The sequence below is a fragment of the Alligator mississippiensis genome, chromosome 2 (assembly GCF_030867095.1).
Source record: "Alligator mississippiensis isolate rAllMis1 chromosome 2, rAllMis1, whole genome shotgun sequence".
NCBI classification, from domain to species: Eukaryota; Metazoa; Chordata; order Crocodylia; family Alligatoridae; genus Alligator; species Alligator mississippiensis.
This window is the reverse complement of record NC_081825.1, coordinates 1,868,036-2,008,837: the sequence shown is the minus strand read 5'-3', so window position 1 is coordinate 2,008,837 and position 140,802 is coordinate 1,868,036. Positions and strand designations below refer to the sequence as shown.

Here is a 140,802-nt window from a genome sequence, read left to right as displayed (position 1 = left end):
AGGCTGGCCCCTGAAAGAGTGAGAGAATCAGTGATTGAATGTGAAACACTGTAGCAGCAGACAGCTATTAACACCTAGGGAAACCACAGATCAACCAACGGAAGAAATCAATAGGAGACAATGTAGCAACCGGGACATCTCTAAACGTCACTGATCAAGGGCTAGAATCTAGCCCTGGTCTGAGTTAATCAATGCCGGGGACCAACTTTTGGACTGAATATCTCCAGATCGACCCCTCCCAGAGCCCTATTCAAAATTCATCAACGGACTCCCAAACCTGCATGTACATGCGGACGACCGCTGGGGCTGACAGACGCCATCCAGTAGCCACCGAGGGGGAAGTCCCATGAGGGTCAACAACCCTGGACTGGGCAAACCTGAAAACTGGAGAGTCACCAAAGTCTGCTAAGGACAGATAAAATACAATGAAAAGTGACCCTCAGTGGCACCCTCTTGATCTCCAACTGGACCAGCACCCGACCTGTCCAGCCAGAAGGAGCACTCGGTGACCCCCTTCTGGAAGATAACACCACACTGGAAGAAGTCTTGACTTGCCATTGGTGGCAGACTCCAGCCTGTGTGGTATAGGTATACCTGACTCTTGTAGCTTGCTACTGTGCGTGGAAGTCAAAAGAATGGCTAAGGTCTCAGGGGAGAGAGAGAAATTCCTTGGATAAGAGGAAGATGACCATTAAAGCTGTCTTAAAGGACACAAGACAGATAGACCCAAGGTGGGCAAAACTAGTTTAGGCAACCCTTTGTCTTGAATCTATAAAAAGGTTAAATGCCCTGGCCGTAAGTAGAGAGGCCACAGGAAAATCTTTCTGTGACGGTCTCTCTCCGATAGCTTTCAGAATAAAGTTTCTTTTTATACAGGGTGCTGCACCTAGGGAGAAGGAACCAGCAACACACCTACAGGCTGGGGAACTCCCCTCCCATCAGCACAGAGGCAGAAAAGGATCTTGGAGTTATTACTGATTCCAAGATGAACATGGGCCGAAAGTGTGGAGACGCAGTCAGGAAGGCCAACCGCACCTTGTCATGCATCTACACCTGCATCAAGACCAGATCCAACGCCTCCCCTTCTATATGACACTGGTCAGGCTGCAGTTGGAGTACTGCATCCAGTTCTGGGCGCTGCACTTCAGGAGGGATGTGGACAACATGGAGAGGGTCCAGAGGAAGACCACTCGCATGATCCAGGGGTGGCAAGGCAAGTCCTACAAGTGAAAGCTATGGGACCTGAACCTGTTCAGCCTCCACAAGAGAAGGCTGAGAGGGGACCTAGTGGCCATCTATAAACTGGCCAAGGGAGACCAGCAGCCAATGGGAGAGTCTCTGTTCCCCAAAGCGCTACTGGGAGTAACAAGGAATAACAACCATAAGTTGATGGAGAGTAGATTCAGACTAGACATCAGGAGGCACTACTTCACTGTCAGGGCGGCTAGGATCTGGAACCAACTTCTGAGAGAAGTGGTGCTGGATTCTACCCTGGGGGTCTTCAAAAAGAGGCTAGATAGACACCTTGCCGGGGTTGTTTGAACCCAGTATCCTTTCCTACCCATGGCAGGGGGCGGACTTCATGATCTGCTCAGGTCCCTCCTGACCTGACCAACTATGAAACTATATGACAAATCAAGGCTGAAAAGGAGCAAATTATTTGAAGCAAAATGCAACAAAATGGGGCCAGTGCCCTCCAGCCCCCTTCCCCAAACAGCACGAAGCCTGAGGGCTCAGGGGACACCTAGTAAACCCGAGTCCTTATGGGCACCAAAAAATGTTGAAGAGGTGGTCCCACCAAAATGACTCACAAACCTCCATGTAGCCTCATTCAGCTAGCAGGTTTAAGAATGAAATGCAGGTGAGAGCTCAATGATCAGAAAGTATAGTACAGCCTATCCAACAAGTGATGACGATGTATGCAACACAGACAAGGTTCTTTGGGTAAACTTGAGATCTTTTATTAGATCAACTAAATCATTGGAATAATAGTTCTGTACGAGCTTTTGGGCACAAACACCCTTCTTCAGTCAGGATGATTATGCTGGTGTTTGTGGGCTCTCCTGAGTGGAATAGAAACTTAAGACAATATGGAAAATGCAGGTCTGTGAAAACACAAAAATATGCCAGAGAAGTCCAACAGGGCTATAACCAATACTCCCAAATGTATAGAACAGGCATTCCTCTAAAGAGCCATAGAAAATGAGAGTTGGAAGGTACCTCAGGAGGTCATCTAGTCCAACCCCCTGCTCAAAGCAGGGCCATCTCCAACTAGATCATCCCAGATAAACCTTTGTCTAGACAGGTTTTGAAAACTTCCAAAGATAAAGCTTCCACCACATACCTCTCTGGGTAACCTATTCCAGTGTTTTACTACCCTTCTAGTAAGAAAATACTTCAAATATCCAACAAATTCAAGGAGCTTAGCAGACTAGTGGGGGAGGCACTAAAGGCCCAGAAGGTAGAAGAGATGGGAGCCCATGAGGGATGGGCATACCTTAAGGGGGCGATCCTCCAGGCCCAAAGGATAACAGTCCCTGAGAGAAGCAAGTAGGGTAAGAGCACTCAGAAACCCCCTTGGGCTCAGCAAGGGCATTCAGCAATGCCTGAGGACTAAAAGGGAGGTGTACAACCACTGGAAGGGAGGAACTATCACCAAGGAGGAGTACTCCTCCTCAGCCCGGGAGTGTAGGAGGGCTATTAGGAAGGCCAAGGCAGAGATGGAGCTCAGGCTAGCATCCAGGATTAAGGACAACCAAAAGTCTTTTTTCAAGTACATTGGGAGCAAGAAGAGGGCACCAGGCAATGTAGGGCCCCAGCAAGACACAAATGGTAATCTGGTGGCCACGCCAGACAAGAAAGCTGATATTTTTAACAGTTTCTTTGCCTCTGTTTTCCTGAACAGGGACCGGGATATCCCACCTACCAGAGGTAGGGACAACCTTGGGGATAGCTCTATCAAGCCTTCAGTCAGTGCAGATGTAGTTAGGGATCTTCTGGAAGGGCCAGACATTTTTAAATCTGCAGGTCCACATTCCCTCCAGCCAAGGGTGTTGAGGGAGCTGGCAGGGGTCATCGCAGAGCCTTTGGCCCCACTAGATGAGCATCTGAGGTCATCTGGCCAGGTGCCAGGGGATTGGAAACTGGCTAATGTGGTCCCAATTTTCTAGAAGGGGAGGAACTAGTACCTGAGTAACTATAGGCCTTTAAGCCTCACCTCGGTGCTCGGGAAGCTCTTGGAGGGGATCATCAAGGAGCACACCTGTGGGGGGCTTGCAGGGGGAGATCATGCTTGGGGCCAATCAGCATGAGTTCACCAAAGGCAGGTCCTGCGAGACCAGCCTGATTGTCTTTTACGACCAATTAACTAAATCCTTGGATGATGGTGTCACTGTGGACATAGTCTTTCTAGACTGTAAGAAGGCCTGTGACACTGTCTCTCACCCCATCCTCATCAATGAATTAAGTGACTGCGGCAATGATGCCTGCACAGTTGGATGGGTAAAAAACTGGCTAATGGGGCGCACCCAGAGAGTAGTGGTGGATGGGTTGTACTCAACCTGGCGAGATGTGAGCAGTGGGGTCCCCCAGGGCTTGGTCCTCGGGCCCGCACTGTTTAACATCTTCATCAGCAACTTGGACGAGGGGGTGGAACACACGTGTCGCAGAGCACTGAGGTGCCCTGCTCCTAGAGAGGGGAAACTGCCGGGGAAAAAGCCCTAGCAGGGAATAAGGAGCACAGCTGTGGGTTGCCAGGGCAACCAGGAGGTCAGCTGACTGCAAGGGGCAGGGCCTGGCTCCTATATAAAGCCCAGGAACCGAGGCCAGGTCAGTTCTCTGCTAGCAGCCAGAGAGGCAGGCACTCACTAAGCCAGGATGTGGCAAGAAGCCTGACTGCAGGTATAGCTTAAGTGGAGAAAGGACGGCAGCTCTAAGATGCTTGAGCAATGTTGTTATAGCCAGGCGGCTTATGTTTAGGTTACGGCCAAGAGGCTTGAGTTTGTGTTTTGCTTTGTTGTTACACCGGTGGTTTGGGTGAGGCTATTAGGGGTTGGAGGAGGCTTCATATGGCACCCACAGTACCGTGGGAATCCCAGCGCCAGTAAGGGCGAAGCGTGCGGGATGCATAGACCCCAGCCCCAGAGAGGGGCAGTTGAGAAGCCCAAGTGCGGGTGTGGTGAGCCCCTGAGGAAGGGCGTGGCACTGCGGTGAGCCCCGGAGAAGGGCGTGGCACTGCGGTGAGCCCGAGAGACAGGGCGGCTTGACTGAGGAAGCCCAGAGTGGGCACAGAGAGCCCCAGGAGTGGGGCGGCTTTGCCGAGGAGGCCCAGAGTGGGTACAGCGAGCCCAGAGAGAGGGGCAGCACTGCAGAGATGAGCCCAGAGAGAGGGGTGGCACTGCAGATGAGGCCCCAGAGAGAGGGTGGCATGATAGTGAAGGCCCCAGAGGAGGGCAGCAAAACTGAAGAGGGGAAACATTGTAGAAAAGGCCCCAGAGAGAGGGCGCGGAGAGACAGGGCCACCAAGGGCCCGAGCGCCAGAGAGATTGTAGACTGAGACCGAACAACGTCTATCCCAACTGTGAGGCTTGGGGCATGGTATAAGGGGTGGTTGGAGCCACGCATAGCCCATAAAACTAGGGTACCCCTGACGCACCCATCATAGAGTGAGAACCCATAAAGAAGTGGGGGAAACCACAGGGTCTGAACCAACACCAAGAAGTGACCAAGAGGGCGTAAAGCAGCCTCGCAAACTTATCTTAACATCAAAGACGTGGCGGGCGAGAATCAGAGGGTGCCCTTGGGCCAACTTGGCACGGAGGAAGGGGCCTTAAGGAGATCATGGCCCTCCTGCAGGACCCCGCCGTGACAGCACACTGTCCAAGTTTGCTGATGACACTAAGGTGTGGGTCGAGGTGGACACACTTGAAGGGAGAGAGAGGCTGCAACTAGATTTAGACAGACTACAAAAATGGGCAGATGAGAATAGGATGGGGTTCAACGCAGACAAATGCAGGGTGCTGCACCTGGGGAGAAGGAATCCACAGCACACATACAGGCTGGGGAGTTCCCCTCTTGAAAGCACAGAGGCGGAAAGGGATCTTGGAGTCATTATTCACTTCAAGATGAACACGAGCCGCCAATGCCAGACCGCAGCCAGCAAGACCAGCCAGACCTTGTCATGCATCCAAAGGTGCATCTCAAGCAGGTCCAGAGAGCTGATGCTCCCTCTCCAGAGAGGAGATTACAACAAGCTGCATTTCACACAGAGGATGTCTTCATTCTTTCCCCACCCTTCCACACAAGAGGCAGGACATGTCACAGCCTGCACCTCCTTTACCTCTATTATCGCATTTCATAGGTCTTGAGAGGATGTAGAGATCCACCAAAGGGGGATCACATTAAATTGTTGGGCTTGATTACCAAGGAAGCTGCTCTAGAGAATGGCATGGAGGGAAGGAGAGCAGAAGGGGCAGCTGGCACCTTGTGGTACTCAGTTCTGATGAGGTTGGCTTCACCCTTCTGTGGAAACACTGGTGCCTAGCCCGGATAGAGGAGTAAGTGAAGCTCTTCCCACACTGTGAGCACTGATGTGGCTTCTCCCCTGTGTGGATACGCTGGTGCTGAGCCAGGTGGGAGGAGAGAGAGAAGTTCTTCAGACACTACCAGCACTGATGTAGCTTCTCCCCTGTGTGGATATGCTGGTGCTGAGCCAGGGTGGAGGACTGAGTGAAGCTCTTCCCACACTCTGAGCACTGATGTGGCTTCTCCCCTCTGTGGATACGACAGTGCTGAGCCAGCTTGGAGGACTGAGTGAAACTCTTCCCACACACTGAGCACCGGTGGGGTTTCTCCCCTGTGTGGATACGGTGGTGCTGAGCCAGGCTGGAGGGCTGAGTGAAGCTCTTCCCACACTCCGAGCACTGATATAGCTTCTGCCCTGTGTGGATACACTGGTGTTGAGCAAGGGAGGAGGACCGAGTGAATCTCTTCCCACACTCTGAGCATTGATGTGGCTTCTCCCCCGTGTGGATACTCTGGTGCTGAGCCAGGTGGAAGGAGAAAGTGAAGCTCTTCCCACACTCTGAGCACTGATGGGGCTTCTCCCCTGTGTGGATACACTGGTGCCGAACCAGGCTGGAGGACCGAGTGAATCTCTTCCCACACTCTGAGCACTGATGTGGCTTCACCCATCTGTGGATACGCTGGTGCCGAGCCAGGTGGAAGGAGAAAGTGAATCTCTTCCCACACTCTGAGCACTGATGGGGCTTCTCCCCTGTGTGGATACGCTGGTGAAGAGCCAGGTGGAAGGAGAAAGTGAATCTCTTCCCACACTCTGAGCACTGATGTGGCTTCTCCCCTGTGTGGATACGCTGGTGCAGAGCCAGGTGGGAGGAGCGAGAGAAACTCTTCCGACATTCTGAGCACTGATGTGTCTTCTCCCCTGTGTGGATACGCTGGTGCACAGCCAGGTGGGAGAAGCGACTGAAGCTCTTCCCACACTCTGAGCACTGATGGGGCTTCTCTCCTGTGTGGATACGCTGGTGCCGAGCCAGGGTGGAGGACTGAGTGAAACTCTTCCCACACTCTGAGCACTGATGAGGCTTCTCCCCTGTGTGGATACGCTGGTGTTGAGCCAGGCTGAAGGACTGAGTGAAGCTCTTCCCACACTCTGAGCACTGATGGGGCTTAATCCCTGTGTGGATACGCTGGTGTTGAGCCAGGCGGAAGGAGAAAGTGAAGCTCTTCCCACACTCTGAGCACTGATATGTCTTCTCCCCTGTGTGGATACGCTGGTGTTGAGCCAGGTAGGAGGACTGAGTGAATCTCTTCCCACACTGCGAGCACTGATATGTCTTCTCCCCTGTGTGGATACGCTGGTGCCGAGCCAGGTGGGAGGAGCGATTGAAGCTCTTCCCACACTCTGAGCACTGATGGGGCTTCTCTCCTGTGTGGATACGCTGGTGCTGAGCCAGGGTAGAGGACTGAGTGAAACTCTTCCCACACTCTGAGCACTGATGGGGCTTCTCCCCCCTATGCATACGCTGGTGCTGAGCCAGCCTCCAGGAGAAAGTGAAGTTCTTTCCACATTCTGAGCACTTATGTGGCTTCTGCTCCATGTGGATATGCTTGTGCTGAGCCAGGGTGGAGGAGTGAGTGAAGCTCTTCCCACACTCTGAGCACTGATGGGGCTTCTCCCCTGTGTGGATACGCTGGTGCTGAGCCAGGCTGTAGGAGCGAGGGAAACTCTTCCCACACTCTGAGCACTGATGGGGCTTCTCCCCCCTGTGCATACGCTGGTGCTGAGCCAGCCTCCAGGAGAAAGTGAAGTTCTTCCCACATTCTGAGCACTTATGTGGCTTCTGCTCCATGTGGATATGCTTGTGCTGAGCCAGGGTGGAGGAGTGAGTGAAGCTCTTCCCACACTCTGAGCACTGATGGGGCTTCTCCCCTGTGTGGATACGCTGGTGCTGGGCCAGGTTGTAGGAGCGAGGGAAACTCTTCCCACACTCTGAGCACTGATAGGGCTTCTCCCCTGTGTGGATACGCTGGTGTTCAGCCAAGTAGGAGGAGTAACTGAAACTCTTCCCACACTCTGAACACTTATGTGGCTTCTCCCCTGTGTGGATACGCTGGTGCCTAGCCAGGGTGAAGAAGTGATTGAAGCTCTTCCCAGAGTCCGAGCACTGATCTGGCTTGTCCCCTGTGTGGATAAGCTGGTGCTGAGCCAGTCTGGAGGAGTGAGCGAAGGTCTTACAGCACTCTGAACACTGATGTGGCTTCTCTCTTGTGTGCATGCACCAGTGCCTCGCCAAGATGGACAGCTGCCTGAATCTCTTCCCACACTTGGTGCAGTGCTTTCGCACACACTCATGCTGGGACAGGTCTTGCAAGCAGATGAAATTTTTCCGGCACTCAGTGCACTGGTGAGTGATCTTCCCTCGGGGGATGCACCGGTCCTGGGACAAGAAGAAAAAAGCAGTGAGGTTCTTGCCACTCGTGCCACAGCTATGTCTGACACTTCCCCCTCTGCACTTCTAGGTGCTTGACCAGGTCTGTGGAGCAAACAAAGCTCTTCTCCCCAATTTGGTGAAGCAGTGGGGTCTCTCGCCAGAATGGGTCTAGTGGTGAGCAACCAGGGCAGAGGCAGGTGAAGCTCTTCCCACACTTAGTGCGTACATGGGACTTCTCCCCAGTCTACCTTATCTTGTAAAGAGCCAGGATTGATGAGCACTTAAAGGTTTTCCTGACCTTCAGCTAGGGCTGAGCTCTGCCCCTGTGCTGGGCACTGAGCTCCTGCTTCCCTCCGAGGTCCTCTCCACTGCCTTCGCTTGCATGAAGTGCATCTTTCCAGTGGCTCTTTAGGTCTCTCAACTGCACAACTTCTTGCCTGCACCCGGGCTCTTTCTAGGTTCTGGCCTTCTCCACCCTCATGCCCAACTAGAGATGGTACCTGGCTCATGGCCACCTTCTCCTTCTGCTTCTGCTTTGGGGGCCTCCCCTGACTCTCGTAGCATCGCTCCTTCTCAGGTCTCAGGGAGTCCATCTCACCCAAACTCCCTGGGGAAGTCTGCGCTGGCTCCATGTCTGCAGACTCTTCCACAGGAGGCTGCTCCTCAGCTCTGCTCAGCAGCCAGGCACCTCCTGCATGGGGAAGAGACACTCCACATTTGTCCCTATGCTGCTGGCAGAGAGCAAACACCGCTATTCCTTCTCCTTGGATAAGCCTCAGAGCAGGCCTGGACCTTGGCACTTGTGTTCCCTCAAGAAAATGAGGTCTTCCTGCCAAAACCTGAAGTGCTGGGGTGAGGAAGGGCCAGGTCCTTGTGCAAGGCAAAATTTGCCTGCTCAGTGCGGTTCAGAGCCCGACTCTCAAGAGTTTCTGGCCCTGCTGTCCATACCATCACTTCAGGCCCTGCTGGGACAAGCACATGTGGGATGTACATTCGGGCAGTTCCTGAATAGCTTCATGCTCTAATGGGCTGAGGTTGAGGGGAGGATGTAGAGCTGTGGCGCCCTGTTCTGGGGAGAGGAGCAGGGCTGTGCTTTCTGCCTGCTTCCAGGGAAAGCTCTTGTGCAGGGAATGCACCCATGGAGCTTTCCTCTGCTGACCGGTCCCAGATGACCTCCGTATCACAGGCATCTTCAAAGGGCCTAAGGCCTCGGCATGACCCTGAACCAGGACTCTGCACTGAGTCTCAGGCTTCTTGACACTCAAGGCCCCAAAGAGGAAACAGGGAGGGGACAATTCTTATGCAAACCATGGGTAATTCACTTCCCCACACAACCTGAAATCTTAGGAATCCTACCCGTGCCACGGAGCCATTAATTGCAGCCTGAGACCAGGATGAAACGTTTCCTGGGCTCCAGGTCAACTTGACCAGAAGAAGCCAGGGACAGCCGCAGCTTCTTTCTTGACCAACAGGAATGGCTACACAAACCCTCTGTATACCATGCTCATTTCAATGGGGGACTACAAATCCCATCATACCCTGGCAGAGGGTGTTACACAGATATGGCTATCTTGGCCTGGGGAATGAACGCTTACTTTGCTGAGTGAAGATGGCAACTTGAGATCGTGGCAGCCCACGGAAATTAGATCTGGGACGACAATCAAGACAGCAAACCTGCCTGTGCCCTAACGTGTCATTAAAAGAAGAAGAAGGGAAGAGTTGCTTGGTTCCACCTTCTTCAGTTTCCCAGAGTGGGAACATTACAGTCGGGTGGGAAAAATACAGCCGGCAGCCCACATCCAACCCATGGAGGGGCTTTGGCAGCACGCAGAGTTCCTTGGTCCCGCCTGGCTGAGGCATTCCCCAGCTGTGCTGCATCCTGCTGCCTGCCGGGCATGCAGTGGGGCTGCATGGCTCCGCAGCTGGGTTGGCTTACTAAGCTGTCCAGGCAGCGGCAGCTCCTTCTAGCTGCAAGCTGGGGTGCAGTGGCAGGTACCAGTGCATGCAGCTCTGATCTCGTGTGCTTCACAGCAGCTTCAGGTTCGCTTGTCTGGCTAAACAGTGACAGTGTGGGAGAGAAACTGCTGCTCAGGATGGAGCAAAAACATCCCGTGCCGAGCTGCCCTGAGTTTCTACCACATCACCCTCACCTCCAAGCTGCCTGGCAGGGCAGCAGTGGCAGCACAGAGCAGCTGCAGGACACACCCCAGAGTTGGTGGTGACCGAGTCACAGGGAAACCCAGAATGGCGCGGGGAGCTGCACCAAACACTGCCTGGCAGCAGCAAGGGGAAGGGACTGTTTTTCCCCCCGCAATGAACAAGTTTCTGCCCAGCTGCTGCTGCTCAGCCTGGAGGGATGAGCCCGGAGCTGGCACAGGGCGCACGGGGTTGGGGCTGCAAACAGTGTCCCCCGCAGTTACTGTGGAGCTGGGGGCAGCGGCGGTGGCAGCGAGAAGGAGCTGTCTTAGCCATGCTGCATGCCCATGTCGGTTGAAAATCCCATGTCAGGGAGGAGCAGGCGTGGGCCATGCTGGGGTTGTGCGCTGTTGGCTGTGGCGGGGAATGAGCCACAGGTATACAAGCTCTGGGGGGCTGTTGAGGGGCAGGGGTGGGGACAGGGGCTCCCATGCACACCCCACATACCTTCAAGCCCTTCAACATAAACCCCACAACCACACTATCCCCTACACAATCAGAAACCCCACAAACCCCACACCCTTCCCTATACTCACACCCGCAAGCCTCTGGGGGAAGCCCCGTTCACCGCTACATGCACACACCACACCCTCCCCCACTTCCCCTCCCCCTCCACGCACCCCACAGCCCCACACTAATCCAGTACACACAGGCATTGATCCACCAAATTATTGGCCACATCAGGCTGATTTCCAATACCCTCAATTTTCTTTATACCAATGCTGATCCGATATCAGACTGACATATGGGTGCATCTTTAATAGTCCTCCACGCACACACCCCCCCCACAATATACAAGAGTAAGACTTCTTTTTGAGTTATTATGCATTCATTCCTACAGATACACAGCACAGACACTCACAAATCAGGGGAAAAACATATATTTTTTACATAAAATTAAAAGGTATTATTATGGATATTTGATTTTTAGTATACAATTGGCTTTTGGTTTTTACCCGTTCCAAGATGTCTAATCCCCTTCCCAAAAGGAGTACATATGGGGACAAGGGAAGGGACTTCTGGTGGCAAAGGTCAGAGGTTAGGACAGGACGTCTGGTTCCAAGATGGCAATGAAGGGATGGGGCCACCCTTGCAGCCCTGGACAACTCAACAAAACTACTTACCCAGCCCTCCAGCCTAAATAATTGCCTGTCCCTGTGTTACAGCATAATATACTGTGTCTGAGGCCAGCACCCTGCAATGGCAACACAGGGCAGGCCTGCACTTCCCAGGTCCCGCTGGCACTCAGGCCATGGAGCTTTACTGACAGCAGTCTGGGGGGGAGAGCCACAACTCACCTGGCACTAGGTCCTCCCCTCTTGACATTTCCCCACAGTCCTCATCAGCACAGGTCCAAAGATCCACCCGTCCTTGCTGGATGCTGCAGATTAAGTCAGGTGTGGGACCTCGATAGCCTGTTTGGGCAGTGGTTAAAGAGCATTTGTGACCGGGTACGGGATGCATAATCCAACCGGCATTCGGGAATGCATCCAGTGAACCCAAGATGTCTGCTAGGGGCTTCATGGACAAGGAAGGATGGGCATTTAAACTGACAGCGTCACCAGGGACAGGTGTAGAGATGCATTGACCCATGATGGACCAGGGAGCAAAAACAAAGCTTTCACTGTTTTCAAGGTGCCAAGAGGAAGAGATATTGGACACACTTATGGATGCATAATATTTATCTAATCAGTGTAATTCCAGGAAAAGAAGTGAAAATGAGCTTAGTGAGGGGACTCAGGGCAGGGCATACATGACACAGAGGCGAAAATGACAATTTTTTCTAGGAGAGAGAATAATTAATTCATTATCACCAGGGACAGGAAATAATAACTGTAGCTGCAAAATAGCTGTCATCCTGTCCATTGGGAGGATCATCCCAGGAGGGGCGATGAGTGCACAGATTGGTAAGTACTGCGGGATTGAACACCAAGTTCCTGGGAGCTGCGGATATGGACAAAAGAAGGCAGAAAGAGACGCATTTAACAGCACATGAAAGGCCATAATATAGAAATGGTCTAAATGATCTTTGTTAAGCTAGACCAAACACAGAAGCACTTCCTTAAGGAAATCCTCTGGGGGAAAGGGAGGGGAAAGAAAGCATCAGAAAACCAAACTGACCTTGTAAAAAAAGCTCAGTACCGCAACCCTGCGCACAAGCCAGTACAAGCCCCTGTATTAGAGATCCTCTGGAAATGAAAACTGGTTCTCACTAGGTCCTGCAGCTAGCCCACTTCTTGTCATCACAATGATGGGCATCCGATCAGCAGAGGGATTTTAGGAAGAGCACAAGAAAACTTCTGAGAGGGGCAGAGGGAGCTTGAGAATCTCTGACCTACGGAGATGAAGATGTTAGGAAGGGATGTGCACGAGAGCTTCCAGCGACCCCTTGGCAGACAAACCTGGCTTACATCTCGTGTACACATGTTGCTAGAGGAGCAGTTGAGGAAATGCCTTTTCCCGTTGTAGCAGAAGAGGCTGATAAGACTTTCTATTAACTTCTGCCAGGTCATAACGACAGGAGAAAGGGGACCTAGATAGCACAGAATGGAGCATGCAAGGATCGTCTGGAGAGGACTCGCTAGGTCAGATGGAGGAAATCAGAATCCTCCCCCAAGGAACAGCTCTTAATGCATTCATGCACAATGACCTGGAGATGATGTGAACGTGCTGAGAAGGCAAAGGGAGATCATGTTGCCAAGAAACTGTTGCATATGGAAGAACCAGGAGTCACAAGAACAGGGAAGGCGCAAGTGAGGGCGACAAGAGCCAATGAAGGAGGAGATCTCTGTCGGAAATGTGAGAGAGGCCTGATCACTGACAGGGCAGTGGGGAGGAAGGGGATTTAAACCTCCAGCCAAAAGTCCATGAGGATGAGACTCTTGGAACAGGGAGGTGACTACAAAACTGCAGAGCTCACATATCTCCGGGGGGAAGCAAGACCCAGAGCTTTACCCAGGGAAACGAGGGCTTGGTAATTCTTCAGCATCTGCTCCTGGTAAAGCACCCTGTCGTCATCGTCCAGCAGCTCCCACTCCTTCCGTGTGAAATACACAGCCACGTCCTCAAACACCTCCCGGAGCTGCAGGCACAAGCGTTGCACCATCAGTGTCTCCTGCGCCAGCTGCCCCCGGCCCCCACAGCCCTGTCTGCAATCACTGGGTACTACCACGAATTGCAATCTTAGCCATAGATTCATCGATTGTCGAGTCGGAAGGGACCGCAATGGATCATCGTGTCCAACCCCCTGACCCTGGCAGGAAAGAGGACCGAGGTCAGATGACCCCAGCCAGGTGACTATCTAGCCTCCTCTTGAAGACCTCCAAGCTAGGCGATAGCACCATCTCTCTTAGAAGCCCACTCCAGATCCTGGCCACCCTTACTATGACAAATTTCTTCCTAATATCTAACCTAAATCCACCCACAACTAGTTTACACCTGTTGTTCCTAGTCACTCCCTGGAGCGCCTTAGTAAACAGCATTTCCCCTATTCCCCATTGACCTCCTCTAATAAATTTATAGGCAGCCACAAGATCTCCCATCAGCCGTCTCTTGTGAAGGCTGAAGAGATTCAGCTCTCTCAACCACCCCACGTAGGGCCTTTCACAAAAGCCACCGAACATGCTAATGGCCTCCTCTGTTCCCTCTCCAGATTCCCCGCGTCCCTCTTAAAGTGCAGCACCCAAAAGTGGACACACTACTCCAACTGCAGCCTGACCAGTGCCGCATAGAGTGGGAGTGTCACCTCCCTTGATCTATTACTAGTGCACCTGCTAATGCACGACAAGGTGCAATTGGCCTTGTTGATGGCCTCGTTACACTGCCGGCTCATGTTCCTCTTGGAGTTGGTTATGACTTTAAGATCCCTCTCTGCCTCCGAGCTGCTGAGAAGGACACTGCCCAATCTGTAGGTGAACCCTGTGGGACCCCACTGCCCACCTCCCGCCAGGCCGAGAAGGAACCATCCATCACCACTCTCTGGGTGCGGTCCCTAAGCCAGTTGGCCACCCACCTGGCCGTGTAGTCGTGCACTCTGCAGTATGCTAGCTTCCCATGCTAGCCATGACAGGTAAGGGGACACAACTCCCCAGTCGTTAGCAGACATGTGATGTGGATGCAGCTGTGGACACAGGAGCTCATGTGCTGACCTCAGCCCAGCTCATCACGATCTATTTACTCGATCCTTTGGGGCAGTCTGGCCAGCATGTTTAGAGGCAGGGAGCCCTGGCTCCACGCACTGTAACCTGGCCTGCCTGCGCCAGCACCCCTGGCATCTGCACTCGGGAGGGAGCTCCTGCTAATGCAGCTTGTGGTTTTTGCGGCCTCCATCAATGCAGCCTTCATGCTCTTCAGGTCTCTCTGCTCCCCAAATTCTTTACAGCACGCCCAGCTCCTCTTGCGCTCTGCCCCACCTGTACTCCCCACCACAAGTTAACTGGGTGCCCTGCTCACCTCCGAGCTCTCCTCCTGCTTTGGAGGCCTGGCCTGCCCCTTCTGCACTTGGCCTGGCTCAGGGGTCAGGGAGGTCCTCTCCTCCAGGCTCCCTGCGCACATCCTCTGCAGCTCCAGGATCACCGGCCCCTCCTCAGCAGGCTGCTGCTCAGCTCTCGGCAGGGTCCCAGCACCTGTGGGTGGGAAGGGAGTGCACATGTGAGCCCTGGTGCTGCTGGCATGGGGAAAGCCCTGCGAGTCTCCTGCACTGTCCTGGGACTGAGGAGACGGGGGCTTCAGTGTGTGGAAAAGGGGGGAGAAGGAAGACTCAGAATCCCGCAACTCTTGCTAACACACCTCCACAAGCATGAGGCTGGAGATGAGCCCCGGTAACTCTGTCCCAGCGTGGGGAGGTGATCACAGCACCACAACAGAGCCTGCAGGGACATGGCTCCCCAGGAAAGCAGCTCGAGCAATGCTGGGGCCATATCAGATCCACATGCTAAGGGCAGGGGAGGGGAAACGCAGCGTCGGTCTGCTCCTGGGCCTTGAAATGATTGCAGGGGCACCAGGAGAACAACAACCGCTGATCTGTGGAGCACTGACCTGGGTCTCCTCCGTTTCAGGGGAGTCTGCAGCAGCAGCACACAGGCCTGGGTTAGCTGTACCTTCATCAGTCGGGGCTGCTGGGGAATCTAATTTCCCCGTCACCTGCACCAGCCCCTTCTCGGGCACAGAGGGCTCACAGGGACATGAAGAAAGGGCAGTGAACACTGACTGCTGGGATGTGAAGTTATTGTGGCAGCACGACAAGCCCCAAGCAAGGTAAACCCTCTCTGTGCAGGGGCTGCACCTGTGCATGAAGGAACATCAAGGTCTCGGCCTGGAAGCTGCCCACCCTGTTACCTGTCAGCTCTGTGTTCCTGAGAGAGCCCTGGCACCCAGCTTGATGGACTTACACAGGAATTTTTCTCCCTTCTCCCCTCCCACCTCATCTAACCAAAACTATGCAGAAGGAAAGTTTAATAGGCATCTCGGGCCGTACATTCCCCGGTCCCACTATGGGAGGCCTATTTAAACTTGATTCAGTAAAACTCGGTTGCTGGTTGGGGAATGCGGAGGAAAGAGACTCAGTCAGAGCGGGTACGGGTGACACTTGAACGATGGTTCAGGGTTCATCACAGTGTCCAGCCCAGTGGAGCCCTGACCACAAATGCTGTCATACTTTTCCTGGCATGACTGGTGGAAGTCCTCCCCACAATGTTTATGAACACTTCAAGTAATCAATCCCTTTAAGTCTGTTCAAAGATGACAGTAAGATCTAAAAGTCATGCTGAGCTGAGGCATGTTCACAAGAGGTAAAATACACAACACCGATGCTGACTTCACAGTGCAAGCATAGCTAGGCCATCTGAGAAGCCCTTCCAGTATATCTTCTATATTCATAATAATTTCAAGCTGGCTCCTAGGTGTCCGGTTACTCCTTAAAACTTGATGATATTCCTGGTTGTGAATCAGTTTCTTGAGATGTTCCAAACCAGATAACCCCCTGTCACTGAAAAAGTAATTCATTTAAATGGAAACTGTTTCTATAACAGATAGACTGTTAAAGTCTATAGTTATAGTTATAAAACAGCCTGATTTTCCCTATCAATTATGGCTTGGGACCTCTTGATTTACACGATTAAAAGAATGCTTTGAAGAGGCTGGACTAAAGGTATAAGAAAGCATCCGGATCTGAAGCCAAATCGGATTGGTGCCGACTTGCACAGGCCTGTTGTTTTCTCTTGCATGCCTATTATTACTAGCACCATTATAAATGTCATATCCTTAGCAATAAATAACTTTTAGAGTCAAACTGGTGATAACCAGGTGATTTTTTCCATCTCTACTTCCCCTTCCCCACTTGCTCTGCAGCAACACTTCTGTTACGTGAGCCAAAGATCCCAGCAAAGCCCAAAAATACCGTGGGGTCCCCTCATCAAGAGACTATCACTACTACGACTATTAGGGGAAAAGATTGGGAAGTGCTGAGTTTCAGACACATAATGAATTAGCATGTACAGGCTGATTGACTCTGTTTGGCTCAGACGTGCCCTGATGAACTGGATGCTGGCCCACGAGGGTGTCAGGTGCACAACCAGCCGGATTCAGAGGTCTTCTGCTCACCTTTGTGCTTGCGTCTGACTGCAGTTCATTGTAACCTTAATGAACTGATTCCTGGTATATGAGGGTGTCATCCTGTCCATGCTGATCAACCCAGCTGGGTCAGGTGTGTCACGTTAATATGTGTATGTGTGTGTACGCGCACGCATGTGAGTGTGCATGCACATTTGACTGATTTGGTGGCTGGAGGAGCCCAGCCCCATTGAAACTCAGTCCTGCAAGACTGCTCCAGTGGGGGTGAGGACTTGCAGAAGGGAGAGATACCGCTCCGTATGGGAACACCAGTAACACAAGCAGCACAGTGACAGAGTTGCAGAGACCCCAGAAACGTGCCCCTAATCCAGGAGAACTCCCCAAAGTGGCGGGCAAGTCTGGTGACAACCCAGCCAGGTAGTGTCTCCTTCGGGGGCAAGGCAGACATGCAAGCCTCACAGCACAGAGACTCGGGCCCCCGCACCCACGCGGAGGGCACCATCCTCCGTCTCACCTGGTTGCTGGGGGGGCAGGGGCTCGTCTCTGGGGCCGGGAGGTGGCTGGTCCAGAGGCCTGTCCGCACCACGGGTGCTGGGCTGCTCCCGCCGGGGATCACCAGGGTCCTGCAGGGCCCCCGGGGGCTGCATCTCGTCGGAGGGCCCCTCCTCGCCCTTCACCCTCACCGCGACCTGGGGACGAGATCCGTGCGTCACCGTGGAGCCGGGAGGTGGGTGAGATGAGATGGGGACGGGGACAGCAGCATCCACGATCAGAGCAAAACCATTTCTCCCGGAGCGTCTCGTGGTGCCCCAGCCCCATAAACCCCTCCGCCAGGGCGGTGCTGCCCCCGCATCTCATCCCCGGGGCAGGATGGCAGGCACTGCTCCAGCACCACCAGCTCCAGCACCTGCTCCTTGCTGCGGCGCTGGGGCTCCAGCCAGAGCACACGCAGCTCCCGCAGGCAGGCAGGCAGGCGGCTGCAAACCTCCCGCGGCCCCGCGGCTTCCCCGTAGCCCAGGCCCCGCAAACGGGGCCCCAGGTCTCTGGGCCGGGCAGGTCGTGCCCCGCTGCGAGCTGGGGGGGCTCCGCGGGGAGCTGGGCCGAGCAGGGGGCTGCACGCCCGCCACGCCCTCCTGCCCCCCCCGCCTGCTTTGCTGCCCTGCGCCCGCGCCCACCCTTACGTACTCTCCCGCAGACCCCGCGCCCGACACCCCCCCCCGCCCGGCTGCCAGCGACACCTGCGGCTGCGGCACGGCTGCCCCGGGAAGGCCGCGGGGGCTGCTCCCGGGCTGCAGCGCAGCACACGCGGCTCCCGCCCAGCGCTGCCCCGCCCTACGCGTCACACGGGACGTCACCACACGTCCGCGGCGCGTCACGCCTGGCGCTTACCCCCATGTCCTAGCGCGTTAACCCTTTGCTGCCGGGCGGGACTGGAGAGCCCCCAACCCGTGCCCCGGCCGCAGTGTCCCCCGAGCGCCCCCCGGGCCCTGCCTCAGTTTCCCAAAGAGCCGGTCGGCCCAGACTGCTTCATCGGGGGGGCGGGGGGCGGGGTCTCCCTCCTACACGGACCACCCACACCCCCCCCACGCCCCCCAACCGCCCTACAGCGCGGGTCCCCCTACGTCCTCCCGCCCCGCCCCGGCCCCGGGGCAGGACGACGCGGCCCCCCGGGTGCCCCGGCCGCGTGCCGACCTGTGTGCACGGCGCTGCTCGGGGCACGCACGGAGCCGAGGTGCCTGCGCGGGGCGGCGCGTGGAGTGAGCCCGGGCGGCGGGAGAGGAAGGGGCGGGCGGCGCTTCTCCTCGGCCCAGGAGTCACGGCACGTGTGTGTGAAAGGCGTGTGCGGGGGTTGGTGCCGGGCTCCGGGGAAAGAGCCGTCCCAGGGCTGTGCCGGACACGGACACGGACCAGCCCCGGGGGGGGGGGGGGCAGGCGAGGTGTGACGGGGGCGGCGCAAGGGAAAGGGGCAGTGACGGGGAGCGCGGCAAAGCAGAGGGCCTTCGGGATGGAAAGCCGTGATCTGTGGCTCCACTCAATTTTGAAGTGAAATTTCGGAGTTAATGTCCAGCGTGCTGACCGTCCTGGCAGCTTTGAACTTCCCTCTCAGGCTCTCCTCCTCTTCTCCTCCTGCTGAATGCGTTTCACACCTTCCTTGCACAGACGGAAATAGTCACAGTATTAAAGATAAGGGGTTTCTTTTCGTGCAAGCTGGGGTACACGAAGGTAGGCAAAGCAACCACTTGAAGCGCCTGCATCGGCTGGGAATTGCACCCAGATGCCCTGCTTGGCAAGCAGGAAGTCTGCCATTGAGCCACCAGTGCCTGATGGGGGACTCCCCTGTTCAGTCCCTGCCAAAGAAAAGGTAAAGCTGATCCTTCCCTCCATCTCGCTTCACTCCACGGAGAAACAAGCCACAGGTCTTGGCTGCTCTTCAATCTCATGGTAACACCCAGGGGCAACCAGCACGGGTTCATTGCAGGCAGATCATAGATTCATAGATTCATAGATGTTAGGGTCGGAAGGGACCTCAATAGATCATCGAGTCCGACCCCCTGCATAAGCAAGAAAGAGTGCTGGGTCTAGATGACCCCAGCTAGATGCTCATCTAACCTCCTCTTGAAGACCCCCAGGGTAGGGGAGAGCACCACCTCCCTTGGGAGCCCGTTCCAGACCTTGGCCACTCGAACTGTGAAGAAGTGCTTCCTAATGTCCAGTCTAAATCTGCTCTCTGCTAGCTTGTGGCCATTATTTCTTGTAACCCCCGGGGGCACCTTGGTGAACAAAACCTCACCAATTCCCTTCTGTGCCCCCGTGATGAACTTATAGGCAGCCACAAGGTCGCCTCTCAACCTTCTCTTGCGGAGGCTGAAAAGGTCCAGTTTCTCTAGTCTCTCCTCATAGGGCTTGGTCTGCAAGCCCTTAACCATACAAGTTGCCCTTCTCTGGACCCTCTCCAGGTTATCCGCATCCCTCTTGAAGTGCGGTGCCCAGAGTTGCATGCAGTACTCCAACTGCGGTCTGACCAGCGCCCGATAGAGGGGAAGTATCACCTCCTTGGACCTATTCGTCATGCATCTGCTGATGCACGATAAAGTGCCATTGGCTTTTCTGATGGCTTCGTCACACTGCCGGCTCATGTTCATCTTGGAGTCCACTAGGACTCTGAGATCCCTTTCCACTTCCGTGCCACCCAGCAGGTCATTCCCTAGGCTGTAGGTGTGCTGGACATTTTTCCTCCCTAACTGCAGCGCTTTGCATTTCTCCTTGTTGAACTGCATCCTGTTGTTTTCTGCCCACTTGTCCAACCTGTCCAGGTCTGCCTGCAGCTGTTCCCTGCCCTTTGGCATGTCCACTTCTCCCCACAGTTATGTGTCATCCTCAAACTTGGACAGAGTACACTTCACTCCCTCGTCCAAGTCACTGATGAAGACATTGAAGAATATCGGTCCAAGCACCGAGCCCTGCGGGACCCCACTGCCCACACCCTTCCGGGTCGAAACCGACCCATCCACAACGACTCTCTGGGTGCGACCTTCTAGCCAATTCACCACCCACCGGACTGTGCAGTCATCCAAGTCACAGCCTCTTAACTTGTTCACCAGTATGGGGTTGGATACCGTATTGAAGGCCTTCCTGAAGTCTAAGTATATGACATCAACCCCTACTCCTGTGTCCAGGTGTTTTGTAACCTGGTCATAAAAAGAGACTAGATTAGTCAGGAACGATCTGCCTGCTACGAACCTGTGCTGGTTTCCCCTCAGCATAATTTTTCCTGTCGGGCTCTGACAAACGTGAGCCTTGATACTTTGCCGAGGATGGAGGTGAAACTGACTGGCCTACAGGTGCCTGGGTCCTCCTTCCTCCCCTTCTTGAAAATGGGGACAACATTGGCTCTTTTCCAGTCCTCCAGGACCTGGCCCGTGCGCCACAAGTGTTCAAATATTCCCTCCAGTGTCTCTGCAATGATGTCGGCCAGTGCCTTCAGCACCCTCGGATGGAGCTCATCCGGGCCTGCAGACTTAAAGGGATCCAGTTCTTCCAAGTGACTCTGCACCATCTCAGGGTCTACGCATGGAAGTCTGGCGCCTTGCTGCTGCCTCTCTACAACCCCAGTGAGAGACTTGTCGTGCCCCTCGCTTAGGAACACTCGGCCCTTTTCCAGTCCTCCAGGACTTGGCTCGTGCGCCACGAGCATTTAAATATTCCCGCCAGTGGCTGCACAATTTCCTCCCTCCATACCCACTTATCTTCTTGGCCTCCTGATCCAACCTTAGGGGTTTTTTTTCCTAAACAAAGACATTTTCCTCAACACACCTCAAGCCTGTCAGTTTCCTTGAGCCCTCGTGCTCCCAGCCGACTCTGCCCCTGCCCCTGCAGTTCTACTACCAAATCCCTTTCTTGGGATATGCCCCCTGCCCCCCTTAGGTGACAAGTAAATCCAGACCCTCCTTGAGTATGGTCACCTCCTTGGGTGACTATTGCCCACCCACCTCCATGGACATGGGTTCTAGCTGGAGACCCGGTCTCCCCAATTACCAATCCACTAATATTTCTAGAATAATGCCAGCATTTTCCACCAAATAATGTTGGCTACAAATGTCCAACTCAGAATCCTTAAAATTCTGGTTTATTAGGCAAATTGAAACACTAATGAAGTTAAATCATAAACCTTGGGGCTGGTCCCCACACACACACATACATGCACACACACAGTAGCAAGCTACGAGAGTCGGGTATACCTATTCTACAAGTGCTGGAGTCTGCCGTCGATGGCCAGTTGAGGCTTCTTCCAGCATGGTGTTATCCTCCAGAAGGGGGTTTCCGGCTGGTCCTTCTGGCTGGATAGGTTGGGTACTGGTCAAGTTGGAGATGAAGAGGGCGCCGCTGAGGGTCACTTTTCACTGCTTTTTATCTGTCCTTGGCAGACTTTGGTGACTCCCCAGTTTTCAGGTTTGCCCAATCCAGGGGTCATTGACCCTCGTGGGACTTCCCCCCTCAGTGGCTACTGGATAGCATCTGTCAGCCCCAGGGGTTGTCCGCATGTATGTGCAGGTGTGGGAGTCCATGATGAATTTTGAATTGGGCTCTGGGAGCAGTCGATCTGGAAATATTCAGCCCAAAAGTTGGTCCCCAGTGTTGATTAATTCAGGCCAGGGCTTCTAGCCCTTGATCAGTGACGTTTAGAGATGTCCTGGTTGCTACATTGTCTCCTATTGATTTCTTCCGTTGGTTGATCTGTGGTTTCCCAGGTGTTGATGGCTGCCTGCTACTGTGTTAGGAGGGGTTTAGGTTGTAGCCATGTTGGTCTAAGGACACAGGCAGACAAGGTTCCTTGGGTGAATTTGATATCTTTTATTAGACCAACCCAAATGGTTGGAGAATAGTTACTGAGCAAGCTTTCGGGTTCAAAAACCCTTCGTCAGGCTAAGGAAGCTGCAGCACTTGGTGTGTGCTCTTCCTGGATGGGATGAAAAGTGAAGAAGGCAGGGGCTGGGCTGGGCGGGGGAGTGAGTTGCCAGGCATATTGTAATGTATCAAAAATCCAATGTCTGTGTTTAGTCCCTGATCTCTAGTATCCAGCAGGTTGATGAAATGGAGCTCATAGGCTTGTCTCTGGGATGTGTTGTGTAAGTTTCCCTTGAGGATCAGGACTGAGAGCTTGGAGAGAGAGTGGCCCTCCTGTGAGAAATGTGCCCCCACCGGTAATTGAGTGTTTCTGTCTTTGATGGATTTCCGGTGTGCATTGATTCCGGTGCGCAGTTGTTGTTTGGTCTCTCCTACATATCTTCCATCAGGGCATTTGGTGCATTGGATGAGATATATTACATTTCTGGAGGTGCAGCTGTAAGATCTGGGGATGCTGATGGCTCTGTTGTGGGGTGTAGTCATAGTGGGGGTGATGGAGATGTGTTGGCAGGTTTTGCATTTCTTGTCCTGACACGGTCTGTATCCTTTTGGTGTGTTCTGGGCTTGAGGAAGTTTGCTTCTGGTGATGAGGTTGGCGAGGTTCGGTGCTTGTCTGAAGGCTTGGATGGGTGGCACTGGGAAGATCTTTTTAAGTACAGGGTCTCTCTCTAATATAGGTTGCAGTTTTTTGCTACTGTGTTATGCATTTAATCACTGATTCACTTCCTCTTTCAGGGCCCCCCCCCCCCCCCCCGATACAGTGAATTGGCAGTTTGATTCCTGCTCTTGTTAACATTGTTACAATGTATAACTTACTTCTGAAATGAAACACGTTTAGTTGAACGTTGAAAGGTGAGGAGTATAAAATATAAGCTACAAGAGTAATGCCATGACACAGAAATAGATAAAATTACCAAAATACAAGGGGAGATACAAAATACACACATCCAGTTATAAAACACAATTCCTTATCTTAAAGTGAATGAAAGAGGAAGGAAGAAAAGGTAGAAGAGGAAAAACGTATCCAAGGAGTGGAGAGCAACTGCAGGCAAGAGGAAAAGAGGGCTTTTTTGCTACAAGGGATCACTCTATGCTATTTTCAGGACACTGATGAAGATATGAAACAAAACTGATCCCTGAGGCACTCCACTTGATGCTGGCTGCTTACTAGACATCAATCCATTGATTACTATCCTCTGAGCCTGGTGCTGCATCCAGTTTCCTATCCACCTTACAGTCCATTCATCCAGCCCAGACTTCCTTAGTTTGCCTGCAAGGATGTTGTGGGAGACCATAGCAAAACCCTTGCTAAAATCAAGGTACCCCACATCCACTGGCCTCCCCACATCTACAGAGACAGTCATTTCAGCATACAAGGCAATCAGGTTGGTCAGGCATGGCTGGCACTTGGTGAATCCACGCTGACTCTTCCTGATCACCTTCTCCTCCTCCGAGTGCTTAGAAATGGATTCCTGGAGGATCTGCTCCATGATTTTTTCCGGGGACTTAGGTGAGAAGGACCCATCTTTAATTCCCTGGATCCTGCTTTTTCCCTTTCTTAAATATGGGCACTATGTTTGCCCTTTTCCAATCATCCAGGACCTCTCCTGACCCCCTTGTGTTTTCATAGATGATGGTCAGTGGCACTAGCATCTCATCATCAAACTCCCTCAGCACCCTCGGGTGCATCCTGTCAGCCCCACAGAATTGTATATATCCAGCTGTTCTAAATAGTCCCTAAGGGTACCCAGAGACAGAGATGGAGGGGAACAAAGTGGGAGCAGGAAATGTCCTTTTCTGTTGTCTTTTGTGAATGGAGGATCAGAGCATAGGGAAGAGGGCACCTGGCCCAGTGCTGCCCTGGCACCGAACCAGCTCATTCTGGTCAAGGCCAACCTGCAAGTGCTGCAGCCATGGGACATTCCCTGCCCTCAGGGAGCTTGCAGCATCCACCCCTGCATGTTGCCCCTGTGCCATTGTTGCATAAACGGCTAGTTTCATGCCCCTGGAGGCTTGTCCAATCCACCCCAGGAGAGAGTCACACTCAGGCTAGGTCCAATTTCAGATTTATTTGTTTGCAAACAGACCGACCCAGGAGTTGTGCCACTCAGATCAAGGGTCGACAACAAACTGGGTCTGAAACGTCTTTTTATAGCCAAGGTAAACAATAGATTTCAACGTATCGTGCAATTATTGGCAGACTTAGCATTACGTCTTGCATCGTATGTCTAGCAGTTACATGTTCTATGATGGTTTACATACATGTCTCATTTACATCTTAAATCCCCTCCCAGGGGCAGTTCTTAAGCCCCTCGCGGTCATCCTTCGGTCAGGGTCTGGTCTCTCCACCTCAGCATCTTCCCTGCCCCTCTTCTCTTATCTCTCATAAGGAGTTATTTATTGCATCTGTTCCTGGCTCTGTCTGTAGAAGTCTTTGTGCATACTCGTAAATCTATCATTAGCATATATGCCTTAGCAAAAGCAATTATGAAAATATGCAGAAGCAATTATAAAAGTAGGAAAATATAGATTATGCTGTATTTTTACCACACCATCCAGACCACTGCAACCAGCACCGCTCACTAGTGCCCATGTCTTCCCCTGACTTTTTCACATTTGGGCTGACTCCAGACAGCCAACTGTACACCCAACACAAAGGCAGATCAGCCCTGGCTGGCCTGCACCATTCACTCCTAACAGCCAGTGTGAATGGATCTGGGAGAGATTCTGGAAATCTTCATGTTCCTGTGACAGTCATTCCCAGACAGCAAAACGTGCAAGCAAGGGTTTGAAGTGCAGCAAAACAGATGGCGAGGAAATCACAGGGGAAAAATCTTTCTTAATGTCAGAGCAGCAGGGCAACAGGACCAGCTGCCCCAGGGAGCTGCAGACCCTGCTTCCCTGGAGGTTTCCAAGCAGAGGTTGGATGGGGCTGTGTGTAGTGGCTTAGGAAGAGTGTCCTGCTGCCTCCATGCAGAGGCCTGGATTAGATGCTTGAGGTCTCTTCCAATCCTGTAACATCACAGTATGGTGAATAACAGTGCTACCAGCTGAGTCCTGCCACAATATGCAGGAGAATCCAGGACTTTTTTATGATCCCTTTTCTTGAGCCAGCTGGTTGTTGGCTGGGGCAGGAAGCAAGCTTTTGGGCACAAAGACCTGTGCTTTTAGCCTGAGAACCCAGGTAAACCAGTGCATTTGTTGCAGACAAAGCCTCCAGCCTCTAGGGTTGTCTGGACAGGAAAGTCCCTGCCAAGGGCAGGGCGGTGGTTCTCCTGCTCCATCCTGCACTGGAAACTGCCCAGGTCTGGGCCCCACACTGCCAGGAGGACAAGGACAGATTGGGAAGAGCCCAGTGCAGAGCAACCAAAATGATCAGGGCCTGGGAGGCAAGACAGCTGAACACAGGCTGGAAGAGCTGGGGGGATTGAGTCTGGAGAGGAGAAAATTGAGTGGGGATTTGACCAGTCTGCAAAGTCCTGCAGGGCAATGGCAGAGAGGCGGGAGATGGGCTTTTCTTGTGGCAGCAGAGGACAGGACGAGGAGCAATGGTCCCGAGCTGCAGCAGGGGAATTGGAGGCTGGAGAGGAGGAACTTTCTGACTCCAGGCAGGGCTGAGTGCCGGAACAGGCCCTAGAGACGTGGGGGAGTCTCCATCCCTGGCAGGTCCCAGGAGCAGGCTGCACAGAAGTGTCTGGGATGCTGTAGTGAGGGCTGGTCCCGCCTTAAGCAGGGGGCTTGACTAGATGACCGTGTGAGGACCCTTCCGGCCTGACTTTCCAATAGTCCATTGATTCTAAGCACCTGGATAGATTCTCGCACAGTTCCTGATATGACCCAGGAGAAGTTAATGGAAGTCTTGTCAGCCTCTGCTGCTACAACACATGGACGATGCATTTCCTTAACTCTGCCTCTAGTGACATATGCACACGTGATGTAACCCAGATACCTCTACCAGGGTAAGTGGAAGCTTCTGTCCACATTCCTTCCCAACATCTTCATCTCCAAAGATCAGATACTTTGGCTGCTTTGCTCTATTAACATTAAGACCTGGGCAATTTGGCTCACTCTGCTATTCTCACAAGTTTTCTTGTCCTCCTCAAATCCCTCTGGAGATCAGACACCCATCACTGTGATAAGAAGTAGGTTAGGAATGGGGCCTAGTGAAAACCAATTTTCATTTCCAGAGGATTTCTAGTACAGGGGCTTGTTCTGGCTTGTGCGCAGGGTTGAGGTACTTACGTTTCAAAAGGTCAGTTTGCTTTTCTCTTGTTTTCTTTTTCCTCTATTTCCCCCAGAGAATTTCGTTAGGGAAGTGCTCAAATGCTTTCTCGAGCTAAAGGAAGACCATACAGACCATTCCTTCACTTGGGTATTTCACATGCTCTGAAATGTGTCTTTCTGCCTACTTTTAGAGTCACAGAAATAAAAGGCTGGAAGGAACCTCAAAAGATGCTCGGGTGCAACCACCCTGCTCTGGGCAGGTATACTACTGAGATAAAATAACCCCTGCAAGGTGTGCATCCACTCTCCTTCTGAAGACCCCCAGGGTAGGTGCCTGCACCACACCCACTGGGAGTTTATTCCAGAGTCCGGGCACACGAACCATAAAGAAGTATTTCCTTATATCCAGTCAGAAACCTTCTTCTAGGAGTTAGTGACCATTGCTCCTGGTTTTCTCCTGGGACACTTACGTGAATAGTTGTTCGCCTAGCCCCTGATATATTTGTAAGCTGCCACAAATCTCCCCAAATCGTCTCTTTTCTAGGCTGAACAATCCCATATCTGTCAGCCTTTCCTTGTATGGCTTGCTCTTCAGGTCTCTAATAATGTAAGTGGCTCTTTTCTGGACTCTCTCAAGCTTCTCCACATCCAACCCAGAACTATAGCCAGCAGAGCAAATAATACTCTGACATGAATCAACCGATGCATCTCCAGCAAAACCAAGGATGTGATTCTTCCGCTCTGCTCAGCCTTGGTGAGACCGCAGATTTCATAGATTTCATAGACATTAGGGCTGGAAGGGACCTCGGAAGATCATCGAGTCCAGCCCCCCGCCCACAGGGCAGGAAGTCAGCTGGGGTCACAGGATCCCAGCAAGATAAGCATCCAGTTTCATCTTGAAGGTGTTCAATGAAGGCGCTTGAACCACCTCCGGCTGCAGGCTGTTCCAGACCTTGGGGGCTCGGACAGTAAAGAAATTCTTCCTTATGTCCAGCCTGAAATGGTCTTGTAGTAGTTTCTGACCATTCGACCTTGTCATCCCTTGGGGCGCTCTGGTGAACAAACGTTCCCCCACATACTGGTGGTCACCCCTGATAAACTTGTAGGTGCTCATCAGATCACCCCTGAGCCTGCGCTTTTCCAGGCTAAAGAGCCCCAGGGCTCTCAGCCTGTCATCGTAGGGTCTGCTTCCCTGACCTCTGATCATGCGTGTGGCTCTTCTCTGGACTCTCTCAAGCTTCTCCACATCCTTTTTGAATTGTGGAGCCCAAAACTGGACGCAGTACTCCAGCTGCGGCCTCACTGAGGCCGAGTACAGGGGGAGAATGACGTCCCAGGATTTGTTTGAGAAGCATCTATGGATGCAAGCCAGCGTTTTGGTCACTTTACTAGCCGCAGCATCGCATTGCAGGCTCATGTTCATTTTGTGGTCAATGATGACCCCCAAGTCTCTTTCTTCCATAGTGCTAGCCAACATAGCACTGCCGAGCCTATAAGGATGCTGCGGGTTTTTCATAGGTTTCATAGGTTTCATAGGCATTAGGGCTGGAAGGGACCTCGGAAGATCATCGAGTCCAGCCCCCCGCCCAAAGGGCAGGACGTCAGCTGGGGTCATAGGATCCCAGCAAGATAAGCATCCAGTTTCATCTTGGAGGTGTTCAATGAAGGTGCTTGTACCACCTCCGGTGGCAGGCTGTTCCAGACCTTGGGGGCTCGGACAGTAAAGAAATTCTTCCTTATGTCCAGCCTGAAACGATCTTGTAGTAGTTTGTGACCGTTCGTCCTCGTCATCCCTTGGGGCGCTCTGGGGAACAAACGTTCCCCTAGATACTGGTGGTCACCCCTGATAAACTTGTAGGTGGCCATCAGATCACCCCTGAGCCTGCGCTTTTCCAGGCTAAAGATCCCCAGGGCTCTCAGCCTGTCATCGTAGGGTCTGCTTCCCTGACCTCTGATCATACGCGTGGCTCTTCTCTGGACTCTCTCAAGCTTCTCCACATCCTTTTTGAATTGTGGAGCCCAAAACTGGACGCAGTACTCCAGCTGCGGCCTCACTGAGGCCGAGTACAGGGGGAGAATGACGTCCCAGGATTTGTTTGAGAAGCATCTATGGATGCAAGCCAACGTTTTGGTCGCTTTACTAGCCGCAGCATCGCATTGCAGGCTCATGTTCATTTTGTGGTCAATGATGACCCCCAAGTCTCTTTCTTCCATAGTGCTAACCAACATAGCACTGCCGAGCCTATAAGGATGCTGCGGGTTTTTTTTTCCCAAGGTGGAGAACCTTGTATTTATCGGTGTTGAACACCATCAGATTCTCATCCACCCACTTGCTGAGCGTGTCCAGGTCAGCCTGGATCATCCGCCTGTCTTCTGGTGTGGATGCTTTGCCCCAAAGTTTGGTGTCATCGGCGAACTTGGCCAGTCCACTTCTGACTCCAGTGTCCACATCATTAATGAAGATGTTGAACAGTATGGGTCCAAGGACAGAGCCCTGGGGGACCCCACTGGTCACAGGACACCATGATGAGTGACTTCCATCAATTACTACCCTCTGGGTCCGACCCCGGAGCCAATTTTCCAGCCAGTGGATCGTGGGGGACCCAAGGCAACAATTGGCCAGTTTCTCCAAGAGACGATCATGGGACACCAGATCGAAGGCTTTTTTGAAGTCAAGATATATGACATCAATCTCATCTCCCTTGTCCAGGTGATAGGTCACCTGGTCGTAGAAGGAAATGAGATTGGTCAAGCAAGACCTACCCGCAACAAACCCGTGCTGGCTATCCCTTAAGATGTTGGCGTCGGTCAGTCCATTAAGGATGGCCTCCTTAATAAACTTTTCTAAGATCTTCCCCGGGATAGAAGTCAGGCTCATGGGCCTATAGTTAGCCGGATCCACTTTCCTCCCTTTCTTGAAGATAGGCACCACGTTGGCCTTCTTCCAGTCTTCGGGCACTACACCAGAGCGCCAAGAGTTTTCAAAGATCCGCGCTAGAGGCTGGGCTATGATGCTCGCCAGCTCCTTGAGTACCCTGGGGTGAAGATTGTCAGGGCCGGCTGACTTGAAGGTATTCAGCTTCTCAAGATGTTCCTTCACGAAGTCAGCATTAGTGGAGGGCAGGGGATCACCCTCACCCAGACTTTCCTGTCCCATAGTGGGCATGGGTGTCCCATGGGACTGATGAAAGACCGACGCAAAGTACCTATTTAATAGGTTGGCTTTTTCCTGGGCGTCAGTTGTCAGTTGCCCCATCTGTTTCAGCAGGGGCCCAACGTTGCCCCTGCTTTTCCTCCGGCTCCCCAAGTATCTGAAAAAGGACTTTTTATTGTCCTTGATGCTCAAAGCTAGCTGGAGTTCCGTTGCAGCCTTGGCTTTCCTGGTCAGCTCCCTACAGGACCGGACCAGTGCAGAATAATCCTCCTTGGAGGTGACTCCCATCCTCCATCCTTTGTAGGCCTTTCTTTTTAGCCTCAGGAGGTCTGCTAGGTCCCTGGAGAGCCAGGGGGGCTGCTGTGCCCTCTTGCTGCCTTTCCTCTGAGATGGAATAGACTTAGTTTGTGCATTGAGGATCGCTCCCTTGAGGAGCAACCACTCTTCTTGAACTCCCCTCTCCCTGTGGTCACAGTCCCTTAGGGCCTCACTGTCAAGCCTCCTGAGCTTGTCAAAGTCAGCTTTCCTGAAGTCAAGGACTTGCGTGTTGCTGACTGACTTGCCAGCTTTTTGGCGGATGGTGAAGGTGATCAGCTTGTGGTCGCTGTCACCCAGCTTCCCATCGATCACTAGGTCGCCGACTAGGTCATCCCCAGTAGCCAGTACCAGGTCGAGCAGCGCTTTGCCTCTCGTTGGCCCATAGACTTCTTGAGTCAGGTAGAGGTCATCCACGCACGAGAGGAAGCTCTGCGACTGCTCAGATTTTGCTGAGCGATCCTCCCACGAGATGTCTGGGTAATTGAAGTCACCCATGACAACCATGGTCCTGGAGCAAGCTGCCTCAGCCAGTTCCCGGGCAAACTCCTGGTCAAGCTCAGGACTTTGGGTGGGAGGTCTGTAATAGACTCCCACCATTGTGTTCCCTGTGCCGTGTTCCCCACGGATTTTAACCCAGAGGGTCTCCAGCTGTACACCCTGGTCGCCAATATCGGCTTGCAGGGACGCATAGCTTTCCTTAACATAGAGAGCTACAACCCCGCCCCTTTTCTCTACACGATCCCTCCTGTACAGGGTATAGCCATCTATCCCCGTGGTCCAGTCATGGGTGGAGTCCCACCAGGTCTCCGTGATCCCTATGACATCGTAATTGTTTGCACTGAGCAGGAGGATGAGCTCCTCCTGCTTATTCCCCAAGCTCCTGGCATTAGTGTACAGGCAGGCAAGTGCCCCCTGGGGGGCTCCTTCCTTGCCCACAGGTTTTACCAGGGCTGGGGCAGGGGTGGGCTCCCTTAAGTGCCGTGACCTGCTGGCTTTGCAAGGTTGCTCAGCGGGCCAGCAGTGGCGGTAGTCCCCCCGTCCCCCAGCGGGCTTAGTTTAAAGCCCGGTGGAGCAGGTCAGCCAGTCTGGCTGAGAAGAGCCTCCTCCCTAGGGGAGAGAGGTGGAGACCATCTCTTCCCAGCAGCTCGCTGCCTCTCTCACCAAAGAGCGGGCTATGGTCATGAAAGCCAAAGCCTTCCTGACGACACCAGCGCTGCACTCTTTGGTTGACCACATAGATCCTCCTGTCCCTCCTCGGCCCATAGCCTGAGACTGGGAGGATCGATGAGAACACCACCTGTGCCCCCAGACCCTTAAGCCCCGCTCCCAAATCCCTGTAGTACCTCATGACCTGGCTGGGAGTGCTCCGAGCCGTGTCATTGGTGCCCACATGAATAAGGAGCATGGGATAGTGGTCTGTGTGTTTGAGGAGCTTTGGGATCCTCTCTGCAATGTCTCAGATGCGGGCCCCTGGGAAGCAGCAGACTTGCCGGGCTAAGGGGTCGGGGTGGCAGATTGGCCCCTCCGTCCCCCTCAGGAGGGAGTCTCCCACAACAAACACCTTACGTTTTGTCTTGGAGAGAACAGGGGCGGGAGCTGCAGTTAGGCCCATGTTGCCTGTGGGAGCCGGCAACTCAGCAGACTCTGCTGGGGCTGCAAGAGGTGTGTCCCTGTTGCTCAGCTCTGGCGGGGCAGGGGCCTTGATGCGGCGGGCCTTAGGGCCCTTGACCACCTTGGTCCATGCCCCTGGCTGGACACAGCAGGAGGTCCCAGAGTCCTCCTTTGGTGTGGAGGGAGACTGCGATCTACCCTCTGCCTCCCGGGGGAGAAGGGCCTGGCAGTAGGAGTCTATCTCCTGCTCGCAGTCCCTGATGGCCTGCAATCTCTGGACTGTGGCCTGGAGCTCCTCCAGCTGGCACGCCAGAGAACCCAAAAGGGAGCAGACCCTGCAAGGGGAGGTCGCCATGCTCCCAGGCCCCAGAGCCTGAAAAGGGACAGACAGCCCCCGCAGCCGAGAGCCAGGGGCTCCGTCCGCGTGGAGCCCGGAACCAGGGGCTCCGTCTGGGTGGCCGTCTCTGAGGTGCCAGAGGGGGGGGCCGCAGAGCCTGAGGGGACCCTCGGGGTGCGGAGCGTGCCCATCCGTGTCATGCCTCTGGGAGGCTGGCTACAGCTGGGGCTGTCTACCCTGGGGGGTGCGCAGGCAGGGTCTTGGGCCCACCCGCACGAACTCCGCACTAACTCACGCGTCGGCAGAGAAGCACGCCTGTTTGCACCGCTCCGGTCACGCGGCTCCCTGGGGGGCTGGGCAAAGTAGGGGCCTGGGCAGGGCTTGACCCGGCCCGGCTCCACTCAGCCGCCACCTCCCACACACACACTAAGGGGTTAGCCCCCTCTCTCCACGGGCCCCACTTACCCTGGCTGTGCTGGGGGTCAGCAGGGGGCTCTGTGGCTGCTGGAGGGTTTCTGGGGGGCTTCGGGGGAGCAGGGGCGCAGCAAGATTTCACCCGCGTGTCTCTCACCGCTCCCGCGTCTAACTGGGCTTTTTCCCGGTCAAAGTACTGCATCCAGTTCTGGGCACTGTGCTTCAACAGGGACATGGTAAAGCTTGAGAGAGTCCAGAGAAGAGACACCCATATGATCAGAGACTTGAAAAGCAAGCCATATGAGGAAAGGCTGAGGGACCTGGGACTCTTCAGTGTGAAAAAGAGAAGGCTGAAAGGGGACCTGGTAGCAGCTTACCACTACATCAAGAGAGTACAGCAAGAGAGCGGTGAACAACTGTTCATCACAGCACCCTCGGGGGAGCACCAGGAGTAATGGTCACAAGCTCCTGGAAGACCGTTTTGGGCTCAATATTAGGAAAAACTTCTTTACATTCAGAGTGTCCAGACTGTGGAAGAAGCTCCCTCCAGAGCTGGTGCAATAGCCGACCTTGGAAATCTTCAACAGGAAAACGGATGATCACCTAGCTGGAGACACCTGACCCCAGTTATCTTTCCTGCTTGGGATCATCCGAGGTCCCTTCCAGGCTTACAGTCTATGAATCTTTGGGCCCACTCTGCAGGTAACTAAAGGCTACTATCAAATCCACGCCCCCGTCTTCATTTCTCCAGGATATATAAGTCCAGGTCCCTGAGTCTCTTCTCCCAATCATGTCCCTCAGGCCCCTCTGCACTTTCACTGCCCTCTGTTGGCTATCTCCAACTTGCCCACATCCTTTCTGAAGTTGGGGTCACAGAACTGGACCCAGTACTCCAGATGAGTACTCACCAATGGAGAAGAGGACAATAATGCCTTCCGTCTATTTGCTGGCAAGGCTCCTCCCAATGCAGTCCAGGATGGCATTAGCCTTCTTGGGAGCAAGGGCACACTGCTGACTCCTATCCAGCTTCTTGTCCACTCTAACCCCACGTCCTTTCCTGCAGAGCTGCTTTTTAACCGGTTGGTTTCAAGCCTGTAGCGGTGCATGGGATTGCTCCATCCTAAGTACAGGACTTTGCACGTGTCCTTGTTGGACCTCATATGACTTCTTTTGGCCCAATCCTCCCATTTGTCTAGTTCACTCTGAATCCTAACTTCACCCCATAGTGTAGCTGTTACTTCCCCCAGCTTGGTGTCATCTGTGAACTTGCTTAGGGTGCACTCCATCTCTTCTTTCAGATTGTTAATGAAGATACTGAACAAAACCTGTCCCAGAACCAACCCCTAGGGCACTCCACTTAATACTGGCTGCCAACTAGACCTTGAGCTATTGCTCACTACCTGTTGAGTCTGATGATCCAGCCAGCTTTCTGTCCACCTTACAGTTCGTTCATCCAAGCCAGACTTCCTTAGCTTACTTGCAAGAATGCTGTGGGAGACTGTATCAAAAGCCTTGCTAAAATCAATATTCAAAAAACTAGAACTCTTGGTTCCAAAATGATACCTTTTATTAGATCAACTGGAAAATGGCAAGAAAAATGTCCTTTTCTGCAAGCTTTCAGGATCAAAGTCCCTTTGTCAGGGTCTGGAAAAAGTGTAGATGTTACAAGATGTTGTAACAAGTGCCATCAGAAAAGCTAATGGCACTTTATCGTGCATCAGCAGATGCATGACAAATAGGTTCAAGGAGGTGATACTTCCCCTCTATCGGCCGCTGGTCAGACCGCAGTTGGAGTACTGCGTGCAATTCTGGGCGCCGCACTTCAAGAGGGATGTGGATAACCTGGAGAGGGTCCAGAGAAGGGCCTCTCGTATGGTAAAGGGCTTGCAGGCCAAGCCCTACGAGGAGAGACTAAAGAGCCTGGACCTTTTCAGCCTCCGCAAGAGAAGGTTGAGAGGGGACCTTGTGGCTGCCTATAAGTTTAATCATGGGGGCACAGAAGGGAATTGGTGAGGTTTTATTCACCAAGGCTCCCCCGGGGGTTACAAGAATTAATGGCCACAAGCTAGCAGAGAGCAGATTTAGACTAGACATTAGGAAGAACTTCTTCACAGTTCGAGTCGCCAAGGTCTGGAACGGGCTCCCAAGGGAGGTGGTGCTCTCCCCTACCCTGGGGGTCTTCAAGAGGAGGTTGGATATGCGTCTAGCTGGGGTCATCTAGACCCAGCACTCAGTCCTGCCTATGCAGGGGGTTAGACTCAAAGATCTATTGAGGTCCCTTCCGACCCTAACATCTATGAATCTATAAATAAGATGGTAAAAAGTCCCCAAAGGTAGGAAATAAACTTCATTTTTGCACAGAGGTAGCTGAAGCTTGAAGGCTGTCTCTCTGGGTCCATGAGAGTGTCTTTGTGCTCTGTGTTGAGTAGCTCTTTGATGCATTGATCAGGTCAAATTCCTTCCCTGGAGGTGTCAGATGGCAGGTAGGGAGATAAAAAATCTCTAAAATCAAAGGATATGCCGTCCACTGCTTCCCCTGCTTCCAGAGAGCCAGCCGTCTTATCATAGAAGGCAGCCAGGTTGGTTAGGCATGACTTGCCCTTGATGAATCCACGCTGACTGCTCCTAATCATCCCCTTATCCTCCAAGTTCTTCACAGTGGATTCCTTGAAGACCTGCTCCACAGTTTTTCCAGGGACTGAGGTGAGGCTGACTGGTCTGTAGTTCCCTGGATCATCCTTCTTTTCTTAAGAATGGGTGCTAGGTTTGCCCTTGTCCAATCATCCAGGACTGCCTCCAATTGCAGAGTAGATAAAAAACAAATTTTTAATCAGATTTTTCTTTATTTAAATAGGATTCTTTTTTTAAATCATCAATAAAATCAATTTCTCTCTCGTTTAAAAAAATAACAGTTACAATTAAATCTCATCACAAACATGCTAAACTTACACGTACCGTCTCATAAAAATGAATGAATGGCTCTGTCACACTCACACATGTTGAGTTACCTACCAATCAATCATGGGCATTCATTTCAGTTTTTCATCTCATGAAAATGGCTCTAGTCTGTCTGTCCAGCCTAACGACCAGCTCTTGCTTCTTGAAAGTTGTGGGCTTTCAGTTTCTGTTTCTCAGCGGACTGAAGTCACACGTGCAAAGAACCAGGCTGGATAGGATAGTTGTTCTGTGCTTATGTGGCGGTGGAGCTGGGCCAAGCAAGGCAGAGGAGTTAGTTAAGACACTGTCTTAAAGACAGAGAGACAGTATAGGAAAGGACGGAGGCAGAGTAGAAAGGAAGAGTGGAGTGGACTGCAGAGGAAAAGGGAAGACATTATTCATAGTTTCTAGGGTCAGAAGGGACCTGAACAGATCATCAAGTCCGACCTCCTGCCCCGGGCAGGAACGAGTGCTGACATCAGAGAATCATAGAAGTCAGGTCGGAAGGGACCTTGCTGATCTTCAAGTCTGACCTCCTGCCTGGCCAGGAGAGAAACTGGGCTCAAGTGACCCCAGCCATGTAGGCATCGAGCCACTTCTTAAAGACCCCCAGGGAGGAGCCAGCACCACTTCCTTTGGAAGTTGGTTCTAGATCCTAAACGCCCTGACAGTGAAGTAGTTCCTACGGATGTCTATTCTAAACCTACTCTCCAACAACTTGTGGCCGTTATTCCTTGTTATCCTGGGGGGTGCTGGGGGAAACAAGGATGAACAGGTTCAGGTCCTGTAGCCTCTCATTGTAGGGCCTGCCCTGCTGCCCCCAGATCGTGTGGGTGGCCCTCCTCTGGACCCTCTCTATGTTGTCCATATCCCTCTTGAAGTGGAGTGCCCAGAACTGGACACAGTACTCCAGCTGTGGCCTGACTAGTGTCGCGTAGAGAGGGAGGATCACCTCCTTGGCCCTACTTGAGATGCACATGTGGATGCAAGATAGGGTCCAGTTAGCCCTGCCCACCGTGACCTCGCGTTGTCGGCCCATGTTCATCTTGGAGCCAGTGATGACTCCAAGATCCCTTTCTGCCTCTGTGCTCTCAAGAAGGGAGTTTCCCATCTTATAAGTGTGCTGCTGGTTACTACTGCCCAAGTGCAGCACCCTGCACTTGTTCGTATTGAAACGCATCCTGTTTTTGTTAGCCCACCCCTGCAACCTATCCAGATCTTTCTGCAGTGTGTCCCTCCCTGCTAGTGTGCCCACCTCACCCTAGATTTTGCTATCATCAGCTAATTTGAACAGGTTGCTTTTCACCCTGTTGTCCAAATCACTGATAAAGAAATTGAACAGCGCGGGCCCAATGACCGAGCCATGGGGGCTCCGCTGCCCTCTTCCCCCAGGTCGAATATGACCCATCCAACACCACCCTCTGAGTACAACCCGTCAGCCAATTAGCAATCCATCCGACCATGTAGGCATTGATGCCACAGTCGCTTAGTTTTTTAATGAGCATGGTGTGGGAGACAGTGTCAAAGGCCTTGCTGAAGTCCAGAAAGACTACATCCACGGCGACACCTGCATCCAGTGCTTTTGTGACCTTATTGTAAAAGGCAATCAGGTTGGTCTGACATGACCTGTCACTAATGAAACCGTGCTGGTTGACCCTAAGCATCATCCCCAATGCTGGCCCGTCACAGATGTGCTCCTTAATGATCGTCTCAAAGAGTTTCCCCAGGATTTAGGTAAGACTGATGGGCCTATATTTACCTGGGTCCTCCCTCCTCCCTTTCTGAAAGATGGTGATCACATTGGCTATCTTTCAATCATGTGGCACCTGGCCCGAGCACCACGAGCACTCATAAAGCCATGCCAAGCACCCTGCAATAAACCCTGCTAGCTCCCTTAACACCCTGGGGTGGAGAGCATCTGGATCTGCTGACTTGAACACGCCCAGCCCCTCCAGAAGCTCTCTAACCTGGTCCTCCTCAACCTTAGGTCTTGGGGCATTCCCCTCGAGTCTGTCCAGAAACATGGTGGGGGAGTCCCGGTCCCTGCCCAAGAAAACGGAGGTGAAGAATTTGTTAAAGATGTCTGCCTTTTCTTCTGACGCAACCACCAGATTGCCCAGCATATCTTGCAGGGGCCCCACATTTCCCAACGCCTTTTTCATCCTCCCTATATATTTGAAAAAGGATTTTTTATTATCCTTGATCTTGGACACTAGTCCTAGCTCTATGTCTGCCTTAGCTTTCCTAACAGCCCCCGTACAGGCCCAAGCAGTGGAGGTATACTCTTCTTTGGAGATAGTCCTAACCTTCCACCGGGTGTACGCCACCTTTTTGGCAACCAGGCATTCCTGGATGTCCTTGGTGAGCCAGGAAAGCTTTTGGGCACTCTTGCCCCCTTTGCTTCTTGTTGGGATCATCATGCCTTAGGCCCCGAGTATCGTCTCCTTAAGGATTGACCGCTCATCTTGGGCACTGAGTTTCCCTGCCCTTTAGAACCCCGGCGCCTCTCCCACCAATCTCAACTCATTGAAGTCGGCCCTTTTGAAGTGTAGGGCTACCACCTTGCTGCAGGCCCTTGACACCCTGCACTGGATGAATTCCAGCAAGCGATGATCGCTATCACCCAGGTGGTCCAGGACCTGGAGCCCCCTTACCAGATCATCGCCTGTGGCCTGGACCAGGTCCAACAGGGCATTTCCTCTGGTGGGACTGTGCACCTCCTGGGTTAAGTGGAGGTCCTGTATCGCGGCCAGGAACCTCCTAGAACAGTCCCACTGGGCTGACTGCTCCTCCCAGCAGATGTCCGGGTAATTTAGATCACCCATGACAACTACATCCCTTGTCTTAAGTGCCTCTGCAAGCTGGCCTGAAAATTCCCGGTCCAGCTCCTCTCCTTGGTTGGTTGGTCTGTAGTAGACCCCCACCGTTCAATCCCTCTCCCCATGACCCCCTTGTATCTTGACCCAGAGCACATCAGCTTGCCCCTCCTCTGACCCCATTTTGCTGGCAGAAGATGTGTATTGCTCTTTGACATAGAGCACCACACCGCTCCCGTCCTTCCTTCTCTATCCCGCCTATACAGCCTATAGCCCCTAATGCTAACTGCCCAGTCATGGGATGAATCCCACCACGTTTCCGTGATCCCTACTATGTCTGGGTTTGAACTGGCTATTCTGAGGGCTCCTGTTTGTTCCCCATACTATGAGCATTGGTATACAGGCATTGGTATACAGATCATAACACGCCAGCCAGATATCTATCCAACCTCCTCTTGAAGACCCCCAAGGTAGGAGAGAGCACCACCCGCCCTGGAAGCCCATTCCAGAGGCTGGCAGCCCTAACTATAAAGCAATGCCTCTTGATATCAAGCCTGAGCCTGCTCTCAATCAACTTGTGGCTGTTATTCCTTGTTATCCCAGGTGGTGCCCGGGGGAACAGAGCCTCACCTATACACCGCTGGTCACCCCTGGTGAGTTTATAGACGACCACCAGATCCCCTCTCAGTCTTCTCCTGTGGAGACTGAATACATTCAGGCCCTTCAGCTTCTCTTTGTGGGGCCTGGCCTGATGCCCCCTGACCATGCGGGTGGCCCTCCTCTGGACCCCCTCAATGCTAGCCATATCCCTCCTGAAATGCGGCGCCCAGAACTGGACGCAGTACTCCAACTGTGGCCTGAACAGTGTCGCATAGAGGGGGAGGATCACCTCCTTGGACCTGCTTGTTATGCATCTGTAGATGCATGACAAGGTGCAGTTAGCCATATTGACTGCTTCCTCGTATTGGCGGCTCATGTCCATCCTAGAGTCCACAGTGACTCCAAGATCCCTTTCAGCCACCGTGTTATTGAAAACAGTGTTCCCAGCCTATAGGGCTGTTGCTGGTTCCTACTCCCTAGATGTACCACCCTGCCCTTGTCTGCATTGAACTCCATCCTATTCTCCTCTGCCCACCACTGTAACCTGTCTAGATCTAGCTGGATCCTGTCCCTCCCCTCCAGCGTGCCCACCTCGCCCCACAACATGGTGTCATCAGCAAATTTGGACAACGTGCTGTCCATGCCCACTCCAAGTCACTGATGAAGAGGTTGAATAGCACAGGCCCGAGGACCAAGTCCTAGGGGACCCCACTGCTCACATCCCTCCAGGTCAAAAATGACCCGTCCACCACCACTCTCTGGGTGAGACCATCTAGCCAGTTTTCCACCCATCTGACTGTGTAGGCATCAATGCTGCAGTCTCCTAGTTTTTTTATTAGCATGGGGTGAGAAACAGTGTCAAAGGCCTTCTTGAAGTCCAGGCAGACAACATCCACTTCAATGCCAGCATCCAAGGACTTTGTGAACCGGTCGAAAAGGGAAATAAGGTTCAGTAATACACACACGATTTCCTATATTCCCCCACACTTTTGCCACAGATAAACTGTCATTGCTTCTGGGAATAAGAGAGATCCCATCTGGGAATATTTTAAAGAAATTCCTAACTTGGATAAAAAAGCAAAACATGTCATGTGTGAGCAGAGCAAGAAGGAGATGCAGGGCCTAGTTGCAAGAAGGAAACATCATAATGAAAACTGCTTGTTGGGAGAAAATGATGTGGATGAAGATGTGGATATGTCAGAGGAATAATGTGGATCCACTGGTTAGTCAATTAAATAATTCACTTTGCAGTGCATCATTCTTCAAGACTCTCTCGATGCCTTTTAGTAGAAGTGTGCTTTAACAAGTAAATTCCCAAGAACAGTCCAGACCCTGGGTGGTGGCAGCAGCAGTCCCAGGCTCACAGGTATGCTCTGGGAAGCAGGGCAGGCGGACAAGAGGTGCCGCAGGGAGGCACTTGGAGCCTGCAAGGCAGTCGGGCACAGTGAGGTGGGTGGCTTGTGCCAGGGAGCATCTCCTACTGACCCAACACAGCTTCCACTTCTGGTAAGCTTCCTATTTGTGTTTAATCTCTCTGAAGAGTCCTCTGCTAATCCAAGCTGGTCACCTGCCATACTTGCTAGTCTTCCTACCTGTTTACATAGTTTGTTTCTGAACAAACTGGGCTTCTGAGGTCTGTCCCCGGAAGACAATTTCTGCAGTCCATGAATCATCCAGTGACCCTTCTCTGCCCTGTCCCATGTTTTTCCTCCTTTAACACTGCTAGCAGTTTTTCCATGTTCCACTCTCGGTCTTGGTGCCACTGCACTCACCAGCTCGGCTCAGAGACACGTCCACTGCTCGTCTCCTCGCAGGACGCTCCCAGTACAAAAGCTTCTAACAGTAGCTTCAGGCAGATGCAGAAACCTGAGTTGTGTGTGAGAAACTTACTGCTCCACAGAGGAAATGGCTGCATCCCTGTAGCTTGAAATTCACCTTTTGGTCCCACTTGTATGGAGGCGCTCTCCTCACTCACTGCAGGGTGTCATCCACTGAACCAGTATCCCCCAAGCACAGCTCTGCTGCAGCAAGAACCGTTTCTGCCTGCCTGCCCTCCCACTCCACCCCCACAAATGCAAAGCTCCTCCATATGGCAAAAGCCCCTTTTGTAGAGGTTGCCCCCTTTTGGGGATAATTCCTCTCTTTTTTTGTTTTATTATATTATTATTATTTTTTTTTATAAGGTGTATTTGTAGTGAAAATAGAGCTTGTGGATGGTTTTACAAATGTATTTATTTTAATTTTAAAAGTAAGTTGTACCATGTAACAACGTTATCAAGAGCAGAAATCTCTGTATGGGGCGGGTCCCTGAAGGAATCAGGGTTGAATGTGTAACACAGTAGCTAGTCTGGATAAGCAAGTTAATGAGTGGCAATTAACACCTACAAAACTACAAACTAAGAAAAGGAAAGAATCAAAACAGAGTCAGGAACTCCCTGAAACTTCACTGTTAAAGGTAGGGAAGCCCCGGGCAGAACTAATCAACACTGGAAACAGACCCTTGGGGGTGAAATACCCCCTGATCAACCATTTCCAGAGCTCTATTCATTATGGCAGTAAATCAATTAAAATTCATCAGCAGATTCCTGAGACTGCACATACTCAAGAGACGTGACCTCTGGGGCTGACAGCTGCCATCCAGCAGCTACCAAGAGGGACATCCCTCGAGGTCAATGACCCCTGGATTGGGCAAGCTCAAGAATTGGGGAGTCACCAAAGTCTGCCAGAGAGGGATAAAAGGCAGTGAAGAATGACCCCCAAGGGAGCCCTCTTTGACCTGATCAGCACCCTGCCTGTCCAGCCAGAAGGACCAGCCAGCAACCCCCTTCTGATGCAACATCTGAAAGAAGCCTTGACTAGCCATTGAAGGCAGACTCCAGTGCTTGGGGATCGCTATATCTTGACACCGGTGCTTAGTGTTTATAGCTAGCTACTCTCTCTCTCTCTCTCTCTCTCTCTCTCTCTCTCTGTGTGCGTGTGTGTGTGTGTGTGTGTGTGTGTGTGTGTGTGTGTGTGTGAGCATGAGGGGATCAGCACCAAGGGTTATGGTCTGACTTTTACATCCGTCCAATGAACTAAAATTTTATGATGATCCTGTAAGTTGGTCCTTTGTAGCCAACACTGCCACATATCTACACTCAGCACAGGCTGGCCTGTGCACCTTGTTAGCTTGGGAAAAGACATGTTGGCACCAGCTCCAGCCCTACAAGCAGCCCCAAGGCAGTGCAGGATCCCCTGGGAGTTTGTCCACCCACAATGAAGTCAGTGCAGTCCTGGCGGCTCATGCTGGTGGCTTTAGGTGTAATTGCGTGATCAAAGAACACAGGAAATGCGTGGAAAATGCTGTGAAAAATGCCGGAATGGCTGACCCTATAATGGAAGCAAGCATTATTCATGACGCGAGAGGGGAAGAACTAGAGATGTGTAGGAGCCCCGTGTGGCACAAAGCTTCCAGATAGGGCCACTCACATGATCCAGGGGTGGCAAGGCAAGCCCTACGAGTAAAGGATATGGGACCTGAACCTGTTCAGCCTCCACAAGAGAAGGCTGAGAGGGGATCTGGTGGCCATCTATAAACTGGCCAAGGGAGACCAGAAGCCAGTGGGAGAGTATCTGGTCCCCAAAGCACTACTGGGAGTAACAAGGAATAAAGTCCATATTGATGGAGAGTACATTCACACGAGACATCAGGAGGTGCTACTTCACTGTCAGGGCAGCTAGGATCTGGAACCAACTTCCGAGAGAAGTGGTGCTGGCTTCTACGCTGGGGGGTCTTCAAAAGGAGGATGGATGAACACCTTGCTGGGGTTGTTTGACCCCAGCATCTTTTCCTGCCCATGGCAGGGGGCGGACTTCATGATCTGCTCAGGTCCCTCTTGACCCTACCAACTATGAAACTATATGACAAACCATGGCTGAAAAGGAGCAAATTATTTGAAGGAAAATGCAACAAAATGAGGCCAGTGCTCTCCAGGCACCTTCCCCAAACAGCACGAAGCCTGAGGGCCCAGGGGACACCTAGTAACCCCCAGAGTACTTCTGGGCACCAAGAAAATGTTGAAGAGGTGGTCCCACCAAAATGACTCACAAACCTCCATGTACCCTCATTCACCTAGCAGGTTTAAGAATGAAATGCAGGTGAGAGCTCAATGATCAGAAAGTATAGTACAGCGTATTCAACAAGTGATGACGATGTATGCAACATAGACAAGGTTCTTTGGATAAATTTGAGATCTTTTATTAGATCAATTAAATCATTGGAATAATAGTTCTGTACAAGCTTTTGGGCACAAACACCCTTCTTCAGTCAGGATGATTATGCTGGTGTTTGTGGGCTCTCCTGAGTGGAATAGAAACTTTAGGCAATATGCAAAATGCAGGTCTGTGAAAAAACAAATATATGTCAGGGAAGACCAACAGGGCTATAACCAATACACCCAAATGTATAGGACAGGCATGTCTCTAAAAAGCCATAGAAAATGAGGGTTGGAAGGTACCTCAGGAGGTCATCTAGTCCAACCCCCTGCTCAAAGCAGGGCCATCTCCAACTAGATCATCCCAGACAAACCTTTCTCTAGACAGGTTTTGAAAACTTCCAAGGATAGAGCTTCCACCACCTCTCTGGGTAACCTATTCCAGTGTTTTAACTACCCTTCTAGTAAGAAAATACTTCAAATATCGAACCTAAACTTCCCTTGCTGCCACTTGAGACTGTTGCTCCTTGTTCTGGCATCTGCCACCACTGAGAACAGCCCAGCTCCATCCTCTTTTGAACCCTCCTGCAGGTAGTTGAAGGCTGCCCTTCAAGCCTTCCTCAGTATTCTTTTCTCCAGACTAAATTTGAAAACAACTTCAATGAGCTTAGGAGACTAGTGGGGCACGCACTAAAGGCCCAGAAGGGAGACTTGATGGGAGCCCACGAGGGATGGCCGTACCTTAAGGGGGTGATCCTCCAGGCCCAAAGGATAACAGTCCCTGAGAGAAGCAAGCAGGGTAAGAGCGCTCAGAAACCCCCTTGGCTCAGCAAGGGAATTCAGCAATGCCTGAGGACTAAAAGGGAGGCGTACAACCAGTGGAAGGGGGGAACTACCACCAAGGAGGAGTACTCCTCCTCAGCCCGGGACTGCAGGAGGGCTATTAGGAAGGCCAAGGCAGAGATGGAGCTCAGGCCAGTGTCCAGGATTAAGAACAACAAAAAGTCCTTTTTCAAGTACATTGGGAGCAAGAAGAGGGCACCAGGCAATGTAGGGCCCCAGCAAGACACAAATGGTAATCTGGTGGCCACGCCAGACAAGAAAGCTGATATTTTTAACAGTTTCTTTGCCTCTGTTTTCCTGAACAGGGACCGGGATATCCCACCTACCAGAGGTAGGGACAACCTTGGGGATAGCTCTATCAAGCCTTCAGTCAGTGCAGATGTAGTTAGGGATCTTCTGGAAGGGCTAGACATTTTTAAATCTGCAGGTCCACATGCCCTCCACCCAAAGGGTGTTGAGGGAGCAGGCAGGGGTCATCGCGGAGCCTTTGGCCCGGCTGAATAAGCATTCGTGGTCATCCGGACAGGTGCCGGGGGATTGAAAACTGGCTAATGTGGTCCCAATTTTCAGGAAGGGGAGGAAGGAGGACCTGAGTAACCATAGGCCTGTAAGCCTCTCCTCGGTGCTCGGGAAGCTCTTGGAGGGGATCATCAAGGAGCACACCTGTGGGGGGCCTGCAGGGGAGATCATACTTGGGGGCGATCAGCATGAGTTCACCAAAGGCAGGTCCTGCCAGACCAACCTGATTGCCTTTTACAACCAAGCAACTAAATCCTTGGATGATGGTGTCGCTGTGGACATAGTCTTTCTAGACTTTAAGAAGGCCTTTGACACTGTCTCTCACCCCATCCTCATCAATAAATTAAGTGACTGCAGCATTGATGCCTCCACAGTTGGATGGGTAAAAAAATTGGCTGATGGGGCACACCCAGAGAGTAGTGGTGGACGGGTTGTACTCAACCTGGTGAGATGTGAGCAGTGGGGTCCCCCAGGGCTTGGTCCTCAGGCCCGCACTGTTTAACATCTTCATCAGCAACTTGAACGACGGGGTGGAAACCACGCTGTTCAAGTTTGCTGATGACACTACGAAGTGGGGTGAGGTGGACACACTTGAAGGGAGAGAGAGGCTGCAACTAGGTTTAGAAAGACTACAAAAAAGTGGGCAGACGAGAATAGGATGGGGTTCAACGCAGACAAATGCAGGGTGCTGCACCTGGGCAGAAGGAATCCACAGCACACATACAGGCTGGGGAGTTCCCCCCTTGAGAGCACAGAGGCGGAAAGGGATCTTGGAGTCATTATTGACTCCAAGATGAACATGAGCCAGGTGCATCTCAAGCGGGTCCAGAGAGGTGATGCTCCCTCTCCAGAGAGGAGATTACAACAAGCTCCATTTCACACAAAGGATGTCTTCATTCTTTCCCCACCCTTCAACACAAGAGGCAGGACATGTCACAGCCTGCACCTCCTTTACCTCTATTATCGCATTTCATAGGTCTTGAGAGGATGTAGAGATCCACCACAGGGGGATTGCATTAAAATGTTGGGCTTGATTACCAAGGAAGCTGCTCTAGAGAATGGCATGGAGGGAAGGAGGGCAGAAGGGGCAGTTGGCACCTGGTGGTACTCAGTTCTGATGAAGTTGGCTTCACCCTTCTGTGGATAAACTGGTGCCTAGCCAGGATGGAGGAGAGAGTGAAGCTCTTCCCACACTCCAAACACTGATGGGGTTTCTCCCTTGTGTGGATACGCCGATGCAGAGCCAGGTCGGAGGAGTAAGTGAAGCTCTTCCCACACTGTGAGCACTGGTGTGGCTTCTCCCCTGTGTGGACACGCTGATGCTGAGCCAGGTGGGAGGAGAAAGAGAAGTTCTTCAGACACTACAAGCACTGATGTAGCTTCTCCCCTGTGTGGATACGCTGGTGCTGAGCCAGGTGGGAGACCAGATTGAAGATCTTCCCACACTCTGAGCACTGATATGTCTTCTCCCCTGTGTGGATATGCTGGTGTTGAGCCAGGTAGGAGGACCGAGTGAATCTCTTCCCACACTCTGAGCACTGATGTGGCTTCTCCCCTGTGTGGATACGCTGGTGCCGAGCCAGGGTGGAGGACTGAGTGAAGCTCTTCCCACACTCTGAGCACTGATATAGCTTCTCCCCTGTGTGGATACGACAGTGCTGAGCCAGCTTTGAGGACTGAGTGAAGCTCTTCCCACACTCTGAGCACCGGTGGGGTTTCTCCCCTGTGTGGATACGGTGGTGCTGAGCCAGGCTGGAGGCCTGAGTGAAGCTCTTCCCACACTCAGAGCACTGATATAGCTTCTCCTCTGTGTGGATACGCTGATGTTGAAACAGGTAGCAGGACCGAGTGAAACTCTTCCCACACTCTGAGCACTGATGTGGCTTCTCCCCTGTGTGGATACGCTGGTGGCGAGCCAGGTGGAAGGAGAAAGTGAAGCTCTTCCCACACTCTGAGCACTGATGGGGCTTCTCCCCTGTGTGGATACGGTGGTGCAGAGCCAGGCTGGAGGACTGAGTGAAGCTCTTCCCACACTCTGAGCACTGATATAGCTTCTCCCCTGTGTGGATACGGTGGTGCTGACCCAGGCTGTAGGAGCGAGTGAAACTCTTCCCACACTCTGTGCACTGATGTGGTTTCTCCCCTCTGTGGACACGCTGGTGCTGAGTCAGTGTGGAGGCCTGAGCGAAACTCTTCCCACACTCTGAGCACTGATGTGGCTTCTCCCCTGTGTGGATACGGTGGTGCTGAGCCAGCCTGGAGGAGTGAGCGAAGGTCTTACCGCACTCTGAACACTGATGTGGCTTCTCTCTTGTGTGCATGCACCAGTGCCTCGCCAAGTTGGACAGCTGCCTGAATCTCTTCCCACACTTGGTGCAGTGCTTCCGCACACACTCATGCTGGGACAGGTCTTGCAAGCAGGTGAAATTCTTCCGGCACTCAGTGCAGTGGTGAGTGATCCTCCCTCGGGGGATGCACCGGTCCTGGGACAAGGAGAAAAAGCAGTTAAGGTCTTGCCACTCATGCCACAGCTGTGTCTGACACTTCCCCCTCTGCACATGTAGCTGCTTGACCAGGTCTGTGGGGAGCACAAAGCTCTTCCCCAATTTGGTGAAGCAGTGGGGGTCTCTCTCCAGAATGGGTCTGGCACTGAGCAACCAGGGCAGAGGCAGGTGAAGCTCTTCCCACACTTAGTGCGTACATGGGACTTCTCCCCAGTCTACCTTATTTTGTGAAAAGCCAGGTGTGATGAGCACTTAAAGGTTTTCCTGACCTTCAGCTAGGGCTGAGCTCTGCCCCTGTGCTGGGCACTGAGCTCCTGCTTCCCTCCAAAGTCATCTCCACTGCCTTTGCTTGCATGCAGTGCATCTTTCCAGTGGCTCTTTAGGTCTCTCAACTACACAACTTCTTGCCTGCACCCAGGCTCTTTCTAGGTTCTGGCCTTCTCCACCCTCATGCCCAACTAGAGATGGTACCTGGCTCATGGCTACCTTCTCCTTCTGCTTCTGCTTTTGGGGCCTCCCCTGACTCTCGTAGCATCGCTCCTTCTCAGGTCTCAGGGAGTCCATCTCAGCCATACTCCCTGGGGAAGTCTGCGCTGGCTCCATGTCTGCAGACTCTTCCACAGGAGGCTGCTCCTCAGCTCTGCTCAGCAGCCAGGCACCTCCTGCATGGGGAAGAGACACTCCACATTTGTCCCTATGCTGCTGGCAGAGAGCAAACACCGCTATTCCTTTTGCTTGGATAAGCCTCAGAGCAGGCCTGGACCTTGGCACTTGTGTTACCTCAAGAAAACAAGGTCTTCCTGCCAAAACCTGAAGTGCTGGGGTGAGGAAGGGCCAGGTCCCTGTGCTGGGCTAATGTTCCCTACTCAGTGCAGTTCAGAGCCTGACTCTCAAGAGTTTCTGGCCCTGCTGTCCATACCATCGCTTCAGGCCCTGCTGGGACAAGCACATGTGGGACGTACATTTGGGCAGTTCATGAATAGCTTCATGCTCTAATGGGCTGAGGTTGACGGGAGGATGTAGAGCTGTGGCGCCCTGTTCTGGGGAGAGGAGCAGGGCTGTGCTTCCTGCCTGCTTCCAGGGAAAGCTCTTGTGCAAAAGCGTCCCGTGCCAAGCTGCCCTGAGTCTCTACCACATCACCGTCACCTCCAAGCTGCCTGGCAGGGCAGCAGTGGCAGCACAGAGCAACTGCAGGACACACCCCAGAGTTGGTGGTGACCGAGTCGCAGGGAAAACCAACATGGCGCGGGGAGCTGCACCAAACACTGCGTGGCAGAAGAAAAGGGGAGGGACTTTTTTTCCCCCCGCAATGAACAAGTTTCTGCCCAAAAGCTGTTGCTCAGCCTGGAGGGGCGAGAGCTGGCACAGGGCACACGGGATTGGGGCTGCAAGCAGTGTCCCCTGCTGTTACCATGGAGCTGGGGGCAGTGGCGTGGCAGTGAGAAGGAGCTGTCCTAGCCATGCTGCATGCCCATGTCGGTTGAAAATCCCATGTCAGGGAGGAGCAGGCGTGGGCCATGCTGGGGTTGTGCGCTGTTGGCTGTGGCGGGGAATGAGCCACAGGTATACAAGCTCTGGGGGGCTGTTGCGGGGCAGGGGTGGGGACAGGGGCTCCCATGCACACCCCACATACCTTCAAGCCCTTCAACATAAACCCCACAACCACACTATCCCCCACACAATCAGAAACCCCACAAACCCCACACCCTTCCCTATACTCACACCCGCAAGCCTCTGGGGGAAGCCCCGTTCACCGCTACATGCACACACCACACCCTCCCCCACTTCCCCTCCCCCTCCACGCACCCCACAGCCCCACACAAATCCCATACACATGGACATTGATCCGCCAAATTGTTGGCCACATCAGGCCGATTTCCAATACCCTCAATTTTCTTTATATCAGTGTTGATTCGACATCAAACCAATATATGGGTGCATCTCTAATAGTCCTCCACCCCCCCCCCCCCGCAAGATATACAGGGTAAGACTTCTTTCTGAGCTATTATGCACTCATTCCTATACATACACAGCACAGACACTCACAAATCAGGGCAAAAATATATTTTTTAAATAAAATTAAAAAATATAATTATGATGTTAGAAAAAAACAATTGGCTTTTGGTTTTTTCCCATTCCAAGATGTCTAATCCCCTTTCCAAAAGGAGTACATTTGGGGACAAGGGAAGGGACTTCTGGTGGAAAAGGTCAGAGGTTAGGTCAGGACGTCTGGTTCCAAGAAGGCAATGAAGGGATGGGGCCACCCTTGCTGCCCTTGACAAGTCAACAAAACTGCTTACCCAGCCCTCCAGCCTAAATAATTGCCTGTCCCTGTGTTACAGCATAATATACTGTGTCTGAGGCCAGCACACAGCAATGGCAGCACAGGGCAGGCCTGTACTTCCCCGGTCCCGCTGGCACTCAGGCCATGGAGCTTTACTAACAGCAGTCGGGGGCGAGGGACAGCCACAACTCACCTGGCACCAGGTCCTCCCATCTTGACATTTCCCCACAGTCCTCATCAGCACAGGTCCAAAGATCCACCCGTCCTTGCTGGATGCTGCAGATTAAGTCAGGTGTGGGACCTCGATAGCCTGTTTGGGCAGTGGTTAAAGAGCATTTGTGACTGGGTACGGGATGCAGAATCCAACCGGCATTCGGGAATGCATCCAGGGAACCCAAGATGTCTGCTAGGGGCTTCATGGACAAGGAAGGATGGGCATTTAAACTGACAGAGTCACCAGGGACAGGTGTAGAGATGCATTGACCCATGATGTACCAGGGAGCAAAAATAAAGCTTTCACTGTTTTCAAGGTACCAAGAGGAAGAGATATTGGACACACTTATGGATGCATAATATTTATCTTACAAGTGTAATTCCAGGAAAAGAAGTGAAAATGAGCTTAGTGAGGGGATTTAGGGCAGTGAAAAGCACACATGACACGTAGGTGAAAATGACAATTTTTTCTGGGAGAGAGAATAATTAATTCATCACCACCAGGGACAGGAAATAATAACTATAGCTGCAGAATAGCAATCATGCTGTCCATTGGGAGGATCACCCCAGGAGGGGTGATGAGTGCACAGATTGGTAAGTACTGGGGGGTTGACCACCAAGTTCATGGGAGCTGTGGATATAGACAAAAGAAGGCAGAAAGAGACACATTTAACAGCACATCAAAGGCCATAATATAGAAATGGTCTAAATGATCTTTGCTAAGCTAGACAAAACATAGAAACACTTCCCAAAGGAAATCCCCTGGGGGAAAGGCAGGGGAAAGAAAGCATCAGAAAAGCAAACTGACCTAGTAAAAGAAAGCTCAGTACCGCAACCCTGCACACAAGCCAGTACAAGCCCCTGTATTAGAGATCCCCTGGAAATGAAAACTGGTTCTCACTATGTCCTGCAGCTAGCCCACTTCTTGTTCTCACAATGATGGGCATCCGATCAGCAGAGGGATTTTAGGAAGAGCACAAGAAAACTTCTGAGAGGGGCAGAGGGAGCTTGAGAATCTGTGACCTAGGGAGATGAAGATGTTAGGAAGGGATGTGCACGAGAGCTTCCAGCGACCCCTTGGCAGACAAACCTGGCTTACATCTCGTGTACGCATGTCGCTAGAGCAACAGTTGAGGAAATGCCTTTTCCCGTTGTAGCAGCAGAGGCTGATAGGACTTTCTATTAACTTCTGCCAGGTCATAATGACAGGAGAAAGGGGACCTAGATAGCACAGCATGGAGCATGCAAGGATCGTTAAATGTGTCTGGAGAGGACACGCTAGGCCAGACAGGGAGGAAATCAGAATCCTCCCTCAAGGAACAGCTCTTAGTGCATTCGTGTACAATGACCTGGAGATGGTATGAACATGCTGAGAAGGCAAAGGGAGATCATGTTGCCAAGAAACTGCTGCATATGAAGAACGAGGAGTCAAAAGAACGGGGAAGGCACAGGTGAAGGCGGCTAGAGCAAATGAAGGAGGAGATCTCAGTCTGAAATGTGAGGGAGGCCTGATCACTGACAGAGCAGTGGGGAGGAAGGGGATTTAAACCTCCAGCCAAAAGTTCATGAGGATGAGACTGTTGGAACAGGGAGATGACTACAAAACTGCAGAGTTCACATATCTTGGGGGGAAGCAAGACCCAGAGCTTTACCCAGGGAAACGAGGGCTTGGTAATTCTTCACCATCTGGTCCTGGTAAAGCACCTTGTCGTCATCGTCCAGCAGCTCCCACTCCTTCCGCGTGAAATACACAGCCACGTCCTCAAACACCTCCCGAAGCTGCAGGCACAAGCGTTGCACCATCAGTGTCTCCTGCGCCAGCTGCTCCCGGCCCCCACAGCCCTGTCTGCAATCACTGGGTACTACCATGAATTGCAGTCTTAGCCATGACAGGTAAGGGGACACAACTCCCCAGTCTTCAGCTGACATATGATGTGGATAAATCCACGGATACAGGAGCGCATGTGCTGACCTTAGCCCAGCTCATCACAATCTATTTGCTCGGTCCTTTGAGGCAGCCTGGCCAGCACTTGTAGAGGCAGGGAGCCCTGGCTCCACGTACTGTAACCCAGCCTGCCCGTGCCAACACCCCTGGTATCTGCACTCGGGAGCGAGCTCCTGCTCATGTAGCTAGGGCTGCAGCCTTCATGCTCTTCAGGTCTCTGCTCCACAAATTCCTTACAGCACCCCGGGCTCCTCCTACGCTCTGCCCCACCTGTACTCCCCACCACAAGTGAACCGGGTGCCCTGCTCACCTCCGAGCTCTCCTCCTGCTTTGGAGGCCTGCCCTGCCCCTTCTGCACTTGTCCTGGCTCAGGAGTCAGGGAGCTCCTCTCCTCCAGGCTCCCTGCGCACGTCCTCTGCAGCTCCAGGATCACCGGCCCCTCCTCAGCAGACTGCTGCTCAGCTCTCTGCAGGGTCCCAGCACCTGCGCGTGGGAAGGGAGGGCACACGTGAGCCCTGGTGCTGCTGACAAGGGGAAAGCCCTGCAAGTCTCCTTCGCTGGCATGGGACTGAGGAGACGGAGGCCTCAGTGTGTAGAAGAGGGGGGAGAAGGAAGACTCAGAATCCCGCAGCTCTTGCTAAGACACCTCCACAGGCATGAGGCTGGAGATGAGCCCCTGTAACTCTATCCCATCTTGGGGAGGTGATCGCAGCACCACGACAGAGCCTGCAGGGACATCGTTCCCTGGGAAAGAAGCTTGAGCGATGCTGGGGCCGTATCAGATCCACATGCTAAGGGCAGGGGAGGGGAAACGCAAGGTCGGTCTGCTCTTGGGCATGTGAAATGATTGCAGGGGCACCAGGACAACAAGAACCGCTGATCTGTGGAGCACTGACCCCACCACCATGTTGTGGAAGGGAAATTTCTGCAGCGAGGGACTGTGCTCACGCTGCTGGAGAGTGGAGACCCACCGCCCCTGCCCTGCCCCTGGGATCGAGCCTCATCTGGGCCACCAGCCTGAGCAGCTTTCATCTGCGGACAGCTGCCAGGTCTGCTCCGGGTCAGGGGAGTCTGCAGCAGCACACAGGCCTGGGTTAGCTGTACCTTCATTGGTCAGAGGCTGCTGGAGAATCTATTTTTCCCGTCACCTGCACCAGCCCCTTCTCGGGCACAGAGGGCTCACAGGGACATGAAGAAAGGGCAGTGAACACTGACTACTGGGATGTGAAGTTATTGTGGCAGCACGACAAGCCCCAAGCAAGGTAAAGCCTCTCTGTGCAGGGCCTGCACCCGTGCAGGGAGGAAGATCAGGGTCTCGGCCCGGAAGCTGCCCACCCTGTTACCTGTCAGCTCTGTGTTCCTGAGGGAGCCCTGGCACCCAGCTTGATGGACTTACACAGGAATTTTTCTCCCCTCTCCCCTCCCACCTCATCTAACCAAAACTAAGCAGAAGGAAAGTTTAATAGGCAACTTGGGCCGTACATTCTCCAGTCCTGCTATGGGAGGCCTATTTAAACTTGATTGACTAAAACTCGGTTGCTGGGTTTGAGAATGCGGAGGCAAGAGACTGAGCCACAGGGGGTACGGGCGACACTTGAACAATGGTTCAGGGTTCATCACAGCGTCCAGCCCAGTGGAGCCCTGACCACAAATGCTGTCACAGTGCAAGCATAGCTAGGTCATCTGACAAGCCCTCCCAGTACATCTTCTATATTCATAATAATTTCAAGCTGGCTCCTAGGTGTCCGGTTACTCCTTAAAACTTGATGGTTTTCCTGGTTGTGAATCAGTTTCGTGAGATGTTCCAAACCAGATAACCCCCTGTCACTGAAAAAGTAATTCATTTAAATGGAAACTGTTTCTATTGCAGGATTTTCCCTGTCAATTATGGCTTGGCACCCTCTTGATCTACACTATTAAAAGAATGCTTTGAAGAGGCTGGACTAAGGGTATAAGAAAGCTGTAATGCAGAAAACAGTGTGCTTCAAGAGACAGAAAACTCTCTGACACCATCTTTCTGTTGCCTGGTTAACCTTCAACGATTGTGCTGGCAACTTTGCCTGTCAACAAAACACCCGAGTGCCTTAGAACAGGGAGATCCCAGCTCTCGCTCTCTCTTTTGTTTTCTAGGGCTGTGTGAGGCTTTGGACAGACCTTCAGATCTGGAGAAGCTTCAGAAGCTTTGGGGTCCAAAGCAGCACATCCTTGTCAAAGCGCCAGCCTCATTAGGCTTCCCAGTGCTGCAGGGATGGTGGCCCCTGCTGCGGCCACGAAGCCTGCCGGCTGTCAAGGAGATCGGTGCAGGGGGGTCTGAGGCCCTGCACCCCTAGCTGCTGACGGACAAAACTTGTGCCAGGGGTGCTTGTGGGAATGACTGTGTGTGTCTTGGGGTGTGGGAGGCACTACTGCAGGCCTGGCTGCTAAGCTCCTGTGTTACCAGTTACCAATCAATCATGATTCACACAGGGACCAGCACAATACACAGGACCTAGCTAACGTAGCCACTTATTTGCCATCAGTTCCCACCTACAAACCCAGACTAAGAAGAAAGAATCAACACAGACAATCAGCTGCCCCAAAACAGACACAGGCAGTCCCACAAGCACCCCTGGCACGAGCTTTGCCTGTCAGCACCTAGGGGTGCAGGACCCCAGGACCCCCTGCACCGATCTCCTCCACAGCTGGCAGGCGTCGTGGGTGCAGCAGGGGCCACCATCCCTGCAGCTGTCACCCCGCTGCGCCCCAACACGCACAGGGTCACCCATGGCACGAGTTTTGCTTGTCCGCAGCTTGGGGTACAGTTCCCCCCAAACCCTTGCACCGACCTTCCTGAAACTTGGCAGGCTTCATGACCCTACCAGAGACTACCATCTCTGAAAGTTTCATCCAAATCAGACAAAAACAACAAAGTTATAGATATTTGATTGACTCTCCATTATACCCTATGGCCGGATCTGCAGCTGGAGCGAGGCAGAAACCCAGTCCGGAGCGGATCCCTGGCATCTGAAGCGGCAGGATCTGAAGCCGGATCGGATCGCTGCCGACTCGCACAGGCCTGTTGTTTTCCCTTGCATGCCGATTACTACTAGCACCATTATAAATTTTATATGCTTAGCAATAAATAACTTTTATAGTCAAACTGGTGATAACCGGGTGATTTTTTCCTTCTCTACTTCCCCTTCCCCACATGCTCTGCAGCAATGCTTCTGTTACCTGAGCCAAAGATCCCTGTAAAGCCCAAGAATAGTGTGGGGTCCCCTCATCAAGAGACTATCACTACTAGGACAATTAGGGCAAAAGATTGGGAAGTGCTGAGCTTCAGACACGTAATGGGTTCAGTGTGTACAGGCTGATTGACCCCGTTTGGCTCAGACGTGCCCTGATGAACTGGATGCTGGCCCACGAGGGTGTCAGGTGCACACCCAGCCGGATTCAGAGGTCTTCTGTTCACCTGTGTGCTTGTGTCTGACTGCAGTTCATTGTTACCTTAATGAACTGAATCCTGGTATATGAGGGTGTCAGCGTGTCCATGCTGATCAACCCGGCTGGGTCAGGTGTGTCACGTTAATATGTGTGTGTGTGTGTGTGTACGCACACGTGTGTGAGTGTGCATGCGCATTTGACTGATTTGGTGGCTGGAGGAGCCCAGCCCCATTGAAACTCAGTCCTGCAAGACCGCTCCACTGCGGGTGAGGACTTGCAGAAGGGAGAGATACCGCTCCGTATGGGAACACCAGTAACACAAGCAGCGCAGTGACAGAGTTGCAGAGACCCCAGAAACGTGCCCCTAATCCAGGAGAACTCCCCAAAGTGGCGGGCAAGTCTGGTGACAACCCAGCCAGGTAGCGACTCCCTGGCGGGCAGGGCAGACACGCAAGCCTCGCAGCACAGAGACTCGGGCCCCCGCACCCACGCGGAGGGCACCATCCTCCGTCTCACCTGGTTGCTGGGGGGGCAGGGGCTCGTCTCTGGGGCCGGGAGGTGGCTGGTCCAGAGGCCTGTCCGCACCACGGGTGCTGGGCTGCTCCCGCCGGGGATCACCAGGGTCCTGCAGGGCCCCCGGGGGCTGCATCTCGTCGGAGGGCCCCTCCTCACCGTGGAGCCGGATGTGGGCGAGATGGGGTGGGGACACGTTCCCGAGCGCACGGGGACGGGGATGGGGACAGCAACATCCACGAGCAGAGGGAAACCATTTCGCCCGGAGCGTCTATTCGTCCCCCATAAACCCCTCCGCCAGGGCAGGGCTGCTCCGGGAAGGCCGCGGGGGCTGCTCCGGGCTGCAGCGCAGCACGCGCGGCTCCCGCCCTCTTCGTCACACGGGACGTCGCTGCAAGTCAGAGGTGCGTCACGCCTGGGGCTCCCCCCCCCCATCACGTCCTCGCGCGTTAACCCTTTGCTGCCGGGCGGGACTGGAGAGCCCCCAAGCCGCGCCCCGGCCGCAGTGTCCCCCGAGCGCCCCCCGGGCCCTGCCTCAGTTTCCCAAAGAGCCGGTCGGCCCAGACTGCTTCATCGGGGGAGCGGGGGGCGGGCGCCACGGCGCTGTCGTGCCCGGCTCCCTCCGACACTGACCCCCGCACGCGCCGGCTCTCCCCCCCGCCCGTCCGACAGCGCAGGTCCCCCGACGTCCCCCCGCCCCGCCCCGGCCCGAGGGCAGGACCACGCGGCCCCCCGGGCGTCCCGGCCGCGTGCCGACCTGAAAGGCATGTGCGGGGGTTGGTGCCAGGCTCCGGGGAAAGAGCCGTCCCTGGGGAGGGCACAGCCCCCCCCCCCCGTGCTATGGCAGCCCCAGCGCTGTGCCGGACACGGACACGGACCAGCCCCGGGGGGGGGGCAGGCGAGGTGTGACGGGGGCGGCGCAAGGGAAAGGGGCAGTGACGGGGAGCCCGACAAAGCAGAGGGCCTTCGGGATGGAAAGCCGTGATCTGTGGCTCCACTCAATTTTGAAGTGAAATTTCGGAGTTAATGTCCAGCGTGCTGACCGTCCTGGCAGCTTTGAAGTTCCGGCTTTGAACTTCCCTCTCAGGCTCTCCTCCTCTTCTCCTCCTGCTGAATGCATTTCCCACCTTCCTCGCACAGATGGAAATAAAAGAAGAAGTTCTTCCTAATGTCCAATCTAAATCTGCTCTCTGCTAGCTTGTGGCCATTGTTTCTTGTAACCCCCGGGGGCGCCTTGCTGAATAAATCCTCACCAATTCCCTTCTGTGCCCCCGTGATGAACTTATAGGCAGCCACAAGGTCGCCTCTCAACCTTCTCTTGCGGAGGCTGAAAAGGTCCAGGTTCTCTAGTCTCTCCTCGTAGGGCTTGGCCTGCAAGCCCTTAACCATACGAGTGGCCCTTCTCTGGACCCTCTCCAGGTTATCCACATCTCTCTTGAAGTGTGGCACCCAAAATTGCACGCAGTACTCCAACTTCAGTCTGACCAGTGCCCGATAGAGGGGAAGTATCACCTCCTTGGTTCTATTCATCATGCATCTGCTGATGCACGATAAAGTGCCATTGGCTTTTCTGATGGCTTCATCACACTGCCGGCTCATGTTCATCTTGGAGTCCACTAGGACTCCAAAATCCCTTTCCGCTTCCGTGCCACCCAGCAGGTCATTCCCTAGGCTGTAGGTGTGCTGGACATTTTTCCTCCCTAGGTGCAGCACTTTGCATTTCTCCTTGTTGAACTGCATCCTGTTGTTTTCTGCCAATTTGTCCAACCTGTCCAGGTCTGCTTGCAGCTGTTCCCTGCCCTCTGCCATGTCCACTTCTCCCCACAGTTTTGTGTCATCCGCAAACTTGGACAGAGTACACTACACTCCCTCGTCCAAGTCGCTGATGAAGACATTGAAGAGTATCGGTCCAAGGACCGAGCCCTGCGGGACCCCACTGCCCACACCCTTCCAGGTCGATACTGACCCATCCACTATGACACTCTGGGTGCGACCCTCTAGCCAATTCGCCACCCACCGGACTGTGTAGTCATCCAAGTCACAGCCTCTTAACTTGTTCACCAGTATGGGGTGGGATACCGTATCGAAGGCCTTCCTGAAATCTAAGTATATAACAACCCCTACTCCTGCGTCCAGGTGTTTTGTAACCTGGTCATAAAAAGAGACTAGATTAGTCAGGCATGATCTAGCTGCTATGAACCCATGCTGGTTTCCCCTCAGCATAATTTTTCCTGTCGGGCTCTTGCAAATGTGAGCCTTGGTAATTTTTTCAAAGACTTTGCCAAGGATGGAGGTGAGACTGACTGGCCTATAATTACCTGGGTCCTCCTTCCTCCCCTTCTTGAAAATGTGGACCACATTGGCCCTTTTCCAGTCCTCCGGGACTTGGCCCATGTGCCACAAGCGTTTAAATATTCCCGCCAGTGGCTGCACAATTTCCTCCCTCCATACCCACTTATCTTCTTGGCCTCCTGATCCAACCTTAGGGTTTTTTTTCCTAAACAAAGACATTTTCCTCAACACACCTCAAGCCTGTCAGTTTCCTTGAGCCCTCGTGCTCCCAGCCGACTCTGCCCCTGCCCCTGCAGTTCTACTACCAAATCCCTTCCTTGGTATATGCCCCCTGCCCCCCTTAGGTGACAAGTAAATCCAGACCCTCCTTGAGTATGCCCACCTCCTTGGGTGACTATTGCCCACCCACCTCCATGCACGTGGGTTCTAGCTGGAGACCCGGTCTCCCCAATTACCAATCCACTAATATTTCTAGAATAATGCCAGCATTTTCCACCAAATAATGTTGGCTACAAATGTCCGACTCGGAATCCTTAAAATTCTGGTTTATTAGGTGAATTGAAACACTAATGATGTTAAATCATAAACCTTGGGGCTGGTCCCCACACACACACATACATGCACACACACAGTAGCAAGCTACAAGAGTCGGGTATACCTATCCTACAAGCGCTGGAGTCTGCCATTGATGGCCAGTCGAGGCTTCTTCCAGCGTGGTGTTATCCTCCAGAAGGGGGTTTCCGGCTGGTCCTTCTGGCTGGACAGGATGGGTGCTGGTCAAGTTGGAGATGAAGAGGGCGCCATTGAGGGTCACTTTTCACTGCTTTTTATCTGTCCCTGGCAGACTTTGGTGACTCCCCAGTTTTCAGGTTTGCCCAATCCAGGGGTCATTGACCCTCGTGGGACTTCCCCCCTCAGTGGCTACTGGATGGCATCTGTCAGCCCCAGGGGTCGTCTGCATGTATGTACAGGTGTGGGAGTCCGTGATGAATTTTGAATTGGGCTCTGGGAGCAGTCGATCTGGAAATATTCAGCCCAAAAGTTGGTCCCCGTCGTTGATTAATTCAGTTCAGGGCTTCTAGCCCTTGATCAGTGACGTTTAGAGATGTCCCGGTTGTTACATTGTCTCCTATTGATTTCTTCCATTGGTTGATCTGTGGTTTCCCAGGTGTTAATGGCTGCCTGCTACTGTGTTAGGAGGGGTATAGGTTGTAGCCATGTTGGTCTAAGGACACAGGCAGACAAGGTTCCTTGGGTGAATTTGATATCTTTTATTAGACCAACCCAAATGGTTGGAGAATAGTTATTGAGCAAGCTTTCGGGTTCAAAAACCCTTCGTCAGGCTAAGGAAGCTGCAGCACTTGGTGTGTGCTCTTCCTGGATGGGATGAAAAGTGAAGAAGCCAGGGGCTGGGCTGGGTGGGGGAGTCAGTTGCCAGGCAGATTGTAATGTATCAAAAATCCAATGTCTGTGTTTAGTCCCTGATCTCTAGTATCCAGCAGGTTGATGAAATGGAGCTCATAGGCTCGTCTCTGGAAAGTGTTGTGTAAGTTTCCCTTCAGGATCAGGACTGAGAGCTTGGAGAGAGAGTGGCCCTCCTGTGAGAAATGTGCCCCCACCGGTAATTGGGTGTTTCTGTCTTTGATGGATTTCCGGTGTGCATTGATTCCGGTGCGCAGTTGTTGTTTGGTCTCTCCTACATATCTTCCATCAGGGCATTTGGTGCATTGGATGAGATATATTACATTTCTGGAGGTGCAGCTGTAAGATCCGGGGATGCTGATGGCTCTGTTGTGGGGTGTAGTCATAGTGTGGGTGGTGGAGATGTGTTGGCAGGTTTTGCATTTCTTGTCCTGGCACGGTCTGGATCCTTTTGGTGTGTTCTGGGCTTGAGGAAGTTTGCTTCTGGTGACGAGGTTGGCGAGGCTCGGTGCTTGTCTGAAGGCTTGGATGGGTGGCTCTGGGGAGATCTTTTTAAGAATAGGGTCTTTTTCTAATATGGGTTGCAATTTTTTGAGGATTTTCCGTACAGGTTCAAGGGATGGGTGATAGGTCATAACCAGTGGTGTGCGATTTGTGGGTGTTTTTCTTCTGTACTGCAGTAGTTCTTCACGTGGTAGCGAGGTGGCTCTTAAAAACGTGCGATCTACCTCTCTGGAGGAGTGTCCTTGCTGGGTGAAAGCCTGTTTAAGATTGGTGAGGTGGCAATCCCGGGTGTGCTCTTCAGTACAGATGCGGTGGTGTCTGAGGGCTTGGCTGTATATCACAGCTTTTGTGGTGTGTTTCGGGTGATTGCTGGTTCTGTGCAGATATGTATGTTGGTCTGTGGGTTTCTTGTATACTGTGGTCTGCATTTTACCCTTCTGGATACTGATCATTGTGTCTAAAAAGGGGATGTTGGTGCTGGAGTATTCTAGAGAAAGTCTGATGGAGGGATGGTGACTGTTGAATTTCTGGTGGAACTCAATCAGAGTTTGCAGGTTCTCACTCCAAATGATGAAGATGTCATCGATGTATCTTAGGTATAGTAAGGGTTTGATGGTGCAGTTGTTGAGGAAGTCTTCTTCCAGGTGGCTCATGAAAAGGTTGGCATCCTATGGGGCCATTTTAGTGCCCATAGCTGTTCCCATCATCTGGAGGAAGTGTTGATTATTAAAAGTGAAATTGTTGTGTGTGAGGATGAAGTGTATAAGCTCAGTAATATCTTTGGGTCTGTATTCTGGGTTGTAATCTTGTTCCTGTAGATATGTAAGGCAGGCATGGATGCCATCCTGATGTGGGATGTTGGTATATAGGCTGGTAACGTCCATGGTGGCTAGGAGTGTGTTGCTGGGAAGGTGGTTCATGTTTTTAAGTTTCCGTAGCAAGTCTGTAGTGTCTTGTACAAAACTTGCTCTGTGGGTGACAAGTGGTTTTAGGATGGATTCAACAAAACCTGATATTTCCTCAGTTAGGGTCCCATGGTTGGATATGATAGGTCTGCCAGGGTTCCCTTGTTTGTGGATTTTAGGGAGCATGTAAAAAGTCCCCGGGTTAGGCAGCGGGGGGATCAAGGTCTGTAGTTTTTCTTGTAATCTGGATGGAAATGATTTGATGGTATTGTTGAGTTTTTTGGTGAAAAGGGGAGTAGGATCTTCTTGTAGTTCTTTGTAGTAGGTGGTGTCAGACAGCTGTCTGTTGGCTTCCTTTATGTAATCCTCATGGTTTAGGATGACTATGGCTCCTCCTTTATCTGCTGGTTTTATTACTATTTGGTGGTTAGATCTTAGAGATTCTATGGCCTTTTTCTCTGGTAGAGAGAGGTTGTTGTGGTGGCGTGTGTTGCTGATTAGTTTATTGTTCATTCTTTCCCTGAAGCAGTTAATGCAGCGGTCAAGGTTAGGGTTTCGTCCACTGTGAGGTGTCCGATCTGATGTTTTTTGGGGCTTTTTGGCATTGATCCTTTCCTGAATGTTGTCAGAGGATGAGTTGTTGTTGGGAGTGGGTTCAGTTTGGTCGTGGAAATATTCTTTGAGGCGCAGGCATCGGAAGAATTATTATAGTTCTCCACATTGAAGTATTTTATTAGGGTATTTTTCTGGGCAGAAATTTAGGCCTTTAGAAAGGACAGATTTTTCAGTTTTGGTAAGCGTGTGTGTGGAGAGATTGATAACATTTGTGGGTTGGTTGCTGTTTGCAGTTTTATCAAGTCTGAGGTTGGAAGGTCATAAGGTGTTGGTGCTGTTCCTCTGATGGTTGTTTTGTGGCTGGGGAGCTTGTTCTTGGAGTAATTTGTTCCATTTCTTCTTTTTACGTAGGATGAATGCTGTAGAAAGTTTTTCGTAGTCTCTTTGTATCCACTGTATATTGTCAGGGAACATGTATGGATTTCTGTCTTTTAAGTTGTTGTAGTGTATGACGATTTCCTTCCTGAGTTGGTCTCTTTTGGAGTAGAGTAGGTGAAGTAGATGATTTCTACTTTTCTCTGAAGTTCTTCTGCATAGCTGTGCAGCATATTTGGAGTTGTCTGTAGTAGTCAGGGGATTGTAGATGTTTAGTCCTTGGGGAATGAAGTTGTGTTTCTTGCAAAGGCTTAGAAAATATATGTCACTGTTGAGTCTGGCTTCTTTCTTTTTCATGTTGTACAGTTTCCATTTCAGATGACTGAATTCGATATCTTCCATGTTGCAGGGGTTTAGGTTGTAGCCGTGTTGGTCTAACGACATAGGCAGACAAGGTTCCTTGGGTGAATTTGATATCTTTTATTAGACCAACCCAAATGGTTGGAGAATAGTTATTGAGCAAGCTTTCGGGTTCAAAAACCCTTCATCAGGCTAAGGAAGCTGCAGCACTTGGTGTGTGCTCTTCCTGGATGCGATGAAAAGTGAAGAAGGCAGGGGCTGGGCTGGGCGGGGGAGTGAGTTGCCAGGCAGATTATAATGTATCAAAAATCCAATGTCTGTGTTTAGTCCCTGATCTCTAGTATCCAGCAGGTTGATGAAATGGAGCTCATAGGCTTGTCTCTGGGATGTGTTGTGTAAGTTTCCCTTGAGGATCAGGACTGAGAGCTTGGAGAGAGAGTGGCCCTCCTGTGAGAAATGTGCCCCCACCAGTAATTGGGTGTTTCTGTCTTAGATGGATTTCCGGTGCGCGTTCATGCTGGTGCGCAGTTGTTGTCTGGTCTCTCCTACATATCTTCCATCAGGGCATTTGGTGCATTGGATGAGATATATCACATTTCTGGAGGTGCAGCTGTAAGATCTGGGGATGCTGATGGCTCTGTTGTGGGGTGTAGTCATAGTGGGGTGTGGAGATGTGTTGGCAGGTTTTGCATTTCTTGTCCTGACACGGTCTGGATCCTTTTGGTGTGTTCTGGGCTTGAGGAAGTTTGCTTCTGGTGATGAGGTTGGCGAGGTTCGATGCTTGTCTGAAGGCTTGGATGGGTGGCTCTGGGAAGATCTTTTTAAGAACAGGGTCTCTCTCTAATATAGGTTGCAATTTTTTGCTACTGTGTTACGCATTCAATCACTGATTCACTCCCTCTTTCAAGGCCACGCCTGATACAGGGAAGGGCAGTTTGATTCCTGCTCTTGTTAACATTGTTACAATGTATAACTTACTTCTGAAACGAAACACGTTTAGTTGAACGTTGAAAGGTGAGGAGTATAAAATAGAAACTACAAAAGTAATGCCATGACACAGAAATAGATAAAATTACCAAAATACAAGGGGAGATACAAAATGCACACATCCAGTTTTAAAACACAATTCCTTATCTTAAAGTGATAGGTAGAAGAGGAAAAACGTATCCAAGGAGTGGGGAGCAACTGCAGGCAAGAGGAAAAGAGGGCTTTTTTGATACAAGGGATCACTGTGTGCTATTTTCAGGACACTGATGAAGATATGAAACAAAACTGATCCCTGAGGCACTCCACTTGATGTCAGCTGCTTTCTACACATCAATCCATTGATTACTATCCTCTGAGCCCGGTGCTGCATCCAGTTTCCTATCCACCTTACAGTCCATTCATCCAGCCCAGACTTCCTTAGTTTGCCTGCAAGATTGCTGTGGGAGACCATAGCAAAACCCTTGCTAAAATCAAGCTACCACACATCCACTGGCCTCCCCACATCCACAGAGACAGTCATCTCAGCATACAAGGCAATCAGGTTGGTAAGGCATGGCTGGCACTTGGTGAATCCATGCTGACTCTTCCTGAACACTTTCTCCTCCTCCGAGTGCTTAGAAATGGATTCCTGAAGGATCTGCTCTGTAATTTTTTTCGGGGACCGAGGTGAGAAGGACCCATCTTTAATTCCCTGGATCCTGCTTTTTCCCTTTCTTAAATATGGGCACTATGTTTGCCCTTTTCCAATCATCCGGGACCTCTCCTGATCCCCATGTGTTTTCATAGATGATGGTCAGTGGCACTACCATCTCATCAGCAAACTCCCTCAGCACCCTCGGGTGCATCCTGTCCAGCCCCACAGACTTGTATATATCCAGCTTTTCTAAATAGTCCCTAAGGGTACCCAGAGACAGAGATGGAGGGGAACAAAGTGGGAGCAGGAAATGTCCTTTTCTGTTGTCTTTTGTGAATGGAGGCTCAGAGCACAGGGAAGAGGGCACCTGGCCCAGTGCTGCCCTGGCACTGGACCAGCTCATACTGGTCAAGGCCAACTTGCAAGTGCTGCAGCCATGGGACATTCCCTGCCCTCAGGGAACTTGCAGCATCCACCCCTGCATGTTGCCCTTGCACCATCCAGACCACTACAGCCAGCACCGCTCGCTAGCGCCCACGTCTTCACCTTTTTCACATTTGGGCTGACTCCAGACACCCGTCTGTACACCCGACACAAAGGCAGATCAGCTTTGACTGGCCTGCACCATTCACTCCTGACAGCCAGTGTGAATGGATCTGGGAGAGATTCTGGAAATCTTCATGTTCCTGTGACAGTCATTCCCAGACAGCAGAACATGCAACCAGGGGTTTGAAGTGCAGCAAAACAGATGGCGAGGAAATCGCAGGGGAAAAATCTTTCTTAATGTCAGAGCAGCAGGGCAACAGGACCAGCTGCCCCAGGGAGCTGCAGACCCTGCTTCCCTGGAGGTTTCCAAGCAGAGGTTGGATGGGGCTGTGTGTAGTGGCTTAGGAAGAGTGTCCTGCTGCCTCCATGCAGAGGCCTGGATTAGATGCTTGAGGTCTCTTCCAATCCTGTAACATCACAGTATGGTGAATAACAGTGCTACCAGCTGAGTCCTGCCACAATATGCAGGAGAATCCAGGACTTTTTTATGATCCCTTTTCTTGAGCCAGCTGGTAGTTGGCTGGGGCAGGAAGCAAGCTTTTGGGCACAAAGACCTGCACTCTTAGCCTGAGAACCCAGGTAAACCAGTGCATTTGTTGCAGACAAAGCCTCCAGCCTCTAGGGTTGTCTGGACAGGAAAGTCCCTGCCAAGGGCAGGGCGGTGGTTCTCCTGCTCCATCCTGCACTGGAAACTGCCCAGGTCTGGGCCCCACACTGCCAGGAGGATGTGGACAGATTGGGAAGAGCCCAGTGCAGAGCAACCAAAATGATCAGGGCCTGGGAGGCAAGACAGCTGAACACAGGCTGGAAGAGCTGAGAGGATTGAGTCTGGAGAAGAGAAAACTGACTGGGGATTTGACCAGTCTGCAAAGTCCTGCAGGGCAATGGCAGAGAGGCGGGAGATGGGCTTTTCTCTGTGGCTGCAGAGGACAGGACGAGGAACAATGGTCCCGAGATTCAGCAGAGGAATCGAAGGCTGGAGAGGAGGAACTTTCTGACTCCAAGCAGGGCTGAGTGCCGGAACAGGCCCTAGAGACGTGGGGGAGTCTCCATCCCTGGCAGGTCCCAGGAGCAGGCTGCACAGAAGTGTCTGGGACGCTGTAGTGAGGGCTGGTCCCACCTTAAGCAGGGGGCTGAACTAGATGACCATGTGAGGACCCTTCTGGCCTGACTTTCCAATAGTCTGTTGATCCTAAGCACCTGGGTAGATTCTCGCACAGTTCCTGATATGACCCAGCAGAAGTTAACAGAAGTCTTGTCAGCCTTTGCTGCTACAACACATGGACGATGCATTTCCTTAACTCTGCCTCTAGTGACATATGCACACGTGATGTAACCCAGATACCTCTACCAGGGTAGGTGGAAGCTGCTGTCCACATTCCTTCCCAACATCTTCATCTCCAAAGACCAGATACTTTGGTTGCTTTGCTCTATTAACATTAAGACCTGGGCAGTTCGGCTCACTCTGCCATTCTCAGAATTTTTCTTGTCCTCCTCAAATCCTTTGCAGATCAGATGCCCATCACTGTGATAAGAAGTAGGTTAGGAATGGGGCCTAGGGAATCCTGTTTTCATTTGCAGAGGTTCTCTAGTACAGGGGCTTGTTCTGGCTTGTGCGCGGGGTTGAGGTACTTATGTTTCAAAAGGTCAATTTGCTTTTCTCTTGCTTATCTTTTTCCTCTATTTCCCCCAGAGAATTTCCTTAGGGAAGTGCTCAAATGCTTTCTCGAGCTAAAGAAAGACGATACAGACCATTTCTACACTCGGGAATTTCACATGCTCTGAAATGTGTCTTTCTGCCTACTTTTAGAGTCACAGAAATGAAAGGCTGGAAGGAACCTCAAAAGATGCTCGGGTGCAACCACCCTGCTCTGGGCAGGTATAGTGCTGAGATAAAATAACCCCTGCAAGGTGTGCATCCACTCTCCTTCTGAAGACCCCCAGGGTAGGTGCCTGCACCACACCCACTGGCAGTTTATTCCAGAGTCCGGGCACATGAACCATAAAGAAGTATTTCCTTATATCCAGTCAGAAACCTTCTTCTAGGAGTTAGTGACCATTGCTCCTGGTTTTCCCCTGGGACACTTCCGTGAATAGGTGTTCGCCTAGCCCCTGATATATTTGTGAGCTGCCACCTAATTCCCCCCAAATCGTCTCTTTTCTAGGCTGAACAATCCCATGTCTGTCGGCCTTTCCTTGTATGGCTTGCTCTTCAGGTCTCTAATAATGTAAGTGACTCTTTTCTGGACACACTCAAGTTTCTCTACATCCTACCCAGAACTATAGCCAGCAGAGCAAATAATACTCTGACATGCATCAACCGATGCATCTCCAGCAAAACCAAGGAGGTGATTCTTCTGCTCTGCTCAGCCTTGGTGAGACCGCAGATGAAGTACTGCATCCAGTTCTGGGCATCGCGCTTCAACAGGGACATGGTAAATCTTGAGAGAGTCCAGAGAAGAGCCATCCACATGATCAGAGACTTGCACAGCAAGCCATACGAGGAAAGGCTGAGGGACCTGGGACTCTTCAGCGTGAAAAAGAGAAGTCTGAGTGGGACCTTGTAGCAGCTTACTACTACATCAGGGGAGTACAGCAAGAGCTTGGCGGACAACTGTTCATCACAGCACCCTCGGGGGAGCACCGGGAGTTATGGTCACAAGCTCTGGGAAAACTGTTTTGGGCTCAACATTAGGAAAAACTTCTTTACAGTTAGAGTGCCCAGACTGTGGAATAAGCTCCCTCCAGAGGTGGTGCAATCGCCAACCCTGCAATCGTAAAGCTGTGCCAAGGGCCCTGCAATAACCCCTGCTAGCTCCCTCAACACCCTGGGGTGGAGAGCATCTGGACCTGCTGACTTGAACATGTCCAGCCCCTCCAGAAGCGCTCTAACCCGGTCCTCATCAACCTTAGGTTTTGAGTTCCCTGAGCCTTTCCTCCTAATCATGTCCCTCAGCCCCTCTGCACTTTCATTGCCCTCTGCTGGCTATCTCCAACTTGCCCACATCCTTTCTGCAGTTGGGGCCCCAAAACTGGACCCAGTACTCCAGATGGGTACTTACCAATGGAGAAGAGGGCAATAATGACTTCCATATATTTGCTGGCAATGCTCTTCCCAATGCAGTCCAGGATGCCATTAGCCTTTTTGGGAACAAGGGCACACTGCTGACTCGTATCCAGCTTCTTGTCCACTGTAACCCCAGGTCCTTTCCTGCAGAGCTGCTCTTTAGCCAGTTGGTTTCAAGCCTGTAGCGGTGCATGGGATTGTTCCATTCTAATTACGGGACCTTGCACGTGTCCTTGTTGGACCACATTTGATTTTTTTTGGCCCAATCCTCCCATTTGTCTTGTTCACTCTGAATCCTAGCCTCACCCCGTAGTGTAGCTCTTACTTCCCCCAGTGTGGTGTCATCTGTGAACTTGCTTAGGGTGCACTCCATCTCTTCTTACATATTGTTAATGAAGATACTGAACAAGCCCTGTCCCAGAACCAACCCCTAGGGCACTCCACTTAATACTGGCTGCCAACTAGACCTTGAGCTATTGATCACTACCTGTTGAGTCTGATGATCAAGCCAGCTTTCTGTCCACCTTACAGTCGTTCATCCAACCCAGACTTCCTTATCTTACTTGCAAGAATGCTGTGCGAGACTATATCAAAAGCCTTGCTAAAATCAATATACAAAAAACTAGAACTCTTGGTTCCAAAATGATACCTTATATTAGACCAACTGGAAAATGGCAAGAAAAATGTCCTTTTCTGCAAGCTTTCAGGATCAAGGTCCCTTTGTCAGGGTCTGGGAAAATTGTAGATGGTACAAGATGGTAAAAAGTCCCCATAGGTAGGAAATAAACTTCATTATTGCAGAGAGAGAGCTGAAGCAGGAAGGCTGTCCCTCTGGGTCCATGAGAATGTCTTTGTGAGCTGTGTTGAGTAGCTCTTTGATGTGTTGATCAGGTCGAATTCCTTCTCTGGAGGTGTCAGATGGCAGGCAGGGAGATAAAAAATCTCTAAAATCAAGGCTATTGCCATTCACTGCTTCCCCTGCATCCACACAGCCAGCCGTCTTATCATAGAAGGCAGCCAGGTTGGTTAGGCATGACTTGCACTTGATGAATCCATGCTAACTGCTCCTAATCATCCCCTTATGCTCCAAGTTCTTCACAGTGGATTCCTTGAAGACCTGCTCCATGGTTCTTCCAGGGACTGAGGTGAGGCTGACTGGTCTGTAGTTCCCTGGACCGTCCTTCTCCTTTTCTTAAGGATTGGTGCTAGATTAGCCCTTGTCCAACCATACAGGACCACCCGCAATTGCAGGGTAGATAAAAACCAATTTTTTTAATCATATTTTTTTTAATTGGATTCTTTTTTTTTTAATAATCAATAAAATCAATTCCTCTGTCATTTAAAAAAATAAGTTACAATTAAATCTCATCACAAACATGCTAAACTTACACGTACCGTCTCATAAAAATGAATGAATGGCTCTGTCACACTCACACATGTTGAGTTACCTACCAATCAAACATGGGCATTCATTTCAGTTTTTCATCTCATGAAAATGGCTCAATCTGTCTGTCCAGCCTAACGACCAGCTTTTGCTTCTTCAAAGTTGTGGGCTTTCAGTCTCTAGGGTCAGAAGGGACCTGAACAGATCATCAAGTCTGACGTCCTGCCCTGGGAAGGAACGAGTGCTGAGATCATACCATGCCAGTCAGATATCTATCCAACCTCCTCTTGAAGACCCCCATGGTAGGGGAGAGCACCACCTCCCTTGGGAGCCCGTTGCAGAGCCTGACAGCCCTAACTATAAAGCAATGCCTCTTGATATGAAGCCTGAGTCTGCTCTCAATCAATTTGTGGCTGTTATTTCTTGTTATCCCAGGTGTTGTCCGTGGGAACAGAGCCTCACCTATATGTCGCTGGTCACCCCTGGTGAGTACAGAAAGCCACCATATCCCCTCTCAGTCTTCTCCTGTGGAGGCAGAATAGATTCAGGTCCTTCAGCTTCTCTTCGTGGGGCCTGCCCTGCAGTCCCCTGACCATGCAAGTGGTCCTCCTCTGGACCCTCTCAATGCTGGCCACATCCCTCCTGAAGTGCGGTGCCCAGAACTGGACGCAGTACTCCACCTGCAGTCTGACCAGTGTCATATAGAGGGGAAGGATCACCTCTTTGGACCTGCTCAAGATGCATCTGTAGATACATGACAAAGTGCTGTTAGCCCTACTGACTGCTTCCTCATATTAGTGGCTCATGTCCATCCTAGAGTCAACAGTGACTCCAAAATCCCTCTCAGCCGCTCTGTTGTTGAGAAAGGTGTTCCTAGCCTATAGGGGTGTTGCTGGTTCCTTCTCCCTAGATGTACCACCTTGCACTGCACTGAACTCCATCCTATTCTCATCTGCCCACCTCTGCAACCTGTCTAGATCTAGCTGGATTATGTCCCTCCCCTCTAGTGTTCCCACTTCTCCCCACATCTTTGTGTCATCAGTGAATTTGGACAACGTGCTGTCCATGCCCACCTCCAAGTCGCTGATGAAGATGTTGAATGGTACAGGCCCGAGGACCAAGCCCTGGTGGACCCCACTGCCCACATCCCTCCAGGTCGAAAACGAGCCGTCCACCACCACTCTCTGGGTGACACTATCTAGCCTGTTTGCCACCCATCTGACTGTGTAGGCATCAATGCTGCAGTCACCTAGTTTTTTTTAGAGCATGGGGTGACAAACAGAGGCCCCAGGAGCAGCTGGCACCAGCTGCCTGCAGCCACTGGGCTGCACCGTGCTCCACCTGTCCCCACTCACCTCTGCTCCCTGGTTGCACCATGCCCTGCTGTAGGCAGCTGGCATTGGCCACTCCTGGGGCTGCTGCAGCAGGGACTGGGGTGAGTAGGGACAGGCAGAGCCCCAGGAGGTTCGAGGCATGGTGCATCCCAGCAGCTACAGGCAGCTGGTGACAGCTGCTCCTCGGGCTGCTGCAGCAGGGACCAGGGTGAATGCCATGCCCCGCATGACCCACGGCTCTGCTTGCCCGCACTCACCCCAGCCCATGCTGGAGTGGCCCTGGGAGCAGCCAACAGAAGCTGCCTGCACCAGGGTATGGTGCAGCCCAGGAGCAGAGGTGAGTGGGGACAGGCGGAGCATGGTGCAGCCCAGCAGCTGCAGGCAGCTCCTGCCAGCCGCTCCAGGAGCTGAGGTGAGTGCCGCTCTGTTCCCTCTGCTTTGCTGTCTTGTGCAGCCCCTGGAGCAGCACCGCTCCCCACACACTTTCCCTAGTCCCAGCCCCACTCCCTCCCTCCCTGCCACGGGAACCTATCCCTATGTGTTACATTGTCAAGTGGGTTAGCTTTATGCAAATTAAGTTTATGCGCCATTCTCCAGGAACACATGTATAGCATAAATCAAGGGAAACCTGTATTCATAGGACTGGTAATATGCATATATAATTGAATTGCTCGGTAAAACTATATTTATATGTATACCAGTAGTTGATACTTTGCAATGATGAATAAAGTGATCTAGTTAGGAACTAAATAACTTGCACTTGGAGAAGTTTAAAAGCTTCTCATTTGGAGAAAGAGAAAGATTTGGAGGCTTATAAACAATGGAAGATCAGTGCGGGCCCCAAGGAGGACTATTCCACAATGGCCACAACGGAATTTGCAGGGAACAGAGACAAAAAGCTAAAGCAATGACCAAACTTAGATTAGCAACAGGAATCAAGGACAACAAAAAGTTCGTCTTTGGGCACATAGGGAACAGGAGGAAAACAGATGGGAGAGTGGGGCCATTTTTCAATAATTCAGGAGAGCTGGTTACCGGCACCCAAGAGAAAGCTGAACTCCTGAATGACTACTTCACCTCAGTCTTTTACCAAACCAAGAGGAAAACAATGCTTGGTAGAGTACAGGATGAGAAAGGTAGGAACAATCGTCTTCCTCCTATTGCCGTAGAATGGGTGTACGACCAATTAAAAAAATTAGACATATACAAGTCAGCAGGACCGGATGAACTTTATCTGAGAGTGCTGAAGGAGCAGGCCTACGTCATGGTGGAGCCCCTGGGAAAACTCCTCTACAACTCATGGTGTTCTGGAGAAGTGCCTGAGGACTGGAAGGGGGTCAATGTTGTGCCCATCCACAAGAAGCACAGGAGGGAGGACCCGGGTAACTATAGGCCAGGCAGCCTAACTTCCATCCTAGAGAAAATCCTAGAAAAGTCCATCAAACCATCTATCTGCGATAAGCTTGCAGAAGGTATGATTGTGAGTGACAGCCAGCATGGCTTCATCATGGGCAGCTCTTGTCTTACCAACCTCATCTCCTCCTAGCACCAGGTAACTCGCCACCTGGACACAAGAGAACAGGTTGACATTCTTTCCCGTGACCTCCAAAAGGCCTTTGATCTAGTATCCCGCAATGTCCTCAGGAGAAAATTGGAAGATTGTGGGCTTAACTCCAAGACAGTCAGGTCAGTGAGAAACTAGCTGCAGGATAGGACCCAGGGAGTTGTAGTGAATGGCTCTGTGTCATCTGGGCGAGAAATGGGCAATGGTGTCCCGCAGGGGTCAGTGCTGGGTCCAGTACTTTGCAACATCTTTATTAACAATTTGGATGTGGGGGTGAAGAGCTCACTGACCACGTTTGCAGACAATACAAAGTTATGGGGGACCGTGGTCACACTTGAATATAGGCTATAGATACATGTAGATAAAGACAGGCTGGCAAGTTGGGCATGTGGCAGGCCAGTAGGGGGTGCTCTTGCACTGAGCCACCTGTCTCACTGCCCCCATCCACCTACCAGGCTCCGGGTACCTCCCTTGGAGTGCCTTACATCTGGCTGACCCCCTTCCTGGGGTGTACCCACCAGCCAGGGGTTCATCGCTGCCACTGCTGAGGAGTCTTGGTCAGTTGGTGGCCCTGTGCCCCCTGATATACACAGGCCTTATAGAACTTGAAGGTGCTTGACTGTCTACAAGAACCTGGGGGTGCTTCTGTTAGTCAAAACCTCAAATAGCAGCCTCCCTTAGTCAGCCAGATGAAAGGGCACCAAAGCATGCCTTTCCCAAGGAGTTCACCACACTTGAGAACAGTGAAGAACTTCCTTGGTTACAAAGGGAAGGCTTGGGGTAGGGGTTCAGGATAGAGAAGTATTGAAGAACATCCTTAGAGCAAAATGTGGCTGGGATAGCCACTGATTAAGCATATGCAGTACTGTAAGCTATGTATCTAGATGTATCTCAAGGAGCTTACTCACAGGCATCATCCAGAGGCAGGGGGAGATTCCCTCTGGAAGCAGGAAGTTCAGTGACCATGAGTTTGAAGAGAGACAGTGAGTTTCAGATGGTCCAGCTTCTGTGAGAGTCCTTGTCATGGCCGCTGTCCGTCCTGGGCAGGCTTTAACTTATATACACCTTATGACCTCACTATGGCGTCCAGTGGAGACTAGCTAAAGTTGGCTACAACCCAATCAATTGGAAATGCATCACTGGTTGCCAGGTAGACTGGTTGGGGCTCCAGCCCCTCTCCCAGTCATGGGGTCCTTGATAAGACAATAGGGGGTTAACTCCCCTCCCTGATACCTGAGGTCTCCCATGGAGGCTAGAGGGTTGGTTAGCAACTAGAGTGATAGACAGGTGAGAGACCTGGTCACCTGGCTGGCAAGAGTGGGAAACGTGAGACAAAGGGAGCAGGTTCCTGCCCATCTCAGAAGGTCTTCAGCAGGGAGCCTGGTTTTCTCTGATAAAAAAAACAAAAACATAAATTCTCTGTTAAAACCCCCCCAAATCCATTGTTAAAATTAAAATGCCCCTGAAGCCGCCCCTAGCTCTGCTACTGCCCTTCATCCACCCCCAAAGACCGCCTCTCTAAGCCCTGCACCGGCACCCCCCCCCCTGCCGCCCCCCACAAAGCACTGGTAGCCTCTCATCCTTCATCTGAACAAAATGGGCACCCCAGGTCTGTCCCCAGAAGACAATTTCTGCAGTCCATGAATCATCCAATGACTCTTCTCTGCCCTGTCCCATATTCATCCTCCTTTCAGAATGCTAGCAGTTTTTCCATGTTCCAGTCTCGGTCTTGGTGCCACTGCACTCAACAGCTCAGCTCAGAGGAGACACGCCCACTGCTCATCTCCTCGCAGGACGCTCCCAGTACAAAAGCTTCTAACAGTGGCTTCAGGCAGATGCAGAAACCTGAGTTGTGTCTGAGAAACTTACTGCTCCACAGAGGAAATGCCTCCATCCCTGTAGCTCGAAATTCACCTTCTGGTCCCACTTGTATGGAGGTGCTCTCCTCACTCACTGCAGCGTGTCATCCACTGAACCAGTATCCCCGAAGCACAGCCCTGCTGCAGCAAGAAACCTTTTTGACTGCCTGCCCTCCCTCTCCGCCCCCACAAATGCAAAGCTCCTCCATATGGCAAAAGCACCTTTTACCGAAGTTGCCCCCTTTTGGGGATGCTTCCTCTCTTTTTTCTTTTATATTATTATTATTATTATTATTATTATATATATAAGATGTATTTGTAGTGAAAAATAGAGCTTGTGGATGGTTTTACAAATGTACTTTAAGTTTAAAAGTAAGTTGTACCATGTAACAATGTTATCAAGAGCAGAAATCTCTGTATGGGGCGGGTCCCTGAAGGAATCAGGGTTGAATGTGTAACACAGTAGCTAGTCTGGATAAGTAAGTTAATGAGTGGCAATTAACACCTACGAAACTACAAACTAAGAAAAGGAAAGAATCAAAACAGAGTCAGGAACTCCCTGAAACTTCACTGTTAAAGGTAGGGAAGCCCCCGGTTGAACTAATCAAGGCTGGAAACAGACCCTTGGGGCTGAAATACCCCCTGATCAGCCATTTCCAGAGTTGTATTCATTATGGCAGTGAATCAATCAAAATTCATCAGCAGATTCTTGAGACTGCACATACAGACGTGACCCCTGGGGCTGACAGCTGCCATCCGGCAGCTACCAAGAGGGATGTCGCTCGAGGTCAAAGACCCCTGGATTGGGTAAGCCCAGGAATCGGGGAGTCTCCAATTCTGCCAGAGAGCAATAAAAGGCAGCGAAGAATGACCCCCAAGGGTGCCCTTTTTGACCTGACCAGCACCCTGCCTGTCCAGCCAGAAGGACCAACCGGCAACCCCTTTCTGAAGCAACATCGCATTGAAAGAAGCCTCAACTGGCCATTGAAGGCAGACTCCAGTGCTTGGGGATCGCTATATCTTGACACCGGTGCTTAGTGTTTATAGCTAGCTACTCTGTGTGTGTGTGTGGGGGGGGGGGGGGATCAGCACCAAGGGTTATGGTCTTTTACATCCGTCCAATAAACTACAATTTTATGATGATCCTGTAAGATGGTCCTTCGTAGCCAATATTGCCACATATCTACACTCAGCACAGGCTGGCCTGTGCACCTCATTAACTTGAGCAAAGACATGTTGGCACCAGCTCCAGCCCTACAAGCAGCCCCAAGGCAGTGCAGGATCCCCTGGGAGTTTGTCCACCCACAGTGAAGTCAGTGCAGTCCTGGCGGCTCATGCTGGTGGCTTTAGGTGTAATTGCGTGATCAAAGAACACAGGAAATGCGTGGAAAATGCTGTGAAAAATGCCGGAATGGCTGACCCTATAATGGAAGCAAGCATTATTCATGACGCGAGAGGGGAAGAACTAGGAATGCGTAGAAGCCCCGTGTGGCACAAAGCTTCCAGATAGTGCCTGGCTGACTGCTTTACCTGTTGATGCTGGGAAGAGCAGTCAGTCAGGTCTGACCGCTCAGGTAGGTTCCTAGCCAAGTTACAGGCCCTCCATCTAACTCGGGAGGTGCACAGTCCCACCAGGGGAAATGCCTTGTTAGACCTGGTCCCAGCCACAAGCGATGATCCTGTGAGGGGTCTGCGGGTGCTTGATCACCTGGGTGATAGCGATCATCAACAATTTGAATTGACAATCCAGCACAGGGTGGCAAAGGTCTTCAGCAAGGCAGCAGCCCTGGTTTTCAGTAAGGTGGATTTCACTGAGCAAGGGAGACTAGTCGGGGAGGCACTGAGGTCCCAGAGGGGTGGGGAGTTGGGAGTCCAAGAAGAGCGGTTGTTCCTGAAGGAGACGATCCTCCAAGCCCAAAGGGTGGCAATCCCAAAAGGGATCAAAGGCGGCAAGAGTGCTCAAACAAAAGCCCCCATGGCTCACAAAAAGCATCCACGAATGCCTCAAAGCTAAGAAGGAGGTGTACACCTAGTGGAAGGGAGGGGCCATCACCAGGGAGGACTACACCTCCATTGCTCGGGGCTGCATGGGGCGGGCAGGAAGGGCAAGGCAGAGATGGGACTGGGACTGGCGACCCAGATCAAGGATAACAAGAAATCCCTTTTTAAATACATAGGGGGTAAAAAGATGGTTCCGGATAATGTGGGGCCTCTGCAAGACACACTTGGAAACCTGGTGGTCTCACCAGATGACAAAGCTAACCTATTTAGCAAATTCTTTGCCTACATTTTTCTAAGCAGGGACCAGGTCGTCCCCCCCCCATCAGAATCCCTGATGGTCCCAGGACAGGTGTAGCCAGGCCCAGGGGCAGAGAGGACCTAGTCAGGGAACTTCTTTTGGGACTAGACGTGTGCAAATTAGGAGGTCCTGACGATCTCCGCGGCAGAGTGCTGAGGGAATTAGCAGAGGTCATTGTGGGACCCCTGGTACGGCTTTATGAGCACTCATGTTGCTCTGGTGTGGTGCCAGAGGACTGGAAAAGGGGCAATGTGGTTCCAATTTTCAAAAAAGGGAGGAAGGAGGACCCAGGAAATTATAGGTGTGTTAGTCTTACCTCGGTCCTGGGGAAGCTCTTTGAGAAAATTATCCAGGAGCACATCTGCGAGGGGCCGGCAGGGGAGGTTATGTTTAGGGGCAACCGACATGGGTTCATTAAAGGCAGGTCCTGTCAGACCAACTGATTAGCTGGTGGGCCACACCCAGAGGGTGGTGTTGGAGGGGTCATTTTCAACCTGGAGGGCTGTGGGCAGTGGGGCCCCCAGGGCTCAGTCCTTGGGCCTGCCCTGTTCAACACACTCATCAGGGACTTGGACAAGGGGGTGAAAAGCACCTTCTTCAAATTCATGGATGACACTAATATGTGGGGAGAAGTGGGCACACTAGAAGGGAGGGACAGGCTGCAATTGGATCTGCACAGGTTACAGGGGTGGGCGGATGAGAACAAGCTGGGATTCAACACTGACAAGTGCAAGGTGCTGCACCTAGGGAGAAAGAACCAGCAACACACCTACAGGCTAGGGAACTCCCCTCCCATCAGCACAGAGGCAGAAAAGGATCTTGGAGTTATTATTGATTCCATGATGAACATGGGACGACAGTGTGGGAACGCGGTCAGGAAGGCCAACCTCACCTTGTCATGCATCCACACCTGCATCAAGACCAGATCCAAGGAGGTGATCCTCCCCTTCTATATGACACTGGTCAGGCTGTACTTGGAGTACTGCATCCAGTTCTGGGCGCCGCACTTCAGCAGGGATGTGGACAGCATTGAGAGGGTCCAGAGGAGGGCCACTCACATGATCCAGGGGTGGCAAGGCAAGCCCCACGAGTGAAGGCTATGGGACCTGAACCTATTCAGCCTCCACAAGAGAAGGCTGAGGGGGGACCTGGTGGCCACCTATACACTGGCCAAGGGAGACCAGCAAGCAATGGGAGAGTCTCTGGTCCCCTGAGCACTACTGAGAGTAACAAGGAATAACAACCATAAGTTGATGGAGAGTAGATTTCGACTAGACATCAGGAGGCGCTACTTCACTGTCAGGGCGGCTAGGATGTGGAACCAACTTCCGAGAGAAGTGGTGCTGGCTTCTACCCTGGGGGGTCTTCAAAAGAAGGCTAGATAGACACCTTGCTGGGGTTGTTTGACCCCAGCATCCTTTCCTGCCTATGGCAAGGGGAGGACTTCATGATCTGCTCAGGTCCCTCCTGACCCTACCAACCATGAAACTATATGACAAACCATGGCTGAAAAGGAGCAAATTATTTGAAGAAAAATGCAACAAAACAGGGCCAGTGCCCTCCAGCTCCCTTCCCCGAACAGCACGAAGCCTGAGGGCTCAGGGGACACCTAGTAACCCCCGGAGTCCTTCTGGGCACCAAGAAAATGTTGAAGAGGTGGTCCCACCAAAAATGACTCACAAACCTCCATGTAGCCTCATTCAGCTAGTAGGTTTAAGAATGAAATGCAGATGGGAGCTCAATGATCAGATAGTACAGCCTATCCAACAAGTGATGATGATGTATGGAACATAGACAAGGTTCTTTGGATAAATTTGAGATCTTTTATGAGATCAACTAAATCATTGGAATAATAGTTCTGTACAAGCTTTTGGGCACAAACACCCTTCTTCAGTCAGGATGATTATGCTGGTGTTTGTGGGCTCTCCTGAGTGGAATAGAAACTTAAGACAATATGCAAAATGCAGGTCTGTGAAAACACAAATATATGCCAGGGAAGACCAACAGGTCTATAACCAATACACCCAAATGTATAGAACAGGCATTCCTCTAAAGAGCCATAGAAAATGAGAGTTGGAAGGTACCTCAGGAGGTCATCTAGTCCAACCCCCTGCTCAAAGCAGGGCCATCTCCAAATAGATCATCCCAGACTAACCTTTGTCTAGACAGGTTTTGAAAAATTCCAAAGAAAGCTTCCACCACCTCTCTGGGTAACCTATTCCAGTGTTTTACTACCCTTCTAGTAAGAAAATACTTCAAATATCCAACAAATTCAAGGAGCTTAGGAGACTAGTGGGGGAGGCACTAAAGGCCCAGAAGGTAGACGAGATGGGAGCCCACAAGGGATGGCCGTACCTTAAGGGGGCGATGCTCCAGGCCCAAAGGATAACAGTCCCTGAGAGAAGCAAGCAAGAGCGCTCAGAAATCCCCTTGGCTCAGCAAGGGAATTCAGCAATGCCTGAGAACCAAAAAGGGAGGCGTACAACCAGCGGAAGAGAGGAACTGTCACCAAGGAGGAGTACTCCTCCTCGGCCCAGGAGTGCAGGAGGGCTATTAGGAAGGCCAAGGCAGAGATGGAGCTCAGGCTAGTGTCCAGGATTAAAGACAACAAAAAGTCCCTTTTCAAGTACATTAGGAGCAAGAAGAGGGCACCAGGCAATGTAGGGCCCCTTCAAGACACAAATGGTAATCTAGTGGCCACGCCAGACAAGAAAGCCTTCAGTCAGTGCAGACATAGGTAGGGATCTTCTGGAAGGGCTAGACATTTTTAAATCTGCAGGTCCACATGCCCTCCACCCAAGGGTGTTGAGGGAGCTGGCAGGGGTCATCGCGGAGCCTTTGGCCCGGCTGGATGAGCATTTGCTGTCATCTGGCCAGGTGCCGGGGGATTGGAAAAGGGCTAATGTGGTCCCAATTTTCAAGAAGGGGAGGAAGGAGGACCTGAGTAACTATAGGCCTGTAAACCTCACCTTGGTGCTCAGGATGCTCTTGGAGATGATCATCAAGGAGCACACCTGTGGGGGGCCTGCAGGGGAGATCATGCTCGGGGGCAATAAGCATGAGTTCACCAAAGGCAGGTCCTGCCAGACCAACCTGATTGCCTTTTACGACCAAGTAACTAAATCCTTGGATGATGGTGTTGCTGTGGATATAGGCTTTCTAGACTTTAAGAAGGCCTTTGACATTGTCTCTCACCCCATCCTCATCAATGAATTAAGTGATTGCGGCAATGATGCCTGCACAGTTGGATGGGTAAAACATTGGCTGATGGGTCGCACCCAGAGAGTAGTGGTGGATGGGTTGTACTTAACCTGGCGAGATGTGATCAATGGGGTCCCCCAGGGTTTGGTCCTCGGGCCCGCACTGTTTAACATCTTCATTCATGTCTTGGACGAGGGGGTGTAATGCACGCTGTCCAAGTTTGCTGATGACACTAAGGTGTGGGGCGAGGTGGACACACTTGAAGTGAGAGAGAGGCTGCAACTAGATTTAGACAGACTACCAAAGTGGGCAGATGAGAATAGGATTGGGTTCAACGCAGACAAATGCAGGGTGCTGCACCTGGGGAGAAGGAATCCACAGCATACATACAGGCTGGGGAGTTCTCCCCTTGAAAGCACAGAGGCGGCAAGGGATCTCAGAGTCATTATTGACTCCAAGATGAACATGAGCCACCAATGCCAGACTACAGCCAGCAAGGCCAGCCAGACCTTGTCATGCATCCAAAGGTCCATCTCAAGCAGGTCCAGAGAGGTGATCCTCCCCCTCTATGTGACTTTGGTCAGGCTGCAGTTGGAGTACTGTGTCCAGTACTGGGGGCCGCACTTCAAAAGGGATGTGTCCAGCCTGGAGAGGGTCCAGAGGAGGCCACCCACTTGGTGAGAGGGCAGCAGGACAGGCCCTACGAGGAGAGACTGAAGGACCTGAACCTGTTCAGCCTCAGCAAGAGGAGACTGAGGGGGGACCTGGTGGCTGCCTACAAGCTCATCAGGGGGGATCAATAGAAAATAGGCAGAGCCCTTTTCTCCCCAGCACCACCTGGGGTGACGAGGAACAATGGTCATAAGATGATGGAGAATAGGCTTAGGTTAGAGATCAGAAGGCAATATTTTACAGTTAGGGTGGCTAAACTCTGGAACCAACTTCCCAGGGAAGTGGTCCTCGCCCCTACCTTGGGCATGTTCAAGAGGACGTTGGACGATCACCTGTCTGGGGTCTTGTGAACCCAGCATTCATTCCTGCCTGCGGCAGGGGTCAGGCTACATGATCTGTTCAGGTCCCTCCCAACCCTAGCTACTAGGAAACTATGATACTCTGAAATAAGTCCATTTCCCACAGCCTCTCCTCATAAGTTATGTTCCCAAGCCCTCTCACCACTTTTTCTGCCCTCTGCTGGACTCTTCCCTGCATCCACATCCTTTCTGTAGTGGGGGCCCACAACTGGACACACAACTCCACACGTGCCCTCTCCAGTGCCAAATAGAGGGGAAGAGTCACTTCCCTTGAGCTACTAGCAACACTCCTATAAATGTCCATACTGGGGTATGCCATTAGCCTTCTTGGCAACAAGAGTACACTGCTGGCTCATAGTCAGCTTACTGCCCACTTTAACCACCAGGGCCTTTTCTGCAGGATGGGTAATGAACCTTGTGGAAGACCTCCTACAGGATACGCATGGAGTCAAATGGCTTTTGCACAAGGAGGGAAGCCTCAGTATTCCCAAGGGAGATTACAACATGCTTAATTTCACCCAGAGGATGCCTTCATTATTTCCCCACCCTTCCACACAAGGGGCAGGACATGTCACAGCCTGCACCTCCTTTACCTCTACTATCGCATTTCATAGGTCTTGAGAGGATTTAGAGATCCACCACAGAGGGATCGCATTAAATTGTTGGGCTTGATTACAAAGGAAGCTGCTCTAGAGAATGGCATGGAGGGAAGGAGGGCAGGGGGGCAGTTGGCACCTGGTGGTCCTCAGTTCTGACGAGGTTGGCTTTACCGTTCTGTGGATACACTGATGCCTAGCCTGGATGGAGGAGAGGGTGAAGCTCTTCCCACACTCCAAGCACTGATGGGGTTACTCCCTTGTGTGGATACGATGGTGCCGAGCCAGGTGGGAGGAGCGATTGAAGCTCTTCCCACACTCTGAGCACTGATATGGCTTCTCCCCTGTGTGGATATGCAGATGCTGAGCCAGGTCGGAGGAGTAAGTGAAGCTCTTCCCACACTGTGAGCACTGATGTGGCTTCTCCCCTGTGTGGATACGCTGGTGGCGAGTCAGGTGGGAGGAGAGAGTGAAGCTCTTCCCACAGTGTGAGCACTGATGTGGCTTCTCCCCTGTGTGGATACGCTGGTGCAGAGCCAGGTCAGAGGAGTCAGTGAAGCTCTTCCCACACTCTGAGCACTGATGTGGCTTCTCCCCTGTGTGGATACGCTGGTGCCGAGCCAGGGTGGAGGAGACAGTGAAGCTCTTCCCACACTCCGAGCACTGATGGGGCTTCTCCCCTGTGTGGATACGCTGGTGCTGAGCGAGGTTGGAGGCCTGAGTGAAGCTCTTCCAACACTCTGAGCACTGATATGGCTTCTCCCCTGTGTGGATACGCTGGTGCTCAGCCAGGCTGGAGGAGTGACTGAAGCTCTTCCCACACTCTGAGCACTGATGGGGTTTCTCCCCTGTGTGGATACGCTGGTGCTCAGCCAGGCTGGAGGAGCGAGTGAAGCTCTTCCCACACTCTGAGCACTGATGTATCTTCTCCCCTGTATGGATATGCTGGTGTTGAGCCAAGTGGGAGGAGTGACTGAAACTCTTCCCACACTCTGAGCACTGATATGGCTTCTCCCCTGTGTGGATACGCTGGTGCTGAGCCAGGTGGGAAGCCTGACTGAAGCTCTTCCCACACTGTGAGCACTGATGTGGCTTCTCCCCTGTGTGGATACGCTGGTGCCGAACCAGGGTGGAAGAGTGAGTGAAGCTCTTCCCACACTCTGAGCACTGATGGGGCTTCTCCCCTGTGTGGATACGCTTGTGCACAGCCAGGGCGGAGGAGTAAGTGAAGTTCTTCCCACACTCTGAGCACTGATATAGCTTCTCCCCTGTGTGGATATGCCGGTGCTGAGCCAGGCTGGAGGACTGAGCGAAGCTCTTCCCACACTCTGAGCACTGATGGGGCTTTTCCCCTGTGTGGATACGCTCGTGCCGAGTCAGGTGGGAGAAGTGAGTGAAGCTCTTCCCACACTCTGAGCACTGATGTGGCTTCTCTCTTGTGTGCATGCACCAGTGCCTCACCAAGTTGGAGAGCTGCCTGAATCTCTTCCCATACTTGGTGCGGTGCTGCCGCACACACTCTTGCTGGGACAGGTCTTGCAAGCAGATTAAATTCTTCTGGCACTCAGTGCAGTGGTGAGTGATCCTCCCTCGGGGGATGCACCGGTCCTGAGACAAGGAGAAAAAAGCAGTGAAGGCCTTGCCACTCGTGCCACAGCTGTGTCTGACACTTCCCCCTCTGCACATGTAGCTGCTTGACCAGGTCTGTGGGGAGCACAAAGCTCTTCCCCAATTTGGTGAAGTGCTTGGGTCTCTCTCCAGAATGGGTCTAGCGGTGAGCAACCAGGGCAGAGGCAGGTGAAGCTCTTCCCACACTTAGTGCATACATGGGACTTCTCCCCAGTCTACCTTATTTTGTGAAGAGCCAGGAGTGATGAGCACTTAAAGGTTTTCCTGACCTTCAGCTAGGGCTGAGCTCTGCCCCTGTGCTGGGCACTGAGCTCCTGCTTCCCTCCAAGGTCATCTCCACTGCCTTTGCTTGCATGCAGTGCATCTTTCCAGTGGCTCTTTAGGTCTCTCAACTGCACAACTTCTTGCCTGCACCCAGGCTCTTTCTAGGTTCTGGCCTTCTCCACCCTCATGCCCAACTAGAGATGGTACCTGGCTTGTGGCTACCTTCTCCTTCTGCTTCTGCTTTTGGGGCCTCCCCTGACTCTCGTAGCATCGCTCCTTCTCAGGTCTCAGGGAGTCCATCTCACCCAAACTCCCTGGGGAAGTCTGCGCTGGCTCCATGTCTGCAGACTCTTCCACAGGAGGCTGCTCCTCAGCTCTGCTCAGCAGCCAGGCACCTCCTGCATGGGGAAGAGACACTCCACATTTGTCCCTATGCTGCTGGCAGAGAGCAAACACCCCTATTCCTTCTCCTTGGATAAGAAACAGAGCAGGCCTGGACTTTGGCACTTGTGTTCCCTCAAGAAAACGAGGTCTTCCTGCCAAAACCTGAAGTGCTGGGGCGAGGAAGGGCCAGGTCCCTGTGCTGGGCTAATGTTCCCTAATGTACCATCACTTCAGGCCCTGCTGGGACAAGCACACATGGGATGTAGAGTCAGGCAGTTCCTGAATAGCTTCATGCTCTAATGGGCTGAGGTTGAGGGGAGAATGTAGAGCTGTGGCGCTCTGTTCTGGGGAGAGGAGCAGGGCTGAGCTTCCTGCCTGGTTTCAGCGAAAGGTCTTGTGTAGGGAATGCACCCATGGAGCTTTCCTCTGCTGACCGGTCCCAGATGACCTGCATGTCACAGGCATCTGCAAAGGGCCTAAGGCCTCGGCATGACCCTGAACCAGGACTCTGCTGAGTCTCAGGCTTCCTGACACTCAAGGCCCCAGAGAAGAAATGGGGAGGGGAGAATTGTGATGCAAACCATGGGTAATTCACTTCCCCCCACAACCTGAAATCTTAGGAATCCTACCCATGCCAGAGATAACCCTAACCCTAACCATCATACTCTGGGAGAGGGTGTTACACAGATATGGCTACGTTGGCCTGGGGAATGAACACTTACTTTGCTGTGTGAAGATGGCAACTTGAGATCATGGCATCCCAGGGAAATTAGATCTGGGACAACCATCAAGACAGCAAACCTGACTGTGCCCTAACAGGTGTCATTAGAAGAAGAAGGGAAGAGTTGCTTGTTTCCACATTGTTCAGTTTCAGAGGGTGGGAACAACATTACAGTCGGGTGGGAAAAATACGGCCGGCAGCCCACATCCAACCCACGGAGGGGATTTAGCAGCACGCAGAGTTCCTTGGTCCCGCCTGGCTGAGGCATTCCCCAGCTGTGCTGCATCCTGCTGCCTGCCGGGCATGCAGTGGGGCTGCATGGCTCTGCAGCTAGGTTGGGTTCCTAGGCTGTCTGGGCAGCGGCAGCTCCTTCTAGCTGCAATCCAGGGTGCAGTGGCAGGTACCAGTGCACGCAGCTGTGATCTCGTGTGCTTCACAGCAGCTTCAGGTTCGCCTGTCTGGCTAAACAGTGACAGTGTGGGAGAGAAACTGCTGCTCAGGATGGAGCAAAAGCATCCCGTGCCGAGCTGCCCTGAGTTTCTACCACATCACCCTCACCTCCAAGCTGCCTGGCAGGGCAGCAGTGGCAGCACAGAGCAGTCGCAGGGCACCCCAGATTCGGTGGTGACTGAGTCACAGGGAAACCCAGCATGGCGTGGGGAGCCACACCAAAAATTGTCTAGCAGCAGCAAGGGGAAGGGACTGTTTTCCCCCCCGCAATGAACAAGTTTCTGCCCAGCTGCTGCTGCTCAGCCTGGAGGGGTGAGCCCAGAGCTGGCACAGGGCACACGGGGTTGGGGCTGCAAGCAGTGTCCCCCGCTGTTACTGTGGAGCTGGGGGCAGCGGCGGTGGCAGCAAGAAGGAGCTGTCCTAGCCATGCTGCATGCCCAGGTCGGTTGAAACTCCCAAGTCTGGGAGGAGTAGGCGTGGGCCATGCTGGGGCTGTGCACTGTTGGCTGTGGCGGGGAACAAGCCACAGGTATACGGGCTCTGGGGGGCTGTTGCGGGGCTGGGGCAGGGATAGGGGCTCCCATGCACACCCCACATACCTTCAAGCCCTCCAACACAAACCCCACAACCACACCATCCCCAATGCAATCATACACCCCACAAACCCCACACCCTCCCCTACACTCACACCCGCAAGCCTCTGGGGAAGCCCCATTCACCGCTACATGCACACACCACACACACACACACACACCTTCCCTCCCCCTCCCCCTCCACGCACCCCACAGCCCCACACAAATCCCGTACACACGGGCATTGATCCGCCATATTTTTGGCCACATCAGACCGATTTCCAATACCCTCAATTTTCCTTATATCAGTGCTGATCTGATATCAGACCGATATATAGGTCCACATCTCATAGTCCTCCACACACCCCGCCACCACAATATACCAGTGTAAGACTTTTTTCTGAGCTATTATGCACTCATTCCTATAGATACACAGCACAGACACTCACAAATCAGGGCCAATATATATTTTTTAAATAACATTAAAATATATTATTATGGATGTTTGATTTTTTGAATATAATTGGCTTTTGCTTTCTTCCTGATCCAAGATGTCTAATCCCCTTCCCAAAAGGAGTACATTTGAGGACAAGGGGAGGGACTTCTGGTGGCAAAGGTCAGAGGTCAGGACAGGACGTCTGGTTCCAAGATGGCAATCAAGGGATGGGGCCACCCTTGCAGGCCTTGACAACTCAAACAAAACTGCTTACCCAGACCTCCAGCCTAAATAACTGCCTGTCCCTGTGTTACAGCATAATATACTGTGTCTGAGGCCAGCACACAGCAATGGCAGCACAGGGCAGGCCTGCACGTCCCAGGTCCCACTGGCACTCAGGCCAAGGAGCTTTACTGACAGCAGTCAGGGTGGGGAACAGCCACAACTCACCTGGCACCAGGTCCTCCCATCTTGACATTTCCCCACAGTCCTCATCAGCACAGGTCCAAAGATCCACCCGTCCTTGCTGGATGCTGCAGATTAAGTCAGGTGTGGGACCTCGATAGCCTGTTTGGGCAGTGGTTAAAGAGCATTTGTGACTGGGTACGGGATGCAGAATCCAACTGGCATTCAGGAATGCATCCAGTGAACCCAAGATGTCTGCTAGGGGTTTGATGGAAAAGGAAGGACAGGCATTTAAACTGACAGAGTCACCAGGGACAGGTATAGAGATGCATTGACCCATGATGGACCAGGGAGCAAAAAAAAAAGCTTTCACTGATTTCAAGGTACCAAGAGAAAGTGATATTGGACACACTTATGGATGCATAATATTTATCTCATCAGTGTAATTCCAGGAAAAGAAGTGAAAATGAGCTTAGTGAGGGGACTCAGGGCAGGGAAAAGCATACATGACATGTAGGCGAAAATGACAATTTTTTCTGGGAGAGAGAATAATTAATTCATCACCACCAGGGACAGGAAATTATACCTGTAGGTGCAAAATAGCAATCATCCTGTCCATTGGGAGGATCACCCCAGGAGGGCTGATGAGTGCACAGATTGGTAAGTACTGGGGGGTTGAACACCAAGTTCCTGGGAGCTGTGGATGTGGACAAAAGAAGGTAGAAAGAGGCACATTTAACAGCACATGAAAGGCCATAATATAGAAATGGTCTAAATGATCTTTGCTAAGCTAGACAAAACATAGAAACACTTCCCAAAGGAAATCCCCTGGGGGAAAGGCAGGGGAAAGAAAGCATCAGAAAAGCAAACTGACCTAGTAAAAAAAAGCTCAGTACCGCAACCCTGCACACAAGCCAGTACAAGCCCCTGTATTAGAGATCCTCTGGAAATGAAAACTGGTTCTCACTATGTCCTGCAGCTAGCCCACTTCTTGTTCTCACAATGATGGGCATCCGATCAGCAGAGGGATTTTAGGAAGAGCACAAGAAAACTTCTGAGAGGGGCAAAGGGAGCTTGAGAATCTCTGACCTACGGAGATGAAGATGTTAGGAAGGGATGTGCACGAGAGCTTCCAGCGACCCCTTGGCAGACAAACCTGGCTTACATCTCGTGTAAACATGTTGCTAGAGTAGCAGTTGAGGAAATGCCTCTTCCCGTTGTAGCAGAAGAGGCTGATAAGACTTTCTATTAACTTCTGCCAGGTCATAACAACAGGAGGAAGGGGACCTAGATAGCACAGAATGGAGCATGCAAGGATTGTCTGGAGAGGACTCGCTAGGTCAGATGGAGGAAATCAGAATCCTCCCCCAAGGAACAGCTCTTAGTGCATTCATGTACAATGGCCTGGGGATGATGTGAATGTGCTGAGAAGGCAAAGGGAGATCATGTTGCCAAGAAACTGCTGCATATGGAAGAACCAGGAGTCAGAAGAAAGGGGAAGGCACAGGTGAATGTGGCTAGAGCAAATGAAGGAGATCTCTGTCAGAAATGTGAGGGAGGCCTGATCACTGACAGGGCAGTGGGGAGGAAGGGGATTTAAACCTCCAGCCAAAAGTCCATGAGGATGAGACTCTTGGAACAGGGAGGTGTCTACAAAACTGCACAGTTCACATATCTCCGGGGGAAGCAAGACCCAGAGCTTTACCCAGGGAAATGAGGGCTTGGTAATTCTTCAGCATCTGCTCCTGGTAAAGCACCTTGTCTTCATCGTCCAGCAGCTCCCACTCCTTCCGTGTGAAATACACAGCCACGTCCTCAAACACCTCCCGGAGCTGCAGGCACAAGCGTTGCACCATCAGTGTCTCCTGCGCCAGCTGCTCCCGGACCCCACAGCCCTGCCTGCAATCACGGGGTACTACGACGAATTGCAATCTTAGCCATAGATTCATAGATTGTAGAGTCGGAAGGGACCGCAATGGATCATCGTGTCCGACCCCCTGCCCCTTGCAGGAAAGAGGAACGAGGTCAGATGACCCCAGCCAGGTGACTATCTAGCCTCCTCTTGAAGACCTCCAAGCTAGGCGATAGCACCACCTCTCTTAGAAGCCCATTCCAGATCCTGGCCACCTTTACTATGACAAATTTCTTCCTAATATCTAACCTAAATCCACCCTCAACTAGTTTACACCTGTTATTCCTAGTCACTCCCTGGAGCGCCTTAGTAAACAGTTTTTCCTCTTTTCCCCATTGACCTCCCCTAATAAATTTATAGGCAGCCACAATATCTCCCCTCAACCGTCCCTTGTGAAGGCTGAAGAGATTCAGCTCTCTCAACCTCCCCCCGTAGGGTCTATCACAAATGCCACTAAACATGCGAGTGGCCTCCTCTGGACACTCTCCAGATTCCCCGCGTCCCTCTTGAAGTGCGGCGCCCAAAACTGGACACACTACTCCAACTGCAGCCTGACCAGTGCCACATAGAGGGGGAGAATCACCTCCCTTGATCCACTAGTCATGTACCTGCTAATGCACGACGAGGTGCGATTGGCCTTGTTGATGGCTTCGTTACACTGCCGGCTCATGTTCATTTTGGAGTCAGTTATGACTTTAAGATCCCTCTCTGCCCCTGAGCTGCTGAGAAGGACACTCCCCAACCTATAGGTGTGCTGGGGGTTCCTCCTTCCCAGGTGGAGTACCTTACATTTATCTTTATTAAATGGCTTCCTATTTCTCTCTGCCCATTGATCCAACCTGTCCAGCTCAGCTTGAATCTGCCTCCTGCCCTCTGGTGTACTAACTTTGTCCCATAACTTGGTATCATCCGCTAACTTGGAGAGGGTGCTCTCCATGCCCTTATCCAAATCGCTGATGAAGATATTGAATAATATCAGTCTGAGGACTGAACCCTGAGGGACCCCACTGCCCACCTCCCTCTAGGCAGAGAAGGAACCATCCAGAACCACTCTCTGGGTGCGGTCCCGAAGCCAGTTGGCCACCCACCTGGCCGTGCAGTCGTGCACTCTGCTAGCTTCCCATGCTAGTCATGACAGGTAAGGGGACACAACTCCCCAGTCTTCAGCAGACATGTGATGTGGATTCAGCTGTGGCCACAGGAGCTCATGTGCTGACCTTAGCCCAGCTCATCACCATCTATTTGCTCGGTCCTTTGGGGCAGCCTGAGCAGCAAGTACTGAGGCAGGGAGCCCCGGCTCCACGCACTGTAACCTGGCCTGCAAAAGCCAGCACTCCTGATATCTTCACTCGGGGGGAAGCTCCTGCCAATGCAGCTTGTGGTTTTTGCGGCCTCCATCAATGCTGCCTTTATGCTCTTCAGGTCTCTGCTCCACAAATTCCTTACAGCACCCCGGGTTCCTCCTGCGCTCTGCCCCACCTGTACTCCCCACCACAAGTGAACCAGGTGCCCTGCTCACCTTCGAGCTCTCCTCCTGCTTTGGAGGCCTGCCCTGCCCCTTCTGCACTTGGCCTGGCTCAGGGGTCAGGGAGCTCCTCTCCTCCAGGCTCCCTGCGCACGTCCTCTGCAGCTCCAGGATCACCGGCCCCTCCTCAGCAGGCTGCTGCTCAGCTCTCGGCAGGGTCCCAGCACCTGCGGGTGGGGAAGGGAGTGCACATGTGAGCCCTGGTGCTGCTGGCACAGGGAAAGCCCTGTAAGTCTCCTGCACTGGCCTGGGACTGAGGAGACGGGGGCTGTATCAGATCCACACGCTAAGGCCAGGGGAGGGGAAAAGCAAGGTCGGTCTGCTCCTGGGCTGTGAAATGATTGCAGGGGAACCAGGAGAACAAGAACCGCTGATCTGTGGAGCACTGTCCCACCACCATGTTGTGGAAGGGAGATTTCTGCACTGAGGGATGGTGCACGTGCTGCTGGAGAGTGGAGACCCACCGCCCCCTCCCTGCCCCTGGGATCGAGCCTTGTCTGGGCCACCAGCCTGAGCAGCTTTCATCTGCTGACAACTCCCAGGTCTGCTCCGGTTCAGGGGAGTCTGCAGCAGCATCTCACAGGCCTGGGTTAGCTGTACCTTCATTAGTCAAGGCCTGCTGGGGAATCTAATTTCCCCATCACCTACACCAGCCCCTTCTCGGGCACAGAGGGCTCACGGGGAGATGAAGAAAGGGCAGTGAACATTGACTGGAGGCATTTGAAGTTATTGTGGCAGCACGACAAGCCCCAAGCAAGGTAAAGCCTCTCTGTGCAGGGGCTGCACCCGTGCAGGGAGGAAGATCAGGGTCTCGGCCCGGAAGCTGCCCACCCTGTTACCTGTCAGCTCTGTGTTCCTGAGGGAGACCTGGCACCCAGCTTGATGGATTTACAAAGGTCTCCCCTCTCCCCTCCCACCTCATCTAACCAAAACTAAGCAGAAGGAAAGTTTAATAGGCATCTTGGGCCATACATTCTCCGGTCCCACTATGGGAGGCCTATTTAAACTTGATTGACTAAAACTTGGTTGCTGGGATGGGGAATGCGGAGGAAAGAGACTCAGTCAGAGCGGGTACGGGCGACACTTGAACAATGGTTCAGGGTTCATTGCAGTGTCCAGCCCAGTGGAGCCCTGACCACAAATGCTGTCATACTTTTCCTGGCATGACTGGTGGAAGTCCTCCCCACAATGTTTATGAACACTTCAAGTAATCAATCCCTTTAAGTCTGTTCAAAGACAACAGTAAGATCTGAAAGTCATGCTGAGCTGAGGCTTGTTCACAAGAGGTAAAACACACAACACCGATGCTGACTTCACAGTGCAAGCATAGCTAGGCCATCTGAGAAGCCCTCCCAGTATATCTTCTATATTGATAATAATTTCAAGCTGGCTTCTAGGAATCTGGTTACTCCTTAAAACTTGGATGGTTTTCCTGGTTGTGAATCAGTTTCTTGAGATGTTCCAAACCAGATAACCCCCTGTCACTGAAAAAGGTAATTCATTTAAATGGAAAATGTTTCTATAACAGGATTTTCCCTGTCAATTATGGCTTGAGACCCTCTTGATTTACACGATTAAAAGAATGCTTTAAAAAGGCTGGACTAAGGGTATAAGAAAGCTGTAAAGCAGAAAACAGTGTGCTTCAGGAGAGAGAAATCTCTCTGACACCATCTTTCTGTTGCCTGGTTAACCTTCAACGATTGTGCTGGCAACTTTGCCTGTCAACAAAACACCCGAGTGCCTTGGAACAGGCAGATCCCAGCTCTCGCTCTCTCTTTAAGTTTTCTAGGGCTCTGCAAGGCTTTAGACAGACTTTGGATCCAGAGAAGCTGGAGTCCAAAGTAGCACATCCGGGTCGAAGTGCCAGCCTCATTAGGCTTCCAAACGCTTCCCAGTGCTGCAGGGATGGTGGCCCCTGCTGCGGCCAAGAAGCCTGCAGGCTGTCGAGGAGATCAGTGCAGGGGGGTCTGAGGCCCTGCATCCCTAGTTGCTGACAGACAAAACTCGTGCCAGGGGTGCTCGTGGGGATGACTGTGTGTGTCTTGGGGTGTGGGAGGCACTACTGCAGGGCTGAGTGCTAAGCTCCTGTGTTACCAGTTACCAATCAATCATGATTCACACAGGGACTGGCGCAATACACAGGACCTAGCTAACGTAGCTAGTTAATTGCCAGCAGTTCGCACCTACAAACCCAGACTAAGGAGAGGACAGAATCAATACAGACAATCAGCTGCCCCAAAACAGACACAGGCAGTCCCACAAGCACCCCTGGCACGAGCTTTGCCTGTCAGCACCTAGGGGTGCAGGGCCCAGACCCCCCTGCACCGATCTCCTCCACAGCTGGCAGGCGTCATGGGTGCAGCAGGGGCCACCATCCCTGCAGTGTCACCCCGCTGCGCCCCAACACGCACAGGGTCACCCATGGCACGAGTTTTGCTTGTCCGCAGCTTGGGGTACAGTTCCCCCCAATCCCCTGCACCGACCTTCCTGAAACCTGGCAGACTTGGTGGCCTCAGTAAGAGCTACCACCCCTGCAGTCCTGACCCCCCTGTATCGTGACTTAGATGTGACAGGAATTTTGCTTTCAGGAACTTTGGGTACAGTTCCCCCCAAAACCCCTGCACTGATCCTCTTGAAATTTGGCAGGCTTCATGACCCTACCAGAGGCTACCATGCCTGAAAGTTTCATCCAAATCAGACAAGAAACAACAAAGTTATAGATATTTAATTGATTCCCCTTTAAACCCTATGGCCGGATCTGCAGCCGGAACATAGAATCACAGAAGTCGCGTGGGAAGGGACCTTGCGGATCTTCAGGTCCGACCCCTGCCTGGGCAGGAGGGAAACTGGGCTCAAATACCCCAGCCAGGTAGGCATCAAGCTGCTTCTTAAAGACCCCCAGGGTAGGAGCCAGCACCACTTCCCTTGGAAGTTGGTTCCAGATCCTAGCTGCCCTGACTGTGAAGTAGTTCCTACGGATGTCTAATCTAAACCTACTCTCCAACAACTTGTGGCCGTTATTCCTTGTTATCCCGGGGGGTGCTAGGGGAAACAAGGTCCCCCCCAAACCCTTCTGGTCCCCCCTAGTGTGTTTATAGACAGTCACCAGGTCCCCCCTCTGCCTTCTCTTGTGACGGCTGAGCAGGGTCAGGTCTCGTAACCTCTCGCTGTAGGGCCTGTCCTGCTGTCCCCGGATCATGCGGGTGGCCTCCTCTAGACCCTCTCAATGTTGTCCTCATCCCTCTTGAAGTGGGGTGCCCAGAACTGGACACAGTACTCCAGCTGTGGCCTGACCAGTGTCACGTAGAGGGGGAGGATCACCTCCTTGGCCCTACTTGAGATGCACTTGTGGATGCACGATAGGGTCTGGTTAGCCCTGCCGACCGTGACCTCACATTGTCGGCCCATGTTCATCTTGGAGTCAATGACGACTCCGAAATCCCTTTCTGCCTCCGTGCTCTCAAGAAGGGAGTTTCCCATCTTATAAGTGTGCTGCTGGTTACTACTGCCCACGTGCAGCACCCTGGATTGAGACAGAAACGCAGTCCAGAGCTCTGGAGCGGATCCCTGGCATCTGAAGTGGCCGGATATAAAGTTGGGTCAGATCGCTGCTGATTCACACAGGCCTCTTGTTTTTCTTGCATGCCTATTACTACTAGCACAATTATAAATGTCATATCCTTACCAATAAATAACTTTTATAGTCAAACTGGTGATAACTGGGTGATTTTTTCCTTCTCTACTTCCCCTTCCCCACTTGCTCTGAACCAACACTTCTGTTACCTGAGCCAAAGATCCCTGTAAAGGCCAAAAATACTGTGGGGTCCCCTCATCAAGAAACTAGGGCAAAAGATTGGGAAGTGCTGAGTTTCAGACACATAATGGATCAGCGCGTACAGGCTGATTGACCCCATTTGGCTCAGACGTGCCCTGATGAACTGGATTCTGGCCCACGAGGGTGTCAGGTGCACACCCAGCCGGATTCAGAGGTCTTCCGTTCACCTGTGTGCTTGTGTCTGACTGCAGTTCATTGTTACCTTAATGAACTGATTCCTGGTATATGAGGGTGTCAGCCTGTCCATGCTGATCAACCCCGCCGGGTCAGGTGTGTCAGGTTAGTGTGTCTGTGTATGCATTTGACTGATTTGGTGGCTGGAGGAGCCCAGCCCCATTGAAACTCAGTCCTGCAAGACCGCTCCACTGCAGGTGAGGACTTGCAGAAGGGAGAGATACCGCTCCGTATGGGAACACCAGTAACACAAGCAGCGCAGTGACAGAGTTGCAGAGACCCCAGAAATGTGCCCCTAATCCAGGAGAACTTCCCAAAGTGGCGGGCAAGTCTGGTGACAACCCAGCCAGGTAGCGACTCCCTCGCGGGCAGGGCAGACACGCAAGCCTCGCAGCACAGAGACTCGGGCCCCCGCACCCACGCGGAGGGCACCATCCTCCGTCTCACCTGGTTGCTGGGGGGGCAGGGGCTCGTCTCTGGGGCCGGGAGGTGGCTGGTCCAGAGGCCTGTCCGCACCACGGGTGCTGGGCTGCTCCCGCCGGGGATCACCAGGGTCCTGCAGGGCCCCCGGGGGCTGCATCTCGTCGGAGGGCCCCTCCTCGCCCTTCACCCTCACCGCGACCTGGGGACGAGATCCGCGCGTCACCGTGGAGCCGGATGTGGGTGAGATGGGGTTGGGGGGGGGGGGGACGTCCCCCGATCGCACGGGGACGGGGACAGCAGCATCCACGATCAGAGCAAAACCATTTCTCCCGGAGCGTCTCGTGGTGCCCCAGCCCCATAAACCCCTCCGCCAGGGCGGTGCTGCCCCCGCATCTCATCCCCGGGGCAGGATGGCAGGCACTGCTCCAGCACCACCAGCTCCAGCACCTGCTCCTTGCTGCGGCGCTGGGGCTCCAGCCAGAGCACACGCAGCTCCCGCAGGCAGGCAGGCAGGCGGCTGCAAACCTCCCGCGGCCCCGCGGCTTCCCCGTAGCCCAGGCCCCGCAAACGGGGCCCCAGGTCTCTGGGCCGGGCAGGTCGTGCCCCGCTGCGAGCTGGGGGGGCTCCGCGGGGAGCTGGGCCGAGCAGGGGGCTGCACGCCCGCCACGCCCTCCTGCCCCCCAGCGACACCTGCGGCTGCGGCACGGCTGCGAGGGGAAGGCCGCGGGGGCTGCTCCGGGCTGCAGCGCGCACAAGCGTCTCCCGCCCGGCGCGGCCCCGCCCACGCGTCACACGGGACGTCGCTCCTAGTCAGAGGTGCGTCACGGCTGGGGCTTCCCCCCCTACTCACGTCCTCGCGCGTTAACCCTTTGCTGCCGGGCGGGACTGGAGAGCCCCCAACCCGCGCCCCGGCCGCAGTGTCCCCCGAGCGCCCCCCGGGCCCTGCCTCAGTTTCCCAAAGAGCCGCGCCAGCCCAGACTGCTTCATAGGGGGAGCGGGGGGCGGGGGGCTCCCTCCTACACGGACCACCCACACCCCCCCCACGCCCCCCAACCGCCCTACAGCGCGGGTCCCCCTACGTCCTCCCGCCCCGCCCCGCCCCGGCCCCGGGGCAGGACGACGCGGCCCCCCGGGTGCCCCGGCCGCGTGCCGACCTGTGTGCACGGCGCTGCTCGGGGCACGCACGGAGCCGAGGTGCCTGCGCGGGGCGGCGCGTGGAGTGATCCCGGGCGGGGGGCGGCGGGAGAGGAAGGGGCGGGCGGCGCTTCTCCTCGGCCCAGGAGTCACGGCACGTGTGTGTGAAAGGCGTGTGCGGGGGTTGGTGCCGGGCTCCGGGGAAAGAGCCGTCCCAGGGCTGTGCCGGACACGGACACGGACACGGCCCAGCCCCGGGGGGGGGGGGGCAGGCGAGGTGTGACGGGGGCTGCGCGACGGAAAGGGGCAGTGACGGGGAGCGCGGCAAAGCAGAGGGCCTTCGGGATGGAAAGCCGTGATCTGTGGCTCCACTCAATTTTGAAGTGAAATTTCGGAGTTAATGTCCAGCGTGCTGACCGTCCTGGCAGCTTTGAACTTCCCTCTCAGGCTCTCCTCCTCTTCTCCTCCTGCTGAATGCATTTAGGGATGACCGGGTATTGCAGGCAATGGATTATGGGTCATGCTCCCATCGTCAAGCCCCTACGGGCCCTTACCCTTGATTCTACTCCCGAACCGCTACCTTGGCTTCCAGAAGCCGAACAAGCCTTTATTCAGACCAAGCAAGCCCGCGCCAGAGCACCCGCTTTAGGACTTCCTGATGACAAGAGCCCTTTACCCTGTATTGGGATGGACGAGATGGCATTGCCCAGGGGTGCTCACTCAGCTTCACGGTGACAAGCAACGCCCCATTGCCTGTTATAGCTCTGCCTTAGACCCTGCTGCAGCAGGACTCCCGCCCTGTCTCCGATCCGTAGCTGCTGCTGCCCTGCTTGTAGAAAAGGCTGATTCCTTGGTCCCTGGACACGCAGTCACCGTTGCTGTTCCCCATGCTGTTATGGCCCTGCTCCTCAAAGGCAAAACACAACATGTTTCTAACTCCCGACATACCAAATATGACAGGCTTCTTCTTTCAGCTGCCAATGTAACTGTAACACTCTGCTCTATCCTGAATCCTGCTTCCCTCCCTCCTACCCCATCGGACGGAGAACCTCATGATTGCTTAACTGTAACTACCCAGCTTTTGACCCCTCGTATGGATCTTAAAGATGCACCACTACAGAACCCAGATCTCCTGCTACATGTAGATGGCTCCTGCCTTCAGAAACTCCCAGGGACAGCTCCCTGCTGGCTACGCAGTCTGTGATCAACACCACGTTTTCGAAGCTTACCAGTTGCCTCATGCCCGCTCTGCTCAAGTGGCTGAACTGGTAGCCCTCACTCGAGCATGTACCTTGGCTAAGGGTCAATCTGTCACTGTTGGCTACAAATGTCCAACTCGGGATTCTTAAAATTCTGGTTTATTAGGCAGATTGAAACACTGTAATGAAGTTAAATCATAAACTTTGGGGCTGGTCCCCCCCTCCCCTCCCCTCCCCACACCCACACACATGCACACACACAGTAGCAAGCTACAAGAGTCAGGTATACCTATCCTACAAGTGCTGGAGTCTGCCGTCGAGGCTTCTTTCAGCATGGTGTTATCCCTCCATGGCGCAGCAGTACTGTAGCACTTGTCCCATTTGTCTTGCCCATAACATCGGTCAGAAGGTTAAAACTAGACAAGCGGCACACCCCCCACCATGGGGACCTTTCGTAAATTTGCAAATGGACTTTGTTCAAATGCCAAAATGTTGTTCTTTTGAATATATTCTTGTCATTATTGACATGTACTCTGGTTGGGTAGAAGCTTATCCTTGTAAACTTGCGGTCTCCACCACTGTAGCAAAGAAAGTTTGAAAGAATTCATCCCCAGTTTGGGTCAGCTGACTGTGCTCACCATACAACTCGGTTGGCTACATCCAGGATCCAGCCTTCCCGGTTGAACAAGGGGTTCCCAAAATCAACTGTTCAGTGGAGCCCTCTTGTTGAACCATATCTATATTAATCTCTTGGGGCCCCTCTGGGAACTGGATGCAGGTGGTCACCCCTGTGCACACCACCCCGGTGGATTCCTGCCCTGTAAAGGACCGGAGTGTAATTTGATCAATCTCAAATTGCTGCAGGTCCCATTTCCCCCCAAATACATTTAGTGCAGCTCCGGTGTCCAGGAGTGCACTGGTATGCCCTTGAGTTCCCACCGTAACGTGTCTTCGGAGTCTCCCTCCTCGATCCCAATTGAGGGTCCCCAATTTCTCCCATGAGCCAGGGCTTTGCTCAGGGGTCCCATTACGGGGGCTCCATCACTGCTCTTTGGAGACCGGGGCTGAGGCTGCTACCTTCTTAGAAGGGGAGGTGCTGCTCCCTCCCCGGTCAGCTCTGCCATTCTGATAAGCAGCTCGGCTAGAGGCTTTCCATGCCATTTCCCTTTTGGTTCCCCATGCTGCATTAAAAACTTCCACACTGCTGACCAAATCCCGTTTTCCCCCTCTCTTTCCTTTGATACCCTCGGGTTAACCCAGTGTGGGCTGGGGCAATAATTTGTACCCCGAACCCCGTCAGTTTTGGGGTATGCACTTTCATTAGGATAGGTAACCATATAATTCAGTGTGTCATTAAGCTTTTCTCTGAACTGGGCGGCTGCAATCGCCCCCCCCCCCTTGACGTCCAATTAACCTCTCTGCATCCTGAGCCCGGTCTAGGACTTCTCCCAGCACATATCTCCCTGTCTCTCAGAGCGGCCCCATCAGTCCAATTATGGGCTCATGCACGCCTTCCTGTACCTCCTTCCAAAACCCAGGAGGGTAATCTATACTTCTCATGTCCGATGTCCATTTGGTCTCCTTGTCTAGGGGCAGAACCGTCCCTGACAGCAATCCCAACATAACACACCGGATCACACAGTCCCTAACAGGTTCCCCAGGTGTCTGGTGGCTAGCCCCAAACTGTCCCTTAGGTGTCTTTCTCCCCAAACCGATCCCCAAACCCACTATGCTCTGGGGAATATGGTCTCCCCCAAAGCTGTCCTCCTGATCCATAGCTGCCTGAATCCCTGGGGTGGCGCAAGCCCTTAGTAGGCGGTGCCGTTCCCGGACACTCAGGGTTTCACAGGCCACTACGTGGAGGGATTTCTGCAACCACTGTCCCAAATTCCTAATGTTAGCAGATCCCAGGGTCTTGCTCAGGGCTGCTAGATCAGCTCCCCTGAGGGGGACTGTTACCTGTGTGGTTTCCGTGGGTTTTCCCTGAGCATCCTGAGTGACTGAGGTCCACGTGATTGCGCTCACCTCAGGCACCAGGGTCATCTTCTGATCAGACTTAGGGTCTTCAGGAGAGGGCTCCCCTGCATCCTCTGGATCTCCCCACATCTCCCCACCCCAAATCTTTCCCCGATTGAAGGGGATGTCTGGATCCCTGGCTTGGTCTCCCCGGATGGCAGCTGCTACTTGCAGGCTGCGCTCTTGCAGTTCCTTTTTCAAAAGGTTAATGGTATTTAGACAGGGGCCATGGGTTGACCTTGGCTCCCTTCTCGGCTTGGTCTTTAGCCATTGTCTTTACCAATTTTTGGAAGACTTCTCTGCTAGCCTTTTCTTTGTCCAATAATTCCAATTGTCGGGCATTGTCTTGATTTCTTTTTCTCAATTGCTCCTTTTCATTTTTCACGTTCCGAGACAACCCCTTCAGAGTCTGATTCCTGGTTTCCAATTGGACACATCTATCTTGCAGCATTTGAATTTGCTCCTCCTTTTCCTCAATTTCAGAGGCTTGCTGAGCTTTTTCTTCAATTGCGGTTTTTACAGCATGCCATAGTAGTCAGACCAAGGCACAGTGTTTCCTTTGAACTGAGGGTTTTTTACAAAGGCAAAATCTTTGAAATTGGGCTTCAGTGTCCCCTATGGAAAAGCCTGAGGTGCACACATCCTCCCTCCATGGGCTGGGTCCAGCCTTAAGAATCTCCCTACAGACAGGGGAAATTTCATAGATTCATATTTACAGATTCATAGATGTTAGGGTTGGAAGGGACCTCAACAGATCATCGAGCCCGACCCCCTGCATAGGCAGGAAAGAGTGCTGGGTCTAGATGACCCCAGCTAGATACTCATCTAACCTCCTCTTGAAGACCCCCAGGGTAGGGGAGAGCACCACCTCCCTTGGGAGCCCGTTCCAGACCTTGGCCACTCGAACTGTGAAGAAGTTCTTCCTAATGTCCAGTCTAAATCTGCTCTCTGCTAGCTTGTGGCCATTGTTTCTTGTAACCCCCAGGGGCACTTTGGTGAGTCAAGCCTCACCAATTCCCTTCTGTGCCCCCATGATGAACTTATAGGCAGCCACAAGGTCGCCTCTCAACCTTCTCTTACGGAGGCTGAAGAGGTCTAGGTGACCTAGTCTCTCCTTATAGGGCTTGGCCTGCAAGCCCTTAACCATACGCGTGGCCCTTCTCTGGACCCTCTCCAGGTTATCCGCATCCCTCTTGAAGTGTGGTGCCCAGAATTGCACGCAGTACTCCAACTGCGGTCTGACCAGCGCCCGATAGAGGGGAAGTATCACCTCCTTGGACCTGTTCGTCATGCATCTGCTGATGCACGATAAAGTGCCATTGGCTTTTCTGATGGCTTCGTCACACTGCCGACTCATGTTCATCTTGGAGTCCACTAAGAGTCCAAGATCCCTTTCTGCTTCCGTGTCACCCAACAGGGCATTTCCTAGGCAGTAGGTGTGCTGGACATTTATCCTCCCTAGGTGCAGCACTTTGCATTTCTTCTTGTTGAACTGCATCCTGTTGTTTTCTGCCAATTTGTCCAACCTGTCCAGGTCTGCTTGTAGTTATTCCCTGCCCTCCGGCATGTCCACTTCTCCCCACAGTTTTGTGTCATCCGCAAACTTGGACAGAGTACACTTCACTCCCTCGTCCAAGTCGCTGATGAAGACATTAAAGAGTATCGGTCCCAGGACCGAGTCCTGCGGGACCCCACTGCCCACACCCTTCTAGGTCAATACTGACCCATCCACTATGACTCTCTGGGTGCGACCCTTTAGCCAATTCGCCACCCGCCGGACTGTGTAGTCATCCAAGTCACAGCCTCTTAACTTGTTCACCAGTATGGGGTGGGATACCGTATCGAAGGCCTTCCTGAAGTCTAAGTATACGACATCCACCCCTACTCCTGTGTCCAGGCGTTTTGTAACCTGGTCATAAAAAGAGACTAGATTAGTCTGGCATGATCTAGGTGCCACGAACCCGTGCTGGTTTCCCCTCAGCATAATTTGTCCTGCTGGGCTCTCGCAAATGTAAGCCTTGATAGTTTTTTCAAAGACTGTGCCTAGGATGGAGGTGAGACTTACTGACCTATAGTTTCTTGGGTCCTCCTTCCTCCCCTTCTTGAAAATGTGGACCACATTGGCCCTTTTCCAGTCCTCCGGGACTTGGCCCGTGCGCCACGAGCGTTTAAACATTCCCGCCAGTGGCTGCACAATTTCCTCCCTCCGTATCCACTTATCTTCTTGGCCTCCTGATCCAACCTTAGGGTTTTTTTTTCCTAAACAAAGAAATTTTCCTCACCATGCCTCAAGCCTGTGAGTACCCTTGAGCCCCTGTGCTCCTAACCAACTCTGCCCCTTCCCCTGCAGTTCTACTACCAAATCCCTTCCTTGGGATATGCCCCACCCCCCTTAGGTGACAACTAAATCCAGACACTCCTTGAATATGCCCACCCACTTGGGTGAGTCTAAATCCTAGTCCACCCCCTTGGGTGACTTCTAAATCCAGACCCTCCTTGAGTCTGCCCACCCCCTTGGGTGACTATTGCCCACCCACCTTTGTTGATGTGGGTTCTATCTCGAGACACGGTCTCCCCAGTTACCAATCCACTAATATTCCTAGAATAATGCCAGCATTTTCCACCAAATAATGTTGGCTACAAATGTCCAACTCGGAATCCTTAAAATTCTGGTTTATTAGGCGGATTGAAACACTAATGAAGTTAAATCATAAACCTTGGGGCTGGTCCCCACACACAAACACACACACACACATGCACAGACACAGTAGCAAGCTACAAGAGTCAGGTATACCTATCCTACAAGTGCTGGAGTCTGCCGTCGATGGCCAGTCGAGGCTTCTTTCAGCGTGGTGTTATCCTCCAGAAGGGGGTTGCCGGCTGCTCCTCCTGGCTGGACAAGTGAGGTGCTGGTCAAGTTGGAGATGAAGATGGTGCCACTGAAGGTCAGTTTTAACTGCTGTTTATCTGTCCTTGGCAGACTTTGGTGACTCCCCAGTTTTCAGGTTTTCTCAATCCAGGTGTCGTTGACCCTTGTGGGACTTCCACCCTCGGTGGCTACTGGATGGCATCTGTTAGCCCCAGGGGTCATCTGCATATATGCCCAGGTTTGGAAGTCCGTTGATGAATTTTGAATAGGGCTCTGACAGCAGTCAATCTGGAAATATTCAGCCCAAATGTTGATCCCTGGCATTGATTAACTCAGGCCAGGGGTTCTAGCTCTTGATCAGTGATGTTTAGAGATTTCCGGTTGATACATTGTCTCCTATTGATTTCTTCCCCTCGGTTCATCTGCGGTTTCCCAGGTGTTAATGGCTACCTGCTACTGTGTTATGCATTCAATCACTGATTCACTCGCTCTTTCAGGGTCCCGCCTGATACAGGGAACTGGCAGTTTGATTCCTGCTCTTGTTAACATTGTTACAATGTATAACTTACTTCTGAAACTAAACACATTTAGTTGAACGTTGAAAGGTAAGGAGTATAAAGTATAAGCTAGAAGAGTAATGCCATGACACACAAATAGATAACAATACCAAAATACAAGGGGAGATACAAAATGCACGCATCCAGTTTTAAAACACAATTCTTAATCTTAAAGTGAATGAAAGAGGAAGGAAGAAAAGGAAGAAGAAGAGAAACTTATCCAAGGAGGAGACAGCCAATGCAGGCAAGAGGAAAAGGGGGCTTTTTGCTACAAGGGATCACTCCATGCTGTTTTCAGGACACTGATGAAGATATGAAACAAAACTGATCCCTGGGGCACTCCACCTGATGCTAGCTGCTTACTATACATCAATCCATTGATTACTATCCTCTGAGCCTGGTGATACATCCAGTTTCCTATCCACCTTACAGTCCATTCATCCAACCCAGACTTCCTTAGTTTGCCTGCAAGAATGTTGTGGGAGACCATAGCAAAAGACTTGCTAAAATCAAGTTACCCCACATCCACAGGGCCAGTCATCTCAGCATACAAGGCAATCAGGTTGGTCAGGCATGGCTGGCACTTGGTGAATCCACGCTGACTCTTCGTGATCCCCTTCTCCTCCTCTGAGTGCTTAGAAATGGATACCTGGAGGATCTGCTCCATAATTTTTTCCAGGGACTGAGGTGAGAACGACCCATGTTTAGTTCCCTGGATCCTGCTTTTTCCTATTCTTAAATATGGGCACTATGTTTGCCCTTTTCCAATCATCCAGGACCTCTCCTGATCCCCATGTGTTTTCATAGATGATGGTCAGTGGCTCTACCATCTCATCAGCAAACTCCCTCAGCACCCTCGGGTGCATCCAGTCCAGCCCCACAGACTTGTATATATCCAGCTGTTCTAAATAGTCCCTAAGGGTACCCAGAGACAGAGATGGAGGGGAACAAAGTGGGAGCAGGAAATGTCCTTTTCTGTTTTTCTTTTGTGAATGGAGGTTCAGAGCACAGGGAAGAGGGCACATGGCCCAGTGCTGTCCTGGCACCGGACCAGCTCACGCTGGTCAAGGCCAACCTGCAAGTGCTGCAGCCATGGGACATTCCCTGCCCTCAGGGAGCTTGCAGCATCCACCCCTGCATGTTGCCCCTGCGCCATCCAAACCACTGCAGCCAGCACCGCTAGTATGCGCCCACGTCTTCACCTGACTTATGCACGTTTGGGCTAAATCCAGACACCTGACTGTACACCCGACACAAAGGAAGATCAGCTTTGACTGGCCTGCACCATTCACTCCTGACAGCCAGTGTGAATGGATCTGGGAGAGATTCTGGAAATCTTCATGTTCCTGTGACAGTCATTCCCAGACAGTAGAACATGCAACCAGGGGTTTGAAGTGCAGCAAAACAGATGGTGAGAAAATCGCAGGGGAAAAATCAATCTTAGTGTCAGAGCAGTAGGGCAACAGGACCAGCTGCCCCAGGGAGCTGCAGACCCTGCTTCCCTGGAGGTTTCCAAGCAGAGGTTGGATGGGGGCTGTGTGTAGTGGCTTAGGAAGAGTGTCCTGCTGCCTCCATGCAGAGGCCTGGATTAGATGCTTGAGGTCTCTCCAACCCTGTAACATCACAGTATGGTGAATAACAGTGCTACTTGCCGAGTCCTGCCACAATATGCAGGAGAATCCAAGACTTTTTTATGATCCCTTTTCTGCCAGCTGGTAGTTGGCTGGGGCAGGAAGCAAGGTTTTTGGCACAAAGATCTGTGCTCTTAGCCTGAGAACCCAGGTACACCAGTGCAGTTGTTGCAGACAAACCAACAGTCTCCAGGGCTGTCTCAACAGGAAAGTCCCTGCCAAGGGCAGGGCGGTGGTTCTCCTGCTCCATCCCACACTGGAGACTGCCCAGGTCTGGGCCCCACACTGCCAGGAGGATGTGGACAGATTGGGAAGAGCCCAGTGCAGAGCAACAAAAATGATCAGGGCCTGGGAGGCAAGACAGCTGAACACAGGCTGGAAGAGCTGGGGGGATTGAGTCTGGAGAGGAGAAAACTGAGTGGGGATTTGACCAGTCTGCAAAGCCCTGCAGGGCAATGGCAGAGAGGCGGGAGATGGGCTTTTCTCTGTGGCTGCAGAGGACAGGGCGAGGAACAATGGTCCCAAGCTACAGCAGGGGAATTGGAGGTTGGACATGAAGGAGGAGCTTTGTGACTCCAAGCAGGGCTGAGTGCTGGAACAGGCCCTAGACACGTGGGGGAGTGTCTGGCAAGTCCCAGGAGCAGGCTGCATAGAGGTGTCTGGGATGGTGTAGTGAGGGCTGGTGCCACCTTAAGCAGGGGGCTGGACTAGATGACCGTGTGAGGACCCTTCCGGCTATCTTTCCAATAGTCTGTTGATCCTAAGCACCTAGATGGATTCTCTCACAGTTCCCGATATGACCCAGCAGAAGTTAATTGAAATCTTGTCAGCCTCTGCTGCTACAACACAGGGACGATGCATTTCCTTAACTGTGCCTTTAGTGACGTATGCACACGTGATGTAACCCAGATACCTCTACCAGGGTAACTGGACGCTTCTGTCCACATCTTCCCAACATCTTCATCTCCAAAGACCAGAGAATTTGGTTGCTTTGTTCTTTTAACATTAAGACCTGGGCTCTTCAGCTCACTCTGCTATTCTCACAAGGTTTCTTGTCCTCCTCAAATCCCTCTGCAGATCAAACGCCCATCACTGTGATAAGAAGTAGGTTAGGAATGGGGCCTAGTGAAAACCAATTTTCATTTCCAGAGGATCTCTAGTACAGGGGCTTGTTCTAACTTGTGCACAGGATTGAGGTACTTACGTTTCAAAAGGTCAGTTTGCTTTTCTCTTGCTTTCTTTTTCCTCTATTTCCCCCAGAGAATTTCCTTAGGGAAGTGCTCAAATGCCTTCTTGAGCTAAAGGAAGACCATACAGATCATTTGTACACTCGGGAATTTCACATGCTCTGAAATGTGTCTTTCTGCCTACTTTAAGAGTCACAGAAATGAAAGGCTGGAAGGAACCACAAAAGATGCTCGGGTGCAACCACCCTGCTCTGGGCAGGTATAGTGCTGAGATAAAATAACCCCTGCAAGGTGTGCATCCACTCTTCTTCTGAAGACCCCCAGGGTAGGTGCCTGCACCACACCCACTGGCAGTTTATTCCAGAGTCCGGGCACACGAACCGTAAAGAAGTATTTCCTCATATCCAGTCAGAAACCTTCTTCTAGGAGTTAGTGACCATTGCTCCTGGTTTTCTCCTGGGACACTTACGTGAATAGTTGTTCGCCTAGCCCCTGATATATTTGTAAGCTGCCACAAATCTCCCCAAATCGTCTCTTTTCTAGGCTGAACAATCCCATATCTGTCAGCCTTTCCTTGTATGGCTTGCTCTTCAGGTCTCTAATAATGTAAGTGGCTCTTTTCTGGACTCTCTCAAGCTTCTCCACATCCAACCCAGAACTATAGCCAGCAGAGCAAATAATACTCTGACATGCATCAATCGATGCATCTCCAGCAAAACCAAGGAGGTGATTCTTCTGCTCTGCTCAGCCTTGGTGAGACCGCAGATGAAGTACTGCATCCAGTTCTGGGCACCGCGCTTCAACAGGGACATGGTAAATCTTGAGAGAGTCCAGAGAAGAGCCATCCACATGATCAGAGACTTGCACAGCAAGCCATACGAGGAAAGGCTGAGGGACCTGGGACTCTTCAGCATGAAAAAGAGAAGGCTGAAAGGGGACCTGGTAGCAGCTTACCACTACATCAGGGGAGTACAGCAAGAGCTCGGTGAAAAACTGTTCATCACAGCACCCTCGGGGGAGCACCAGGAGTAATGGTCACAAGCTCCAGGAAGACCGTTTTGGGCTCAACAGTAGGAAAAACTTCTTTACAGTTAGAGTGTCCAGACTGTGGAAGAAGCTCCCTCCAGAGCTGGTGCAATCACTGACCCTGCAAATCTTCAATAGGAAAATGGACGATCACCTAGCTGGAGTCACCTGACCCCAGTTATCTTTCCTGCTTGGGATCGTCCGAGGTCCCTTCCAGCCTTATAGTCCATGAATCTTTGGGCTCACCCTGCAGTTAACTAAAGGCTGCTATCAAATCCACACCCCCGTCTTCGTTTCTCCAGACTATTTAAGTCCAGTTCCCTGAGCCTCTTCTCCCAAACATGTCCCTCATCCCACTCTGTGCTTTCACTGCCCTCTGTTGGCTATCTCCAACTTGCCCACATCCTTTCTGAAGTTGGGGTCCGAAAACTGGACCCAGTACTCCAGATGAGTACTCACCAATGGAGAAAAGGGCAATAATTCCTTCTGTCTGTTTCCTGGCAAGGCTCCTCCCAATGCAGTCCAGGATGGCATTAGGCTTCTTGGGAGCAAGGGCACACTGCTGACTCCTATCCAGCTTCTTGTCCACTGTAAGCCCAGGTCCTTTCCTGCAGAGCTGCTTTTTAACTGGTTGGTTTCAAGCCTGTAGCGGTGCCTGGGATTGCTCCATCCTAACTACAGGACTTTGCACGTGTCCTTGTTGGACCTCATATGATTTCTTTTGGCCCAATCCTCCCATTTGTCTAGTTCACTCTGAATCCTAGCCTCACCCCATTGTGTAGCTATTACTTCCCCCAGCTTGGTGCCATCCGTGAACTTGCTTAGGGTGCCCTCCATCCTTTCTTCCAGATTGTTAATGAAGATACTGAACAAAACCTGCCCCAGAACCAACCCCTAGGGCACTCCACTTAATACTGGCTGCCAACTAGACCTTGAGCTATTGATCACTACCTGTTGAGTCTGATGATCCAGCCAGCTATCTGTCCACCTTACAGTTCGGTCATCCAAGCCAGACTTCCTTAGCTTACTTGCAAGAATGCTGTGAGAGCCTGTATGAAAAGCCTTGCTAAAATCAATATTCAAAAAACTAGAACTCTTGGTTCCAAAATGATACCTTTTATTAGACCAACTGGAAAATGGAAGAAAAATGTCCTTTTCTGCAAGCTTTCAGGATCAAAGTCCCTTTGTCATAGTCTGGGAAAATTGTAGATGGTACAAGATGGTAAAAAGTCCCCAAAGGTAGGAAATAAACTTCATTTTTGCACAGAGGTAGCTGAAGCAGGAAGGCTGTCCCTCTGGGTCCATGAGAGTGTCTTTGTGAGCTGTGTTGAGTAGCTCTTTGATGCATTGATCAGGTCAAATTCCTTCCCTGGAGGTGTCAGATGGCAGGCAGGGAGATAAAAAAAAACCCTAAAATCAAGGGATATGCCGTCCACTGCTTCCCCTGCATCCACAGAGCCAGCCGTCTTATCATAGAAGGCAGCCAGGTTGGTTAGGCATGACTTGCCCTTGATGAATCCGTGCTGACTTCTCCCAATAATCCCCTTATCCTCCAAGTTCTTCACAGTGGATTCCTTGAAGACCTGCTCCATGGTTTTTCCAGGGACTGAGGTGAGGCTGACTGGTCTGTATTTCCCTGAACCGTCCTTCTCCATTTCTTAAGGATTGGTGCTAGATTTGCCCTTGTCCAATCATACAGGACTGACCACAAATGCAGGGTAGATAAAAACCAATTTTTTTTAAATCAGATTTTTTTAATTTAAATTGGATTCTTTTTTTAGAAGCATCAATAAAATCAATTTCTCTCTCGTTTAAAAAAATAACAGTTACAATTAAATCTCATCACAAACATGCTAAACTTACACGTACCGTCTCATAAAAATGAATGAATGGCTCTGTCACACTCACACATGTTGAGTTACCTACCAATCAAACATGGGCATTCATTTCAGTTTTTCATCTCATGAAAATGGCTCTAGTCTGTCTGTCCAGCCTAACGACCAGCTCTTGCTTCTTGAAAGTTGTGGGCTTTCAGTTTCTGTTTCTCAGCGGACTGAATTCACACGTGCAAAGAACCAGGCTGGATAACATAGTTGTTCTGTGCTTATGTGGCGGTGGAGCTGGGCCAAGCAAGGCAGAGGAGTTAGTTAAGACACTGTCTTAAAGACAGAGAGACAGTATAGGAAAGGACGGAGGCAGAGTAGAAAGGAAGAGTGGAGTGGACTGCAGAGGAAAAGCTTGAAGGCTTTCCCTTCAAGATCCCTTTCCACAGAGGTGGAAAGGGATCTTAGAGTCCTAGTGGACTCCAAGATGAACATGAGCCGGCAGTGTGACGAAGCCATCAGAAAAGCCAATGGCACTTTATCGTGCATCAGCAGATGCATGACGAATAGGTCTAGGGAGGTGATACCTCCCCTCTATAGGGCGTTGGTCAGACCGCAGTTGGAGTACTGCGTGCAATTCTGGGCGCCACACTTCAAGAAGGATGCGGATAACCTGGAGAGGGTACAGAGAAGGGCAACTCGTATGGTCAAGGGCCTGCAGACCAAGCACTACGAGGAGAGACTAGAGAAACTGGACCTTTTCAGCCTCCGCAAGAGAAGGTTGAGAGGCGACCTTGTGGCTGCCTATAAGTTCATCATGGGGGCACAGAAGGGAATTGGTGAGGATTTATTCAGCAAGGCGCCCCCGGGGGTTACAAGAAACAATGGCCACAAGCTAGCAGAGAGCAGATTTAGACTGGACATTAGGAAGAACTTCTTCACAGTTCGAGTGGCCGAGGTCTGGAACGGGCTCCCAAGGGAGGTGGTGCTCTCCCCTACCCTGGGGGTCTTCAAGAGGAGGTTAGACGAGTATCTAGCTGGGGTCATCTAGACCCAGCACTCTTTCCTGCTTATGCAGGGGGTCGGACTTGATGTTCTATTGAGGTCCCTTCTGACCCTAACATCTCTGAATCTATGAATCTATGAATCTATGAATCTATGAAAAGGGAAGACATTATTCATAGTTTCTAGGGTTGGAAGGGACCTGAACATATCATCAAGTCCGACCTCCTGCCCTGGGCAGGAACGGGTGCTGACATCAGAGAATCAAAGAAGTCATGTCAGAAGGGACCTTGTAGATCTTCAAGTCTGACCTCTTGCCTGGCCAGGAGAGAAACTGGGCTCAAGTGACCCCAGCCATGTAGACATGGAGCTGCTTCTTAAAGACCCCCAGGGAGGAGCCAGCACCACTTCCCTTGGAAGTTGGTTCCAGATCCTAAAAGCCCTGACTGTGAATTAGTTCCTATGGATATCTAATCTAAACCTACTGTCCAACAATTTGTGGCCGTTATTCCTCGTTATCCCGGGGGGTGCTGGGGGAAACAAGGATGAACAGGTTCAGGTCCCGTAGCCTCTCATTGTAGGGTCTCTCCTGATGCCTCCGGATCATGTGGGTGGACCTCCTCTGGACCCTCTCAATGTTGTCCACATCCCTCTTGAAGTGGGGTGCCCAGAACTGGACACAGTACTCCAGCTGTGGCCTGACCAGTGTCACGTAGAGGGGGAGGATCACCTCCTTGGCTTTACTTGAGATGCACCTGTGGATGTACGATAGGGTCCGGTTAGCCCTGCCAACCGTGACCTCGCACTGGCGACCCATGTTCAGCTTGGCGTCAATGAAGGCTCCAAGATCCCTTTCTGCCTCTGTGCTCTCAAGAAGGGAGTTTCCCATCTTATTAGCATGTTGCCGGTTGCTACTGCCCAAGTACAGCACCCTGCACTTGTCCGTATTGAAACACATCCTGTTTTTGTTAGCCCACCCTTGCAACCTATCCATGTCTTTCTGCAGTGTTTTCCTCCCTGTTAACAGGGCCACCTCACCCCAGATTTTGGTATCATCAGCGAATTTGAACAGGTTGCTTTTCACCCCGTCATCCAAATTGCTGATAAAGAAATTGAACAGCGCGGGCCCAATGACCGAGCCCTGGGGGACTCTGCTGCCCACTTCCCCCCAGGTCGAATATCACCCATCCACCACCACCCTCTGAGTACAACCCATCAGCGAATTAGCAATCCATCTGAGCATGTACTCATCGATGCCACAGTCGCCTAGTTTTTTAATGAGGGTGGGGTGGGAGACAGTGTCAAAGGCCTTGCTGAAGTCCAGAAAGACTACATCCACGGCGACACCTGCATCCAGTGCTTTTGTGACCTGATCATAAAAGGCAATCAGGTTGGTCTGACATGAACTGTCCCTAATGAAACTGTGCTGGTTGACCCTAAGCATCATCCCTGATGCCGGCCCATCACAGATGTGCTCCTTGATGATCTTCTCAAAGAGTTTCCCCAGGATTGAGGTAAGACTGACGGGCCTATCATTGCCCGGGTCCTCCCTCCTCCCTTTCTTAAAGATGGGGACCACATTGGCTATCTCCCAATCATCTGGCACCTGGCCCGAGCACCACGAGCACTCATAAAGCCATGCCAAGGGCCCTGCAATAACCCCTGCTAGCTCCCTCAACACCCTGGGGTGGAGAGTATCTGGATCTACTGAAAGGAACATGCCCAGCCCCTCCAGAAGCACTCTAACCTGGTCCTCCTCAACCTTATGTCTTGGGGCATTCCCCTTGAGTCCATCTGGAAACGCGGTGGGGGAGTCCCGGTCCCTGCCCAAGAAAATGGAGGTGAAGAATTTGTTAAAGAGGTCTGCCTTCTCTTCTGACGCAACCACCATTTTTCCCAGCGCATCTTGCAGGGGCCCCACATTTCCCAGCGCCTTTTTCATCCTCCCTATATATTTCAAAAAGGACTTTTTATTATCCTTGATCTTGGACACTAGTCCTAACTCTATGTCTTCCTTAGCTTTCCTAACAGCCCCCATACAGGCCCGAGCAGTGGAGGTCTACTCTTCTTTGGAGATAGTCCCAACCTTCCACCGGGTGTACGCCACCTTTTTGGCAACCAGGCATTCCTGGATGTCCTTGGTGAGCCAGGGAGGCTTTCAGGTACTCTTGCCCACCTTGCTTCTTGTTGGGATCATCACCTCTTGGGCCCCGAGTATCGTCTTCTTAAGGAACGACCACTCATCTTGGGCACTGAGTTCCCCTGCCCTCGAGAACCCCAGCGCCTCTCCCACCAATCTCAACTCATTGAAGTTGGCCCTCTTGAAGTCTAGGGCTACCGCCTTGCTGCAGGCCCTTGACACCGTGCACTGGATGAATTCCAGCAAGCGATGATCGCTATCACCCAGGTGGTCCAGGACCTGGAGCCCCCTTACCAGATCATCGCCTGTGGCCAGGACCAGGGCCAACAGTACATTTCCTCTGGTAGGACTGTGCACCTCCTGGGTTAAGTGGAGGTCCTGTATCTCAGCCAGCAAACTCCTAGAAGGGTCCAACCTGGCTGACTGCTCCTCCCAACAGATGTCTGGGTAATTTAGACCACCCATGACAACTACATCCCTTGCCTTAAGTGCCTCTGCAAGCTGGCCCAAAAATTCCTGGTCCAGCTCTTCCCTGGCCTGTAGTAGACCCTCACCGTTAAATCCCTCTCTCCACAACACCCTTGTATCTTCATAGATTTCATAGATTTCATAGACATTCGGGCTGGAAGGGACCTCGGAAAATCATTGAGTCCAGCCCTCTGCCCAAAGGGCAGGACGTCAGCTGGGGTCATAGGATCCCAGCAAGATAAGCATCCAGCTTGCTCCTGAATGTGTTCAATGTAAAAGCTTGAGCCACCTCCGGTGGCAGGCTGTTCCAGACCTTGGGGGCTCGGTCAGTAAAGAAATTCTTCCTTATGTCCAGCCTGAAACAGTGTTGTAGTAGTTTATGACCGTTCGACCTGGTCGTCATCCCTTGGGGCGCTCTGGTGAACAAACGTTCCCCCACATACTGGTGGTCACCCCTGATAAACTTATAGGTGGCCATCAGATCACCCCTGAGCCTGCGCTTTTCCGGGCTAAAGAGCCCCAGGGCTCTCAGCCTGTCATCGTAGGGTCTGCTTCCCTGACCTCTGATCATGTGCGTGGCTCTTCTCTGGACTCTCTCAAGCTTCTCCACATCCTTTTTGAATTGTGGAGCCCAAAACTGGATGCAGTACTCCAGCTGTGGCCTCACCAAGGACGAGTACAAGGGGAGAATGACATCCTGGGATTTGCTTGAGAAGCATCTATGGATGCAAGCCAGCGTTTTGGTCGCTTTACTAGCCACAGCATCGCACTGCAGGCTCATGTTCATCTTGTGGTCAATGATGACCCCCAAATCTCTTTCTTCCATAGTGCTAGCCAACATAGCACTGCTGAGCCTATAAGGATGCTGCGGGCTTTTCTTCCCAAGGTGGAGAACCTTGCATTTATCGGCGTTGAACACCATCAGATTCTCGTCCGCCCACTTGCTGAGCCTGTCCAGGTCAGCCTGGATCATCCGTCTGTCTTCTGGTGTGGATGCTTTGCCCCAAAGTTTGGTGTCATCGGCGAACTTGGCCAGTCCACTTCTGACTCCAGTGTCCACATCATTAATGAAGATGTTGAACAGTATGGGTCCAAGGACAGAGCCTTGGGGGACCCCACTCATCACAGGACACCATGATGAGTGACTTCTATCAATTACTACCCTCTGGGTCTGACCACGGACCAATTTTCCAGCCAGTGGATCGTGGTGGACCCAAGGCAACAATTGGCCACCTTCACCAAGAGGTGATCATGGGACACCAGATCGAAGGCTTTTTTGAAGTCAAGATATATGACATCAATCTCTTCTCCCTAGTCCAGGTGATAGGTCACCTGGTCGTAGAAGGAAATGAGATTGGTCAAGCAAGACCTACCCGCAACAAACCCGTGCTGGCTATCCCTTAAGATGTTGGCGTCGGCCAGTCCATTAAGGATGGCCTCCTTAATAAACTTTTCTAAGATCTTCCCCGGGATAGAAGTCAGGCTGATGGGCCTATAGTTAGCCGGATCCACTTTCCTCCCTTTCTTGAAGATAGGCACCACATTGGCCTTCTTCCAGTCTTCGGGCAGTACACCAGAGCGCCAAGAGTTTTCAAAGATCAGCGCTAGAGGCTGGGCTATGATGCTCGCCAGCTCCTTGAGTACCCTGGGGTGAAGATTGTCAGGGCCGGCTGACTTGAAGGTATCCAGCTTCTCAAGATGTTCCTTCATGAAGTCAGCATCAATGGAGGGCAGGGGATCACCCTCACCCAGACTTCCCGGCCCTGTAGCGGGCATGGGCGTCCCATGGGGCTGATGAAAGACCAACACAAAGTACCTATTTAATAGGTTGGCTTTTTCCTGGGCGTCAGTTGTCAGTTGCCCCATCTGGTTCAGCAGGAGTCCAACGTTGCCCCTGCTTTTCCTCCGGCTCCCCAAGTATCTGAAAAAGGACTTTTTATTGTCCTTGATGCTCAAAGCTAGTTGGAGTTCAGTTGCAGCCTCGGCTTTCCTGGTCAGCTCCCTACAGGACCGGACCAGTGCAGAGTAATCCTCCTTGGAGGTGACTCCCATCCTCCATCCTTTGTAGGCCTTTCTTTTTAGCCTCAGGAGGTCTGCTAGGTCCCTGGAGAGCCAGGGGGGCTGCTGTGCCCTCTTGCTGCCTTTCCTCTGAGATGGAATAGACTTAGTTTGTGCATTGAGGATCGCTCCCTTGAGGAGCAACCACTCTTCTTGAACTCCCCTTTCTCCGTGGTCATGGTCCCTTAGGGCCTCACTGACAAGCCTCCTGAGCTTGTCAAAGTCGGCTTTCCTGAAGTCAAGGACTTGCGTGTTGCTGACTGACTTGCCAGCTTTTTGGCGGATGGTGAAGGTGATCAGCTTGTGGTTGCTGTCACCCAGCATCCCATCGATAACTAGGTCGCCGACTAGGTCATCCACAGTAGGCAATACCAGGTCGAGCAGTGCTTTGCCTCTCATTGGCCCATAGACTTCTTGAGTCAGGTAGAGGTCATCCACACACGAGAGAAAGGTTTGCGACCACTCAGATTTTGCTAAGCGATCCTCCCATGAGATGTCTGGGTAGTTGAAGTCATCCATGACAACCATGGTCCTAGAGCATGCCGCCTAAGCCAGTTCCAGGGCAAACTCCTGGTCAAGCTCAGGACTTTGGGTGGGAGGTCTGCAGTAGACTCCCACAGTTGTGTCCCCTGTGCCGTGTTCCCCACGGATTTTAACACAGAGGGTCTTCAGTCATCCACCGTGGTCGCCAATATCAGCTTGCAGGGACGTCTATCTTTCCTTAAGATAGAGAGCTATACCCCCGCCCCTTTTATCTACATTATCACTCCTGTACAGGGTATAGCCATCTATACCCGTGGTCCAGTCATGGGTGGAGTCCCACCAGGCCTCCGTTATCCCTATGACATCATAATTGTTTGCACTGAGCAGAAGGATGAGCTCCTCCTGCTTATTCCCCAGGCTTCTGGCATTAGTGTACAGGCAGGCAAGTGCCCCCTGGGGGGCTCCTTCCTTGCCCACAGGTTTTACCAGGGCTGGGGCTGGGGTGGGCTCCCTTAAGTGCCTTGATCTGCTGGCTTTGCAAGGTTGCTCAGCTGGCCAGAAGTGGCGGTAGTCCCCCCGTCCCCCAGCGGGCTTTGTTTAAAGCCCGGTGGAGCAGGTCAGCCAGTCTGGCTGAGAAGAGCCTCCTCCCCAGGGGAGAGAGGTGGAGGCCATCTCTTCCCAGCAGCTCGCTGCCTCTCACACCAAAGAGCGGGCTGTGGTGATGAAAGCCAAAGCCTTTCCGACGACACCAGCACTTCAGTCTTTGGTTGACCACGTAGAATATCCTCTCCCTCCTCGGCCCATAGCCTGAGACTGGGAGGATTGATGAGAACACCACCTGTGCCCCCAGACCATTTAGCCCCGCTCCCAAATCCCTGTAGCGCCTCATGACCCAGCTGGGAGCACTCCGAGCTGTGTCATTGGTGCCCACATGAATAAGGAGCATGGGATAGTGGTCTGTGGGTTTGAGGAGCTTTGGGATCCTCTCCTCAATGTCCTGGATGCGGGCCCCCGGGAACCAGCAGACTTCCCAGGCTAAGGGGTCTGGGTGGCAGATTGCCCCCTCAGTCCCCCTCAGGAGGGAGTCTCCCACAACAAACACCTTACGTTTTGTCTTGGGGAGAGCAGGGGCGGTAGCTGCAGTTGGGCCCATGTTGCCTGTGGGAGCCGGAAACTCAGCAGGCTCTGCTGGAGCAGCAAGAGGTGCGTCCCTGTTGCTCAGCTCTGGTCGGGCAGGGGCCTTGGTGTGGTGGGCCTTAGGGCCCTTGACCACCTTGGTTCATGCCCCTGGCTGGACAGAGCGGGAGGGCCCGGAGTCCTCCTTTGGCCTGAAGGGAGACAGTGGTCTACCCTCCGCCTCCCAAGGGAGAAAGGCCTGGCAGTAGGAGTCTATCTCCTGCTCGCAGTCCCTGATGGCTCGCAGTCTCTGGACTGTGGACTGGAGCTCACCAGCTGCCGTGCCAGAGACCCCAAAAGGGAGCAGACCCCACAAGTAGAGGTAACCATGCTCCCAGGCCCCAGAGCCTGAAAAAGGGACAGGCAGCCCCCGCAGCTGAGAGCCAGGGGCTCCGTCCACGTGGAGCCCGGAACCAGGGGCTCCATCTGGGTGGCAGTCTCTGAGGTGCCAGAGGGGGGGGCCGCAGAGCCCGAGGGGATCCTCAGGGTGCAGCGCGTGCCGATCTGTGTCATGCCTCTGGTAGGCTGGCTACGGCTGGGACTGTCTACCCTAAGCAGTGCGCAGGCAGGGTCCCAGGCCCTCCCCTCCGAACTCCACGATAACTCGCGAGCCGGCAGAGAAGTGTGCCTGTTTGCGCAGCCTGTTCTCTTGGCTCCCTGGGGGGCCAGCTGAAGTAGGGGCCTGGCCGGGATTTGACCTGGCCCAGCTCCACTCAGTCACCTCCTCCCACTCACTAAGAGGTTAGCCCCCTCTCTTCACGGGCCCCATTAACCACCGGCTGTGCTGGGAGTCGGCGGGGGGCTCCGCGGCTCCTGGAGGTTTTCTGGGGGGCTTCGGGGGAGCAGGGGCGCAGTGGGCTTTCACCCGCGCATATCTCAACGCTTCCCAGCCTAACTGCGGCTTTTTTCCTGTCGGCGGGCCCTTTTAAACAGCATGCATGAAACCAGAGAACTTCAGCTTGCCCCTCCTCTGACCCCATTTTGCTGGCAGAAGATGTGTATTGCTCTTTGACATAAAGCGCCACACCCCCTCCCATCCTTCCTTCTCTATCCCTCCTGTAGAGCCTATAGCCCCTAATGCTAACTGCCCAGTCGTGGGATGAATCCCACCACGTTTCCGTGATCCCTACTATGTCTGGGTTTGAACTGGCTATTCTGAGGGCCAGTTCCTCCTCTTTGTTCCCCATACTACAAGCATTGGTATACAGGCATTAGTATACAGATCATCACACGCCAGCCAGATATCTATCCAACCTCCTCTTGAAGACCCCAAAGGTAGGAGAGAGCACCCACCCTGGGAGCCCATTCCAGAGCCTGGCAGCCCTAACTATAAAGCAATGCCTCTTGATATCAAGCCTGAGCCTGCTCTCAATCAACTTGTGGCTGTTATTCCTTGTTATCCCAGGTGGTGCCCAGGGGAACAGAGCCTCACCTATATGCTGCTGGTCAACCATGGTGAGTTTATAGACGGCCACCAGATCCCTTCACAGTCCTCTCCTCTGGAGACTGAATAGATTCATAGATTAATAGATGTTAGGGTCGGAAGGGACCTCAATAGATCATTGAGTCCGACCCCCTGCATAAGCAGGAAAGAGTGCTGGGTCTAGATGACCCCAGCTAGATACTCATCCAACCTCCTCTTGAAGACCCCCAGGGTAGGGGAGAGCACCACCTCCCTTGGGAGCCCGTTCCAGACCTTGGCCACTGGAACTGTGAAGAAGTTCTTCCTAATGTCCAATCTAAATCTGCTCTCTGCTAGCTTGTGGCCATTATTTCTTGTATCCCCCGGGGGCGCCTTGGTGAATAAATACTCACCAATTCCCTTCTGTGCCCCCATGATGAACTTATAGGCAGCAAACAAGGTCGCCTCTCAACCTTCTTCTCTGGAGGCTGAAAAGGTCCAGATTCTCTAGTCTCTCCTCGTAGGGCTTGGTCTGCAGGCCCTTGACCATATGAGTTGCCCTTCTCTCGTCCCTCTCCAGGTTATCCGCATCCCTCTTGAAGTGTGGCGCCCAAAATTGCACACAGTACTCCAACTGAGGTCTGACCAGCGCCCGATAGAGGGGAAGTATCACCTCCTTGGATCTGTTCGTCATGCATCTGCTGATGCACAATAAAGTGCCATTAGTTTTTCTGATTACTTCGTCACACTGTCCAATCATTTTCATCTTGGAGTCCACTAGGACTCCAAGATCCCTTTCCACCTCTGTGCCACCCAGCAGGTCATTCCCTAGGCTGTAGGTGTGCTGGACATTTTTCCTCCCTAGGTGCAGCACTTTGCATTTCTCCTTGTTGAACTGCATCCTGTTGTTTCCTGCCCACTTGTCCAACCTGTCCAGGTCTGCCTGCAGCTGTTCCCTGCCCTCCGGCGTGTCCACTTCTCCCCATAGCTTTGTGTCATCTGCAAACTTGGACAGAGTACACTTCACTCCCTCGTCCAAGTCACTGATGAAGAAATTAAAGAGTATCGGTCCAAGGACCGAGCCCTGCAGGACCCCACTGCCCACACCCTTCCAGGTCAATACCGACCCATCCACCACAACTCTTTGGGTGCGACCCTCTAGCCAATTCGCCACCCACCAGACTGGGTAGTCATCCAAGTCACAGCCTCTTAACTTGTTCACCAGTATGGGGTGGGATACCGTATCGAAGGCCTTCCTGAAGTCTAAGTATACGACATCCACCCCTCCTCCTGTGTTCAGGCTTTTCGTAACCTGGTCATAAAAAGAGACTAGATTGGTCTGTTACGATCTGTCTGCTACAAACCCGTGCTGGTTTCCCCTCAGCATAATTTGTCCTGCCGGGCTCTCGCAAATGTGAGCCTTGATAATTTTTTCAAAGATTTTGCCAAGGATGGAGGTGAGACTGACTGGCCTATAGTTGCCCGGGTCCTCCTTCCTCCCTTTCTTCAACCACATTGGCCCTTTTCCAATCTTCCGGGACTTGGCCTGTGCGCCACGAGCATTCAAATATTTCCGCCAGTGGCTGTGTAATGACGTCAGCCAGTGCCTTCAGCACCCTCGGATGGAGCTCATCCAGGCATGCCAACTTAAAGGCGTCCAGTTCCTTGAAGTGACTCTGCACCATCTCAGGGTCTATGCATGTTAGTCTGGCACTTTGCTGCTGCCTCTCCACAACCCCAGTGAGAGACTTGTCGTGCCCCTCGCTTAGGAACACTGAGGCAAAGAACTCGTTGAGGAGTTCAGCCTTGTCCCCCCTGTCCATCACTAATTGTTTCTGCCCATTTAGTAGGGGTCCTATTCCTCCCTGGGCCTTCCTTTAACTCCCTATATACCTAGAAAACAATTTCTTGTTGTCTTTTACTTGGGATGCCATCCTCAGCTCCATGGTAGCTTTGTCCCGTCTAACTGCCTCCCTACAAGCGTGAGTAGAGGAGGTATACTCCTCTTTGGTGATCTCTCCCTGTTTCCACTTTTTATGTGCTCCCCTTTTGGCCCTTAGGCTACCCTGGGTTTCTGTGGTCAGCCAAGGAAGCCTCCTGGTCCCTTTCCCTCTTTTACCTCACACGGGGATCATCTTGCTTTGTGCCCGAAGGATCATTTCCTTAAGGCACAGCCACCCTTCCTGGACTCCCATCACTTCAAAACTCCTACTCTGCAGTGCGTCCTTGACTAATCGCCTGAATTCATTGAAATCAGCTTTCCTAAAGTCTAGCACTTTCACCCTACTAGTTACCTTACCCACTCGACGGCTTATGGTGAATTCTATTATTAGGTGATCTCCCTTTTTTCCCCACCCTGTCCTTTCTGTACAATCTATAGCCCTCAATATGTACCACCCACATGCTTACCTTTGGGGGACAGGTGAAGCCCATCCCAACTGAGCATGTCCCTCGTCGTAATGTGCGAGTTGTTGCCAGGAAGCCGAAGCCTGCCTCGAGACACCACTGCCAAAGCCACTGATTGGTCTCTCTGATGCCATTCTCATGCAGTCTTCCACGTCCGTTCACTGGTAGGATGGAAGAGAATACCACCTGTGCACCAATCTCCCTCAGCACTCTGCCCAGAGCACTGTAGTCTGCCATCAGGTGATCGGGGGTACTCCTGGCCACATCATTAGTACCCACATGGCCTAGGACCATGGGGTAGTAATCGGTGGTCTTGATCCTGGCCTGGATTACTTCCTTCACATCCTGAATCTTTGCTCCGGGCAGGCAGTATACCTCTCGTGTTGAGGGGTCCTTGTGACAGATGGGCCCTTCCGTTCCTCTCAGAATGGAGTAGCCTGTGAAAAGCACTCGTCGCCTGCTCCTCTGGGTCCACTTGGATCTCTTGACCTGTTCAGAGTGTGGAGAATGTGGTGTTGCTTCCTGCCCAAAGGTTTCCTCCTCTCCTTCCATTTCCTGCAGGGTCGCCAGGGCCTTGTACCTGTTGTCCAGTCAGACTGGAGGAACTGGTATCAGTTCGCTGCGACCATCTCCAGTCCTAGATGTGACCATCTGCCACTCTGCTGTGGAGGGCACTGCCCGGGATGCTTCTTCCTTAGGTGCCTGGTCCAGCAGGGAAAGGAAATAACTGACAATTTCCTCCTCCGCCTCCCTGATCCCCCTCAGCCTGCTAACCTCCTCCCGGAGCTCCCTCGCCTGTGCCTCCAGAGCCCTAAGATTGGCACCTGCCAGACAGGTGTGGGGGCCCCCAATCTCTGCCCCCCCCGACCCTGCTGGGGATCCCCCGCAGGCCAGGAGGTAGGGGGACATCAGCTCCCCCATGGGCTCAGTCTGGGTGGAGGCCTCAGACCAGCCCCGGGTAGCCTTGTCCCCCTGGGCAGAGGCCCTAGCAGCACTCCTCGGCAACACCATTCTATAAGCTGCTGTTTGTGGATCTGTCTGGTGTCTATTCCCTACCCGTACAGGAGTCTCTCTCCTGGCCCTTTCTGCCTGCCCAATGGCGCGAACGCCAGTGCAATCACCGGCGTGCTCTTACAGAGCCCAGCCTGTTTGGGTGCTGTGTTCATGCTGCGCGGCTCAGGAGCGCGGTTCCCTACAGGCTCAGTTATACGGGACCCGGGGGGGCTTCCCCTCCGGAACCAGCTCAGCTGTGCCGGGTCCCTCCGCTCCACTTACCTTTGGGGGATCAGCCATTGCTGCCCCTGCTGCCGATTCCTCTGCTGCTGCTGCTGCTGCCTCCAGTCAGTCAGTTGGTAAAGTTGGTAAAGGGGCACACGTGCATGCGGGACACACATGTACCTGGCTCCTCTCCTTCCCGCTGCTGGTTCCCGAGTGACGGCTCTGACAAAATAGACTATTAGCACAGATCTCACCCATATCTGAAGCAGGAGAACCCTGGTACTGAGAAGACGACTATGGATAGAGGAAGAAACAAAGCAGTATGTTCATCAAAAACAGAAACCTATTGATAAAAAACAAAAACTTACCTAATTGGTGGCTACATGACTAAAGGATTATAAATATCATCATCTTGAAAAGAGAAAAAACAAGCTGCTTCCTCTCCAATCCTTGATAGTGTTTAAAGACTGAAAGACATCTAGTCTTCCTTCAGGGAACCAGCCAGCTCTGTGTCACCTTGCCAGCTGACAGAGAAGTGTGCAGGTTTCCCTCGATTTAAACGAGTTCTTTATATACGAATCTGCTCTTATGCGATGAGCATATTTAAGCCCATAATTCGTTATATGCAAGGTAAATTCACTCTTATACAATCCACATAGGCGCTTCCCCTGCCCAAGCAGACAAGCCTGTGAGGGGAGGGGAAAGGGCCATGGCCCCACTCACCCCAGCCCCACCTGCAGCAGCCCCGGGGGCAGCTGGCACCAGCTGTCTGCAGCCACTGGGCTGCACCGTGCTCCACCTGTCCCCACTCACCTCTGTTCCCTGGTTGCACCATGCCCTGCTGCAGGCAGCTAGCACCGGCCGCTCCCAGGGCTGCTGCAGCAGGGACTGGGGTGAGTAGGGACAGGCAGAGCCCCAGGAGGTTCGAGGAATGGTGCATCCCAGCAGCTACAGGCAGCTGGTGGCAGCTGCTCCTGGGGCTGCTGCAGCAGGGACCAGGGTGAGTGCCATGTCCCACATGACCCAGGGCTCTGCTTGCCCGCACTCACCCCAGCCCATGCTGGAGGGGCCTTGGGAGCAGCCAACAGAAGCTGCCTGCACCAGGGTACGGCGGAGCACAGGAGCAGAGGTGAGTGGGAACAGGTGGAGCATGGTGCAGCCAGGCAGCTTCCGCCAGCCACTCCAGGAGCTGGGGTGAGTGCCACTCTGTTCCCCCTGCTTTGCTGTCTTGTGCAGCCCAGGGAGCAGCACACCTCCCCACACCCTTTCCCTAGTCCCAGCCCCACTCCCTCCCTCCCTGCCATGGGAACCTATCCCTATGTGTTACATTGTCAAGTGGGTTCACTTTATGCAAATTTAATTTATGCACCTTTCTCCACGAACACATGTATAGCATAAATCAAGGGAAACCTGTATTCATAGGACTGGTAATATGCATATATAATTGAATTGCTGCATAAAACTATATTTATATGTATACCAGTAGTTAATACTTTGTAATTATGAATAAATTGATCTAGTTCGGAACTAAATGACTTGCACTTGGAGAAGTTCAAAAGCTTCTCATTTGGGGAAAGAGAAAGATTTGGAGGCTTATAAACAACGGAAGCTCAGGGCGGGCCCCAAGGAGGACTATTCCACAATGGCCACAATGGCATTTGCAGGGAACAGAGACGAAAAGCTAAAGCAATGACCAAACTTAGATTAGCAACAGGAATCAAGGACAACAAAAAGTTTGTCTTTGGGCACATAGGGAACAGGAGGAAAACAAATGGGAGAGTGGGGCCATTTTTCAACAACTCAGGAGAGCTGGTTACCGGCACCCAAGAGAAAGCTGAACTCCTGAATGACTACTTCACCTCAGTCTTTCACCAGACCAAGAGGAAAACAATGCTGGGTACAGAACAGGATGAACAAGGTAGGAGCAATTGCCTTCCAACTATTGCTGTAGAATTGGTGTATGACCAATTAAAAAAATTAGACATATAGAAGTTAGTGGGACTGGATGATCTTCATCTGAGAGTGCTGAAGGAGAAGGCCTACGTCATGGTGGAGCCCCTGGCAAAACACCTCTACAACTCATGGTGTTCTGGAGAAGTGCCTGAGGACTGGAAGGGGGCCAATGTTGTGCCCATCCACAAGAAGGACAGGAGGGAGGACCTGGGTAACGATAGTCCAGGCAGCCTAACTTCCATCCTAGAGAAAATGCAAGAAAAGTTCATCAAACCATCTATCTGCGATAAGCTTGCAGAAGGTACGATTGTGAGTGACAGCCAGCATGGCTTCATCATGGGCAGGTCTTGTCTTACCAACCTCGTCTCCTTCTAGCACCAGGTAACTCGCCACCTGGACACAAGACAGCAGGTTGGCAATCTTTCCCGTGACTTCCAAAAGGCCTTTGATCTAGTATCCCGCAATGTCCTCATGACAAAATGGGAAGATTGTGGGCTTAACTCCAAGACAGTCAGGTCAGTGAGAAACTGGCTGCAGGATAGGACCCAGGGAGTTGTAGTAAATGGCTCTGTGTCATCCGGGCGAGAAATGGGCAACGGTGTCCCGCAGGGGTCAGTGCTGGGTCCAGTACTTTGCAACATCTTTATTAACAATTTGGATGTGGGGGTGAAGAGCTCACTGACCACGTTTGCAGAAAACACAAAGTTATGGGGGACCGTGGTCACGCTTGAAGATAGCCTACAGATACAGGTAGACCTAGACAGGCATGTGGCAGGCCAGTACGGGATGCTCTTGTGCTGAGCCACCTGCCTCACTACACCCATCTACCTAACAGGCTATGGGTGCCTCCTGGGAGCGCCTTACCTCTGGCCGACCCCCTTCTTGGGGTGTACTCACCAGCCAGGGGTTCACTGCTGCCATCGCTGACTAGTCTCCGTCAGTTGGTGGCCCTGTGCCCCCTGAGATACACAGGTCTTATAGAACTTGAAGGTGCTTGACTGTCTGCAAGAACCTGGGGGTGCTTCTGTTAGTCAAAACCTCAAATAGCAGCCTCCCTTAGTCAGCCGGACCAAAGGGCACCAAAGCATGCCTTTCCCAAGGAGTTCACCACACTTGAGAACAGTGAAGAACTTCCTTGGTTACAAAGGGAAGGCTTGGGGTAGGGGTTCAGGATAGAGAAGTATTGAAGAACATCCTTAGAGCAAAATGTGGCTGGGATTTGATTAAGCATATGCAGTACAGTAAGCTATCTACCTAGATGTATCTCAAGGAGCTTACTCACAGGCATCATCTAGAGGCAGGGGGAGATTCCCTCTGGAAGCAGGCAGTTCAGTGACCATGAGTTTCAAGAGAGACAGCGAGTTTCAGATGGTCCAGCTTCTCTGAGAGTCCTTGTCATGGCCGCCGCCCCTCCTGGGCAGTTTAACTTATATACACCTTATGACCTCACTATGGCGTCCAGTGGAGACTAGCTAACGTTGGCTACAACCCAATCAATTGGAAATGCATCACTGGATGCCAGGTAGACTGGTAGGGGCTCCAGCCCCTCTCCCAGTCATGGGGTCCTTGCTAAGACAATAGGGGGTTAACTCCCCTCCCTGATACCTGAGGTTTCACATGGAGGCTAGAGGGTTGCTTAGCAACTAGAGTGATAGACAGGTGAGAGACCTGGTCACCTGGCTGGCAAGAGTGGGAAATTTGAGACAAAGCGAGCAGGTTCCCGCCCATCTCAGAACGTCTTCAGCAGGAATCCTGGTTTTCTCTGATAAAAAAACCAAAAACACAAATTCTCTGTTAAAAACCCGAAAAATTCATTGTTAAAATTAAAAGCCCCCTGCAGCCACCTCTAGCTCTGCTGGTGCCCCTCATCCATCCCTAAAGACCCCCCCCGCCCCTAGTCTGTGCCGGCACCCCACCCCCCCGTGGCACTGGTAGCCTCTCATTCTTCATCTGAACAAACTGGGCGCCCCAGGTCTCTCCCTGGAAGACAATTTCTGCAGTCCATGAATCATCCAGTGACCCTTCTCTGCCCTTTCCCATGTTCCTCCTCCTTTAACACTGCTAGCAGTTTTTCCATGTTCCACTCTCGGTCTTGGTGCCTCTTCACTCACCAGCTCGGCTCGGAGGGTACAGGCCTACTGCTCATCTCCTCGCAGGACACTCCCAGTACAAAAGCTTCTAACAGTGGCTTCAGGCAGATGCAGAAACCTGAGTTGTGTCTGAGAAACTTATGTGTCCACAGAGGAAATGGCTTCATCCCTGTAGCTCGAAATTCACCTTCTGGTCCCACTTGTATGGAGGTGATCTCCTCACTCACTGCAGGATGCCATCCACCATGTGATATGGGCAGGGAACGGATATGCCAGTGGTTGCAGGTGAACTTTTTTTGGCCCAGAATTGCCCAGAATGTGACAGAGTACTGCAAATCTTGCGAGACATGCCAGTGGATGGGCAAAAGTGGGGACAGACAAGCTGCCCCGCAGCCCCTCCCTATCATCGACCAACCCTTCCACAGGGTGGCAGTAGACATTGTGGGACCGCTGAAGCATAAGACTCATAGAGGAAAGAAATACATACTGACTCTAGTGGATTTTGCAACTCGGCACCCGGAGGTAGTTGCCTTGACCTCCCTTGAGGCCCCCGTGGTTGCTGACACCCTCATCAAGGTCTTCTGTCAGCTGTGTTTTCCCTCCGAGATCCTGACAAACTGGGGTGGGAACTTCATGGTGGAGGTGATGAAGTGCCTGTGGGACTGCTGTGGGGTGCAACACCTTAAGACCACAGCCTACCACCCTCAGACAAATGGGCTGGTGGAAAGGTTCAATGGCACCTTGAAAGGGATGCTAAAGGCCTATGTGGACTCCAACCCCAAGGACTGGGATGAGAAATGCCGCATCTGCTCTTTGCCTACCGGGAGGTGCCCCAGGAGTCCACTGGGTTCTCGCCCTTCGAGTTGATGTTCGGGAGGCGAGTTTGAGGTCCTCTCGATTTGGTGAGAAAGGAGTGGGAAGGGAAGATCCCTAACACAAAGACCTCAGTATGGAATATGTGCTTAACTTTTGTCAGAAACTGACTGACATGATGAAGGTGGCACGAGACTCCCTGGGACAGGCCCAGGAGAAGCAAAGGTCCTGGTATGATGAGAAGGCCCGCTTACGTACCTTTGAGCAGGGTGATAATGTTATGGTTTTCCTGCCACTAAAAACAGACAAGCTGCAAGGCGCTCGGGAAGGTCCTCATGCTATCCTGGACAGACTGGATGATGTGACCTATGTAGTGGCTGTTAGGGATAGGAAGCCTAAGACAGTTCATGTGAACATGCTTAAACCCTACTTTGACAGAAAGGAGATGGTATTCTGGGTTCCCCCCGTTGAGGGAACACTGGAGGACCCAGAGGAGCCGGTCATGTATGGGGACTGGGATGACGAAGCAGGGATTGAGGAACTCCACCTGCCGGACCATCTGCCCTCCCAGGACAAGGACCAGCTGCTCGCAGCACTCAAGGACTTTGAGACTGTGTTCTCTAATAAACCAGGTAAAATGACCTGGCAGTACACTCGATAGAGACGGGCAGCCATCGCCCTATAAACTCCCGACATTACCCAGTCAATGAGAAGGCGAGGCAAGAAATAAAATGGGAGATTGCAGAGATGGAAGAGTTGGGGGTAATCCGGCCTTCGATGAGTCCCTGGGCCAGTCCGGTGGTACTCGTCCGGAAGCAGGATGGGACCATCCAATTCTGTGTGGACTACAGGAAGCTTAATGCTATTACCACCCCTGATGCATACCCGATGCCCAGGACGGACACTTTGCTGGATCGCCTGGGCCCAGCCAAGGTGATCTCAGCTCTCGATCTGTCTAAAGGATGTTGGCCGATGGCACTGGACCTGGATGCCATAGCCAAGTCTGCCTTTACCACACCTATAGGGCTATATGAGTTCACAGTTTTACCTTTTGGTTTGCGCAACTCATCTGCCTCTTTCCAGAGACTGATCAATAATCTGCTGCAAGGATGTGAGCAGTTTGCCATGGCTTACATCGATGACATCGCTATCTTCAGTCAGGATTTCGAGTCGCACCTGAATCACCTGACCACCGTGTTAGGTAAGATTAAGCAAACTGGTCTTACTGTGAAAGCCAAAAAGTGCCAGTGGGCACTATCGGAGGTAGTCTACTTGGGTCATCTTGTGGGTGGAGGTCATATTGCTCCCTTGTGGGACAAGATTGAGGCCATCAAAGACTGGCCGTCTCCACAAACCAAGAAGCAAGTCAGAGCCTTCCTTGGCCTGGCAGGTTATTACCGAAGGTCTGTCCCCAGGTTTGGAGTATCTGCTGCCCCACTGCATGAGCTGACCAAGAAGGGCAGCCCGGACCCGGTGGTCTGGAAGCAGTGGTGCCGGGAAGCTTTTGACACCCTCAAGGCTGCCCTGGTCAAACAACCGATCCTGAAGGCACCGCTCCATGATAAACCCTTCTACGTGGCAATGGATGCCTCCGACGTAGGACTGGGAGCTGTGCTCTTACAGGAGCACCAAGAGACACGGCACCCCGTGGCGTATCTCAGCCGGAAGTTAATCCCTCGTGGGAACTCCCTGACCTGACATGCCCGGACTCACAGCCCTGAGAGGCCCTGTGTCCAAGCTTATAAAGGAAGTGGGGGAAGTGTAGCAGGAATGTCACTGTCTGTGTCCCTCTCCAGAAATCTGTCTCTGCCAGCGTGAGAGGCTGGTGTTGAATTCCTTAGGGCAGGGGATCTGCCTCCCTGCCTACATGACAAAAGCCTGGTGCCTCGGAGGCGGATGCTCTGGTCACCTGGGGAGGGGGAGGGAAAAGCCCCGCTCACCAGCCCAGGTAGCCAGTGATGGTTTTTTAGATTGGTTGGCTAGTGGCCAGCACTGGCAGCTTCGATTGGACCGGGCTGCTGAGGTCAGAGAGGTTATTTAAGGGCCCAGGCCAGGAAGAAGGGGAGCCATTAGCCATGTGGTCATCCAGGTGAATCTGAAACTGGCTCTCTCCTCATAACCGCATGCTCAGAGTGACCTGCCTTCAGAGAAAAACTCCAACCACCTCTCGATGATGCGTGTGAGTAAGCTACTCGAGATCCAACTAGATATTTAGCTTACAGTAACTCAGATGTGAGATCAAACGGCTACCTCAGCCACACTGGTTTGCTCTATGGGAGTCCTCTGATACTGCTCTACCTTTTACCCTGTTTTCACCCTACCCCCTGTAATCAATAAAGTTCTCCTTTGTGACCGGTGTGGGAGACTTATTGAGGGGTGGTTCTAAATTATGCCGAGGAGGCCCCTTCGGTCTGTGGACTAAGGGAGAATTTTTCTAACAAGCCCCTGACTAGGGGAAGTGCCCCAAGTGCCTGTATTGGGTCCAGTACCCACTGGATGATCAGGCCTGCGTTTTCCAAGGTGCGCAGAGCCAGAATTGGGCCCAAAGACTTGGATGGTGGCAGCAGGAACCCCAGGCTAGTGGGTGTGCTCCAGGGAAGGGGTCGGCCAGACGGGAGGCACCCCAGGGAGGCAGTCAGAGCCTGGAAGGTGGGCGGGCGCAGGGAGGTGGGAGGCTCAACACAGGAGCGCCCCATACCAGCCCACCACAACAATAAGATGTGCAGAGAAGTGGGCACGCTAGAAGGGAGGGACAGGGCTGCAATTGGATCTGCACAGGTTACAGTGGTGGAAGGATGAAAACAGGCTGGGATTCAACACTAACAAATGCAAGGTGCTGCACCTGGGGAGAAAGAAGCAGCAACACACCTACAGGCTGGGGAAATCCCCTCCCATCAGCACAGAGGCAGAAAAGGATCTTGGAGTTATTATTGATTCCATGATGAACATGGGCGGACAGTGTGGGGACGCGGTCAGAAAGGCCAACCGCAACTTGTCATAAATCCACTCCTGCATCACGAGTGGATCCAAGGAGGTGATCCTATTGCCTCTGTATGACACTGGTCTGGCCACAGTTGGAGTCCTGCGACCAGTTCTAGGAGCTGCACTTCAGGAGGGATGTGGACAACATGGAGAGGGTCCAGAGGAGGGCCACTCGCATGATCCAGGGGTGGCAAGGCAAACCCTATGAATCAAGGCTGAGGGACCTGAATCTGTTCAGCCTCCACAAGAGAAGGCTGAGAGGGGATCTGGTGGTGATCTATAAACTGGCCAAGGAAGACCAGCAGGCAAGGGGAGAGTCTCTGGTCCCCCGAGCACTACTGGGAGTAACAAGGAATAAAGACCATAAGTTGATGGAGAGTAGATTAAGGCTAGATATCAGGGGGCGTTACTTCACTGTCAGGGCGGCTAGGATCTGGAACCAACTTCCAAGAGAAGTGGTGCTGGCTTCTACCCTGGGGGGTCTTCAAAAGGAGGATGGATGAACACCTTGCTGGGGTTGTTTGACCCCACCATCCGTTCCTGCCCACGGCAGGGGGCAGACTTCATGATCTGCTCAGGTCCCTCCTGACCCTACCAACTATGAAACTATATGACAAACCATGGCTGAAAAGGAGCAAATTATTTGAAGCAAAATGCAACAAAATGGGGCCAGTGCCCTCCAGGCCCCTTCCACAAACAGCACGAAGCCTGAGGGCCCAGGGGACACCTAGTAACCCCCAGAGTCCTTCTGGGCACCAAGAGAATGTTGAAGAGCTGGTCCCACCAAAATGACTCACAAACCTCCATGTAGCCTCATTCAGCTAGCAGGTTTAAGAATGAAATGCAGGTGAGAGCTCAATGATCACAAAGTATAGTACAGCCCATCCAACAAGTGATGACGATGTATGCAACACAGACAAGGTTCTTGGGGTAAACTTGAGATCTTTTATTAGATCAACTAAATCATTGGAATAATAGTTCTGTACGAGCTTTTGGGCACAAACACCCTTCTTCAGTCAGGATGATTATGCTGGTGTTTGTGGGCTCTCCTGAGTGGAATAGAAACTTAAGACAATATGCAAAATGCAGGTCTATGAAAATGCAAATATATGCTAGGGAAGACCAACAGGGCTATAACCAATACACCCAAATGTATAGAACAGGCATTCCTATAAAGCAGAGCTTTCCAAACTGTGTTCCGCGACACATTAGTGTGTCGGTGGCAGTCTGTAGGTGTGTCGCGCGAAATGCAGAAAATTTTGCGGAAGGGCACCGCGGAGCTCCCTTACTCGCGTCTGCTTCCCTTCTCCCCTCCCCCAGAACTGAATTACTGTGTCGCGAAATGATGCATGCCTAAAAAGTGTGTCACCAACATGAAAAGTTTGGAAAGCTCTGCTATAAAGAGCCATAGAAAATGAGGGTTGGAAGGTACCTCAGGAGGTCATCTAGTCCAAACCCCTGCTCAAAGAGGGGCCATTTCCAACTAGATCATCCCAGACAAAACTTTGTCTAGACAGATTTTGAATACTTCCAAGGATAAAGCTTCCACCACTTACCTTTCTGGGTACACTAGCCCAGTATTTTACTACCCTTCTAGTAAGAAAATACTTCAAATATTCAACCTAAACTTCCCTTGCTCCCACTTGAGCCTGTTGGTCCTTCTTCTGGGTTCTGCCACCACTGAGAACAGCCCAGCTCCATCCTCTTTTGAACCCTCCTGCAGGGAGTTGAACGCTGCTATTCAAGCCTCCCTCAGTATTCTTTTCTCCAGACTAAATGAGAAAACAACTTCAATGAGCTTAGGAGACTAGTGGGGGAGCCATTAAGGGCCTAAAAGGGAGACGAGATGGGAGCCCATGAGGGATGGGCGTACCTTAAGGGGAAGATCCTCCAGGCCCAAAGGATAACAGTCCCTGAGAGAAGCAAGGGGGTAAGAGCGCTCAGAAACCCCCTTGGCTCAGCAGGGGAATTCAGCAATGCCTGAGGACTAAATGCGGGGCATACAACCAGTGGAAGGGAGGAACTGTCACCAAGGAGGAGTACTTCTCCTCAGCCCGGGGGTGCAGGAGGGCTGTTAGGAAGGCCAAGGTAGAGATGGAGCTCAGGCGAGCATCCAGGATTAAGGACAACAAAAAGTCTTTTTTCAAGTACATTGGGAGCAAGAAGAGGGCACCAGGCAATGTAGGGCCCCTGCGAGATGCAAATGGTAATCTGGTGGCCACACCGGAAGAGAAAGCTGATATTTTTAACAGTTTCTTTGCCTCTGTTTTCTTGAACAGGGACCGGGTTATCCCACCTACCAGAGGTAGGGACAACCTTGGGGATAGCTCTATCAAGCCTTCAGTCAGTGCAGACGTAGTTAGGGATCTTCTGGAAGGGCTAGACATTTTTAAATCTGCAGGTCCACATGCCCTCCACCCAAAGGGTGTTGAGGTAGCTGGCAGGGGTCCCTTTGGCCTGGCTGGATGAGCATTCGTGGTCATCTGGCCAGGTGCCGGGGGATTGGAACCTGGCTAATGTGGTCCCAATTTTCAAGAAGGGGAGGAAGGAGGACCCGAGTAACTATAGGGCTGTAAACCTCACCTCGGTGCTTGGGAAGCTCTAGGAGGGGATCATCAAGAAGCACATCTGTGGAAGGCCTGCAGGGGAGATCATGCTTGGGGGCAATCAGTATGGCTTCACCAAAGGCAGTTCCTGCCAGACCAACCTGATTGCCTTTTACGACCAAGTAACTAAATCCTTGGATGATGGTGTCGCTGTGGACATAGTCTTTCTACACCTTAAAAAGGCCTTTGACACTGTCTCTCACCCCATCCTCATCAATGAATTAAGTGACTGTGGCATCACTGCCTGCACAGTAGGATGGGTAAAATATTGGCTGATGGGGCGCACCCAGAGTAGTGGTGGATGGGTTGTCCTCACCCTGGCGAGATGTGAGCAGTGGGGTCCCCCAGGGCTTGGTCCTCGGGCCCGCACTATTTCACATCTTCATCCGCGACTTGGATGAGGGTGTGGGACACTAAGTTGTGGGGCGAGGTGGACACACTGAAAGGGAGAGAGAGGCTGTGTGGATATGCTAGAGCTTCATCTGCGACTTGGACGAGCGGGTGGAAAGCACGCTGTCCAAGTTTGCTGATGACACTAAGATGTGGGGCAAGGTGGACACACTTGAAGGGAGAGAGAGGCTGCATCTAGATTCAGACAGACTACAAAAGTGGGCAGATGAGAATAGGCCGGGGTTCAACGCAGACAAATGCAGGGTGCTGCACCTGGGGAGAAAGAATCCACAGCATACATAAAGACTGGGGAGTTCTCCCCTTGAAAGCACAGAGGCGGAAAGGGATCTTGGAATCATTATTGACTCCAAGATGAACATGAGCCGCCAATGCCAGACCACAGCCAGCAAGGCCAGCCACACCTTGTCATGCATCCAAAGGTGCATCTCAAGCCGGTCCAGAGAGCTGATGCTCAAACTCTATGCGACTTTGGTCAGGCTGCATTTGGAGTACTGTGTCCAGTACTGGGAGCCGCACTTCAAAAGAGATGTGGCCAGCCTGGAGAGGGATCAGAGGAGGGCCACCCGCTTGGTGAGAGGGCAGCAGGACAGGCCCTACGTGGAGAGACTGAAGGACCTGAACCTGTTCAGCCTCAAGGAGGGAAGCCTCAGTATTACCAAAGGGAGATTACAACATGATGCATTTTACCCAGAGGATGCCTTCATTCTTTTCCCGCCCTTCCACACAAGGGGCAGGACATGTCACAGCCTGCACCTCCTTTACCTCTATTATCGCATTTCATAGGTCTTGAGAGGATGTAGAGATCCACCACAGGGGGATCGTATTAAATTGCTGGGCTTGATTACAAAGGAAGCTGCTCTAGAGAATGGCATGGAGGGAAGGAGGGCAGAAAGTGCAGTTGGCACCTGGTGGTCTTCAGTTGTGATGAAGTTGGCTTCACCCTTCTGTGGAAACACTGGTTCGTAGCCAGGATGGAGGAGAGAGTGAAGCTCTTCCCACACTCAGAGCACTAATGTGGGTTCTCCCCTGTGTGGGTACGCTGGTGTTTAGCCAGGTTGGACGACCAAGTGAATGTCTTCCCACACTGTGAGCACTGATGTGGCTTCTCCCCTGAGTGGATACGCCGGTGCAGAGCCAGGGTGGAGAAGACAGTGAAGCTCTTCCCACACTCTGAGCACTGATGGGGCTTCTCCCCAGAGTGGATACGCTGGTGCCGAGCCAGGTAGGAGGAGACAGTGAAGCTCTTCCCACACTCCAAGCATTGATGTGGCTTCTCCCCTGTGTGGATACGCTGGTGCCGAGCCAGGTAGGAGGAGACAGTGAAGCTCTTCCCACACTCCGAGCACTGATGTGGCTTCTCCCCAGTGTGGATACGCTGGTGTTGAGCCAGGTGGGAGGCCTGAGTGAAGCTCTTCCCACACTCTGAGCACTGATGGGGCTTCTCCCCTGTGTGGATACGCTGGTGTTCAGCCAGGGTGGAGGACTGAGTGAAGCTCTTCCCACACTTTGAGCACTGATGGGGCTTCTTCCCTGAGTGGATACGCTGGTGCCGAGCCAGGTGGGAGGAGACAGTGAAGCTCTTCCCACACTCCGAGCACTGATGTGGCTTCTCCCCTGTGTGGATACGCTGGTGGTCAGCCAGAGAGGAGGAGACACTGAAGCTCTTCCCACACTCCGAGCACTGATGTGGCTTCTCCCCTGTGTGGATACGCTGGTGCTGAGCCAGGTGGGAGGCCTGAGTGAAGCTCTTCCCACACTCTGAGCACTGATGGGGTTTCTCCCCTGTGTGGATACGCTGGTGTTCAGCCAGGGTGGAGGATTGAATGAAGCTCTTCCCACAGTCTGAGCACTGATATGGCTTCTCCCCTGTGTGGATACGCTGGTGCTGGGCCAGGGTGGAGGAGCGAGTGAAGCTCTTCCCACACTCTGAGCACTGATGTGGCTTCTCCCCTGTGTGAATACGCTGGTGCTGGGCCAGGGTGGAGGAGCGAGTGAAGCTCTTCCCACACTCTGAGCACTGATGTGGCTTCTCCCCTGTGTGGATACGCTGGTGCCGAGCCAGGTGGGAGGAGACAGTGAAGCTCTTCCCACACTCTGAGCACTGATATGGCTTCTCCCCTGCGTGGATACGCTGGTGCTGAGCCAGGCTGGAGGACTGAGTGAAGCTTTTGCCACACTCCGAGCACTGATATGGCTTCTCCCCTGTGTGGATACGCTGGTGCCGGGCTAGGCTGGAGGAAAGTGTGAAGCTCTTCCCACACTCTGAGCACTGATGGGACTTCTCCCCTGCGTGGATACGCTGGTGTTTAGCCAGGTTGGACGACCAAGTGAATGTCTTCCCACACTGCGAGCACTGATGTGGCTTCTCCCCTGAGTGGATACGCTGGTGCTGAGCCAGGTGGGACAGCCGAGTGAATGTCTTCCCACACTGTGAGCACTGATGTGGCTTCTCCCCTGAGTGGATACGCTGGTGCTGAGCCAGGGTGGAGAAGAGAGTGAAGCTCTTCCCACACTGTGAGCACCGATGTGGCTTCTCCCCTCTGTGAATACGCCGGTTCAGAGTCAGGCTGGAGGACTGAGTGAAACTCTTACCAGAATCTGAGCACTGACGTGGCTTCTCCCCTGTGTGGATACGCTGGTGCTGAGTCAGGCTGGAGAAGCGAGTGAATCTCTTCCTACACTCTGAACCCTGATGTGACTTCTCCCCTGTGTGGATACGCTGGTGCCAAGCCAGTTGGGGCGCCTGAGTGAAGCTCTTCCCACACTGTAAGCACTGATGTGGCTTCTCCCCTGAGTGGATACACCGGTGCAGAGCCAGGGTGGAGAAGAGAGTGAAGCTCTTCCCACACTGTGAGCACCGATGTGGCTTCTCCCCTTTGTGGACACGCTGGTGCTGAGTCAGGCTGGAGGAGCAAGTCAATCTCTTCCCACACTCTGAGCACTGATGGGGTTTCTCCCCTGTGTGGATACGCTGATGCCTAGCTAGACTGGATGAGTGAGTTAAGGTCTTACCACACTCTGAACACTGATGTGGCTTCTCCTTTTTTTCCATGCACCAGTGCCTCACCAAGTTGGAGAGCTGCCTGAATCTCTTCCCACGCTTGGTGCAGTGCTTCCTCACACACGCATGCTGGGACAGGTCTCGCAAGCAGATGAAATTCTTCCGGCACTTAGTGCAGTGGTGAGTGATCCTCCCTCGGGGGATGTACCGGTCCTGGGAAAAGGAGAAAAAGCAGTTAAGGTCTTGCTACTCGTGCCACAGGTGTGGCTGACACTTCCCCCTCTGCACATGTAGCTGCTTGACCAGGTCTGTGGGGAGCACAAAGCTCTTCCCCAATTTGGTGAAGCAGTGGGGTCTCTCTCCAGAATGGGTCTACCGGTGAGCAACCAGGGCAGAGGCAGGTGAAGCTCTTCCCACACTTAGTGCATACATGGGACTTCTCCCCAGTCTACCTTATCTTGTGAAGAGCCAGGAGTGATGAGCACTTAAAGGTTTTCCTGACCTTCAGCTGGGGCTGAGCTCTGCCCCTGTGCTGGGCACTGAGCTCCTGCCTCCCTGTGAGGTCCTCTCCACTGCCTTCGCTTGCATGCAGGGCATCTTTCCAGTGGCTCTTTAGGTCTCTCAACTGCACAACTTCTTGCCTGCACCCGGGCTCTTTCTAGGTTCTGGCCCTTCTCCACCCTCATGCCCAACTAGAGATGGTACCTGGCTCATGGCCACCTTCTCCTTCTGCTTCTGGGGCCTCCCCTGAATCTCGTAGCATCGCTCCTTCTCAGGTCTCAGGGAGTCCATCTCACCCAAACTCCCTGGGGAAGTCTGCGCTGGCTCCATGTCTGCAGATTCTTCCACAGGAGGCTGCTCCTCAGCTCTGCTCAGCAGCCAGGCACCTCCTGCATGGGGAAGAGACACTCCACATTTGTCCCTAAGCTGCTGGCAGAGAGCAAACACCGCTATTTCTTCTCCTTGGATAAGCCTCAGAGCAGATCTGGACCTTGACACTTGTGTTCCCTCAAGAAAACGAGATCTTCCTGCCAAAACCTGAAGTGCTGGGGTGAGGAAGGGCCAGGTCCCTGTGCTGGGCTAATGTTCCCTACTCAGTCCAGTTCAGAGCCCGACCCTCAAGAGTTTCCGGCCCTGCTGTCCATACCATCACTTCAGGCCCTGCTGGGACAAGCACATGTGGGACGTACATTGGGGCAGTTCCTGAATAGCTTCATGCTCTAATGCGCTGAGGTTGAGGGGAGGATGTAGACCTGTGGCGCCCTGTTCTGGGGACAGGAGCAGGGCTGTGCTTCCTGCCTGCTTCCAGGGAAAGCTCTTGTGCAGCGAATGCACCCATGGAGCTTTCCTCTGCTGACCGGTCCCAGATGACCTGCATGTCACAGGCATCTGCAAAGGGCCTAAGGCCTCGGCATGACCCTGAAGCAGGACTCTGCGCTGAGTCTCAGGCTTCTTGACACTCAAGGCCCCAGAGAGGGAACAGGGAGGGGACAATTCTGATGCAAACCATGGGTAATTCACTTCCCCACACAACCTGAAATCTTAGGAATCCCACCCGTGCCACGGAGCCATTAATTGCAGCCTGAGACCAGGATGAAACGTTTCCTGGGCTCCAGGTAAACTTGACCAGAAGCAGCCAGGGACAGCCGCAGCTTCTTTCTTGACCAACAGGAATGGCTACACAAACCCTCTGTATACCATGATCATTTCAATGGGGGACTACAAATCCCATCATACCCTGGGAGAGGGTGTTACACAGATATGGCTACCTTGGGCTGGGGAATGAATGCTTATTTTGCTGAGTGAAGATGGCAACTTGAGATCGCGGCAGCCCACGGAAATTAGATCTGGGACAACCATCAAGACAGCAAACCTGACTGTGCCCTAACGTGTCATTAGAAGGAGAAGAAGGGAAGAGTTGCTTGTTTCCACCTTCTTCAGTTTCACAACGTGGGAACAACATTACAGTCGGGTGGGCAAAATACGGCCGGCGGCCCACATCGAAGCCACGGAGGGGCTTTGTCAGCACACAGAGTTCCTTGGTCCAGCCTGGCTGAGGTATTCCCCAGCTGTGCTGCATCCTGCTGCCTGCCGGGCATGCTCCTTCTGGCTGCAAGCCGGGGTGCAGTGGCAGGTACCAGTGCATGCAGCCCTGATCTCGTGCGCTCCACAGCAGCTTCAGGTTCGCCTTTCTGGCTAAACAGTGACAGCGTCCCGTGCCGAGCTGCCCTCAGTCTCTACCACATCACCGTCACCTCCAAGCTGCCTGGCAGGGCAGCAGTGGCAGCACAGAGCAGTCGCAGGGCACCCCAGACTCGGTGGTGACCGTGTCACAGGGAAACCCGGCATGGCGCGGGGAGCCGCACCAAACACTGCCTGGCAGCAGCAAAGGGGAGGGACTGTTTTTCTCCCCACAATGAACAAGTTTCTGTCCAGCTCCTGCTGCTCAGCCTGGAGGGGTGAGCCCAGAGCTGGCACAGGGCGCACGGGGTTGGGGCTGCAAGCAGTGTCCCCCGCTGTTACCGTGGAGCTGGGGGCAGCAGCGGTGGCAGCGAGAAGGAGCTGTCCTAGCCATGCTGCATGCCCAGGTCGGTTGAAACTCCCATGTACGGGAGGAGCAGGCGTGGGCCATGCTGGGGTTGTGCACTGTTCGCTGTGGCAGGGAAAAAATCCGCAGGTATACAGGCTCTGGGCTGTTGCGGGGCAGGGGCGGGGACAGGGGCTCCCATGCACACCCCACATACCTTCAAACCCTTCAACACAAACCCCACAACCACACCACCTCCCACGCAATCAGACACCCCATAAACCCCACACCCTCCCCTACACTCACACCCGCAAGCCTCTGGGGGAAGACCCATTCACCTCCACATGCACACACACCACACACACACACACCTCCCCTCCTCCTCCACGCACCCCACAGCCCCACACAAATCCCGTACACACAGGCATCAATCCGCCAAATTCTTGGCCACATCAGGCCGATTTCCAATACCATCAATATTCTTTATATCAGTGCTGATCCAATATCAGACCAATATATGGGTGCACCTCTAACAGTCTTCCACACACAACCCCCCCTCCCCAAAATATACAAGAGTAAGTCTCCTTTCTCAGCTATTATGCACTCATTCCTAAAGATACACAGCACAGACACTCACAAATCAGGGCAAAAATATATTTTTTAAATAAAATTAAAAGGTATTATTATGGATATTTGATTTTTAGTATACAATTGGCTTTTGGTTTTTTCCCGTTCCAAGATGTCTAATCCCCTTCCCAAAAGAGGTAAATTTGGGAACAAGGGGAGGGACTTCTGGTGGCAAAGGTCAGAGGTTAGGACAGGACGTCTGGTTCCAAGAAGGCAATGAAGGGATGGGGCCACCCATGCAGCCCTTGACAACTCAACAAAACTGCTTACCCAGCCCTCCAGCCTAAATAATTGCCTGTCCCTGTGTTACAGCATAATATACTGTGTCTGAGGCCAGCACACACCAATGGCAGCACAGGGCAGGCCTGCACTTCCCAGGTCCTGCTGGCACTCAGGACATGGAGCCTTACTGACAGCAGTCAGGGGGGAGGGACAGCCACAACTCACCTGGCACCAGGTCCTCCCATCTTGACATTTCACCACAGTCCTCATCAGCACAGGTCCAAAGATCCACCCGTCCTTGCTGGATGCTGCAGATTAAGTCAGGTGTGGGACCTCGATAGCCTGTTTGGGCAGTGGTTACAGAGCATGTGTGACTGGGTACGGGATGCAGAATCCAACCGGTATTCGGGAATGCATCCAGGGAACCCAAGATGTCTGCTAGGGGCTTGATGGACAAGGGAGGATGGGTATTTAAACTGATAGAGTCACCAGGGACAGGTGTAGAGATGCATTGACCCATGATGTACCAGGGAGGAAAAACAAAGCTTTCATTTTTTTCAAGGTACCAAGAGGAAAAGATATTGGACACACTTATGGATGCATAATATTTATCTAATCAGTGTAATTCCATGAAAATTAGTGAAAATGAGCTTAGTGAGAGGACTTAGGGCAGTGAAAAGCAAACATGACACGTAGGCGAAAATGACAATTTTTTCTGGGAGAGAGAATAATTAATTCATCACCACCAGGGACAGGAAATAATAACTATAGCTGCAGAATAGCAATCATCCTGTCCATTGGGAGGATCACCCCAGGAGGGGTGATGAGTGCACAGATTGGTAAGTACTGGGGGGTTGAACACCAAGCTCATGGGAGCTGTGGATATGGACAAAAGAAGGAAGAAAGAGACACATTTAACAGCACATGAAAGGCCATAATATAGAAATGGTCTAAATGATCTTTGCTAAACTAGACAAAACACAGACACACTTCCTTAAGGAAATCCCCTGGGGGAAAAGCAGGGGAAAGAAAGTAGCACAAAAGTAAACTGACCTAGTAAAAAAAGCTCAGTACCGCAACCCTGCGCACGAGCCAGTACAAGCCCGTGTATTAGAGATCCTCTGGGCATGAAAATTGGTTCTCACTAGGTCCTGCAGCTAGCCCACTTCTTGTCGTCACAATGATGGGCATCCGATCAGCAGAGGGATTTTAGGAAGAGCAAAAGAAAACTTCTGAGAGGGGCAGAGGGAGCTTGAGAATCTCTGACCTACGGAGATGAAGATGTTAGGAAGGGATGTGGATGGGAGCTTCCAGCGACCCCTTGGCAGACAAACCTGGCTTACATCTCGTGTACACATGTCGCTAGAAGAGCAGTTAAGGAAATGCCTCTTCCCGTTGTAGAAGAAGAGGCTGATAAGACTTTCTATGAACTTCTGCCAGGTCATAACGACAGGAGAAAGGGGACCTAGATAGCACAGAATGGAGCACGCAAGGATTGTCTGGAGAGGACTCGCTAGGTCAGATGGAGGAAATCAGAATCCTCCCCCCAGGAACAGCTCTTAGTGCATTCGTGTACAATGACCTGGAGATGATGTGAACGTGCTGAGAAGGCAAAGGGAGATCATGTTGCCAAGAAACTGCTGCATATGGAAGAACCAGGAGTCACAAGAACGGGGAAGGCACAGGTGAATGTGGCTAGAGCAAATGAAGGAGGAGATCTCTGTCAGAAATGTGAGGGAGGCCTGATCACTGGCAGGCCAGTGGGGCTGAACGGGATTTAAACCTCCAGCCAAAAGTCCATGAGGATGAGACTCTTGGAACAGGGAGGTGTCTACAAAACTGCACAGTTCACATATCTCTGGGGGCAAGCAAGACCCAGAGCTTTACCCAGGGAAACGAGGGCTTGGTAATTCTTCAGCATCTGCTCCTGGTAAAGCACCTTGTCTTCATCGTCCAGCAGCTCCCACTCCTTCCGCGTGAAATACACAGCAACGTCCTCAAACACCTCCCGGAGCTGCAGGCACAAGCGTTGCAACATCAGTGTCTCCTGGCCAGGTGCTCCCGGACCCCACAGCCCTGTCTGCAATCACTGGGTACTACCACGAATTGCAATCTTAGCCATAGATTCATAGATTGTAGAGTCGGAAGAGACCACAATGGATCATTGTGTCCGACCCCCTGACCCTGGCAGGAAAGAGGACCGAGGTCAGATGACCCCAGCCAGGTGACTATTTAGCCTCCTTTTGAAGACCTCCAAGCTAGGTGATAGCACCATCTCTCTTAGAAGCCCACTCCAGATCCTGGCCACCCTTACTATGACAAATTTCTTCCTAATATCTAACCTAAATCCACCCTCAACTAGTTTACACCCATTGTTCCTAGTCACTCCCTGGAGCGCCTTAGTAAACAGCATTTCCCCTATTCCCCATTGACCTCCCCTAATAAATTTATAGGCGGCCACAAGATCTCCCCTCAGCCGTCTCTTGTGCAGGCTGAAGAGATTCAGCTCTCCCAACCTCCCCCCGTAGGGTCTATCAGAACACCACTAAACACGTGAGTGGTCTCCTCTGGACACTCTCCAGATTCCCCGCATCCCTCTTGAAGTGCGGCACCCAAAACTGGGCACACTACTCCAACTGCAGCCTGACCAGTGCCACATAGAGGGGGAGAATCACCTCCCTTGATCTATTACTAGTGCACCTGCTAATGCACGACAAGGTGCGATTGGCCTTGTTGATGGCCTCGTTACACTGCCGGCTCACGTTCCTCTTGGAGTCAGTTATGACTCCAAGATCTGTCTCTGCCGCTGAGCTGCTGAGAAGGACACTCCCCAATCTGTAGGTGTGCTGGGGGTTCCTCCTTCCCAGGTGGAGTACCTTACATTTATCTTTATTAAATTGAATCCTATTTCTCTCTGCTCATTGATCCAACCTATCCAGCTCAGCTTGAATCTGCTCCCAGCCCTCTGGTGTACTAGCTTTGCCCCATGACTTGGTATCATCAGCCAACTTGGAGAGTGTGCTCTCCGTGCCCTCATCCAAATCACTGATGAAGATATTGAATAATATCAGTCTGAGGACCAAACCCTGTGGCACCCCACTGCCCACCTCCCGCCAGGCCAAGAAGGAACCATCCACCACCACTCTCTGGGTGCGGTCCCTAAGCCAGTTGGCCACCCACCTGGCCGTGTAGTCGTGCACTCTGCAGTCTGCTAGCTTCCCATGCTAGCCATGACAGGTAAGGGGACACAACTCCCCAGTCTTCAGCAGACATGTGATGTGGATGCAGCTGTGGACACAGGAGCTCATGTGCTGACCTTAGCCCAGCTCATCACGATCTATTTGCTCGGTCCTTTGGGGCAGCCTGGCCAGCACTTCTAGAGGCAGGGAGCCCCGGCTCCACGCACTGTAACCTGGCCTGCAAAAGCCTGCACCCCTGGTATCTGCACTTGGGAGGGAGTTCCAGCTAATGCAGCTTGGGGTGTTTGCAGCCTCCATCAATGCAGCCTTCATGCTCTTCAGGTCTCTCTGCTCCCCAAATTCCTTACAGCACCACAGGCTCCTCTTGCGCTCTGCCCCACCTGTACTCCCCACCACAAGTGAACCGGGTGCCCTGCTCACCTCCGAGCTCTCCTCCTGCTTTGGAGGCCTGCCCTGCCCCTTCTGCACTTGGCCTGGCTCAGGGGTCAGAGAGCTCCTCTCCTCCAGGCTCCCTGCGCACGTCCTCTGCAGCTCCAGGATCACCGGCCCCTCCTCAGCAGGCTGCTGCTCAGCTCTCTGCAGGGTCCCAGCACCTGTGGGAGGGGAAGGGAGGGCACACGTGAGCCCTGGTGCTGCTGGCACAGGGAAAGCCCTGCGAGTCTCCTTTGCTGCCATGGGACTGAGGAGACGGAGGCCTCAGTGTGTAGAAGAGGGGGGAGAAGGAAGACTCAGAATCCCGCAGCTCTTGCTAACACACCTCCACATGCATGAGGCTGGAGATGAGCCCCAGTAACTATCCCAGCGTGGGGAGGTGATTGCAGCACCACGACAGAGCCTTGAGGGACATCGCTCCCGGGGAAAGCAGCTTGAGGGATGCTGGGGCCGTATCAGATCCACATGCTAAGGGCAGGAGAGGGGAAATGTAAGGTCGGTCTGCTCCTGGGCACGTGAAACGATTGCAGGGGCACCAGGAGAACAAGAACCGCTGATCTGTGGAGCACTGACCCCACCACCATGTTGCGGAAGGGAGATTTCTGCACTGAGGGATGGTGCACATGCTGCTGGAAAGTGGAGACCCACCGCCCCCTCCCTGCCCCTGGGATCGAGCCTTGTCTGGGCCACCAGCCTGAGCAGCTTTCGTCTGCGGACAGCTCCCACGTCCCAGTTCAGGGGAGTCTGCAGCAGCACACAGGCCTGGGTTAGCTGTACCTTCATCAGTCAGGGGCTGCTGGGGAATCTAATTTCCCCGTCACCTGCACCAGCCCCTTCTTGGGCACAGAGGGCTCATGAAGAAAGGGCAGTGAACACTGACTACTGGGATGTGAAGTTATTGTGGCAGCACGACAAGCCCCAAGCAAGGTAAAGCCTCTCTGTGCAGGGGCTGCACCCGTGCAGGGAGGAAGATCCGGGTCTCGGCCCGGAAGCTGCCCACCCTGTTACCTGTCAGCTCTGTGTTCCTGAGGGAGCCCTGGCACCCAGCTTGATGGACTTACACAGGAATTTTTCTCCCCTCCCACCTCATCTAGCCAAAACTAAGCAGAAGGAAAGTTTAATAGGCATCTTGGGCCGTACATTCCCCGGTCCCACTATGGGAGGCCTATTTAAACTTGATTCAGTAAAACTCGGTTGCTGGGTTGGGGAATGCGGAGGAAAGAGACTCAGTCAGAGCGGGTACGGGTGACACTTGAACAATGGTTCAGGGTTCATCACAGTGTCCAGCCCAGTGGAGCCCTGACCACAAATGCTGTCATACTTTTCCTGGCATGACTGGTGGAAGTCCTCCCCACAATGTTTATGAACACTTCAAGTAATCAATCCCTTTAAGTCTGTTCAAAGACAACAGTAAGATCTTAAATTCATACTGAGGTGAGGCTTGTTCACAAGAGGTAAAATACACAACACCGATGCTGACTTCACAGTGCAAGCAAAGCTAGGCCACCTTTGAAACCAATCCAGTA

At 52.4% G+C, this 140,802-nt stretch overlaps 4 protein-coding genes and 1 long non-coding RNA gene across 7 annotated transcripts in view; all 5 read right to left on the bottom strand.

The window, feature by feature from the left end:
- Window positions 1–1,936: 1,936 nt before the first annotated feature.
- LOC102564336 (zinc finger protein 420-like) lies at window positions 1,937–17,873 on the bottom strand. Its single transcript, XM_059721398.1, has 7 exons — window positions 17,626–17,873; window positions 17,233–17,407; window positions 14,601–14,773; window positions 13,104–13,230; window positions 11,447–11,563; window positions 8,453–8,643; window positions 1,937–7,958 (listed from the first exon to the last, which is right to left on the bottom strand). The coding sequence occupies exons 2-7, from the start codon at window positions 17,363–17,365 to the stop codon at window positions 5,661–5,663; spliced, it is 3,039 nt and encodes a 1,012-aa protein (XP_059577381.1). The 5' UTR covers window positions 17,366–17,407; window positions 17,626–17,873; the 3' UTR covers window positions 1,937–5,660.
- Window positions 17,874–42,747: 24,874 nt separating this feature from the next.
- On the bottom strand, window positions 42,748–55,803 carry LOC132248247 (zinc finger protein 883-like). Its single transcript, XM_059721244.1, has 7 exons — window positions 55,730–55,803; window positions 54,976–55,363; window positions 51,347–51,519; window positions 50,744–50,870; window positions 49,072–49,188; window positions 47,066–47,256; window positions 42,748–46,573 (listed from the first exon to the last, which is right to left on the bottom strand). Exons 2-7 carry the CDS (start codon window positions 55,106–55,108, stop codon window positions 45,452–45,454), a joined length of 1,863 nt encoding a protein of 620 aa, XP_059577227.1. The 5' UTR covers window positions 55,109–55,363; window positions 55,730–55,803; the 3' UTR covers window positions 42,748–45,451.
- Window positions 55,804–57,794: 1,991 nt separating this feature from the next.
- Window positions 57,795–93,301, bottom strand: LOC132248245 (zinc finger protein 883-like). The gene is made up of 10 exons (XM_059721214.1): window positions 93,065–93,301; window positions 92,642–92,816; window positions 88,180–88,352; window positions 86,454–86,580; window positions 85,335–85,445; window positions 84,794–84,910; window positions 81,988–82,178; window positions 72,771–81,495; window positions 71,810–72,291; window positions 57,795–68,747 (listed from the first exon to the last, which is right to left on the bottom strand). The coding sequence occupies exons 2-8, from the start codon at window positions 92,772–92,774 to the stop codon at window positions 80,140–80,142; spliced, it is 2,208 nt and encodes a 735-aa protein (XP_059577197.1). The 5' UTR covers window positions 92,775–92,816; window positions 93,065–93,301; the 3' UTR covers window positions 57,795–68,747; window positions 71,810–72,291; window positions 72,771–80,139.
- Window positions 93,302–95,093: 1,792 nt separating this feature from the next.
- Window positions 95,094–119,687, bottom strand: LOC109285407 (uncharacterized). Of its 3 annotated transcripts, none has more exons than XR_009459445.1 (6): window positions 118,470–119,686; window positions 117,775–117,896; window positions 117,570–117,683; window positions 117,198–117,355; window positions 115,202–115,486; window positions 95,094–98,875 (listed from the first exon to the last, which is right to left on the bottom strand). It is a non-coding gene; the product is annotated as an uncharacterized LOC109285407 (long non-coding RNA). The 3 variants fall into 3 exon arrangements; XR_009459444.1 differs by lacking the exon at window positions 95,094–98,875 and adding an exon at window positions 99,625–105,937 and having other exon boundaries at window positions 115,202–115,489; window positions 118,470–119,687; XR_009459443.1 differs by lacking the exon at window positions 95,094–98,875 and adding an exon at window positions 99,625–105,937.
- Window positions 119,688–127,172: 7,485 nt separating this feature from the next.
- The window catches only part of LOC102560419 (zinc finger protein 420-like), a 16,800-nt gene continuing 3,170 nt past the window's right edge, over window positions 127,173–140,802 (bottom strand). Inside the window, exons 3-7 of the mRNA XM_059721187.1 lie at window positions 139,265–139,437; window positions 137,532–137,658; window positions 135,870–135,986; window positions 132,974–133,158; window positions 127,173–132,481 (exon numbers count right to left, since the gene is read on the bottom strand). Of these exons, the coding sequence (XP_059577170.1) occupies window positions 130,277–132,481; window positions 132,974–133,158; window positions 135,870–135,986; window positions 137,532–137,658; window positions 139,265–139,437 (2,807 nt within the window). The 3' untranslated portion in view covers window positions 127,173–130,276. The remainder of the gene's footprint in view (window positions 132,482–132,973; window positions 133,159–135,869; window positions 135,987–137,531; window positions 137,659–139,264; window positions 139,438–140,802) is intronic.

Coding starts and splice junctions, on each gene's coding strand:
- LOC132248245 (XM_059721214.1), bottom strand. CDS start 92,774: ATGCAGCCCCCGGGGGCCCTGCAGGACCCTGGTGATCCCCGGCGGGAG. Junction 86,581..88,179: donor AGCAGGAGGAGAGCTCGAAG/GTGAGCAGGGCA, acceptor TTGTGCCTGCAG/CTCCGGGAGGTGTTTGAGGA. Junction 81,496..81,987: donor AGAAGGTAGCCACAAGCCAG/GTACCATCTCTA, acceptor TCCTTGTCTCAG/GACCGGTGCATCCCCCGAGG.
- LOC132248247 (XM_059721244.1), bottom strand. CDS start 55,108: ATGCAGCCCCCGGGGGCCCTGCAGGACCCTGGTGATCCCCGGCGGGAG. Junction 51,520..54,975: donor CCTGCCCCCCCAGCAACCAG/GTGAGACGGAGG, acceptor TCCCACGCGCAG/GTGCTGGGACCCTGCAGAGA. Junction 47,257..49,071: donor ATGGGAGGACCTGGTGCCAG/GTGAGTTGTGGC, acceptor TTCCCCATGCAG/GAGGTGCCTGGCTGCTGAGC.
- LOC102564336 (XM_059721398.1), bottom strand. CDS start 17,365: ATGCAGCCCCCGGGGGCCCTGCAGGACCCTGGTGATCCCCGGCGGGAG. Junction 13,231..14,600: donor AGCAGGAGGAGAGCTCGGAG/GTGAGCAGGGCA, acceptor TTGTGCCTGCAG/CTCCGGGAGGTGTTTGAGGA. Junction 8,644..11,446: donor AGGGGAGGACCTAGTGCCAG/GTGAGTTGTGGC, acceptor TTCCCCATGCAG/GAGGTGCCTGGCTGCTGAGC.